This window comes from Podarcis filfolensis (genome assembly GCF_964270895.1).
Source record: "Podarcis filfolensis genome assembly, chromosome: 5".
In the NCBI taxonomy this organism is placed as follows: Eukaryota; Metazoa; Chordata; class Lepidosauria; order Squamata; family Lacertidae; genus Podarcis; species Podarcis filfolensis.
In genome coordinates this window covers 4,202,366-4,329,709 of record NC_139608.1, presented here as the reverse complement: position 1 = coordinate 4,329,709, position 127,344 = coordinate 4,202,366, and the positions used below count along the sequence as shown (strand labels likewise).

Here is a 127,344-nt window from a genome sequence, read left to right as displayed (position 1 = left end):
TGACCCCTGTCAAACTGGCTAAAATATACCATTCGTCTGATAGCAAATGTTGGAAGTGTAAGGAAAATGAAGGAACATTTTTTCACCTCTGGTGGACCTGCCCTAGAGTGAAGGCCTTTTGGGAGAAAATATATAATGAATTAAAAAAGGTGTTTAAATACACCTTTACTAAGAAAGCAGAGGCCTTTCTCCTGGGTATTGTCGGCCAGAGTGTGTTAAAAGAGGACAGAACATTCTTTTTGTACGCAACAACAGCAGCAAGAATATTAATTGCCAAGAATTGGAAAACTCAGGAGCTACCCACTGTGGAAGAATGGCAGATGCAACTGATGGACTATATGCAACTAGCCGAGATGACCGGCAGAATTCGAGACCAGGGAGAAGAAAGGATGGAAGAAGACTGGAGGAAATTTAAGACTTATTTACAAAAATATTGTAATCTGGCTGAGTGCTGAATAGGATGCCAGTGCAGACAATTGTCTACCATTAAAATAGATTTAAAGTCGAATTATATGTCAAACCAAATTAAGATTATTAATTAAGATGAGTTAAATGATAATTTGCTTGAAAATAATTTAATAATGATGTAAGTGTATGCGGGAGGTGTGGGGGAGTCCCATGTAACAATTGAAAGATGTTAAATGGACAACGATAAGTGCTTATTTGATATATGTTTTATTTGAAAACTTTAATAAATATATTATAAAAAAAAAAATATAAGGGCTCTTGTGTCCCCCATAAGGGAATAAGGGCAGATTTTGTTTATTACAGCAGGAAATCACAGAACTGATTCATAGAGTCAAGTACCGGTACATGGTGTTCTCTGTTACTATGTGCATCAGATGCACAACCGGACAGGGTGCCTGCCAACAATTATTACTATTATTATTATTGATTGAATTTATATACCGCCCTATTCCTGTAGGTCTCAGGGACAGACGTCCAAGTGTCCCTATTTTCCAGGGACAGTCCCAGATTTACAGAAGCCGTCTTGATATCTGAACTGATCCCAGAATGTCCTGCTTTTCCTTAGGACAGCCTTATTTTCTTCTGAGAAATGTTGGGGGTTATGCAGTTATGCAACCCTGGAGCCGAGGAGATAAGTAACTCTGCAACCTTTAGAAGACACCTGAAGGCAGCTGATATAAGCAAAGCATTTCCTTCAACCTTGTAGAGAAATATTTGAGGTGACTGAAAGAGTCAAAATGGCTTTAGGACTTTTCCTATGGGTTTCAGACATGTGGTTTATATATTTATGTATGTGTTTGCTTGGTACATTTATGAACATTTATTATATACCTAAGACCTTAAAATTCTTACAACACAGCCCTGTACAGGGAAGATTTTTTAAAAAATGTTTAGTATTTTAGTATGTTTTTATATACATTGGAAGCTGCCCAGAGTGTCTGGGGCAACCCAGCCAGATGGATGGGGAATAAATAATAAAATTATGATGATTATTATGGAATAGGACGTCCCTATTTTCCCCGGAGAAATGTTGGAGGGTATACAATATTCTTAAACAGCAGCCTTTTAGGGCATCTTCTTCTTCATCTGCCCTTCATCCCAAGGTCCCCAGGGAGGGTGACAACAATTTGAAATGCAACATAAAAACAGATTAGAGCAAATTACTATCTACCCAAAAGTGGATAGAGAACAGTTTTTCTCTCTCATAGCACTAGAACTTGGCGGACATTCCACAAAGATGAATGTTGGAAAATCCAGGACGGATAAAAGAAAGGAGTCCTTCACGCTGTTAAATAGTTAAACTATGGCACTCCCTGTTTTCTGGTCTGGTCTTGAGCAGGATAGCTCCTGCAAAGGAAGGTGGTGAAAAGAAGATCAGCCGTCAATCAGGTGGTACGGTCTCCTCAATGGCTTTCTGGAGCGTGAGGCCTGGCTGGGCGAGGAGACGCCATTGTAGATGGATGTCCCGGACCCCGCAGACGATTTGATCCATCAGGGCATCGTCTAAGTCTTGGAACTCGCAGTGCATTGCAGCCTGTCGGAGGGCGGTGGTGTAGTTGTTAATTGACTCCCCCTCTGACTGATTCCGGTGGTAGAACGCATGGCGAGCAGCAATCTTGGACGGCTTTGCATAGTGGTTGCGGAGCTTCTCTTGGATCGTGTCCCACGGTGTTGCCTGGACTGCTTCAGGCGCAACCAATGCTCGGGCCGTCTCAAACACCTCAGGCCCACAGAGGCTGAGCAATAGGCCCCGCTTCCGCTCCTGTGATACTCCTGTCAGCTCGTTGGCTTGGAGGTAGCAGTCGAACCGAGCGAGGTAGGAGTCCCATGATTCAGAGGCTGGCGCAAACGGCGGTAGAGGCACGAGTGAAGCCATGGTTCCGATGCCGGCGTGAAGGGCGATGGATGGAACACCGTGCTCTAGCCAGAACAGTCAGCTCTGAATTGGTTCTGCTCCGTGATTTCGCTCAGTGTTTCAGCTCCGTGATTCAGCTCCGTGATTCAGCTCTGCTCAGAGGGTGGCCACATCTGGCTGTGCTCTGATGTCCATCGATCCCATCCTCGTTGCCAGTGTTAAGTTGTGGGTGAACATATCAGACGACACAGCGATTCTTCAAACAGCTCTTGTTTATTCACAGGCCAGGACAGAACTGAACTGAAGGGTTCAGTCAGCCTGCTTATATAGAGCTCCAGTACAATGTAACTGTAACAATTTTCTAAAACTATCCAATCACTGAACGTCATTTTCGATCCCTTCTTTGCATAACTATCTACAGTATCCCCCTGCTGGCCCAGGGTGAGAACTTCAGTACATAACAGTGGTTACTCGGGGATATACTATAAACATTCACAAATGGATCCATGGCGTGGGCTTCAGGAAGCGGGCTCCTCGTGCTCTCAAGGAGATCCGTAAATTTGCAATGAGGGAGGTGGGGACTCCTGGTGTACGCATTGACACGCGCTTGAACAAGGCTGTCTGGGCAAAAGGAGTAAAGAATGTTCCTTACTGTATCCCTGTGCGTTTAGCCAGAAAACGCAATGAAGACGAGGAGTCGCCTAATAAACTGTATACACTGGTCACATATGTGCCAGTTACCACTTTCAAAAGCCTACAGACTGTTAATGTGGATGAAAATTAATCTTTCATTACAATAAAAATGTTATGATTAACAAAAAACCTAAAAACTATGGAACTCCCTGCCACAGGAGCAAGTGATGGCCAACTTGGATGGCTTTAAAAAGAGGATTAGACAGATTTGTGGAGGAGGAGCGGACTATCCCTGGTTTCTAGTCTGGAGGGCTCTACTCTGGTCCACAGTTGGCGGCAGCGATTCTTCTGAATCTCAGTTGCTGGAAACCACAGGAAGGGAGAGTTGCTCTTGTGTTCGAATCCTGAATTGCTGGTTTACCACAGGGACCTGGTTGGCAACTGTGAGAACAGGATCCCAGACCTGATGCACCACTGGCCTGATCCAGCAGCCTAATATCTAATATCTAAACGTGATATCTAGTCCAGAGCAGCATGTTCACTGATATGCCTTGGAATGGCCGACTTAAACCTAAAATTCGCCGACTTCCATCCAATCCTTACACGATGAAGAGAAGCAGAGCTCGGAATGGCTGGGTCTCTTGCCGCTGCGAGTGGGAGGACGGGAGATCTGCTCAGACTGGAGATGGCTGTCCCTGCTACAGGAAGAAAGGGCATCGTTTTCTGGCCTGGCAGGGAAAACGAAAAGTCAAAGAATGGTGAATGCTTGTACACTGGTACCTCAGGTTACATTCGCTTCAGGTTACATACGCTTCAGGTTACATGCTCCGCTAACTCAGAAATAGTGCTTCAGGTTAAGAACTTTGCTTCAGGATGAGAACAGAAATCGTGCTCTGGCAGTGCGGCGGCAGCGAGAGGCCCCATTAGCTAAAGTGGTGCTTCAGGTTAAGAACAGTTTCAGGTTAAGAATGGACCTCCGGAACGAATTAAGATCTTAACCCAAGGTACCACTGTAATTGAAAACTATTACCGTGCAAGAATTATTGCCTCCTGCATCTCCTGTAACAGAGAGGCATTTTGCATCGCAGGCTCTTATTCTTACATTCTTACTACCGCAAGAAAAGCATAGTTCCTCAAAAATATAAATCTCAAGCGTCAAGGGCCATGGCAAATTCTTACGAAGAAAACTGCACAGTGAAGGAGCCAGACACACATCCTGGGAAGAGAGTTCCCCAGATTAGCCAAGCTCCTGTGGGTGGTGGAACTGCCAAGTCCCCCGCTACCTCTGCTGATCTATGAGAGGGTCTGTGGGGAAGGGCCTGTGACTGGGACAGGTATGCGGAATGTACTGGGTTCGATTCTCAACATGGCCAGTTCATACGCCCAGGAAGCAGGTGCTCAGTGTAAGATCTCTTCAAAGCATTCATATAGCCATGCTCATGCTAATCCTCTTAACTTATTGCATTTCTCTTATTTCCACTGACCCGTAGCATAAGCATGCTTTGCATTCGTAAGGTCTCAGTTTTAATCCTCAGCGTCATCCGTAAAGAATCTGGGGGAGTCCTTTGCATATCGTCCTGGAGAGCAACTTCCACGCAGAACAGACAATACTGGCTTATGCGCAGCGCTGGCCTCACAGCTTTCTGTGCTCACAGCCAGCAAAATGTATTTGCTGCTGGACCTCATGGAAAGGAACTCTGCCCATGCTCAGAGGAACTAAGCTCAAGGTGAATGAAAGATGGCAGCCGTGTTTGGTTATGCTTTCCAGATCCTCACCAATCCCCACCCACAGAAAACCTTGCGGCAAAAATGATTATGGGCAGAAATTTAAAACATGGCATTTAGATCAGGTCTTGGAAGATGTTGTCCCTCCAGATGTTGTTGTTCTGGCTGGATGATGGGAGCTGATAGCAACAACATCTGGACTACCACAGCTTCCCTGCTTGTCTTAGCTGTAAAAAGGTAAAGGTAAAGGTACCCCTGACAGTTAGGTCCAGTCGCAGAGCTCATCTCGCTTCACAGGCTGAGGGAGCCAGCGTTTGTCCACTTCCCCAGACAGTTTTTTCCGGGTCATGTGGCCAGCATGACTAAGCCACTTCTGGCAAAGCAAGAGCAGCGCAGGGAAACGCCATTTACCTTCCCGCCAGAGCAGTACCTATTTATCTACTTGCACTTTGACATGCTTTTGAACTGCTAGTTTGGCAGGAGCAGGGACAGAGCAACGGGAGCTCATTCCGTCGTGGGATTCGAACCATCGACCTTCTGATCGGCAAACCACAGCGCCACCTGTGACCCCGTCTTAGTTGTAAAGGTAAAGGGACCCCAACCATTAGGTCCAGTCGTGGCCGACTCTGGGGTTGCAGCACTCATCTCGCTTTATTGGCCGAGGGAGCCGGCGTACAGCTTCCAGGTCATGTGGCCAGCATGACTAAGCCGCTTCTGGCGAACCAGAGCAGCGCACGGAAACGCCATTTACCTTCCCGCCAGAGCGGTACCTATTTATCTACTTGCACTTTGACGTGCTTTTGAACTGCTAAGTTGGCAGGAGCAGGGACAGAACAACGGGAGCTCACCCCGTCATGGGGATCCGAACCGCCAACCTTCTGATCAGCAAGCCCTAGGCTCTGTGGTTTAACTCACAGCGCCACCCGCGTCTTAGTTGTACACCTAAGCTATTCAGAGTGTGCTGTTAAAAAAAGCAACAACAAATGTGACCAATGCAGCAGACAATTAAACTGTGGAACTCATGTCCACAGGATGGCTTTGAAAGATAAGAGAAATTCAAGGAGGAGGAGAGGGCTATCGAAGTCCACTAGCCAGGACGGCTATTGCTCTGCCTCCACATTCGAAGGCAATAATGCTTCTGAATGGAAATCCCAGGAGGGTAGAGGGTTCTCATGCTCAAATTCTGCTTGAGGGCTTCCTGTTGCGCCATCTGATGGGCAGCTGTGAGAGAGGATGCTCTGAGTCTGATCCAGCAGGGCTGTTCTTCTGGTGTCCAGATGTGGTTCATACAGGGGAGCTGTGATCGACTGCCTCTCTCTGCTGAGTCAAACCAAGGCCAGCTTTTGCATACTGTGTGGTGTGATTAGAATTTTAAGGTCTTAGATATATATTAAATGTTCATAAATGTACCAATGTACCACATGTCTGAAGCAGTACAGGAAAACAGCCATGAAGCCATTTTGGCTCCCAAACTGCCCAAATGTTTTCTATGCAAAGTCAGAGGAAAATGGAAAAGCCTCCCCATTGTCTCTTTCCTCACAAATCCTGTCTTAAGGGCATATTTAAGATATGAATAGGGTGTGAGCCTGTGACCTGCCTCAGGAACTAAGTATTTATCATTACAAAAGACTGGCCAGGCTCCCCAGGCAATCCAATCAAGTGACCATTAAACAGGTAACCTGCCAGACAGGAGATAAACAACACACTCAGATTTCTGCTGTAGACCGCCCTTTCTGTGATGTAGGTATGATGTATCTTGAGCTATGCCCCTTCTGTGATGTATGTATGATGTATGGAGGGGTGGTCTTGAACTCCAGGTCAGGGAATTAAAAATGTCTATATAAGGCCTTGCGCGCCATTGTTCGAGGTCCTCCTCCTTTCCTGCGTGTGAGGGGAGCACCCTGTTGCAACAGATCAATAAAGATCAGGCTTACGAGCTGCTTTGCTTCTTAATATTCTCTGGTTGGCCTCTGTTATTTTCTCCTACCAACAGGGAACCTACGTAAGGACTCTATATGGGCTCTTGGATACCCCATAAGGAGAAAAGGGCAGATTCTGTTTACAACAGCGGAACTGCTCTTTAGAAGGTAGTTGTTCAGTGCCAAGGGCCTGAAATGTGCTTGTCTTGCAGGCAGTGATTTAAGAACTATGCCTCCTTTGCTTGAACTCTTAATCCCGTGCTTCCCTGCCCTTACTTCCTCGCCCTCTCTGGGTTCTGGGTGTGCCTGCATCTGCAAACCCCAACACAGCAGTTCTCTCTGCCCTGCAGCAGCCTTTGCCCGTCTGCTTGAGTCATCTTGCAGAAGCTGCTTGGACATCCCCACACACTGCCTCCATTCAGCGGTGCTTGGCTCCGAACACTGTTGCGCTTTTCACAGCTTCGATGCCCCTGGGATCTCTCTGGCACACTCGGATAACACTAGGCTCTTTTTCCCCCCTGAAGCAAATCACAAGGAGTGCATAGTGTGTGTGTGTGTGTGTGTGTTGCAGCTTCCCTTTGCAGGGGAGGGGCAGACGCTTCCAGAAACAGCTGCTCTTTATCCTTCAAAGCCCTCAGTCCCCCTTTTTCTGTTTGAAATCAGCGCTGGGACAACCAGCCAACCGGTTTGGAGCTTCTACATCTGAGCACCTTCCAACCAAACCCAGAAATATGCTGACACGCATCCTGTCTGTTCCACCGTACCCTTGACAGTACAAGTCCAAAGTAGCCCATTGTTGTCGCCATCCCGCCTTCTCCCAGTTCTTCGTTCTCTGCCAAGCATCCCAGCTCCTCAAACAGGGCTTGGCTATTTTCTCTGCTTGAGGTGACTGGGTGCTGCACAAAGCTCCGCTATTCCCTGAAACAAGAAAATGGTCTTGGTTTTCTAAAAGCGAACGAACTGGCAGCTGCGAGGAGTTTCCAGAAAGTGTTATCACATAAGCAAAGACAACCTCCGCCCCACCCTGTCACAACTGCCGTGAGCCTGTTGCCCCTTGGTAATTACAAATGGGAAAATAAATATTCCTGTCAGAGCTACCCTAGGTCCCAGCTCACAAAGGACCAACGCTGCTTCGTTGTTAAGTATAAAAGTCTTTATTGAAGTTCAGTTTCACTTCCAGAGCCGCAGCGCGCAGCCCCACGTCTCAACTGTCAGACCGCTGATGACCCCTCTGAATCTCCTCCCCCTTGACACCAATTTAAGATTCTAGCCTTGCTCCACCTTCTCCACTGCTCCTTCCTCTTCTGGGTCCGCCTGCCCGCCGGGGTTCCGCCCTTTCTAGCCTCTTCTCCCGCTGATTCCCCTGAGCCTTCTCCCTCCCTCCGGCGGGCTTTAGGAGCTGGTTCCCCATCCGGGTCTCCTGCTGTTCCGCGCGCCTGCACATTTGAACTTGGCGCGCGCGCCCAGCCAGCAGCTTTCCTCCTGACCGTTCCACTGCTGCTGTCACTGCTTCCCCCTTCGGGGGGGCTAGCTGCAACTGACCTCCCTTCCGTTCCCCAACTCTCCGATGGAGGCGTGGTCAGCCCTGACTCCCTCTCTGGAGGAGACACTGCTCCTGACACATGTGACTCCTCCCCCCCACTACGCTCTGGTGGGGAAACTGGTCCCGATCCTCCACTGCTGCTTTGGGGTTCCCCTCTGGCTCCTTGTTTCTGGTGCGTCCCCCCTGGGACCCCCCTTGCCCTGACCATCGGCGCCCCCTTCTGGGAATCTTCTGATTCGCTGGAGAAGCTCATGGAATCTCTCGGGCCACTGTCATACTCCCCTACGCTGCCCTCGGATTCTTCCCCTTCGCTCTCCCAATCCTCTCTCCCTAGTGCTCCTGCTCCTGATTCCCTGACAATTCCCGATGCAACAAATGCCCCAGTGTGACTCCAGAGAGATTCAGGGTTTAGGAAGGAAACAGCTCAGTCTCAAAGCTTTATTAAAAGGAGAAAGACTAAGCTTGCTAGGACAGAGGAAAGCAGTTTAGCTTGGAACGCCTTTGAAACAGCTGCAAATGCTACCAAGCGTAATAAAAAAATTAAGGTCTTATATGTACAATAAATGTTCATAAATTTACCAACCAAGCCTCGCAGAAATTGGCCTTTTCTGGGATGAACGCAAGGGTCACTGTGGAAATCTGGTAGATGGAGAAACTCCACTGGCCAGGACAGTGACCCAACAGCTAATCGTCGTCAACCTACCTATCAAACAATGAAACAACAAGGGGTCTTCTTTTTTTGCTTGAAACGAGTAAATTATGTTTCAGATCCATTGCTTTATGGATTGGAAGTATTTTGCTAGTGGCTATGACATGTGCTTCCTTTCTAATAATCTCTTATTGCCAGATCACAGCCTCGCAGAATGCAAGCATTCTTTGTCTCAAAGGGTGGCTTCAAGACTGGTTCTTATCCCTGAAATGTTTAACTCAAGTCTCTGTATCAGGGACCCCTCACCCACCGCCATAGTGCCACGGAGTGTAAGAACTACGTTTCTTCACCCACAACGTGAACCCAGCTTCAAAGTTTGTATTACTGTTATAAGAATATGATAAATGTTCATAACTGCATATATAAACCACATGTCTGAAACCCCACAGAAAAAGTCCTGAAACCATTTTGTCCCTCCCAAATTGACCTCAAATATTTCTCTGCAAGGTCGAAGGAAAATGGAAAATCCTCCCCATTGTCTTTTCCATCACAAATCCTGTCTTAAGGGTATGTCTGTGATGTTTGAATAGGGTGAACCTGTGACCTGGCTCAGGAACTAAGTATTTGTCACTACAAAATACTGGCCAGGCTCCCCAGGGTATCCAGTCAAGTGACCATTAACAGGTAACCTGCCAGACAGGAAATAAACTACACACTCAGATTTCTGTTGTAGACCGCCTTTTCTGTGATGTATGTATGATGTTTCTGGGAATGGTCTTGGACTCCAGGGCGGGCAATTTAGAATGTCTATATAAGGGCAGGCACACCTTTGTTCGGGGTCCTCCTCCTTTCCTGTGTGTGAGGGGAACACCCGGTTGCAACAGATCAATAAAGATCAAGCTTACTAGCTGCTTTGCTTCTCAATATTCTCTGGTTGGCTTCTGTTATTTTCTCCAACCGATGGAGAACCTACAAAGGACTCTATAAGGGCTCTTGTGTCTCCCATAAGGGAATAAGGGCAGATTTTGTTTATTACACAATGGTGCTTCCAAGCAGGTATCTTTGCGCAATGGGTGCTGCTCATGCTCTTTGCAGCGTCCACACCATGTTAGCATCAAAATGCCAATCTGCATTTCCTCCCAATTTAATCTAAGTCGCCCTTTCTGTGGAAAATCTGGTCTGTTAAATTTTGTTTTGCATTTAATCTGTTGCCAAGGGTGCTGTGATACCTGAACAACCTGTTCTAGTGAGGCCATGCCCACCTGTCCATCAACTGAGGTGATATGATGTCGGGCATTAGACTGGCGAAGCAGCGACACCAAAAACCAAAGGACGACTCAGCCTGCACAGCGGCAGGAAAAGGTGGCAAGTTCAAAAAACGTCACACTGAATCTGGAAAGGAAGCCCTCTCCAGAATCTTTCTTTAAAGCCTTTGTATTGCCATATTGTAGACAGCATCTTAAAAAGTAGAGACATCACCTTGCCAACAAAGGTCCGTATAGTAAAAGCTATGGTTTTCCCAGTAGTGATGTACGGAAGTGAGAGCTGGACCATAAAGAAGGCTGATCGTCGAAGAATTGATGCTTTTGAATTATGGTGCTGGAGGAGACTCTTGAGAGTCCCATGGACTGCAAGAAGATCAAACCTATCCATTCTTAAGGAAATCAGCCCTGAGTGCTCACTGGAAGGACAGATCGTGAAGCTGAGGCTCCAATACTTTGGCCACCTCATGAGAAGAGAAGACTCCCTGGAAAAGACCCTGATGTTGGGAAAGATGGAGGGCACAAGGAGAAGGGGACGACAGAGGACGAGATGGTTGGATAGTGTCTTTGAAGCTACAAACATGAGTCTGACTAAACTGCGGGAGGCAGTGGAAGACAGAAGTGCCTGGCGTGCTCTGGTCCATGGGGTCACGAAGAGTCGGACACGACTAAACGACTAAACAACAACACTGCCATATTGCAGAAGATTATTGTTATTTTAAGGAGATTAGAGGGGTGCCTTTAACGTCCATTATAGTGCCTGAAGCCTGTGGGCCTTTAAGTGGTTAAATCTGTTCATTCCATAAAATGGTAGTTTCTGACATTTTCCTGGTAAGCTTCCCCAAGTATCTCCTGCTGTCACCTGCTAGAGAGGGAGTACAGATTTGTCTTAGGAGTTATGTATTGATTTCCTGCCAAGTATTAGTCTTTTATTCCATACTCTCTAAGTGTCTGGATTTTCTGAGGGCAGTCCTGGAATAACAAAAGCCACCCCAGCTTTTGATTTGATCTTGGAATGTCCTTATTTCCGCTGCCAGTGCCGCCGCCGCTAAGCTCAGGGAGAACGATGAGCTTGTCCCAAGTGACAAGATTAAAATCAGGATCAAGGGGTTTTCTTAAGACAGTGGAAGGCGTGTGTCCTGTGTCCTGTTGGCCATAGAGGTGGTGGCCTTTGCTCTTCTTCTGATGGGAAATGCTCGGGGGGGGGATACAAAAAAATGGGGGGTTGAGGAGGGTCTGAGGAGTGTTAGAGGGTATCCTATTATGGTGGGAACTGACGGGTCACCCAAACACCAGCTATGGCTTATGTAACCTCAACAGTGTTTTTTGCTCTGGTAGGGATGGGCCAGCTGTGATTTCCAGAGTATACAGGTCCAAAGAACACCTGAATTCTTTAAAGTTCAGAATGAGTTATCTGGAAAGTGTTGTACACCAGCTACAGCTGGAGTCACCACGATTGCTGACCGAGTGCCCAGCTGCTATCCCTGCATCGTAGAGAGTTGGACTAGATGACACTTCGGGTCCATGCTAATGCTAATAATAATTTATTATCTATTATTTGTACCCCGCCCATCTGGCTGGGTTTCCCCAGCCATTCTGGGCGGCTTCCAACAAAGATTAAAATAGATCAAAATGTCACACATTAAAAACTTCCCTAAACAGGGCTGCCTTCAGATATCTTCTAAATGTCAGGTCATTGTTTATCTTTGGAAATGCTAGAATTACCGTATTTTTCGCACCATAGGGCGCACCGGACCATAGGGCGCACCCAGTTTTTTGGGGGAGAAATAAAGGGGAAAAATTATTTCCCCCCCAGGCGCGGGGCTGGGGCGGGGGAAGCTCGAGCTTCCCCCGACCCCAGCCCCCAAACAGGCAGCTCTCTGCAAGCCGTGGGAGCGCTCCCACTGCTTGCGGAGAGGTCCGCGAAGCCTGGGCGCGCTGATCTCAGCGCGCGCAGGCTTCGGCATGCTGGCAGCTCTCTGCAAGCAGCGGGACCGCTCCCGCTGTTTGCGGAGAGGTCCGCGAAGCCTGGGCGCGCTGAGTTCAGCGCGCGCAGGCTTCGGCATGCTGGCAACTCTCCGCAAGCAGCGGGAGCGCTCCCGCTGTTTGCGGAGAGGTCCGCGAAGCCTGGGCGCGCTGATCTCAGCGCGCGCAGGCTTCCGCATGCTGGCAACTCTCCGCAAGCAGCGGGACCGCTCCCGCTGTTTGCGGAGAGGTCCGCGAAGCCTGGGCGCGCTGATCTCAGCGCGCTCAGGCTTCCGCATGCTGGCAACTCTCCGCAAGCAGCGGGAGCGCTCCCGCTGTTTGCGGAGAGGTCCGCGAAGCCTGGGCGCGCTGATCTCAGCGCGCGCAGGCTTCGGCATGCTGGCAACTCTCCGCAAGCAGCGGGAGCCCAGCGCTGGGCTCCCGCTGCTTGCAGAGAGGTGTGCGAAGCCTGGAGAGCGTGAGGGGTCGGTGCGCACCGACCCCTCTCACTCTCCAGGCTTCAGCGAAAGCCTGCATTCGCACCATAGGACGCACACACATTTCCCCTTCATTTTTGGAGGGGAAAAAGTGCGTCCTATGGTGCGAAAAATACGGTATATGATTCTATGAGAGAAAGAAAAGGGACGCGGGTGGCGCTGTGGGTTAAACCACAGAGCCTAGGACTTGCCGATCAGAAGGTCGGCGGTTCGAATCCCCGCAATGGGGTGAGCTCCCGTTGCTCGGTCCCTGCTCCTGCCAACCTAGCAATTCGAAAGCACGTCAAAGTACAAGTAGATAAATAGGTACCACTCCGGTGGGAAGGTAAACGGTGTTTCCGTGCGCTGCTCTGGTTCGCCAGAAGCGGCTTAGTCGTGCTGGCCACATGACCCGGAAGCTGTACGCTGGGTCCCTCGGCCAATAAAGCGAGATGAGCGCCGCAACTCCAGAGTCAGTCACGACTCACGACTGGACCTAACGGTCAGGGGTCCCTTTACCTTTTATGAGAGAAAGAGATGGAGAGATGGAGAAGGCATAAAACAGGAGTCAGCAACCTTTTTCAGCCGTGGGCCAGTCCACCGTCCCTCAGGCCTTGTGGGGGGCCGGACTATATTTTTTGGGGGGGAATGAACGAATTCCTATGCCCCACAAATAACCCAGAGATGCATTTAAAATAAAAGCACACATTCTACTCATGTAAAAACACGCTGATTCCCAGACCGTCCGCAGGCCGGATTGAGAAGGCGATTTGGCTGCATCCGGCCCCTGGGCCTTACATTGCCTACCTCTGCCATAAAAGATAACTGCAGTTCTCTGTCACTTTCTTGGAACTTTTTAATAAACCTGTTATTCTTTACCCCATTTGTGTGTTCACTGTGTCCTACCCACCAAGTGCCTCAAGTGTCAGGGAAGAGCAGCGTATTGTTACTCATTCAATTTGATATTGCTGCTGGTTTAACCCCAGGGAGGTTTGATCCAGCCATCTTTGCAAATTTTACTATGTGCCCTGGGTGGGGTGAGGGAGTTCTTCGACAGCAAAATTTTGGCTTGGACCTGGGCAGCCCCATAGACTTTTAATTTCAACTTTAGGGCAGCCTCTTAGATTCACTTTCGCTCACTAAATGAGCAGCATCTCTCGAAGGACAAAAGGCAAATTCACATTCCGTGGCCAGAGAGCGGAAACACCTGATCTCCATTTATTGTCTTCCTAGATGGTCACAGGACAAATAATCTACACTCCCTTCTCACCAGAGGTGGAAATTTATTGCCTACTAATGCATTTCCTCCTTGCTTGGCAAAAAGAGCCTACGCTGGAGCCAACCAGTTCTCCCTGCCCCCTTTACACACACATATTAGAGATTATAAAGCAGAACGATTGCAGCAAGGCATTCAGGGCAAAGGCAGCAGGAATCGGGGCAGAGGGTAGGGTTGGTCCCAAGTGCGTAAGCATTGGGGCATCTTGAAAAATGTTTGCCAAGGGCTTGCCCAGGGTGGTTGGGTGCCAACTCTACCTGCTCCCCGCACCCCACAAGAGTACAAGCTGCAGTCTTGTCAAGCGTCCCCCCAGTTGTCCTTTCTTTACAGAGAGAAGGAAATCAGAGCAACTGGTGAGCAACTCTTTCCCCAGAAAATCACTTTGCGGTGGGAAAAGAGGGTTTGCAGAAGAGGTCAAGCAAACTTTTTCAGCAGGGGGCAGGTCCACCGTCCCTCAGACCTTCTGGGGGGTTGGACTATATTTTTTTTGGGGGGGATGAACGAATTCCTATACCCCACAAATAACCCAGAGATGCATTTTAAATAAAAGGACACATTCTAATCATGTAAAAACACGCCGATTCCTGGACCGTCCATGGGCCGGATCTAGATGACTGGGCTGGATCCTGCCCCCGGCCCTTAGTTTGCCTACCCATGGTTTGCAGCGTGTCCACACCTGAAACCCCAGACCCTAAAGTGAGCTGGTAGCACGTTCTTTAGCCATATTCATTCCAATGCTGGGAGTTTAAAAGAGGAAGGAGCAAAGGGGCAAAGGGAAAGCAGGGCAGCTGGCTAAAAACAACTTGGCACAGCTATGTTCGGCTTGCAAATAAAAGCAAGTATTACAGAGATGCCCAAAGTCTCCAGAGTGTGCTCTCAACCAATGCAAACTGTTTTTGGGCCAAGAGCTTTGTGGCATTAATTAAATGGGGAAGTTTTTAGTGTTTGATGTTGTATTGTGTTTTTTTACTATTTTGGGTTGGAAGCCTCCCAGAGTGGCTGGGGCAGTCAAGTCAGATGGGAGGCATATAAGTAAATTATTATTATTATTATTATTATTATTATTATTATTATTATTATTATCATCATCATCATCATCATCATCATCATCATTATCATTATTATTATTAGTTATACCTGCCTTTTTTAAAAAAATAAGAAGCGGCTATTAAAAGCCTAGAGGGACACGGGTGGCGCTGTGGGTTAAACCACAGAGCCTAGGACTTGCTGATCAGAAGGTTGGCGGTTCGAATCCCCGCAATGACGGGGTGAGCTCCCATTGCTCAGTCCCTGCTCCTGCCAACCTAGCAGTTCGAAAGCACGTCAAAGTGCAAGTAGATAAATAGGTACCGCTCTGGCGGGAAGGTAAACGGCGTTTCCGTGCGCTTCTCTGGTTCTCCAGAAGCGGCTTAGTCCTGCTGGCCACATGACCCGGAAGCTGTACGCCGGCTCCCTCGGCCAATAAAGCGAGATGAGCGCCACAACCCCAGAGTTGGCCACGACTGGACCTAATGGTCAGGGGTCCCTTTACCTCATTAAAAGCCTAAAGCCAGCTGACCTCCTAAGCTCTGCAAATTCTCCGGGAACGAACGGATGTCTTGGGAATAAGAAAACCCTTTCATCATGAACGCTCTGGAAAAAGATGAGCTGGGACAGGCAACAAGTTGCTGCAAAGGGAGGAGGAAGAGGCAGGAAGAGAGGCCAGCAAAGGCATTTGGCAGGGAGAGGGTCCCCCTTTCATCACCACTGAAGTGTGCTGCTTCCTGCTATTGAGAACAGCAACGCTGAAAGCCAGTGAAACACACCAAGGGAAGCTCCACAATGCACAGGTTTGTTCCCCAGGAGCTCCCAGGCTCTGCCAAGGTCAGAGCGCCTGCCAGGCCCCAGATAAAGTCTAGCTTGTGCCGTGCCACATCTGTCGGCACAGGGCAGCGACACCCGGGTGCTCGTGCCATCCGCCGTTATCTTAGCTGTTCCCTGTTCCCAACAGCTCCTGCCTTGGATGGCACAAGGGGCTCCAGAGTTCTTTGGGGGGCAATTCCTTTATTGTTGTTGTTGTTGTTTAGTTGTTTAGTCATGTCCGACTCTTTGTGACCCCCTGGACAAGAGCATGCCAGGCACTCCTGTCTTCCACTGCCTCCCTCATGCTGGTCCCTTCGAGAACACTGTCCAACCATCTCGTCCTCTGTCGTCCCCTTCTCCTTGTGCCCTCCATCTTTCCCAACATCAGGGTCTTTTCCAGGGAGTCTTCTCTTCTCATGAGGTGGCCAAAGTCTTGCAGCCTCAGCTTCAGGATCTGTCCTTCCAGTGAGCACTCAGGGCTGATTTCCTTAAGAATGGAGAGGTTTGATCTTCTTGCAGTCCATGGGACTCTCAAGAGTCTCCTCCAGCACCAGAATTCAAAAGCATCAATTCTTTGGCAATCAGCCTTCTTTATGGTCCAGCTCTCACTTCCATACATCACTACTGGGAAAACCATAGCTTTAACTATACGGACCTTTGTTGGCAAGGCGATGTCTCTGCTTTTTAAGATGCTGTCTAGGTTTGTCATTGCTTTTCTCCCAAGAAGCAGGCGTCTTTTAATTTCGTGACTGCTGTATTAGGTCAACCAAAAAGCTTTCGAATCCTCCAAAGCTGCTCATTAGGGCTAGACCTGGCTGGGGCAAAGCGGCTGGAGGGCAGCAGGTTGGGGGAAGGCCAAGCTAGATGATCAGGGAAGCAGCAGAAGGGGAACTGGGCTGGTGGCAACGAAGACTCCCATTCCAGCAATCCCAATATTTATTTGTTTTACTGTTTTTTCCAGCTCTCAACTGGCGAATCTGGTTTTAGCCTCCACCGTGCCCCAGTCCACGTAGGGTTAATAATAATAATAATAATAATAATTTTATTTGCACCCTGCCCATCTGACTGGGTTGCCCCAGCTGTCCTGGGCGGCTTACAGCATATACAAAAAGATAATCAAACATTAAAAACCTCCTTTAGATGTATTTCCTTCAGACACGTTGAATTCTCACAGCCACCTAGACCTCTTTACAAGCTTTTTGATTTTTTATTTATTTATTTCGACTGCGTCAGACCAACACAGCTACCTACCTGAATCTACAATATTAATATGTTTATCCACGTTGTGTGTAAAATATAAAGGAAAGTGAAATAACAGTCCCATTTGCTGCTCCCCAAAAAGGTACATCAACAAGTGTTTTCCCCATGGCCTCGTGGAAAGGGTAGACCTGGCAAAAGAGCCCCATCTGTTCTCCCATCCTCGGAAGAGAATCACAACTTCTGGCTTCAGAACATCCTGAAATTCCCCAGGGAGATGGATCTGCTGACTGTATGAGGAGAAGGGAAAGGGAGTGAGGGGGCCGGGGACACCGTGGATCAAAGAACCAGGCTTCAGAGGTCGTGTGCCAGGGGCAAAGCGATCCTGGCAGCGTCTGTGGGCTTCCTGGCTTCTCCTTGTGAGGAGGAAACGCAGGTTTACGGCCCACTCATGGGAAAGCATGGGAGTCTCCAGAGGGGTTTTTAAAAACAGGAAGAGGACTACAAAGGGATGGAAGGGCAAGGGTGGAGGAGACTTCTGAAGGCTGCACAAAGCGATGCCTTGCTTTCAAGATGCTCCAGGGACTATTTCTAATATCTCTGGATTAACAACAGCCACCCCATCACATTTCTCCTTCCCTACTCAACTTTCCTCCCTTGCCCCAAATGCAAGCATTAGCTTGCTCACCTACTCTCTCTCTCTCTCCCACCCCCACTCAGTCTTTACACTCCTTTATACCCCTCTCCCGCCTCGCCAGATGGATCAGCCAAACTCCAGGTGTCAGGAACAGGCCAATCATATGTCACTCAGCAGTTAAAAGGTGAGTCAGGCCAGCTCTCTCCACTAGTGGAGGCTACCCAGCAGCCTTCCCTATTCTCAGCCCTCCCAATGTTCTGGCAGTGGCTGACTTGGGTACCATGCTGCCGTGTGCAAGGCCAAAATTTGTCCCCTACCCGTCCTCAACCTGCCTTCCCAAAAACGGGTGCCTGGCTTGGGGGAAGAAGTGCGAGGACTCAAGGACCCTGTCAGACCCTCACGCCACCTTCCCAAAGGCCTTGCTTACAACTCCTGCTTGGCTCAGCGCAGTGCGTGGGCACCCATCACAGTCCAAAATCTGCCCTTGGTTCTGGGCTGCCCTGGCTGGGGCTGGTAGGAATTGTAGTTGGGGAAGGCTGCCCTACAGTTTCATGCAAGGTCATTCGAAACAGTCTCTGGTTTTGATTTAGGGGTAGAGACTAATAATAATTTAAAGTATAGCTCTGTTGCAGATCTTTCTATTAGACCAGGGTCCTGCCATCTGATGCAGCTGCACATGTCTTTCAATGAACTGAACATACTGAAAGATTATGAGGGCTTGGGGAGGGCGAGAGAAGTTTGTGTGCGTGAACTTAATAGCGTTTGGCTTATTTTTTAGTTGCTATTTTGTTAATAGCTTTCCAGATTATAAATGCCTTTTTTATTTGTTTATCGTACAACATGACACATGCTGTAACTGTGATGCTTAACTTATTTTTTTACAGTGAGGGGGAAAAGTATTTGATCCCCTGCTAAATTTGCCCGTTTGCCCTCTGACGAAGAAATGACAAGTCCATAATTTTAATGGTAGGTTTATTGTAGCTGCGAGAGACAGAATAACAACAGGAAAACCCCCAGAAACCCAGAAGACAAAAGTCAGAGATTGATGTGCATTATAATGAGTGAAATAAGTATCTGATCCCTTTGCAAAAGGTGACTTAGTACTTGGTGGCAAAACCCTTGTTGGCAATTACAGAGGTCAGACGTTTCTTGTAGGTGGCCACCGGGTTTGCACACATCTCGGGAGGTATTTTGTCCCACTCCTCTTTGCAGATCCTCTCTAAGTCAGTAAGATTTCGAGGCTGACTTAGCAGGGGATCAAATACTTTCCCCCCCCCCACTGTAGTTGCTGTTTTGCTAATGGTGTTTTATGGATAGTAATGGCTTCACCGATTTGTTAATGATATTATATGATGTGTGCTGTGATGTCCTTTATGTTTTTGTCATTTATTGTTTGTAAGCTGGGATTCGTTTGAATGGAAAGCAATAAACCCAAATAAAATCATGAGAAAGGCTGAAGGTGGATCTGCGTCACAGGCAGACGTACGCAAAGAAAGCTATGAGGGCAGGAGGCTGGGTAAATGCACGACTGACGTAAGACTGCAGGGTCTCTACCAAGGAGGCAAACAGTAGCAAACCGGCTACTTGCTGTAAGCTCAAGTCCCGCAGGACACTGGGGTGGGCTTCCAGTCTGTGTTTTTTGGCAAAAAGCAAGGGAGTCCTTGACTGTGCATTTGTGGTTGGAAGCAGCGGTGTCCAAGGAATAAAACGTTCCTCCAGGCAGAATCCTTCGGCCCAGGTCCAAGGTAAGGTGCATCCCATCAGATAGCGGCTGAATCTCAGTGCATCCACGGCCCTTGTGCTAATAACCTCCCCCTTGGCTCTGCCGGCTGCTGCAGAAGCGAGGATCCCTGTTACAGGAAGCTGGTCGAGTCTGTCCTTAAGCGCTCGCTCAGACAGGTGATTCCTGAGGAAAGGAGCTGTCCTCACTTCCTGGAAGACTGGCTGCCTGCAGGGGAGAGAGAGGGAGGGAGGGAAGCTATCAGCTAAAGCAGAATTCAGGACTGAGCGCCTCAGCATTGGGGGTGAGGCTATGCACACAACGGCCACATCCTCTAGGGGCTTAACAGGGAGTCTGTGGTGCCAGAGGATGTGAACCGTTTACTGTAAGACAGAGTCACAGTCACTTTGTTATTTACTTATTACACATTACTGCTTCCTCATTCATGGCTTAGTCTCTTCACCAGCTAAGGACATCCTGGATGCTCAAAGGGAAGGGCTGCATACTTAAGAACACATCTTTGCCCATCACTATGGCAAACTCTCTGGAAGCAGCAGGGTTGAAAACTGCTTCCCCAGTTTGCCTCTGTGCATGTGATCCGCAACAGCAGCAGCAGACGCCCGTGGATGGGGAAGGGTCCCGCTGCTTCTTTGCCCTTCCTCCAGTTCATAGCCCCCACCCCCACCCTGCCTGGCTCCTTGCTGTCTCAAGACTGGGACCTCCCCCCCTCCCCGAAAACAAATTAGCTCCTTTGCATTGTTTGCTCAGTTTCCTGCCTTCAAAATGGGGCTGTGCACTCCTCAATTTGAGAATTAATCAATGTCCGTGAAGCCATCAGCAAATGAAGGATGACTACAGGAGCTGCTTAATTTCTATTATTATTATTATTTTTAGGAAATATTTATTAAGATTTTACAAAAAACAGATATACAAAAACACATAATAAAAAAACAGGAAAAAAATAAGAGTAGACACACACACAAAAAATACAAAAAATTAAAAACAATTCTTTTTCATAATTTAAAACTCATTTGCTTGTTTCTTTGACTTCCTCACACCTCCCCTTCTTGTATTCCCATTTAAATAATCAAATCAGCAAATCCTTACCCTCTTTCATTTATCTTATCTCTATAACTTAACATTTTATAACTCAGTATTTTCATCCATTATCAATTCATTTTTGCATATTCTTATTAACTTTGTTACTAATACCACTTATTTCCAATCCAACACCATTTTAGTTATTTTTTTCCCACCTATTTATGCCCTTCGTCCATATTCTTAAAGCATTACAGCTGCTTAATTTTTAAACCAGGCAAAAATTTGGAGTAAGGCTGCCTTCAAAGAAGAAGAAGAAGAAGAGGAGGAGGAGGAGGAGGAGTTTGGATTTGATATCCTGCTTTATCACTACCCTAAGGAGTCTCAAAGCGGCTCACAATCTCCTTTCCCTTCCTCCCCCACAACAAACACTCTGTGAGGTGAGTGGGGCTGAGAGACTTCAAAGAAGTGTGACTGGCCCAAGGTCACCCAGCAGCTGCATGTGGAGGAGCGGAGACGCGAACCCGGTTCACCAGATTATGAGTCCACCACTCTTAACCACTACACCACACAAAGCCCCATGAGATCCCTGGGTTACTTCCACCTGATCCAATTTGTATCCTGGAGCGAAATTTCCCTCTTTAGGGCTAGCAAGCCGAAAAGGTTTGAGGAAGCTGTGCTCAGGCCTTTCTCCTTTGACCAGCACAAGACTTGCTTTGTCAGGTAAGAAATCTTACTGCTTAAAATGTATGGAAGGGTTAGAAATGTGTTGTCTTTAAGACAATGGAGATGGTGGCCCAAACTAGGAAGGGCAACCACAAAACCCAAGTCATGCCACTAACAGGCAAAGGAAGGGGGAAGGAAGAAACTCCAGCTGCTATCAGAAAGCATTTCTTCTAAGCCTCGGAGCTTTTTAAAAAAGCGATAATGATGTGGGTTTGCGTATGAAAGCGCCACAAACCCTCAAGTTGACACTGTATGGAGGACTTGGGCTTCCTATTCCACTCATGTGCCCAGAAGTTCAGTTCCACTTTCCCTGGAAAGCGGGGAGCACAGGGGCTTCAGGAACTGCTTTCTTGGCGAGTCTGCACTTTCCGCATTTCAGTCACGTTTCCTTTTCAGCGTGACAATGAGCCAGCGGCAGGAGCGAAGCAGGAAGAGCAGGAGGACTCCTGTGCGTGATCGCAGAGCCCTCTTGATCCAGGCTGGACAGAGCTCCTATCGCAGGAAACAGAATGCAGAGGCAACAGGAGTAAACAGAGGATGGGGGGCAGGGGCGGGGGGCTGCAGGGAGGCAGCAAGGAATGCTTGACAGAGCGTGAGGCCAGAAGGTAAAAGCATCAAACCTGCCTGGAAAGCAGCTCCTCATTCCTAGTACCAGCTGTGCTAACCTTCTCATTTCGTGGACGTGATGAGGTTGAGAACACTAATAAAAATCCTCCCCCTTTCCCGTCCTTCCGTCTGCTGCATGGTGAAGGAAGATGCCAGGTGCTATTCAAGTTGATGACTTGGGCCCCAGGCTATGGGTGCTCAATGGTGCCGCTAAATGGTGCCCGCGACGTAACGTGATGTCACAATGTCAAGTTGCGTAGGCATGCCGCAACAGCACTTCTGAGGCTGTGTGGTGTAAAGCCAGTGTGGTGTAGTGGTTCAGAGCGGTGGACTCATAATCTGGTGAACCGGGTTCGCTTCCCTGCTCCTCCACATGCAGCTGCTGGGTGACCTTGGGCCAGTCACACTTCTCTGAAGTCTCTCAGCCTCACTCACCTCACAGAGTGTTTGTTGTGGGGGAGGAAGGGAAAGGAGAATGTTAGCCGCTTTGAGACTCCTTCGGGTAGTGATAAAGCGGGATATCAAATCCAAACTCTTCTTCTTCTTCTGTGCGGGTCCCTGGAGGTCACGTCCAAGGCCTCGCCAGACGTCCGATACAACTTCCAATTTCGCAGGGCCTCGGACATTTCCTCAGGCCTCCAACGCAGCTTCCGGTACCAAACTGGAAGTTGTGTCCGAACCCCCACAAATTTTTTGTGTGGGTGCCCAGGCACCCAGGGCCCCTAGAGTTGGCACCAGTGCAGCTATCGCCGAAGCCCCTGGAAGGAGCTATCCCAGAGAAGCATGCGCACTTCTCCAACACAATCCTTTTCTTAACCCGTCTGGCTGTGTGCCATCAAGCAACGAGGTATTATTTGTCTGTTATCCACCCTAATACCCCAGAGCAGGTTACAGCAGCAAAGCAAAGCATTAAAAACAATTTACAATAACAACCATAAAAAGAAGGCGAGTCCCAAAAACATACACCTCCCTCAGGGGTAAAAGACAGGGTCAAAGATGTTTCCTCGAACCAGCCCAGACCATGCAAAATAAGGCGATTTTGCTCTTACTCTGCCTGCTCCTTGATGAGGATCCAGAAGAGCCGGGGCGGCTGGTTTGCTGGGGCCCAGACTGGGAGAACTGGGGAGCGATGGTTGGGACTTTGCCCCTTCCAGGCCTGGCATTTGGGAAGTCCGGGGAGCAAGGGAGCCTGGGTTTGCTGGGGAGGCCAGGAAGGAAGTCGCTGCAAGAGGGAGAAATGGAATTAAGAAACAGGGGACAGAGCAGCCTTTGCGACTTGGAGAAAGATGGGATATTAATCTTCTGAATTAATGAAGTCAACTGAGCACCACAAGACAAGGCAGAAGTTTGCAAGGAGTCTGGAATTCTGCAACAAAAGACTCTGAATCCTACAACATTTTGAAAACGTATCGGATTAGAATCAATTGATGTGGCAGACCCTTGTAACGAAATTGTTAAGTACCTGTTAAACAACTGACACGTTGGCAAGGAACAGCATTCATACCATTTATTCAGGCAGTCGTCTCACATAAATTCCTCCTCAAAATTCACATTTCCCATTAAATACTTTAGCTTAACCTTCCTCAGTCTGACCCGACAACAGCTGCCTAAGTAAACAGCCACTGAAGTGAATGCACATTCTCCACCTTCCTCTGGGGCTGTCCAGTGCTAGTTTGTAACCTCCTCAGGGCAGGGACCTGTCCTCTTGCACTACGTAAAGCAGTAGATGCACCATATAACAGCAGGTGTTAATAGCTATGGAGAAGCTGCAGAAAGGAAGCCTGGGTCTTCCATTTGTCTCAGGGCTGAGTCCCAGAACTTCCTTTCATAAGGAAATAGGAAGAGCTGGCGGGCCAATGTCCCATCTAGTCCTTCCTCCTGTTCTCACAGTGGCCAATCAGATTCCTGTGGGAAACCGGAAAGCAGGATCCGGCAAGCAGGATCCAAGCACAAGAGCCTTCTGCCCACCTCCTGTGGTTTCCAGCAACTGGGATTCAGAAACATGGCTGCCTCTAAATGTGGCCATCAGGGCCAGTAGCCATTGATAGCCCTCTCTTACATGAATTTGTCTAATTCTATTTTAAAGTCATCTCAGTTGGTCGCCATCAATGCCTCCTGAAGAAGAGAGTTCCACAATTTAACTAGTTTAACTGCTGGGAAAAGCTCAGAGTCAGGCTGAGTTTACATGAAGCCTCAGGCCATGTGAAAACATGCCTCTGAGCATGGACAAAGTGAACACACCCACACCCACACCCACACCCACACCCACACAATACTGCCTGTCTGCGACTTGGGCTTAGGAAAACCGATTTCTGGGCAAAGAAAGGGCTCATGCCTTTCCTCCCCTCTTCTTGGTTTGTTTGGTTTTTTAAAACTAAGCACAGAACACTCCATTGTTAAGAGGGTTCTCTGGCTGCCTTAACAGCGGCCCCATTAACTACGAACCAACGCTGCAAAACAACTTCAACAGTTTGCAGGGGATTCCAAATTTTGGGATTCATACTTAATGTTAAGTACAGACCCTGTGTTTCGTATCGATTTCTCAGTTTGTGGGGTGCTGAAAAACGCAGGGGTTTCGCTGCAAAAAAACCAAAAAACTGCACAGGTTAATTTTCCTCTTAACAGCCAGGTTGTGACCCAACAGGCAAGGAGCAACTCAGGTGCAGGAAAGGAGTAAAAAGTGATAGATTCCTGAGATGTCTCAGTTATAGAGAAGTAATTAAAATGGGACCTCAAAGGGTCTCTCACAAACAGGCCAACACAGATGCTCCATCAAAGAAAGTCACTGTGAGGGGAAGGGGGGGTTGAAAAAAGCAGGACTCTTCCCTCTTGAAAGGAATGTGGATGAGTTTGCAGAGCTTCCTCCACAGCCACCTGCCAGAGAGGTGGCCATAAGAGTTATCAACCTCCCAGCTTCTCCATTTCCTCAGATTGCTCCCATTGTTTGAGACTTTGCTTTTGCAAACTGTTACCATTGATGGCTCAGGCCCGCTAATAAGGCAGTAAAAACTCCAGTGTTTGAACTGCCTTTCGGCAGCCCTGTTTGCTTGCTTCTTTTTACAGCCCTCTCTGTTATCTTTTCAGAAGATCTTGCCAACCCCCTTTTCCAGTCGAGCAGGAAGCCTCTGGTCAAAAATAATAAATAATAAAAATACAGAGATCATTATCTGGTAGAATCTCAATCCTCATAGTTAGAAACTGAACTCAGAGGGGTCCAGAACAAATGGAGCGGATTCTAAACGTTTCGTTTAGCAAAACAGGCTGTAATGGCTTGTGGGCCATTTCTAAACACATTGTCCCCCCTTCCCTGCTACATTCATGATGCTCACTTCTTGTGCAATGATCTGCTGGTATCTGACAGGTATTATCGATGACATCTGGAATGTATACAGACATAGACACTTGCTAAAGAACTTACAGCTCCTATTTAAATTTCAGTTTGAGATGAGATAGGCCTTTTGCCCAACCCATGGGAGCATCAGCCATGGAGCAGCCTTAGTACATCTAAATTCCCTGGGTCTATATTTTGGGAACTGCCTCTAGCAGCTTGGGTGGGGGTGGGGGGAGTTGCTGGTGGAAATGGCACAAGGGGGAAAGGGTTTCAAGCCAGCCAGCTGGCTGGCTCGTTCTGCCCCCAGCCCCAATTCCATTCAGGGGCCTTCGTGGTTCCTTTTAAGCTCAGAGAACAACTTGTTCAGACATCCTGCGTCACGTCTGGTCTGGCCAAAACGTGCTCCATCAGCGAGCCCTTGTGGCTCTCCCCTCCCTCCTTTCTTCAAACTCACAAAGTAGAGGGAGAATACAGGGCTTTCTTACACCTTTCCTCCAAGGAGCTCATGACACTGTACATTGTTCTCCCTTTCCGCCATTTTACCCTCGCAACAACCCTGCAAGGTCGATTAGGCAGAGAAAGAGGGAGCCATTTGCCCAAGGTAACCCAACGAGCTTCGCAGCCGAGCAGGGATTTGAACCCTGGTCTCTCCCAGGGGCTAGTCTGACACTCTGACCGCTACGTCTTGGTCTGCTTTGACGAGCGCTGCCTGCTCTGGTCGTCCCCGGCCTGCCTGGTGCCCTTCAACGGCAGGTGCCAGGCATTGAATCTTTGACCCTCACACAAGGAATGCATGTGACATACGCTCCGTGGAATTTGCCTTCAGGGAAAATGGGTTTTATTGGGGATACACAAACCGGTGCCTCAAATCACATCCAGATATGAAGCACCTGACAAGGCCGTCGCAGAATCTCCCTCGATCTCCGTATGTGAAGCAAGTCAACATTAACCAACCGCAACATCGTCACCCAACCACAACCGGAGGGCAAATCAGTCGAGCTGGTGGTGGGAATGAGCAGGGCTTCCGCGATATGACGGCGGCTAGGTGCTACTCTGGCAGGAAGAAGAAAGGGGGGCATGTGAGACATCCGCCACAGAGACATAAATCTTTATCTGCTGGCTCTCTGTGTTCTCTCGCTTTCTTGGGAGAAACCAGCCTGAAGGCACGCAAGCGACCGAAAAGACATGCTGCTCCGGTGACTCATAAGCCACAAATAGTTGGGGGAGAGAATAAAAGGCAAGTAGAACAATGTTCTCTCACCTTCCCACCCACGCCAGGAAACGTTTAGTTATCTTTCTAATATTACAACCAGGGAATCATTCAGGTATAGCATGGCATATACAGGGGGGATGGACACACCACTACTTAGATGGGATCCAAATGCAGCGTACCAGAGAATCACACAGCATGCCAGGGACCCAAGAACCTCAGGGCTGTATTCAACTAACTTTTACTCAGAGTAGACCCTCTGGAATTAATGGCCAGGAGTAACTTAGTTCCATTAATCTCTGCGGGTCTACAGTGAGTAAAAGTTTGTTGAATGATCAGCTTCATTTCTACGAAGTGTAAGCAGGTAATCCTCGTGGCTCCACAGAAAAAAACATCTAAAGATGCACCAGAACATAAAAGCATAAGAGAACATCTACCATCTCTGCTCATGAGGCACAGTGGGATCAAGAAGTCCTTATCTATCTATCTATCTATCTATCTATCTATCTATCTATCTATCTATCTTTTATCTGAACTCATCTCCTACAGGTGACTGTGGGACAAAGGCAAGCCACTCGGGTATCTTACTGTCTTGGGAAAGAGTGTTCTTCAAGGATTTCCCTATCCAAGTAACCCTGCACAAATAGTTCATTGTTCTTATGGTTTCTCCAGATCACTTTCTTCCCTGCTCAAGACCCTGTGCAGCTGTTAACTCCGCTGTCGTGCAAGACTGAAAACTATTTGCCCAGCGTGGAGCTTCATTTATGGAGCTACCACGTTTTCAGAGCATCCACACATTTTCTTGCCATTTCCTCCCCTTAGCCACTGTGAGCATTTTTGTGGGTTGCGGCTGCACAAAAGGGCATCAGCGGATGGCAACACAAGGAATTGGGGCTGATGCTAGGCTGTGCCTGAACAGGAACCCAGAAGGAGGCCCTGCTGAAATTGCTTGGGAACTGCCAAAAATGAAGAGTGAAAGGTAAGTAAAATAAATAAATCCCCTCTTCACCAGAACCCAGGGGCCAAAAGCAGCTCTCCAGGCCTCTCTGTCTGGGCACCCACCTCAGTGGCCCTGATCCGTGCCCTCTTTCAAGTGCTTTTGGTCAGCTGGAATGTACCCTTGAACTGCATTGTGTTTTAAAATGCCTGGAGAACAGAGGGGCGTTTGTGCAAAAACCTGAGTTTGGGCTGGAATGCAGCCTACAGAGCAAAAGCGTGAATTGCCCCCATTGCCCCCACCCGCTTGTTGTCTCTGTCCCTACGCACCATTTGCATGCGGCCCCTGGAAAGTTGCCCACAAGGGAATGTGGCCCTTGGCTCCTCAACCCTGATCTAGCCCAATGCCTTGCTTCTTTTTTCAGCCAGCCAGTTGCTTCTACGAATCTTATAAGTAGGCATCACAAGGGTGATGGCCGTCCCGTGGGGTTCTGACTCCAGCAGGTGGGACTCGGGAGTTAGACTGCGACTAAACATGGAGGTTCCATTTCTCTACCATGGCTAACACCTGCTGATGACAGACTTCCTCAAGGAAGGGACCATGGATCTATCTAGTTCAGCATTCTGTTCGCAACAGCAGCCAGACAGGTGACTTCCAAGAGGCTTGCAAACCGGGAATGAAGACACACACACAAACACACACAGCTCTCTTTGTTCCTGATGCAGTTTATCTGTACCATTTCAAGACAACAGCTGTTTAACAGAAGCGGCCTAACTTCAGGGAAGTCAATTCCCACCTCAACCTCCTCTCTGGGCAACGCTTGGGACACCCTGACACTTTTATAGCCCTCCTAAAGTGAACGTCATGCTATACAGAGAGGCAACCAGAACTATATACACGCAGGTTGGATTTATGTGGCACCTTCTGAAACACATTTGCCCCCTTGCAAAAAGGGGGTGGGGAACCTTCTCCCCCCTCCACGACTGCTGAGGGCTGCTTGCTCTTTGGGGACCCTCCCTTAACACCAAGCATAATTACTGGCCCAAAAATAACAATAAAAAAAAATGAACACAAGATTATTGCCTCTGCTCTGCCTCCACAGCTGGAGGCTGTGAGAGAGAATGTGCTCTTGTGCTCGGATCCTGCTTGCAGATTTCCCGCAGGCACGTGGTTGGCCACTGTGAGAACAGGGTGCTGGGCTAGATGGGCCGTTGGCCTGATCCAGCCAGCTCTTCTTACGTTCTTAATCTTCCACTTTGAAAGGGGAAAACACACATTGTGCAATGGAATGATTAACTGCGGCTACAGATTTTTGCTTTTGGGCTGCAAAACACAGGCGTCTGTTTCTTTAGCGCAGAAGTCCAGACTGCCTGCTTCGAGATGCTGGTTCCCGCAGCCAGGACAAGTCAAGGACATCTGCGGTTGCTGCCCCGGAACTGGGAGACGTCTGGAAGACTTATGAGCAAATGAATCTATCTTACACCAAATCATTTGGGCCATTAATGTCATGATTCTTTATGAGACTTGGCTTGCTTTGGTACACTGCAGCTCCTACAAGTTTCAAACCACGTTTTGCAACTAAAGACTCTGTAAACACACAGAAAAGATATGGGTGAAATAACACCTTGGGCAACTTAAAGGTAAAGGGACCCCTGACCATTAGGTCCAGTCATGGACGACTCTGGGGTTGCGGCGCTCATCTCGCTTTATTGGCTGAGGGAGCCGGCGTACAGCGTCTGGGTCATGTGGCCAGCAGGACTAAGCCGCTTCTGGCAAACCAGAGCAGCACACGGAAATGCCGTTTACCTTCCCATTGGAGCGGTACCTATTTATCTACTTGCACTTTGATGTGCTTTCGAACTGCTAGGTTGGCAGGAGCAGGGACCGAGTAACAGGAGCTCACCCCGTCGCGGGGATTCGAACCGCCGACCTTCTGATCGGCAAGCCCTAGGCTCTGTGATTTAACCCAAAGCACCACCCGCGTCCCTTTGGCCAACTTGGACGGTTTTAAAAGACTGTTAGACAAATTCATGCAGCAAAAAGCTGCCAACGGCTACTAGCCACCACTGCTATGTTCTACCTTCCTTGCCAGAGGAGGTATGACTCTGAATACCAATCACTGGGAATCACAAGCAGGGAGAGTCCTGTCGCACTCGGGTCCTGGCTTGTGGGCTTCCCTTAGGCATCTGACTAGCCCCTGTGAGAACAGGATGCTGGACCAGCCGAGAGCCCTGCTTACGTCCATGGCACTGATTCACACCCGTGAAATGTCACGTCTGCCCATTTGCCTCGGAACTTCCCCATTTGCAAGAAACACATTCAAAGAAAAACGCTATGAATTATTATTTGGCCCCGAAGGCTAATTGCAATTGATGGACAAAAGCTACAGTGGAATGTGAACACTGAGAGGAACATTTAGGAATAAACTTCTGATGGTAAGAGTAATTTGGCAGTGGAACGGACAACCTCAGACGGTGATCGACTCCCCTTCATTGGAGTTTTCTAAACAGAGGTTGTCACCTGTTAGGGATTCTTTACCTGTGATTTCCGCATTGTAAGGGGGCTACTCTATTCCGAACTTAAAAATGGAAAGCGTAATGCTGGTGGTCAACAAAAGAGGTTTAAAGACTCTCTCAAGGCAAATCTAAAAAAAAATGTAGTATAAACACCAACAACTGGGAAACACTGGCCTGTGAGCACTCCAACTGGAGAACAGCCTTTACCAAAGGTGTCATGGGCTTTGAAGATGCTCAAATTCAGGATGAAAGGGAGAAATGTGCTAAGAGGAAGGCACACTTGGCAAACCCTCACAATGATCAGCTCCCACCCGGAAACCAATGTCCCCACTGTGGAAGGACGTGTGGATCCAGAATTAGCCTCCACAGTCACTTACGGACTCACTGTTAAAACCGTATTCATGGAAGACAATATTACTTGGCTACAAGTGATCGCCAAAGAAAAATAAAGAAGAAATAGGGGGCTGAGCCTTGGGGTCCCTTCTGACTTTATGATTCTGCAATTCTATGATAAACACGCTACTTAAGAATTTACAGGCCACTCTTTCAATAGACCATACACTTACATACCTGTCTGACAGTCGGTCTACGCTGTCCTGGGCAACACTGAAGGACTGGAGAGTCAGGATCTCAGCAGCTGATGGGGGAGAACCAACCATTCCAAGATGCCCCAGGGACCCCTCAGAGGTTTCAGTTTCAACTGCTGTTTTAGAAAAGAAATGCTTCAGGATTTGGGAGGTGGTGCTTTTTCTGCCAAATGTTTGGGCCCACCTCTCGTGTCCCGTGCCCCGTCTGCTGGTCCACCCATCTTTCAAACCCTCTTGTGGTAATTAACGTTCCCCCAACTTGATGCCCTGCAGTGGGTTTGGACTACAAATCCCATCATGCTGTCTGGTGCTGATGGGAGTTGTAGTCCAAAAATCTAGATGACACCAGATTGGGGGAGTGCTAGCAGCGTAATATCTAGACCAGAGCAGCATGTTCATTGATATGCCTCAGAATGGCCGACTTAAACCTAAAATTCGCGGACTTCCATCCAATCCTTACACGATGAAGAGAAGCAGAGCTCGGAATGGCTGGGTCTCTTGCCGCTGCGAGTGGGCGGACGGGAGATCTGCTCAGACTGGAGATGGCTGTCCCTGCTACAGGAAGAAAGGGCATCGTTTTCTGGCCTGGCAGGGAAAACGAAAATTCAAAGAACGGTGAATGCTTGTAACTGAAAACTATTACCGTGCAAGAATTATTGCCTCCTGCATTTCCTGTAATAGAGAGGCATTTTGCATCGCAAGCTGGCTTGCCAGCACCAAAGCAGCCTTGTGGTGCAGTTTCCCCCTTGTTTACCGAAGTCAGGACATTTTTGCGGAGAACTCTGGGATTATGTACGCAGCTCCTTAGCAAAGCTGGGCAAAAGCCTCCCCTCAACTCATTCCACTGTGTCAGATCAAAATTTACATTTACATTTGATTCTGTCCCTTTTATAGTAAGCTGAATGTCTGCACCTGCCTTATAGGAAGTCTTCCACTGGCCCATTAGCTCATTACGGTCTGCTCCAGGCTTCCCTAATCTGGTGGCTCCCTCCCATAGGTTTTCCGACTGCAGCTCCAAACATCCCTGACCAGTGGCGTAGCGTGGGGGGTGCAGGGGGGGCGGGCCGCACCGGGCGCAACATCTGGGGTTAGGGCAAATCCATGGGTTAGGGGGCGCAAATCCACGGGTTAGGGGGCGCAAATCCACGGGTTAGGGGGCGCAAATTACTTGCCTTGCCCCGGGTGCTGACAACCCACGCTACGCCACTGTCCCTGACCACTGGTCATGCTGGCTGGGCTAAAGGGAATTGTTGTCCAACAATATGCCCAGAGATCTGCACCGGTTGCCGATTTGCTACTGGGCCAGGTTCAAGGTGTTGCTATTAGTATACAAAACCTTCACCAACTTGGGACCAGTTTACCTGCAAGATTGTCTTACCCCACATACGTCTACCTGACCACTTCGATGTAAGGAACTAGCACTGTTTTAGGTGCCACACAATACCCATTCCGCCTTTGTAAGAAATCTTTAGTGTGGCAGCACCTACACTCTGGGACTTCCTGCCTACTGACCCCAGGCAGACACATTCCCTGTACTCTTTTGGGTGCCTGCTAAAAACAGTGTTGTTTCTAGACAAAAGCCTGCCCAGAAATGTAGAATGTGAATGTATGTTTCAGTCTGTTTTTAGTTGATTGTTGACTTTATCTTTTGATTATTTAAAAGTTGTTTTTATGTATTTATTTTATAAGTTAAAAAAATTGATAGAGTGGCTGGGGAAACCCAGCCAGATGGGCAGGGTATAAATAATAAATTATTATTATTATTATTATTATTATTATTATTATTATTATTATTTGAATTTATATACCGCCCTATACCCAGATGTCTCAGGGCGGTTCACAGAATAAAATCAAAATATAAAACCACAAAATACATGACCAAAATAAAAAAGCAACCCACTTGTAAACCACATTGATGGGGTTTTTTTTTGATGTTTTGTTTTTTGTACAAAAATCAACCAGTGTATAAATTTCAGGAAATAAATACGTTTCTGTCCTTGGTATGCCTTTTTTCCCCTTCTCAGTTTGATTCCCTGGCACCATATTTGTATAAATTAACTATTCCAAAATACAGACGTGCCTTCTTCACACTGGCCAGACTGGATGTGATGCCCTCTGCCATACTTGAGGGCAGATACCAAAAGATTCCAACTGAGAAACGACTCTGCCCCTGTGGAGATGGCAGTCTGGAAACAGCGGCTCGTGTTCTCCTGTCCTGTCCCCTTTATAAAGATCTGAGGAATGAGATCATCACCCCACTCTTACTTACCATCCCAGGCCGCCCATCTGCGGCCACATTGTTCTTTCTTTTATCAGATCAAAATGATCAGACAACAGCAAAGGTTGCTAGGTTTATCGAGGGTGCAATGAGATTAAGGGCCACTATCTGAACGATAATCTTGGTCCTCTGATGGTCCTTTTTACCCAATGTTGTCTTTTTAATTGTATATATTGCTTGTTTTATGTTGCTAAGGCCGTTGGCTAATGTAAATAAAGTTTAACTATCTATCTATCTATCTATCTATCTATCTATCTATCTGTCTGTCTGTCTGTCTGTCTGTCTGTCTATCTATCTACGTTTCTGGTTGGCACCAGACTGGGGAAGGCTGAACTCCATTCTGATGGGTAACAGCTCTGTTATTTGGATAGGAATCTTCCAGCACCAATATTTCAGAGGTGTGGGAAACTGACCATGGGTCCTTCTGCACCCAACGCATATGATCTACTCCTGAGCTACAGTCTCTGGGCTGCCAGTTCCAATCCCTGAGGGTGACAGTGAAAGAAGCGCGAGACTTGGGGTTGTTTTTTTTTTTTTGAGATTTCCACCTTTCCCACATTTGGATGCTGCTATTTATATGCACTTGCGCCTAGAACTTTGCTTTTACCACGCTATTAAAATGCGACTGAGAAATCAATGTAAATGGCAGAGATGCAGCATTCTGATGACAGGGCCTGATCCGGCGAATGGCAAAGGCTTTCCTCAAATCCAACTGAGAAAGAAATAATGATTCCCCCTGGTCTGGAGAACGCCAAATTAAATTGCCAGGTCCGAAATGTGCCTTGCAGGAAGCGGCAGGTGAAATCTGAGGCTCCCACGAGTGGCACCTGGGGCTGGTGTCCACATGACGCATCAAAAGGCCTGTGCAAGGGATTATCGCAATCCTTGTGATGTTATCTACGGTTGCAGCAGCTGCGGCAGAGGTGGTACACTATGGCCACTCCATCCGTCTGGCTTGGAGCAGCTGCTGTTTGGCTATTCCTGCTCCAGGACTTCACAAGGTTGGTCCAAGGCATTTTGCAGCCTGTGGCAGAGCAACAAATGCTCCCTGCCCGTCTCTTCCCAGACATAATAATTTAATAATTTCTTTTTTAAAATCAAGGTGCATAGTACCCCTGACAGTAGCAACCCTCGTTTACCTACTTTCTTTTTCTTTGCTCCATTCAAACTGCCGCCGCCCACACCTTCCTGTCATCATTCTTCTCTTGGACTACTGCAATGCGCTCTAGGTGGGGCTACCTTTGAAGGAGACCCGGAAACTGCAACTAATCCAGAATGCGGCAGCTAGACTGGTGACTGGGAGCGGCCGCCAAGACCACATAACACCGGTCCTGAGAGATCTGCATTGGCTCCCAGTACGTTTCCGAGCACAATTCAAAGTGTTGGTGCTGACCTTTAAAGCCCTAAACGGCCTCGGTCCAGTATACCTGAAGGAGCGTCTCCACCCCCATCGCTCAGCCCAGACACTGAGGTCCAGCTCCGAGGGCCTTCTGGCGGTTTCCTCCCTGCGAGAAGTGAGGTTACAGGGAACCCGACAGAGGGCCTTCTCAGTAGTGGCGCCCACCCTGTGGAACACTCTCCCTTCAGATGTGAAGGAAATAAGCAGCTATCCTATCTTTAAAAGACATATGAAGGCAGCCCTGTTCAGGGACGTTTTTAATATTTAACGCTGTACTGTTTTTAACACTTGATTGGGAGCCGCCCAGGGTGGCTGGGGAAACTCAGCCAGATGGGCGGGGTATAAATAATAAATTATTATTATTATTATTATTATTATTATTATTATTATTATTATTATCTCTTTCTTTTCTCTCCCCTTCCATTCCACTCATGCTCGGTCGGCAGAGCATGAGACTCTTTATCTCAGGGTCAAGGGTTTGATCCCCACGTTGGGTAAAAGATTCCTGTGTGGCAGGAGGTTAGACTAGATGACCCTGGTGGTTCCCTTCCAACTGTTCTATTCTACGATTCATGATTCTATGCTTCTCTTTGAAGCAGCATCTTGTGCACACATAACGCTTCACTGGATACAAGGGGACTTAGTAAGCTTAGGGTGTTTTCCATTGCCCATTGCAAAATGAGCCATGAATCAGACTCTGAGTAAACAGGTACAGAGTTGCCACGGTGTAAATCTCTTTCCCTCCAATCCACGTTAACACCAGTACTTCGCTGCCCCTTTAGTAATAATAATAATAATAATAAATAATAATAAATTGTATTTATACCCCGCCCTCCCCAGCCAGAGCCGGGCTCAGGGCGGCTAACAACAATAAAATAAAATCACAGTAAAAACAGAATAGGGGAAAAAGAGAGGGAGAAAAAAAACCCCAATTTAAAATACAGGTTAAAATGCAATTTAAAATGCAGTCTCATTTTAAAATAGCTGATAAATCAAAACCATAAGGGGAGGGAAATGTAAGGGTCAGACCGAGTCCCAACCAAAGGCCAGGCGGAACAGCTCCGTCTTGCAGGCCTTGCAGAAAGATGTCAAGTCCTACAGGGCCCTGGTCTCTTGTGACAGAGCGCTCCACCACGTCGGGGCCAGTGCTAAAAAGGCTCTGGCCCTAGTTGAAACCAATCTAACCTCCTTGAGGCTCGGGACCACCAACGTGTTGTTATTTGTGGACCTTCAGCTGGCTGCCTGGCTCACAGCGTGGATGGAAAGTGGCTCGTGCACGCTTCACAACCTGCTCCTCCCGCTCTGCCACCTCTGCTCTTCCCCATCTGAGCAGTACAGTGGGAGCAACCGGTAGCATTGTGTTGTATCTGCTGTAGCAACTGCTGTGAGGGGCAGCTTCTGATGGGCCTCTGTGCTGGGGATTCCCTCAGCCGACTCTCAGGCAAACTGCCCCCTCCCCTTGCCTTTTGTGGGTGTTTGGCCCAGGCGCCAGGAGCCATGGGAAAGGAGGTGCAGAGCTTGCTGGGCTGACCAGTGGGATGGCTCCGCTTGCCAGGTGCAAGAGCACAGCAAGCTGCACAAATTTATTTCTTTATTTAAATTTATATGCCGCCCTTCATCCAAGGATGACAGGGTGATTTAGGGTATAAAAACACACAACATAGTAACAAACAAAACTATAGTGCCCTGCACACTGTCTTAAAGGCCACAGATTGTTTAATTAACCAAAGGCCCGGTTGAAGAGGAACATTTTCTTTTCTTTTTTAAATAATTTTTATTAACTGGCCAATCACATCAAATTAAATCACATCGCATAAATTCCAAATTACAAAGCCAAATTTTTAAATTTTGTTGGGGGAACCCATACTTCAAGATCCAAAGGGGGATTCAGATCATCTTCTTATTACTGCGTTAATGTCCAAATCAGTCCCAATCAGTCCAAACAAAATTCATAATTCTATCCAGTCTTATCTTGGTGTTTCCACATCATATCTTGTTCATATAATTTCTATTTTTCCTTTACGATCTCTTCTGTTAGTCTCCTTAAGCCGATAAGCAAAATAATAATCCTGTGTGGATTTCCCGTTCCTCCACTAAGTCCAGATGGTTTCCATATATCTCCTTCGTAGATAACATCGCTCTTTCCATCATAAATTTGGCATTTGTCGCTCTCAAGTCCCACCGAGAAGTTGATCCACGATATGTAAACAACTCTATTTCTCTCTTTCTCCTCCCAGACCCAAGAGCTCCAACAATGCCTCCCAAAATGGCGACGGCATTTTTAACTGCGTCATTCCAAAACTCTTAGCTTTCCAGCTTCATCTTGAAACATTGCTTTGGTTCGAAAGTTTATCTCCACACAGCCTTAAATCCACAGCTTAAGTCCTTAGTTTCTGACTCATTAGGGGAGGGGATTCTTGTTAAATCACATAAGAAAAAGGAAGGCAGGTTTTTCCCCCCCTCAGTCATACCGTATCTTGACGTATCTTCTCATATTTTATTCTTGTCTTGTTATCAGAGATCTCTTCTGTCAGCAGTCTTTACTCCCCTTTTTCCTTGAAGCATGTGCAATTTATCTCGTCCAAATTGTTTCTTTTGAAGATGCTTGCAACTAGCAGCGCGAATCAGGGACGGCGCCCAGAAATGCCGGAATCCCACAGGAGGGCTTTGTGCCTAGTGCCCCCACCCCCACAAATTCGGGGGTGGTATAGGGCACAGCAGGCAAGGGCCATCCCCCCCCACAATCCTGGGGGGGTTAAGGAGGCTAATTACCCCCATCATAGCCTCCAAATTACCTCGTGTGGGTCGGAGAGATGTTATTGTCAGCCATCTTCCGATGCGCCACCTAGTGGCCCCCCTGAAGAGGAACATTTTCACCTGGCGCCTAAAGGTGTATAATGAAGTGCCAGGTGAGCCTCCCTTGGAATAGAATACCAGAAATGAGGAGCTACTGCAGACCAGGCTCGCTCTTGTGTTGCCACTCAGTCCTCATGTGGCACATCAAGAAGGGCCTCAGAGGATGACCGCAGGGTCCGGGACAGTTCATATGAGGAGAGGGAGCCCACCTGTCCAATCTGAAGAAGCAGCATCAGGCGAGTGCCAAGTGTCACAACTGGCAACAGGTGACTCTGAGCCACCTGCCATCGGGTATAACTGGCCCAAAGGAATCCAGAGACGGCAGGAGCAACAGGGCACCGGAAGCAGAGTGTCTTTGCTCATCAGCCACCTGAGGTCAGTGTCTCATTTTGTCCAACCAGAGGGCTGGCACTGCTCCCTCAGCAACCATGCTCCGACATGGAGGTTCCATTTGGCTATCTTGGCTGATACCAGTGCACTGGAATGCATTCAAGGAAGAGACCTGCCTGATCAGAGCAAAGGCTGACATTATTTAGGCAACCAGCTTCCAATAAGGTACTTCTAGGAAGTCTTGTTTCACACTGCAGATGGCTTGCAGGAGCAGAAGCACACCAATACTCCTGTTCCTTAGAGCAGGGGTTGGGGGGCCTGATACCCTTCAGATGTTGCTGGACTACATCTCCCATCATCCCTGCCATGCTGAGGCTGATGGGAGCTGGAGCCCAATGACTTAAGCATGGGCACAGGTTGCTACCGTAGGCTATTATTGACAATTTCCCAGTTTGCGTGTGATATGGTGTGCTCCAAGGGAGCCTGTCTCTGGCATAGAATATTACATCATCATCATCATCATTATTATTCATTTCCCAACGCCTGGGTCTGAGAGCGCTTTGCATCTAATCTCTCCCCCACCCTGAGTTTTCACAGCCTTGTGAGTGAAAATTGAGAGGGGAGAGAAAAAGGAGCAAAGAGGGGTAATTTCATGGCACTTATCCAGTGCATTGTTTAAATCTAACCACTTCACTATTTCCACGCTGGCTCTTTCTGTTGCTAAGTTCTGTTAGGTCTTGCAAATGGTGACAGCAGGGGGAAAAGTAGGCAGAAAAGAAAGAGAAGCGGCAGAGAGTTTGTGAAAGCTATTACCTCTCTGCAGTGGTTGTGTGCTGTTCAAAAAGTAAAGGGAGGGAGTGACAGCAGGTGGAAAGCTTTAGATCTCACTATATTTTTAGAAACATAATCCACCATATTGTAATAAGGAGGACTTCTCATTTTATCGCACCTGAAAACACCTAGAAAACGAAGAAAGCCCCACCTGCTAGGAAGGGCAATGAGAAGCCTGCTATTTTGCAAATGCCTCTTCTTCACATTTATGCAGTTTAAAAGCTTCCTGCCATGCACGCTGAGATGAAACACCAACCGTGGCTGGAAATGTCACAAGAAAACCAGCAAGGGCGCTTAAAGAACTAAGCAGATGACAGCCATTCCTGCAAACCAGGCCGCTCTTCCCAACAGTTCTGGCTGGCTCCCATGCTGGCTCCCTAATTTGGGTAATAATGCAAAAAGGGCTGTTGAGCCTGAGAAACAAAACCGGCTTCTTTGAACAACTATGTTCATATTGGTCAGATTTAGCTGCAATTCCTGCATTGCAAGGGATTGAACCAGCTGACCCTTTGGGTCTGTTCCAGCTCTACAATTCTATGCTTCTGAGATGATGACGATGATGATACCATATCACATTTTTGAGCATCCAAAGCTTATCTGCATCATCTTGCCAGCCTTACAACATCTTTCTGAAGACTGGAGCATTCACAGAACAGCAGCCTCTCTGCGCTTTTGCCCTCTGCACTCTTCCTGCTTCCTCCTGACCTTTACGCATTGTCTCCAAGTGTTTCTTTTGGATGGAGGTTCTGCCTCTTTCTCCATACAGATTTGTACAAACATTGACACAGCATGGATGTGAACCTGTGGCCTTTCAGATGCTGCTAGGTGACGACGGCAGGAGAGAGACACTAACATCTGGCAAGAAACACAGGACAGGAGGGGAGAGGCCTTGTGATTTCCCCTGCTCCTTTCCCTGAGTCACTGGCTCTTAAGAGCTGTAGCTGGAGGAAGCGGCTCCAGGGAAGGCGTAGGAGGGCCTGGCTAGCCCAAGGGCTTTATAGAAACATGCACAGCAAAGCTGGAGGTCGACACCAAAGGCAGGGCTTTGCCTATTCCACTCTGTTTCAAAAAATCTGCATCTAGAGGCAATCCAAATATTACAGCAAAAAACTTGCAACTTGTGTCTGCATAACTTCACATGGATTTACTATGTTTTTGCTAGTTATGGGGAGATAGAATCATAGAATCATAGAGTTGGAAGAGACCACAAGGGCCATCGAGTCCAACCCCCTGCCAAGCAGGAAACACCATCAGAGCACTCCTGACATATGGTTGTCAAGCCTCTGCTTAAAGACCTCCAAAGAAGGAGACTCCACCACACTCCTTGGCAGCAAATTCCACTGTTGAACAGCTCTTGCTGTCAGGAAGTTCTTCCTAATGTTTAGGTGGAATCTTCTTTCTTGTAGTTTGGATCCATTGCTCCGTGTCCGCTTCTCTGGAGCAGCAGAAAACAACCTTTCTCCCTCCTCTATGTGACATCCTTTTATATATTTGAACATGGCTATCATATCACCCCTTAACCTCCTCTTCTCGAGGCTAAACATGCCCAGCTCCCTTAGCCGTTCCTCATAAGGCATCGTTTCCAGGCCTTTGACCATTTTGGTTGCCCTCCTCTGGACACGTTCCAGTTTGTCAGTGTCCTTCTTGAACTGTGGTGCCCAGAACTGGACACAGTACTCCAGGTGAGGTCTGACCAGAGCAGAATACAGTGGCACTATTACTTCCCTTGATCTAGATGCTATACTCCTATTGATGCAGCCCAGAATTGCATTGGCTTTTTTAGCTGCCGCGTCACACTGTTGGCTCATGTCAAGTTTGTGGTCAACCAAGACTCCTAGATCCTTTTCACATGTACTGCTCTCAAGCCAGGTGTCACCCATCTTGTATTTGTGCCTCTCCTTTTTTTTGCCCAAGTGCAATACTTTACATTTCTCCCTGTTAAAATTCATCTTGTTTGTTTTGGCCCGGTTCTCTAATCTGTCAAGGTCGTTTTGAAGTGTGATCCTGTCCTCTGGGGTGCAAGATGCAAGGAGCTATCCCACCCACCCCAACAAAGGGCATATGTTATTCTAAGTGAAAACTCCTTTTAAAAAACAAAGCAAGGGCAACGTCCTGTCTAATGCTGTTTTATTTCGTCAGAATCTTTCCATCAATCTGAATCGCATTTTCTTTGAACCAAGGTCAAAGGCAAAAGGCCTCCCAGCCTTTGGCTTGTTTGCCCAGACTTACGTTGGGTAGGCAGCCCTGTGATGGCCCGGTGTCACGGGTCTCTGGAGGGGCTCGTCAATGCTTTGTGGGATGCTGGGGATCGGCTTCTTCTTCACTTTCGGGGTGTTGGTCATGATCTGAAATGAGGAGGAGAGAACAGCTGCACTAAACAGAGACATCAGGAGGGGGACGCATCCTGAGTCCATGCTAGTGGTTGTCCAAAGGCCAGGTGCAGTGGGGAGGATGAAGAGGGTCAAGTCATGTCCCACCACCCCAGCCTCCCCCAACACATGGAGGCAACGTTCTAAGGCTTATTAGGCAAATCAGTGCCTTTTTTGAAAGAAAAAAAGAAGGCAACATTCTAAGGCTTATTAGGCTATTGCTACTAAAATCTGAACTACCGTATGTCTTCAGGTTGGGTAAAAGGGAGGGAGGGATGCTCAGTTTGTCATTTTTCTCTGTTTGATACAGAACTCAAAATACAATTTTTTTGTGAATATAATACCCAACACTTGTCTCTAAAGCCACTACTTACTCCCAAGTATTCCGTGGTCAGGAGCTTCTCGCCCGACAACTCCCCCTGTTGAGGCTGCAACACTTCGTCTTTGTCCAGGTCGGCCTCCATGCTGTTGTGGTCTTCCTGCAAGGACATGAAAGCAGAGAGTCAGGGACCCCCAAGAGCTGGGGCAGTTTTCAGGTCATGGGAATAAACCATGTGACAGGCAAAGCCAATGAGATGCAGTGCATGGCTCCCAACACCGTGCAGTGTCTTCCTTAGGCAAAAGCTGCTCAGCAATTAAGGCAGACACAAAATTACAGCTGAGTCAGCTGAGAGTCGGGCAAGGTGTCACCGCGGTTCTGCTCCTACCTAGAGGGTCATCTCCAGAACACAGAAGCAGGTGGCCACTCTTGAGTCCACAACAGTTAAATTATGGTGTTCCATAGGGTTTCATTCTGTCCCCAGTGCTATCCACCACCCTAAGTCACTGAAGACAACCATTAGGAGATTTGAGGCAAAGAGCCATCAGCTCACTGATGGGAACCAGCTCTATTTCTCTGTATTGTCTGGTTTTGGACTGGTGTCTGATCAGGATCAATAAAGTGAAACTGGATCCGAAGAAGGTGGAGGCTCTGTGGAGAGGTGGTTCCCTTGTCCGGGGCATTGGAGAAGTTGCCTGTTCTGGGCAGGGCTGAGCTCACTCTGAAGGAGCAAGGGCATGGTCTGGGGTGCTCCTAGCCCCTATGCCACACTGGTTCTCTGAAGTTACCGGAAGCAGCATGGAAGCAGCCATGGAAGTAGGGGCAACCATGTCGCCCAGACAACAAGCACACAGGGTTTATGTCAGCTCAACGCAAGCTGGCTGGCAAGGGGAACACCCTGCAAATCAGTGGCTCCCAAACGCTTTTGGTCCACCACCCCTTTGGTTCCATAAACACATCTCCAGTACCCGCTACCCTATAAAAAGCATTATTCAGAATAGCGGTTTGAATGACCCACTAAGGAAGCTTATGACTTAATAAAATTCAGTAACAATTGCACATTCGTTCAAAATCCAATTAGAACTATTTAGTTTCATTTATTCAACAAAATGGGTGAACCTGATCTAGTGATACAAGTTTTTCAATGTCTGATAGTCACTGACACCTACAGAGGTCCCCTGATGGTCGCTTGTCTCTTAGCACCCCTCTAGGTGATCCCCACCCCACCCCACCCCAGGGGGCAATGCGACCACTTTGGGAACCCCCGCTGTAAATCATCAAGGCGGCCGCAGACTTTTGAGTATGGCATGCTTGGATTTTACTGTGCCTTTTACACGAATTGCCCAAATCCGTGCGGAAAGGAAGCAGAAAGCAATAAAACTGTAGTGTCATCTCCAGTGTGACAAAGGCCAGAAGAAATAAACCCAGAACACTGGTATCACTGTTCACTGGGAGTAAACTGTCGCTGAGGCAAGGAGGGGGGCTGAAATCTGCCCTTCGGGCTACAGAGGCCAAATTCTGTATAGGCTTCCAAAATAGGGGCTGTTTGAGAAGGTGAGCTTTGCAGGAAATAGGAACAGGAGATCCATACAAGGGAAACCGGCCGAACAAATCCTCACTGAAGCTAACGCAATTCTGCTGCAGCTCTGACAAAATGTTCTTTCTAAACAGTTAAATGAAATTAGCCACATAAATTGCCACCAGAGTTTGCAGGCTATTTGTACAATGAAGGCATTGAGTAGACATGCAAAGCCCATGATTTTCATTCCCTGATTTACACCAAATACTACACAGCATCCTTGTGAGTCTCCCTCTGTGCAGGGGGTGGGAGGAATTAAACTCACCAACTGCTGCAGCGATTAAAACAATGGGCAGGGTTAACGTGCCCCAGGAGTGGAAGCCCTGCACAAGGACTCCCACTTGAGCAAAGGGGCTCTTCCCACCGTTGCCCCCCAAAATTGGCTCAGCAGAGGAAAGGAGGTAATTCGGTCTGAAAAGCTGAAACACTTGTGTGGACAGAATGTTGGCCATGGCGTAATGCTGAATTCCACCGATTTTTAAAATTAGTAACAATTATTATTTATGTGGCGGCACTTTAGAGAGTTACATAAGCGAAAACCTGGCAGGTCTCTGCCCCAAGATGCTTACAATTTAAAGTTCAATTGCTGCGGAGAGGGCAAAGATAGCAAAGACAGACGGAGGGAGGGAGGGAGGGAGGAGGCAACCATAACCAAGGGTGATCATGTGAAGAAAAAGAAGAAAATTGTAACTTAATTCAGGCTATCTGCTCAAATGGAATTTGGAAGATCACGAAAATGTTGTGAGCTCATGCTTCCTTGCTTCCTTCTTTCCTTCCTTCCTTCCTTCCTTCCTTCCTACCTCTCTCCTGTCTTCTTTCTCCATTTCCTGCTCAGCACCAACCATAGTTTTTCATGAATTCCAAAATGGCACACCATAGGTAGTGCTTGCTCTCCAAAGCAGAATCAGAAACCCTCACTTGGGGTGCAGATGGGCTTGTTGCAGGATCCTGGCTCCTCACCCCAAAGGTGAAGCCTGACCTAGGGCTTGGTGCAGGTTCTCCTGGTCTTCCTCTGACGAGGACTCCCCCAGCTGATCCATGCCACTCTGTCGTGTTTTACTGCATTTTAATAATAGATCTTTTGATAGGATATTGTGATTTTAAACTGTTCCAAGGCACCTGTAAGTAGTGCGCAGGCACTAGAAGAAAGGGGTAGAAAATGTTACGTCAATAAAAAATAACCACGGGAACAGAAAGCTTCCTCCTTGGCACAGTTTGGGAGGATGGCATTTTGTTTCCTGGGTTACGGAAAGAATGTGTTGACATAAACTCACACCTTTCTTGACCCTGACAAAGGGAGTAGGTTTGTGGTTTCAGGATGCTTCTACATCCTTCAACTCTTCCTCTTGCGGGCTAAGACCTTGGTAGACACAGGTTGGTCCCTTACACAATTTCACCACCTCACAACAGCAATTTATTCCTTCCTGCATTCTGAAAGGAGAAGGGGTCCAACCGCTTGCCGTGTGTCAACAAACGACTATTTGCTCAAAAACCAGGAACAATATCCTGCAAGAAGCTGGTAAGTATCCCTGGTGACATTCAGGAAGTCATGGCCTGCAAACCCATTTTGCAATCCAAGGATTAAACCTGCCCAAGCGGAGGAATAGAATTACAAGCGTAAGAACAGAAAAGGCCTGGCTCTCAACTGGGCGGAGAGAACTGGGATTTCAGTCTCTGCCAAAATCGTTAATGCTTAAATCATTACGGTGCAGAGGCAAGGCTTAAAGGCACATTAGGTGAATTGCATGGCTGGAGGCAAGCTAAGAAGTTGATCCAACAAGCCACAGGCCACCCTGCCTCTTCCTTTTGAAGCGTGGGGTGGGCACAACCTTTCGTGCAGCCAATGACAGGGGTCCTGAGACTGGGCAAGCAATTGGGTGCTCTGTGACCTAGGAGGCGGAGATGGTTCCAGTACCCAATTGGCATCCAGCCTGTCACCAGGGACATCACTGATAGGAGGAAGTGCTGGAGGTGGCTCCACGGTGGGAGGGTCTTTGGGAGGGTCCTGGCTATCAGGGGGTGGTGGCAGAAGAGTACAAGCATGCTCTAGTCTGATGGATAATTCAACTACAGAAGACGACAGCGGCAGCCTTGCTGGTTCAATCAGAAGTCTATCCACTCAAGCATTCCCACTTCTCCCCTGCCCCTCCAAAAAAAGGAGTAACTCTCTAGTCTTCATCAACAAAAGCAGATTGCCCACAGGGCAAAGGTCAAACACATGCATCTCTTCACACATGCAAAGGGGAAAGAGTCGGTGTGGGCAGTGTGCTCTATCCGGATTCAAACCACTTATCAGATATGAAGTTACTATCTCTCTGTCAGGAGCCAAGTTGCACCATGGGCCTCTTGTGTAGGCAAGAGGAGATTAAGGTGCAAGAGATTCAGCGGTCTATGTATGCTAGACATGAGATGTGGACCTGAATCAGACCATACCCATAAGTCAAGGCCAAAGAGCCCATGTGCAGAAGAGCTGGTCAGCTGTGGGCAAACATTCCCCCCCCAACCAGAAAAAGTTCTTAGTCCCCATTCTACAAAAAAGGCAACCTGTCCAGTACTGTTAAAAGATGTACCAGGGAACTGAAACTCACAGCCTAGCTGAACGCAAGCAAAGAAAATCAGGATCCTGGGTCACTGTAGCAGTCTGCAAGTCATACTTCACACATTCAGGTTTGGGGTTCCTGTGCCCCCCAACTGTCTCACTATGTTTGCTAATCAGACACGTTCACAGTGTTTCAAAAACCTGGAAAACCTGCTTGACTAGAGATCAGAAAGGTCAAGAAAAAATTGACATGCATCAGTCAATGATGCTTCATTCATACTATCTACAGTCCTGTGAAAAACAACCATTGCTACACAGCCAAAGAGACAGAACCACAGCAATTGGGGTGTGGGGGGGTGTGACTTCTCTTACACAAATAAGTAAACTGTAAAGCTTAGAATTGCTTGTCTTTCCACGCTGGTGAATGAAAGGTGCTCTGTAACTTGGAAGGTGAAACGGGAATGCACTCTTAGGAATATTTTACAATCCTCCCATCAGACACAGTGGGCCCTAAACAGGAGACCTTCTCGGTGGGCTCTGCCCCAAGTCTTTCGGGTATTTCCAGGTATTCCCAAACTACAGCCTCATCTTCCCTTTAAATAGCCCGCAGAGCTTGTCCTTTTTGACTTGCTGAACATGAGACAGAGACATTTGCTTTGGCAAATGATCCTTTCAAGACCACAAATTTCACACTATTTATATCCCAGTATTTTTCCAGGAATTTCTCACCAGTTGTAATCGTGCTGGCACAGATGCACCAGATATTGCTGCAGTGGAGGAATGCAAACAGATGGAGGCTTAATTATCAGAGCATCTTCTTTAAAACGTGCTCCGCAGGTTGGCCTGGTAATTAAGACAGGTCAGCACGTCCACATAACAAGCCCAAGGATTAGGACCGAGCTAAAACTGTTTCACTTTTTTGTGCATGCTTTGGCAGTGTCAAAAAACACCTCCCCTTTCTGATGATTTTTCAACACTCCTTGCCAACATGCTCATATTTTCATTTGAATTGCCCCTCACGTGCCCTCGCCAAATTGCCTTCAGTGACCCGTCCAAGGCTAATAAAATGCTTTGTGATTTCACTTCATGCTGTGACCTCACCAGAACTGATATAAACTATGCCATCCCACTCAATATAGGATTCCTAACTGGATGGAATGAGCCATGTGACTATATTCAGGAAGAAGACTTGAGGAGGGGATGAAGAGGAACAGTGTGACAGGGAAACACCTAGGTCCAAATCCTGACTCTGTGGCTTCAGGGAAGTTTCTCTTCACCCCACCCCCACCCCTCAGCATCTCAGATGCAAAAGTACAGAGTTTTGTCCATCTTGTTCTGGAGAGTGAGATGAGCCCATTTCTGGAGATCCAGGGTGCCTAAGGGATCGCCCAAACAACCCTTGTACCGCAGCTCAAACACTCAGATAATCCGCAGAAGCATCACTGGTCATTCCCTGAGTTGATGAGGCTCCACTATGAACCCCCAAATTGGGATCCCCTCCAAATCTGTGCCAAACTTTTGCAGTGTTTTGCAGCAAAAAAAACCCATTTTGCAGCGCCTCACCAATTCATCAATTGCTACTCAAACCTGGGGTCATAGCTATCAATCCTAGGTTTAAGAAGCAATTGCTCTGTTTGTGGTGAGTGGCAAAAGACAGGGTTTTTACTGCAAAAAAAAAAAAAACCCTGCAAAACTTTGGCATGGGTTTGCAGAGGATCCCAACTTTTGTAGTTCATATTTATTGGGCCCATAAACGGAGCCTCCGGTGTCACTGGCCCAGTCCTGTGGAATACGCTGCCTTCTGTGCCAACTTTTTAACATCTGCTGAGAAGTTTTCTAGTCTGCCAGGCCTTTGCAGGCAATTAATAATACATCCAGCCACAATGGTTAAGTGTTAAGTCTTTTTTTATACTGCTTATATTGTATGGGTTTGTTTTTATTGCTGTAAAACCACTGTGATGTGTGACACAGTGGTATAGAAATATTTTTATAAATAAATAAACCCAGCCACCAAGTTCAGCTGAAGCCTCGGTTTTCTTTTGCCTCTGCAATTGTCAGGTGAAAGTGCAGAGCCACGGTGGATCTCTGCTCCCTGACGGCAGCTCAGAGTTGAAAGCAGGAGACAGAGATTCACTCCTCTGAGCAGCCATCAGGTGTAGAGAAGGAGAAAATAGATGCAACTCTAGCTCCCATCATCTCTAGCTCCCAACTGGAGGATGTAGGTGCCCCAGGACTTGCTTGGTGGAGCAAGTGGACCTGCCTCCACTTCCCACCTCCAGCTTGCAAAACCCCTCCCACTCTTGGCAGCTTCAAGCCAATAGGTGGACAGAGGGGCAGTAAATCCCCCTGCCTAATGTCATGCTGTGTCCCACAGGTAGAGGAAGAGGCTAAGGCAATAACCTACCCTTCTGGGAGTCAGGACCTGGCAACACAGAAATGTTATGGGGCGCAGAGATATTATGACGGTAACGTATTCCAGAAATGTTATGGGGCGCAGAGATATTATGACGGTAACGTATTCCAGAAATGTTATGGGGCGCAGAGATATTATGACGGTAACGTATTCCAGAAATGTTATGGGGCGCAGAGATATTATGACGGTAACGTATTCCAGAAATGTTATGGGGCGCAGAGATATTATGACGGTAAAGTATTCCAGAAATGTTATGGGGCGCAGAGATATTATGACGGTCAAGTATTCCAGAAATGTTATGGGGCGCAGAGATATTATGACGGTAAAGTATTCCAGAAATGTTATGGGGCGCAGAGATATTATGACGGTAACGTATTCCAGAAATGTTATGGGGCGCAGAGATATTATGACGGTAACGTATTCCAGAAATGTTATGGGGCGCAGAGATATTATGACGGTAACGTATTCCAGAAATGTTATGGGGCGCAGAGATATTATGACGGTAACGTATTCCAGAAATGTTATGGGGCGCAGAGATATTATGACGGTAACATATTCCAGAAATGTTATGGGGCGCAGAGATATTATGACGGTCAAGTATTCCAGAAATGTTATGGGGCGCAGAGATATTATGACGGTAAAGTATTCCAGAAATGTTATGGGGCGCAGAGATATTATGACGGTAACGTATTCCAGAAATGTTATGGGGCGCAGAGATATTATGACGGTAAAGTATTCCAGAAATGTTATGGGGCGCAGAGATATTATGACGGTAACATATTCCAGAAATGTTATGGGGCGCAGAGATATTATGACGGTAAAGTATTCCAGAAATGTTATGGGGCGCAGAGATATTATGACGGTAAAGTATTCCAGAAATGTTATGGGGCGCAGAGATATTATGACGGTAAAGTATTCCAGCCTCGCATAAGGCATAGTGAGCTCTTAAGACTTTCAGGCATTCAGCTTATAAAACTTACCTCGTCATTATCTTCCTTCTCCTCATCATCAGACTCAGCGCTATCATCCAATGGATCTTCTAGAAGGAAACAAGATGAAACATAAGAGAAAATGAGCACAGCAGTTTGCTTCAGCAGACGTTTCATTTAGCGGGTCCCTGTCCCCCCACCACTACCCTCATTTTCAACACTGACTGATATTTTTACTCTCTTCGGGCATGTTCCAAAGGGGACATTTCCCTGCACAAGCCATAATGAAAGTAGTGCTGTGTTAAGGCATTTGGCCCAACCATTTTCCATCACTTTATAGAGGGGTGGCCTTAAAATGGGCTCGGAAGTTCTTTGCAATTGGGCTGGGGGGCCGGGCAAAGCTGTAACATTTTGTGTTGGGAGAGGTGAGGTAGCAGACAGATGCAACCTTTCTCTTGCAGAACAGTGCTAGGGGCAACAGCGGAACTGCGGTGAGTCGCAGCTTGGTGACATTCCTCCTGGCAAACCTCCAGGGGAGAGGGTTTAAAACAACAACAACATCCAAGAACGGCCACATAAAACTTGAAATCATGATAAGCATCGCTCCCTTTGGGACACTGGCATTTGCACGGAGGAATGCTGCCAAGCTGCTGCTTCTTGTCCAAAGTTTTTCAGGTAAGAGAAAGACTGACCCTCTGCTCCCTTCTTATAAGAACAAGAGCCTGTTGGATCAGGCCAATGGCCTGTCCAGTCCAGCATAGCTTCTGAAGCCCGACCCCTCTCGCTCTCCAAGCTTCAGCGAAAGCCTGCATTCGCCCCATAGGATGCACACAGATTTCCCCTTCATTTTTGGAGGGGGAAAAGTGCGTCCTATGGGGCGAAAAATACGGTATTTACAGTGCAGAGCGTCGCAAGTCCATGTCTGCTCAGTCGCTAGCAGACTCTGGGAGTGGGCGGTCCTTATACTTTCCCCAGCATAACAGCCGTGTGACCCCCAACCTTCTCCTCCCCTCTCTGCGCCAAAGACTACTGCGCAGAACGGGCACTGGCAAAGGGGAACTCGCCTCCCCTCCGCTTTGCTCAGGCGCGGTGTTGAGGCTCTCCCTAGCATCTTCTGATCCTTGCCCCCCCTCCCCACTGGAGGTGTGGCTTCCCTCTTCACTTTGCAAGACCTTCAGAGGCTCCCTGTAACACAACTGCCCTTCCACCTCTCGCCTCTGAGCTGATGGCAGTTCCCTGACAACTGCCTTCCAAGAAAGTCCATTCCACTGTCAAACAGCCCATGCCATCAGAAAGTTCTTCCTACTATTTAATGTTCCTAATATATGTGTGCTTCTAGATGAGTGTTTATTGGGGGAAAGGTGCTCCACATGCATGTAAACTTTCCAGGGAAGATCAGTTAAGTTAAAAAAACACACACATTTATATTAACACAACAACCTGTTTATTGCAGTAAGATCCTGCCTGGAAGTACTCTAAGACACCTAACTCCTCCATAATTTAAAACACAAAAAATTTTTTCCTTCCAGTAGCACCTTAAAGACCAACTAAGTTAGTTCTTGGTATGAGCTTTCGTGTGCATGCACACTTCTTCAGATACACTGAAACAGAAGTTTCAGTGTATACATGACATTATACATGACAAAGCCATTTTTCACCTTCTCACCCCTTGCTTTTTCCTGTAAGACCTATTGCAGTCGTTAAGAGTCGTCAAGAGGCTCATCACAGCTATCTGCCAACCACCCATTACCACCACCCTTCTGAGTAATACCCCTCCCCACCTTCTCACTATATAGAAGGATCTGGCAACTTCTGTTTCAGTGTATCTGAAGAAGTGTGCATGCACACGAAAGCTCATACCAAGAACTAACTTAGTTGGTCTTTAAGGTGCTACTGGAAGGAAAAAAATTTTTGTGTTTTGACTATGGCAGACCAACACGGCTACCTATCTGTAACTCCTCCATAATTTGTAATCTAAATGTATTTGCAAGCTGAGAAATGACTAGCTGAGTCACAATACAGTTCAGCTCACAACTAGTGGCTATTTAGCTCGTGGCCAAACTATAGTATTCAAGCACATCGCTGCAAAATTTCCACTGATATGTTAAATGAATCGTGCTCTGCAGCTGACCACACAGAACAATCACGTGACTGCCTCATATTGGGCTGAAAGGCGACAGAGATGAAATTGCCATGCTAAAAGCTGCAATCGTAGTTCACTTACCAAGACGTAAGTCTGGCTGAAATAAGTGGGCCTTATTCATGAGTAAACACAATTACTGCGATGCTGTAAGGCTGCAATCATAAGCACAATTACTTGGAAGTAAGCGCCAATGAACTCAGTGGCGTTTACCTGCAAGTGAACAGGTTTAGGAAAATGCTGCCAGGCTGCAATCGTCTGGAAGTCTTTCCAAATGAAATCAGTGGGGTTTACTTCTATGTATACGTGGTTATCATTGCAAGTGTTGTGTGAATTGATCCTAGAAGACGCACCTTCTGTTTCAGCTTTAAAACATCTGCTGAAAAAGTTTCTATTCCAGGGAAGATCAGGTAAGTTTAAGAAACATGTTGCCAACAACCCATTTGTTTTAAGTCTATTTCCATTAGGCCTATGCAAGGAATTAAAAGCACGTATTTTATTTTATTTTATTTCTATACCCGAAGGTCTCAAGACGGTTCACATAAAGGACCACATACATAAAATCAAAATACAAACAAACCCTAAAAAGAGCCAGCATTTCAAAAAGGTTATAGGATGTAGATCAGGTCAGGCAAAGGCCTGGTTAAAAAGGAACCTTTTTGTCTGGCACCTAAAGGTGTATAGTGAGGGTGCCTGGCAAACTTCCCCAGGGAAGTTCCATAATATTTCCATAATAGCTAGCTGATTTCTGATCTTAACATTTTAAATGTTTTTTATTGCATGATTTTGCATAAAATTATAAAGACTTATGATTTTTAAAAAATGAATAGTGGTATATAAACATTGATGCTCTCGGTCTGAAAACCCCTAGCCTGCCTTCACGTCTTCTGGTCCTTTGCCTGAGAGCAACAAAAGCTTTTTAATAAAGATTTTCAGCCCAGATGCGACTGTGTGTCCCTCTGACCTGATTTAAGCTGCTTGATAATAAACTCAATCTGCTGGATCATATCAGCATTTCCTTCCTCGATGTAGCAGCGCAGAATGTCTTCCATTTCCTGGACGGGTTGGAAAACAGAGCAGTGTCAGTGGATCATATGGGTGACCTCAGCAAAGGGTCATTTCACTGGCAGCGCACATGGTTTGTTTAGCTTCAGAAAAGAACGTTGCGGTGGGAGAGCTGCGCCCAACTGCAGACATTCTGTTCTCTCCATCCACCAGAGCAGTTCCTGGCCATGGGAGGGAAAAAGCAGACATATTTCTGACACCTAAGTCAAACACAGAATGATTTAAGACTGCGTGTGCTGACCCCTGCAATTTCTCCAAACGCGGGAAACTCGACTGCATAATGTGTAACAGTGAAAACTCTCAAACAAATGTGGTTCACAGCTTCTCAAAGTCTTCCATATCTCGCAGAGGCCAAACCAGAACAGTACCCAAATAGCACTTTGGGCAGGGCTTTTTTTCAGCCAGAACTCACCAGAACTCAGTTCTGGCACCTCTCAGGTCGGTGCCATTCTAAGAGAACAAGGGAGGTGTTCATGGTGAGTTCTGGCATCTCTTTTTCTAGAAAAATAGCACTGCGTACAGGAACTTATTAAAAGTCACCAAGTAGCAAGCTAACCTTTAGCTGCTCCTAATACAAGTATAGCATTAGGTATTGTATCCCATTTGTCCTCACTGCCTTGTCGTGGCGAAGGGGCTTGAATAACTCAGAGAAGCTATGAAGCTATGTCGTGCAGGGCCACCCAAGACGGACAGGCCATAGTGGAGAATTTTGACCAAACATGATCCACCTGGAGCAGGAACCACAAGCCACTCCAGTATACCTGCCAAGAAAACTCCATGGACAAAGACAACAGGCATATAAAGGTTATGACGCTGGAAGATGAGCCCCTCAGGTCGGAAGGTGTCCAACATGCTACTGAGGAAGAGTGGAGGACAAGTACAAGTAGAGTCAGAGCTGATGAAGCGGCTGGGCCAAAGCAGTATGGTCACTCAGTTGCGGATATGCCTGGAAGCGAAAGGAATATCCAATGCTGTAAAGAAAAATATTGCATAGGAACCTGGAATGTAAGAACCATGAACCTTGGTAAGTTGGATATGGTCAAAAATGAGATGGGAAGAATAAATATTGATATCCTGGGCATCAATGAACTAAAATGGACGGGAATGAGCGAATTCAGTTCGGATGACCATCATATCTACTACTGTGGGCAAGAATCCCATTTTTTAAAAAATGGAGTGGCCCTCATATCATAGTCAACAAAAGAGTGGCGAAAGCTGTACTGGGATGCAATCTCAAAAATGACAGAATGATCTTGATACGAATCCAAGGCAGACCTTTTAACATCACAGTAATCCAAGTTTATGCACCAACTACCGGTGCTGAAGAAACTTAAATTGACCAATTCTATGAAGACTTACAACACCTTCTAGAAATGACACCAAAGAAGGATGTTCTTCTCATTATAGGGGATTGTTATGCTAAAGTAGGGAATCAAGAGATAAAAGGAACAACTGGCAAGTTTGGCCTTGGAATTCAAAACGAAACAGGGCAAAGGCTAATAGAGTTCTGCCAAGAGAACAAGCTGGTCATCAAAAAAACTCTTTTCCAACAACTCAAGAGATGACTCTACACATGGACATCACCAGATGGGCAACATCGAAATCAGATTGATTATATTCTCTGCAGCCAAAGATGGAGAAGCTCTATACAGTCAGCAAAAGCAAGACCTGGAGCTGACTGTGGCTCAGATCATCAGCTTCTTATAGTAAAATTCAAGCTTAAACTGAAGAAAGTAGGAAAAACCTCTGGGCCGGTAAGATACAATCAAAATCAAATCCCTTATGAATACACAGCGGAAGTGAGGAACAAGTTTAAGGATTTAGATTTGGTGGACAGAGTGTCTGAAGAACTATGGATGGAGGCTCGCAACATTATACAGGAGGCAGCAACGAAAACCATCCCAATGAAAAGGAAATGCAAAGTGGCTGTCCAACGAGGCCTTACAAATAGCGGGGGAGAGAAGGCAAGCAAAATGCAAGGGAGATAGTGACTTCCGGGTTAGCGCCAGCAGCGAATGGCGCAGTTCCTCCGATCGGAGGAACGGGCTCCGTGGAAACTGGGTCTTCCCGCCGCGGCGAAGGTGGGGACCCGCTAGAAATCCCAGGTGGAGGAAGCCTGGGAACGTGGGGTTCGGCAGGGCACCAGGAGCGCCTCCCCTACTCGCGGGGAACCCCATTTTGGGGCTCCGGAGTGAAGTGGGGTGAGCGGCGCGGTGCTGCGAACTGATTGCTATTTTCACGGAGGGAAGCCGCATAGCCATTGCCGGAGAGCGCTGACTTTTTCCTGTGGACAATTGGACTCTAAACAAGTACCCATGAGTAGAAACGGAAAATTGGGTCAAGAAACATTTTAATTTGGCATCGAAGCAGGAAGGTTTAAAACAGGAAGTCTGCCTTCCGCTTTTTGTAAATAGACTGAAGCAAAAACCTTGTAAGCTAATAGCCTGGAAAGTCGTTTGTAAAGGTCGAAATCTCCTTCATTTATAATCACTAAAAACCCCTTGGAAGCAGGAGAAAAGGGGGGGGGGTTGACTGTTCAAGCCTGCAGGAGAAAGAGTAAAAGAAAAGTAAGTTTCCACCGTCTCAAACCTGGGAACGGGGTGTCAGAGACAGAAATTGTAGGAGACGTTCATTGACTGTAAATGGAATACTTTGACAGATAGTTAAACAAAGAGAAACAAACTGATTCCAATGTTGCCTTTTGCATCCTAAAGAAACAAAATATTTGAAAAACGAAAGTAACTTTCCTTTGTTGGATATGCTTTAAAAGGATGGACACAAACAGAAACTGTCTCCTCTAGAGGGAGCTTGTTAAATTGTTGCTGCAGTCCACTAGTCCACTAGGGGATTTTACAGCTGCGAGATTAAGATCGTGGGACCAGTCTTCTGACCTTGAATAAAAATGTGTTGGGAGGAAGTCTTGGTGCTGGCCTTTTGTAAAACAAATGCTTTGCTGGAGCATTTGCATGAGAAGATGGATTTGATGAATGAGAAGTTGGACTTGATGACTGTTGTAGTCAGTAAATGTGGACAAACAGGGAATACTGACACAGAAATCATACAGGGACCAACTCAGGAAACTGGTTTGACTGAGCAAGTGCAAGGGCAGATGATAATGGAGGAGGTGGCAGATGCACCTCAAGTAATGCAAACGGAGAGATCCGAGGCCCTGCAGAAGCATAAGCCGCTGCTTCTGAAGATTGAATTTGGAGTGGGCCAGGGGGAGTCTGAAGCTGAGAAGGCTCTTAACTTTGGAGGGACTTTGAAATATGCTGTTAATTATTTTTTGGATTACATTGATGACTGCGGGGAGTGGGACTGTGGGGAATGGGTTGGTCTGATGAGGGGAGATGGAAAGAACTATCGGCTGGAATCCCCCAGAGATCTACTCCTCAAGGAGAAAGGAAAGAACTTAAGAAAGAGACCAACAAAAGACAAGAAGAAGTGCAAGTATAAACAAGAAGAAGGAAATCTGCAGAAGGGGCATGGAAGAGACTTAAGGGCCTCGGACATAAGATCACCAGGTTGATGGACTGGATGGAATGGACAGTAAGGACTGACACAACCCGAGACCAGGAAGAAGGGACGTTGGATGAAAATTAGAAGAAAGTCTACAAAGAAAAATTTTTATTTTGGGAATTAGTGTAAAATTAATAAATATTAGGGAAAATGTTGGAATGAAACTATCTGGCTTTAGTAGAGATGATATAAGGAGTTATGTATAAATAAGTACTAAGTTTTAAGCTTTAAGGTATTTTATGGTAAGATAAGGTTAAATAAATTAAGGTAAATTGAATAACAGAATATGGTGAAAGATGGAAAGGATTTGCTGAGCTAATTAATAGGCTAGACTGTTAAGATAAATTATTCAAACAAAAACTGAGAAAGATGGAAAGAATTTGCTGAAATAATAAATTAAGCTAGAATACAAAAAGGGAGGTGTGAGGAGGTCAAGGAAATAAGCAAATGAAAGAAGTAATATGGGATTTGTATTTTCCTTTTTTGTTGTGGTGTTGTTGTATTGGTTTTTTATGTATTTTTTCGTCTGTCTTTTTTGTTTTTTGTTTTTCTTTTTTCTTCTTCCTCCTGTACTTTTGAAACTCTGAATAAATATCCTTTTTAAAAAAAAGGAAATTTAATGCAGATTTCCGAAAAATAGCAAGAAGAAAGAGAGCCTTCTTAAACGAGCAATGCAGAGAAATAGAGGGAAAAAATAGAATGGGGAAAACCAGAGATCTGTTCAAGAAAATTGCAGATATGAAAGGAACTTTTTGTACAAAGATTACCATAAGGACAAAAGTGGTAAGGACCAAACAGAAGCAGAAGACATCAAGAAGAGGTGGCAAGAATACACAATTATACCAGAAAGATATGGATGGCTCGTACACCCCAGGTAGTGTGGTTGCTGACCTTGAGCCAGACATCCTGGAGAGTGAAGTCAAATGGGCCATAGAAAGCACTGCTAATAACAAAGCCAGTGGAAGTGATGATATTCCAGCTGAACTATTTAAAATTTTAAAAGATGATGCTGTTAAGGTGCTAGCAAGTTTGGAAAACTCAGCAGTGGCCAGAGGATTGGAGAAGATCAGTCTACACCCCAATCCCAAAGAAGGGAAGTGCCAAAGAATGCTCCAACTAGCGCAGAATTGCACTCATTTCACACGCTAGCAAGGTTATGCTTAAAATTCTACAAGGCAGGCTCAAGCAGTATGTGGACCAAGAACTCCCAGAAGTGCAAGCTGGATTTCGAAGGGGCAGAGGAACCAGAGACAAAATTGCAAACATGCGCTGGATTATGGAGAAACCTAGAGAGTTCCAGAAAGACATCTACTTCTGCTTCATTGACTATGCAAAAGCCTTTGACTGTGTCGACCACAGCAAACTATGGCAAGTTCTTAAAGAAATGGGAATGCCTGATCACCTCATCTGTCTCCTGAGAAATCTCTATGTGGGACAGGAAGCTACAGTTAGAACTGGATATGGAACAACTGGTTGGTTCAAAATTGGGAAACGAGTACGACAAGGCTGTATATTGTCTCCCTGTTTATTAAACTTATATGCATCATGCGAAAGGCTGGGCTCCATGATCACTGCAGATGGTGACAGCAGTCACGAAATTAAAAGACGCCTGCTTCTTGGGAGAAAAGCAATGACAAACCTAGACAACATCTTAAAAATCAGAGACATCGCATTGCCAATAAAGGTCTGTATAGTTAAAGCTATGGTTTTCCCAGTAGTGATGTATGGAAGTGAGAGCTGGACCATAAAGAAGGCCGATCGCCGAAAAATTGATGCTTTTGAATTATGGTGCTGGAGGAGACTCTTGAGAGTCCCATGGACTGCAAGAAGATCAAACCTCTCCATTCTGAAGGAAATCAGCCCTGAGTGCTCACTGGAAGGACAGATCCTGAAGCTGAGGCTCCAATACTTCGGCCACCTCATGAGAAGAGGAGACTCCCTGGAAAAGACCCTGATGTTGGGAAAGATGGAGGGCACAAGGAGAAGGGGACGACAGAGGACGAGATGGTGGGACAGTGTTCTCGAAGCTACGAACATGAGTTTGACCAATCTGCGGGAGGCAGTGGAAGACAGGAGTGCCTGGCGTGCTCTGGTCCAGGGGGTCACGAAGAGGTGGACACGACTAAACAACAACAACATCCCAATTGTCCATTAGGGAGGAAAAATCCAAACATGTCTGCTTGCATTTTTTGCCTATTAGAAGTTGCCAAGCCAGTAATAAGATTCTCTTCTAAGTTAAGAACATCAAAGCTTCTCCTGGGGAGATTCTTCCATCTTTCCTTCTCAAGTGATACAGGATGAGTTGATGGTGAGTAGCAATTTAAAAACAAAGCCGTTTGATCCACCAATTTAAAAACCCTGCTGCAGTGTGTTCACAGATAGCTTTTTAGAATAGGCTAGGGGAGATAAGATAAGAATCACAGGCAAGAACACAAACATCCATCAGGCTTACACTTAAAATGGATTTCACATAATGGCACAGACCCAGAGTGAGAGCTAGCGCAAATCAGAACAGATACCAGCTTTTGTTGGGCTGTTTAGTTGTGGTGTATTGTTATCTCCCACCAAAACATTTCTGCAGAAGGCAATTCATCACCTCTTCCCATTCAGCAAGACCAACTTACAAGGATAGCGTACTGCCTCTTTCACAATGCCCTGCGGTTCCATTAAAGCCCTAATTTAACACAGATAACTTCTTGCAAGGGATGGAACTGATTCAGCCTACACCATTCTGTGACCTTGCAAATGTTACTTAGGAAGCAGCTGGCAAAAGTCAGCCTTGGCCCAAGCCCACCCAGCAGCACTGCAGCTGCTGGCAACTCGCTCAGATCCTAAGTGGGCAGAGCACCAGAACATGGAAGATCAACACTGCCGATGGGCCTCAGGCTTTGAGGTCATGGCTTGTGTTCAGAAAAAGGCGAGAGAGAAACAGAATGCCAACTCAGGTGTGCTTGCGGTGTCATTTTGCTATGCATTTACAGTGGTACCTCGGGTTACATACGCTTCAGGTTACAGACTCCGCTAACCCAGAAATATTATAATATTATAATATTATCTCAGGTTAAGAGATAATGAGAAATATTATCTCAGGTTAAGAACTTTACTTCAGGATGAGAACAGATATTGCGCGGCAGCAGCGGGAGGCCCCACTAGCTAAAGTGGTGCTTCAGGTTAAGAACAGTTTCAGGTTAAAAACGAACCTCCGGAACGAATAAAGTGCTTAACCTGAGGTACCACTGTACTGTGATAGGAATTTTATGGTCTTAGATATATAGTAATGTTCATAACCGTACATACATAGATCAGCACAGGAAGACCAACCTGGAACCATTTTGATTCCTAAACTGACCAAAAGTTTTCTCTGCAAGGTCAAAATGGAAAAGCCTCCCCATTGTCTTGTCTCAAGCGTATGTCTGTGTTTGAATAAGGGTGTGAGCCTTATCATTACAAAAGACTGGCCAGGTTCCTCGGGAAATCCAATCAAGTAACCTGCTAGACAGGAGATAATTAACAACAGGAGAAAAACAATATTAAAATTTCTGTGATGTAGGTGGGAGGTATCTGAGGGGTGGTCTTAGGTTACACCCCTTCTGTGATGTATGTAGATGTTTCTGGGGGGTGGTCTTGATCTACAGGATGGGAATTTCAAAGTCTTTATAAGGCCTTGCATGCCATTTTTGTGGGTCCTCCTCCTTTCCTGCATGTGAGGGGAGCACCCTGTTGCAACAGATCAATAAAGATCAAGCTTACTAGCTGCTTTGCTTCTCCATATTCTCTGGTTGGCCTCTGTTATTTTCTCCTACCGATAGGGAACCTATGTAAGGACTCTATATGGGCTCTTGGATACCCCATAAGGGAAAAGGGTATATTTTTATTTACAACAGTACTGAAAGAACTACCATCCCTGGGAAGGCCCATATACCTGGAGGGTGGGACCATTCCCCCCCTGAAGATGTGCTTTATTTTGGTTCCAGTTACAGATAGGTAGCCGTGTTGGTCTGCCATAGTCAAAACAAAATTTTTTCCCCTTCCAGTAGCACCTTAAAGACCAAGTAATTTAGTTCTTGGTATGAGCTTTCGTGTGCATGCACACTTCTTCAGATACACTGAAACAGAAGTTGCCAGATCCTTCTATATAGTGAGAAGGTGGGGAGGGGTATTACTCAGAAGGGTGGTGGGAATGGGTGATTGGCAGATAGCTGTGATGAGCCTGTTGACGACTCTTAACGACTGCAATAGGTCTTACAGGAAAAAGCAAGGGGTGAGAAGGTGAAAAATGGCTTTGTCATGTATAATGAGATAAGAATCCAATGTCTTTGTTCAGACCAGGTCTCTCCATGGTTTTAAGTTTGGTAATGAGTTGCAATTCAATTTATTTGGGTTGCAATCTGATGTGCACATACTTAGAAGAAAAACCCAGTGACAATCAAGTCAAAGGTACTCCCTGCTGGGTAAACATAGTTCAAACAAAGCTGTGAATTATCAATAGATGGTCCACTTGCAGTTCTGAGCAATGAAGGAAACAAATTCCCACAGGCATCTTGATGTCCAGCATGAGAAAAGATTGTTGGACTGGATGGGCCTTCGATCTTACCCATCAGAGATATTCTGAATGTTAAAGGGACAAGGTGGAGAGCTCTGGGATTTGGAGTAAGTGAAAGGACAGATTCGTAGTAAGCATAGCTAACTCACTGGGAACGGGTACCCATTAAGGGAGACCTTAATACAGAATGTGTGGATTAACCAAGTAGTTGCTCTGGAAATTACCATGGAGGTAAATTGAATTTCCCTTAAAAAGTAGCATGGGATCACATCATGGGGAAACAGCATCCATGCCACTGGGGGTATAGTATCATTCTGTCAGCACACCCACGAAGGAGGGGGCTGAGATCTCCTTCAGAAACCAAGTATCCCATTGAGGGATGAGGCCTTTTCAAGAAAGGAAAAAATACAACTTAAAAGTGAAGTATTGCAATCGAAAGTGAGGCAATTATTAGGAAATCCTAGCTTTCTCTCATTCACTGCTGCTGACTTAGCCCCTCGCTTTGTTTAGAGCAAATAAACAGCAGCCTGGGCTCTCTCACCATTGCTCGAGCTTCCTCTCGTATGGATGGAATAGCGAGGATGCTGTAAAGTGCCCCATTCACGTACGGATGAATCTGCAAATGAAAAGCAATGTATAAGCCCATTTCCCACCATCTGAGACACTGTCTAATCCTCATCCTCTCCCTCTTCTGTCCCACCTCCCCTCAAGAACCACATCTTCAGCAATGCCTTTCCAAGCTGCCCTGGACCTTCACTTGTTCCTCCTTAACTCACCATGTAGTATTATGGCTAAAAGTGCAATGTACAAGCCAGGAAGTCCCCAGGTCATACCGTATTTTTCGCTCTATAAGACGCACTTTTACCCTCCTAAAAAGTAAGGGGAAATGTGTGCGTGTCTTATGGAGCGAATGCAGGCTGCGTTGCTTTCGCTGAAGCCAGAACTGCAAGAGGGATTGCTGTGCAGCAATCCCTCTTGCTGTTCTGGCTTCAGGGATAGCCGCGCAAAGCCTCTTCAACAACATTTGATTCAGAATGTTTTTTTTTTCTTGTTTTCCTCCTCTAAAAACTAGGTACGTCTTATGGTCGGGTACGTCTTATAGAGCGAAAAATACGGTATTTCACTTCCACCATTAACTCAATTGGAGACCTTAGGCAAGCCAACCTCTCTGAGTCTCTATCCCCAGGATGCAATTTGGAGGGATTAAGCCTGACCTACCTTGCAAAGATGTATAAGATCAGAATACAAAGAATAAGATAAGAATTTGAAACCCTTTGAATACGAAACACTATCCATTGTAGTCCTGAGATGTTCCACACAAGTGTTCTCAAAGCCGTTTAAATAAAAAGTGAACACACCATATAAACACAGCAATAAAAAATAATCACGTTTCTTGCTGCAATTGAACTGATTTATCTACAAAGTCCTAAATGGCTTGTGACCAGGATGCTTAAAAGACTATCACTACCACCTGACCCTTGTCATTCACTAAGGAGGTGGTTCTCAAACTTTCTTCTATGGGCCACACTTTCAGAAAAAAATTTGCTTGTGCTACACCCAGTTTTTTTATTGATAAAGAAATATATTGGGAAACAAAAAGAAACACCCACTAGCAGTGCTTCATTTATAACACAGAACACAACTATTTTATAATATGATCACAGGACATCCAGAAAGTTTAAAACAATGCAGCTACATAAGAACAGGAATCATTCTCAAAGTATAATTATAAACGAGCATCTTACATACAGTATGCACCTTAAGTATGTACACAAACGCAATGGAAGGTGTGAGCTTGATTTTGCTGGGAAATCTCATTTATATATCAGGTCTAATTTGAGACAAACAAATTCTCATCTCCTCATCAACACAGAGAGCCCTTTTTTGTGATCTTTCACATTTGTCAAAGTTGAAAGTACTTGTTCACTACAGTATGTCCTGGAAAACTGCAAAAGAATAGCTAATGTTCTTGAAGAGAGGTGTGGATACTATACAACACATCATTGAAATGATCAATTTTTTCTTTGATTGCCCTTGAATCTTCCTGCCATCTTCTCCTGCCAAACCAGTGTGGTGCGGCACACCCTTTGAGAACCACTGCACTAAAGTTATGTGGGGAGGCCCTTCTGCATGTCTTGCCGCCATCTAAAGCAGTGGTGGCCAAACTTGGCCTTCAAGCAGTTGTTGGACTACAACTCCCATCATCCCTAGCTAACAGGACCAGTGGTCAGGGATGATGGGAACTGTAGTCCCAAAACAGCTGGAGGGCCAAGTTTGGCCACCACTGGTCTAAAGTGTGGTCGACAGGAAGGGAGGAGACAGTTTTCCACCACTGAACCCAGGCTGTGGAATTCTTTGCTCCACAAGAGTTCTCCAGTCGTACAGTTCCAGGTACAAAGGCAACCTTCTCCAAACCGGAGACCGCCAGCTGTTTTGGACTGCAGTTCCCATCAGCCGCTGCCACCAAGGCGCTGCTGCTATTAATGCAATACTTTCAGTTTGCAAATTGCCCTCCAAAGCCACGGAAGCCGGTGGCTCTGTGTCCTGACATCTCCAGAAGCTGAGATCTGGAATCGTGAGAGCAACATGTGCGTTTCTGCAAGAGGACTGCATGACACAGAGCGTTGTGACTCAGGGTCAGAGAGATACTTTGAAGATAATTCCAGGAACTGGCAGTCTGGAATCCAAATGGGCTTGGTAAGAATGATACAGCTGTCTGACATTTCTTACTTTTTCTGTTACCCTTTGAGAATTCTAAAAAGAGGGTGGAGGGAAGAAGAGCGCCTTTGCAGAATCCAGATAATTTCCCAAGATGAAGAACTTCAATTCGCCACCAAGGTATTTTCAGAAACAGTCACACACCCAGGTTTTTATTTGCAATAAATAGAAGATGTTCTGTTTTGAGTTCTAAAAGTGTTTTATCTTTGCCTCCTTCCTTCTTTATACCTGCAAGTATTAGCTATAAAATTACCTCGTGGTTCTCGTGGCCAAGGAGATCTGAGAGAACTTTGAGTACCTCGTTTGCAATGTTCACACACATTTTCTTCCCTGTGGAGGTTCAAAACACAGAAACAAAATTCCATCGAGTCAAAAGCATTCCATAGAAGGAGAAGATGGCATTTTGAGTTTCCCCAGACCCATTAATATGACCGGGGTTACCCTTCTAGATCTTAACTGCCTTGAGTCCTTGTCAGGGAAAAATGGGAGGTATAAATAAATATAGAAGAAGAAGAAGAAGAAGAAGAAGAAGGAGGAGGAGGAGGAGGAGGAGGAGGAGGAGGAGGAGGAGGAGGAGGAGAAGAAGAATTAACGACACAACCTTCGGAATTTTTGAGATTTAGACCAAGAAGAGCCTGCTGGATCAGGCCAAGTTACAGGGAACCAGGCAGAGGGCCTTCTCGGTGGTGGCACTGGCCCTGTGGAACGCCCTCCCACCAGATGTCAAAGAGAACAACATCTATCAGACTTTTAGAAGACATCTGAAGGCAGCCCTCTTTAGGGAAGCTAAATACATTACTGTATTTTAATATTTTGTTGGAAGCCGCCCAGAGTGGCTGGGGAAGCCCAGCCAGATGGGTGGGGTATAAATAATACATTATTATTATTATTATTATTATTATTATTATTATTATTATTACCCATCTAGCCTAGCATCCTGCTCTCACAGTGGTCTACTAGATACCTGCAGGAAGACCTGGAAGACATCATTTTGGCTACCACAGAAGTAAATGCTACTGAGTTGGATGTGCTGATGGTCTGCCTCAGTAGAAGGCACCAGGGAGGGTGGGAGGTGCTTGTGGGGTTTTCTGCCTCAGGTGCCAAAGAGGTTGGATGTTATTAGGAACCGGGAGAAGGACTGCAATTTGCTTCAGGCAGCAAAATCCATTGTGCTGGCACTAGGTCAGCATTGCCTAGGGTTGAGTCTTTCCCACTCTCTGCTTACCTGATCCAATTTGGATAATATACATGCCATTTTATCCGCACTGTGTTTCCAAACCAATTCACAACAGACATCTGAGCAAACTAACCCAAGTCCTATTAGGCTACCTTTGACATGGGTGTGATTGAAAGGCCTTTGCCCCACAGATTCCTGCCTCTGGGCCCCCTCACCACTGAGATGTGCCCCACTACACCCCAGAAAGCTCACCATGGGGAAATGCAGTCCCCAGGCTAAAAAAAAGGTCTCCCATCCCCGCTGCACATAATATTTCCTTACACGAACTGAAAGATACCTGAGCTCCGAAGGCAGAGGTTCATGAGCAAGGCTACGGAGTAGGCTAAAGTATAATCTGACATGCTGTCTGTATCTTTTAGTGCATCCACCAACCACAGGATAAGCCCATCTTTGATCATAGTCGACTGCAGAGCCCGCCTGGGAATTCAAAGACAGTGACAAACATTTGTTTGTTGATTATTATTAATAATCAATTAATAATCTCTGTGAGAACAGGATGCTGAGGTAGATGGGCCTCTGACCCGATCATGCGGGGCTCCTCTTAACTTTCAAAAATCTGCCACTTGAAATCCATCACCTCCACTTAGCTTGCATCCAATGAGAAAATTTGCAAGATACAATCTCCTGGAATAACTAATTTGTGGCACACTGTGATTCCATCGCACAGTGAAGCATTTCACAAGACTGCTCAGCAAGCTAACTGCAGGAAAAGCCAGCTCATGATGTCTTAAACTGCGTACAAAGTGGTCCCATGATATTGCCCTGAATCATTTATCAGGGTGAGAAGAAGGAACCCAGAAGGAAAGTTGGGGCTTTTTTTCTGTTTTTAAGCTACGAAGCCATAAATAGTCCCGATAGCAAGGCAGTTAATGTTCCACTCCCTTCTTTATGCCTCTGTCGCTCTCACCGCTTTCTTCAAATGCTAAAATAAACCATGACCCATAAAAAGAGCTAATGAAGGGATGTATTTATGGTTATTGCAGCAGCTGATACTGCTGGGGCCTATTTTCTCCTTTCTCCAGACAGGCCCTTGGCTTATTTGACTCTTTCCTCACCCAGCTTACTCTGCTTGGCGTAAGGTGCCACCAGTGGACACTCTTGCCAGTTACTCAAAACTCAATGTAATCTGAACGCACGTGACCTAACATATTCCCCCCAACAAATGAAGGAGGCAGCTGAGAAACATTCAAACACAATGATTCCAAAGTTGGATACAAATATTTGCGCCCCGTCTATATTTCAAAAAGATTGGAAGCTTCAGCTGCCACAGACATAGCAGCCAGGGAGGAAGGTAGTCGGATCGTTATTGTCATGAAGTAGTGATCCTGTGAGCAAGTAATGCTGGGGGGGGGGTTCAGGCAGGTGGTAACAATTAGTCCCCAAAGTGGGAACATGCGAAGGGGCTGGCAGGTTGCCAGCATTCCCCAGCCCCTACAAATCTTTGCGTTAACCTGCCGGGGAAGGGAGAAAAACCACTGTGTTTTAGACTTGCTGTTTGATGTTCTGTAGCTGGCGCCAGAGAAGATGCCAATAAAGCCTGGTAACCCGTTTGGTGCCTGCGTGTGACTGATTAGTAGCTTGGAGGGAGGACTCGGAGAAGCGGCCCCCTCCCTTGACAATTGTCACCCTAGTGCTGTTCCAGCTACGCTGGCTCAGAACTGGCTTTCAAATCCGATTCACAGTGCCCCAAACAGTCCGGGACCAGGATACAGTGGCGCAGGGAGTCCCAGTGGCACCAGGGATGGGCGCCCGCAAGCGCCACTCCATAGGGTGGGACATTCTGGGGGCGGGGTGTGCCACCGAAGCTGCATCCCTCCCAGGCGTCCTCCACCTAGAGGGCAGATGCCAGCCCCACACTGCCTTTTTGGGACAGCTGAGGGGGAGGCAGTAGGAGTGGGACTGGAAGGTGCTGCACCTTTGGGTCTGATGTGTCGCCCCCAAGGTAAGTGCGGCCTGGTGTGCCCCACTCCTTCCTCTGCTACTGCCAGGATACCTAAAGGACCGCCTCCTTCTATGTGAAGCTGCTCTTGGAGTCAATAAATGAATGAAGGCCCTGTTGGTTCTCCTCCGTCCCCCACTGTCTCAACTACAAACAGCAGGGCCTTCTCCGTGGCCACTCCTAGGCTGCGGAAGGCCCCTTGCAAAAAGGCCTGCATGTCTAGCTCATTTCCCAGAAGGTGAAGAAGTAACAAGGGGATCCTCTATCTTGAACCTGGGCCTCACCAACAAGGAGGAACTGATCTAAAGGGCCATCACATGGAAGATGGAGCAAGCTTTTTTTCTGCCACTCCAGAGGCTGGGACCCAAACTGTTGGATTCAAGTTACAAGAAAGGAGATTGTGACTAAACATCAGAAATAACTTTCTGACAGTAACATACGTTCAACAGTGGAAGGGACTGCATTGCAGTGCAAAAGACAACAAATCTAGCCCCTCCCTGGATTATAAGATTTGCATCATATAATCACTTTATATTTAAGAATAACAGATAATTGTTCAGTCAAGTATGTTTATTTCTTTGTTAGATATCATGTCACTGATTCTAAGTCAGGCTTCCTCAAACTTGGCCCTCCAGATGTTTTGAGACTACAATTCCCATCATCCCTGACCACTAGTCCTGCTAGCTAGGGATCATGGGAGTTGTAGGCTAAAAACATCTGGAGGGCCGAGTTTGAGGAAGCCTGCTTAAAAAAGGCTTTAAAAAGGTTACTTTCACAAGTCTACTGCTTTAATCAATCCTCTATTGTTTGGCATAATATATTTTTCCCAAAGTGTGTCATGAGGATGCATGGTTCACTTACGTATTTCTCCCCAATATGGTTTGTTTTAATGTTCTGTCTGTATGAATATCAAAAAGTATGGGCAATGATCACTAAAATGAGATAAAGGGATGTGTAAGTTGAGTATGATTATGCGGGAAAAGGCAAATCACTTTGCCAACCAAGCTCCCTCTGAGCTCCCTTCCTCCTCCAGCTCTAAGCGATGCTCCTGTCATCAGCTCTGGAGTGCTCTGATGACAGTTATATGAAAATCAGGCCTTCTTTCGTCCCTGAATGCAACCTAACAAGCCTGCATTTCCTTTCCTGCCGCCAGCAGGGCCCCTCTGCTTTCATCACCTGAGGCTGAGTTTCTGCAAAGCCCCCAGGACGTTCTCTCGAGTAAGGGAATACTTGTCTTCGGCTTTCAACCTTTCTTCCAGCATTCGGAGCAACCGGGGATTCTGGGAAAGGTAGATTCGGCCTGGATAAAACAGGGCAAAGAATGAGACAGAGGAGAGCATCTCGGGGAAGGAACAGGACCCTGAGATACAGTTTCTAAACGATTCTTGCAAGTTTCATCCCAAATTGTTTATATTACCCTTGCTGGGTTTCCCCCCCTAGATCTTGTTTCTCTTTCTTGTCCGTTGCTGAGGGCGGATGAACCTTTCTACAACCAGAACTTGAGGATAACCTTGGCTGCATGAGAGGGAAAAGTGGAACAGCCTAGCTAGGACCAAGTCTTCACGAACTTCCCCCTCCTCCACTTGGCCATCCCACTTGGTTGCATTGGAGAGGTGAGGCTACAAGGCCTCTTCCACTAGAACCGTGGCTAGAACCGTGTCATCTGTCTCCTTCTGTCTAATAACCGTCCCCACTAGGAGCCATTCCCACCAGGTGGCATCCGAGGGAGAGCTGGGAGAGTGAGCCCCCACATGACCCACCTGGCTAGGCCAGCTGCCATGTGATCCTTCCCTCCCAGGACTGTTTCATTCATTGGTCACAGAGCTTAGATTTAATTACTTGCCTCTAACCTCACTGCCCCCTTTCCCTTTCGTAAGATCTATATTAAATGGTAAACCATCATTTTAAAACTGTGAGCCGCCTCGGCTGAATTGACAGAAAGCCCATATATAAAGGCAATAAAGAATTTAGAACGGCAAATCAGCTGTACCTGGGCAAACGTAAGAGTCTCTCTTTAAAAATTTATTCTCTTTCTATTGGCCTTACAGCCGCCTCAGCACCCAACGTCACCTCCCTGCCCTCTGTTTTATGGGAAACCCTACATCTGATGAAAACAAGTTTTAAAAGCCTGCTTCCAGCACTTCCGGATGCCCTTTGACCCAATAAAAGTACTGCCTCACGTGCTTTCCAGTTCTTCTTCTGCAACCAATACACCTCTAGAGTACCCACCAAGGAGCTGGACTTTAAACAAGCCCTCAATAGGGACAAAAGATGATGAACTTCCACACAATGAACTTCCAGGCACAAGAACAATGAACGTTGTTTTGACTCTTTTCCCACAAGCACCCTGCCCCATAATCTTAAGCTTCTCCTCCAATCTCAAACCAAGATCTGCATGCGTGTGTGCACATGCACTGCAGAATCCTGGATTGCTCTCGGCTGTGCCATTGAGTAGCCATGCTGCTCATACAGTGGTACCTCGTGTTACGTACTTAATCAGTTCCGGAGGTCCGTTCGTAACCGGAAACAGCTCATAACACGAGGTGCGCTTTCACTAATGGTGCCTCCCGTTGCTGCCGCGCCGCCAGAATGCGACTTCCCCTCGCATCCCGGGGCAAAGTTCGCAACAAGGGGCATCTATTTACGGGTTAGCAGAGCATGTAACCCGAAGCATTCGTAAGGAGGATGGTACGTAACACGAGGTACCACTGTATATGGTTTCATCCAAGAGGCTGGCTGACAGATGCCCCGTGGTATGTTCAACTTCCGAGCCCCTCCAAGCCAAAGGCAGAAAGCCCAGCCAGCAGCCAAACGAATCCTCAAGCGGTGGTTCCCACAGCGCAGCAACCCGGCAAAGGGGATGCAGCAAGGAAAACCACCGTCACCTCTCCGCTGGGAAGCGCTGAGCAAAGGCGAGTCCCCAGGCAATGCGGCCGATTTGATCGGCACAAGGCATGCAAGCTCCACCCTCCAGTCGTTCTTGGACTCCTTATTGGGTGAGCAATACAGCCAAGCAACACAGTTGTAGCCTCCCTCCTCCCTGGCCGGCAGGGAGGGAGGGAGGGAGAGGAGCTGCTTCCTTTGAAACCTGGGGAATTTAAGGGACATCATCAATAAGGGACAGCAGCGGGACATGGTGCTGGGATAAGGGAATTTCCCGCCAAATAAGGGACAGTTGACAGCTATGAGCCAATCCCCTTCCCTGCCTGTTTAGCTCCCAAGACCTGCTATCTGGGCAATAATCACTAACAGGGACCACCTCTGCATTGCACCTTGGTGGGAGTGTGCATGCTCTGCATGCAGAGGGTGCTATGCCATTCCAGGTCTGTGAAAGTCCTCATCTTTGATCCGGGAACACTGCTGCTTGTCTGTGTAGACTGGGATGGCTAACCTGTGGCCCCTCCACATGTTGATGGACTACAACTCCCATCGCCTCTGACCATTGCCTATTGGCTGGCTGGGGTAAGAGTCAAGCAACAGCTAGAGGCCTGCAAAATAGCCACCTCTGGTGTAGACAATACTGAGCTTGGTGGGCTGACGCTCAGATTCAATATATGGTGGGTTTCTATGATAGCTTCAGACTGACTGGTGTGTTCCACTTCCTTGCCAGCACTGGGTCTTAAGCACTGGGTCCCTTGGCCTGAAGCAAAATGAGTGTCACGCCCCACAGTCGCCTTTGACTGGACTTAACCGTCTGGGGGTCATTTACCTTACCTTAAGCACTGACACAACCCATTAGCACACTTACATATAAATACTACGAGCCAACAGAGTTGAAAAGCAGCTACCTTGGTAGCCGTTCTCTTCTTACCTTCAGCTAGTGAAGCAAATGCATTGATAAGCCTGGCTGTATATTGACGGACAACCTCGCTCTTTGATTGTATCAGCATTAACACGCTTCTCTGCAGGAGACAAAAAGACAATTCAGTGCTTGAGTCTTGAAATTACATCTATCTATCTATATCTCAACACGAAAGGCAGACCAAACAACCATCATAACACTATATGAAACCCACTTCACACGGCAACTGGGTCAAAACATCTGCTCCCAGGTCTCAAGCAGAAAGACGTCCTTTTCTAGAATTTCCTGACCCCTTTTACTGGAATGGTCAGCAATTGAACCTAGGACCTTCTGCATGCATAGAAGGTGACCCATCACCAAGCTATGGTCCCTTTTGATTCTGGAAGCTAATACTGCCAAAACTTTTGGGTTCTTAAAAAAATTAATAACCTATAAATTCTGTTATCACTCCATATATAAACTGTACAGTATTTTTTAAATGTATGTAGCACAAACTTAATGAAACCTTTTGCATCTAAAACAAAAAACAACACCACCCCTATATTTGGTAATCACTTTGGGTTGTACTGGAACTGTCCTATTTTAAATTCCTGGTTCAGTCTGCTACAAACACCTAAAACTGCTCGTAGTTTATTCACTTCTGTTTGGACTCAGATGAAACCAGCGGCACAAAATCCCTACAAGAGCTGGACCCAGACATGCAGAGACCCAGACATCTGTCACTGAAACATGTCTCATAGCTCAACCCATTCACTAATAATAATAATAATAATAATTTATACCCCACCCATCTGACTGGGTTTCCCCAGCCACTCTGGGCAGCTCCCAACAGAATATTAAAAACACGATAAAACACCAACCATTAAAAACTTCCCTAAACAGCAAAGCCTGTATCGCAAGTAGCTGAGTTGTACAATACACAAACTAAAGAGAGGCATCTCTGTTGATTATTAGGCAAATGGGTGCCACGCCCTGGTCTGGTGCTGGCTTGCGGGGAGCTAGATACCTAGGACAGGGGGCTGACTAAACTCAGGAGGGTTAAGGTAGCAGCCAGATATCAGGGCACCCTAGAAACGAAGAAGCTGGGGTGAGGCCCAGTGAGGCAATCTAAAAGAGGGTGGTTCCCGTATCTGTGAGGCAAATCCAAGGAAACAAGAGAGCAGTCCAAAGGTGTGGGGGGTTTTCCAAGGGCAGGGCGTGAGCAGGGATCAGGAAGAAAGGGCAGGAAGCAGGAACAAGAAACTGGGCTGCACTGAGCTAAGGCCTGTGTTGTTATTCCAACAACAAGCAGTTTTCAAGTGGGAACTTGTGTAGCCTGATCTTCCAGACAGAGTAAGAATATTTAGCCCAGCCACCAAGTTTCTCTGCTTCTAAGCAGACCCTCTTCTTCCCAAGAAAGCCGGTTCTGATGTGCCTTGTGCCTTCGATGGGTGGCTTCCTGTGCCAGCACCTTCCGACCCTGGCATTCCCAGAAAGCTAGCTGTGGGCTCTCCCACTGATTGCCAATGCTCACCTGGACATTGCTGTAGCAGTCCAGAAGGTCGTTGTTGATATAAGCCTGGAGAACGGTGTCTCTCTGCTCACCAGGATGGGATGTTGTCAGGCGCTATAAAAGAAGCACGGAGGAACAAGCATCAGGCGCACAGCTATCATCTATAATTAGAGAAATTATTTCGGCACAAGAAGGCAGCACCTCCTCATCATCCTTCTCTGCTAAACAATCATCCTCCAGGGTCGGCTCAAGACATTTTGTTAGCTGAGGCCGAAGTCAAGATGGCGCCCACTCCCAAATCCTACAGAAGCCAACCAGGCTTGCAGTTCAGTCCTACATTGATGCTGGCAGCACCCTCATTCCTTGCATCTTATGGAAGAAAGCTAGCTTGTGGGTTGCAGGCCAGGCCATGCAAGGTACACACAGCTCTATCCTCCAACATCTCACCACCACTCTCGGCCCCTACCCACAACTACTGCCACCTGAGGCAGCTGCCTCACTCTTTTTCATCTCCGCCAGGCTAAGCAGTTGGCTTCTTACCTCTCTTGCCCTGACCTAGCCACCATGATCCACACGACGGTCACCTCCAGACTGGATTATTGTAACTCGCTCTACGTTGGGCTGCCCTTGAGACTGACCCAGAAACTCCAGCGGGTGCAGAATTCCGCGGTGAGACTCCTTACGGGGTCCTCGCTGTGGGATCACATTCACCCGGTGCTATACCAGCTGCACTGGCTCCCGGTGGAGTACAGGATCAGGTTTAAGGTGCTGGTTTTAACCTTTAAAGCCCTATACAGCCTAGGACCCTCATACCTATGGGACCGCCTCTCCTGGCATGCCCCACGGAGGCCCTTACGGTCTTCAAACAAAAACATCTTGGAGGTCCCGGGCCACAGGGAGGTTAGGCTGGCCTCAACTAGAGCCAGGGCTTTTTCGGCTGTGGCTCCGATCTGGTGGAACGCTCTGTCACAAGAAAATAGGGCCCTGTGGGATTTGACATCTTTCCACAGGGCCTGCAAGACAGAGCTGTTCCGCCTGCCCTTTGGCCAAGGCATAGTCTGACCCCCTCCTTTGGCAATTCTTCACAGAACTCTAGCCCAATGGTTGCCATTAATCTAATTTGAACTGATTTTATAATGAAATGATTTTAGAACGTTGTATCATTTTACTGTTGTTAGCCGCTCTGAGCCCAGCTTCGGCTGGGGAGGGCAGGATATAAATAAAATTGATGATGATGATGATGATTAATATTATTTTAAATAGCAGGAGTTATGCAGCTTGCCAAAGGTGTGCACCTTCTGCATTTACACCAGAAATACATAAACTGGTACTGGGCTGAGAATTCAGCATCCAAAGAAACTCAGATTTTTCTTCTTCTTTTGGTTAAAAAATAAAATAAAGCCCTCCTCACTCAGAATTACACTAAAATGAGAGACTTGTGAGAGGGTCTAGGCAGCAACAACGTAGGAACATTTTGAGAGAAGGTCCACCTTCCCTCCAAGGTCATCAACTTGATTGCTCTCTTCCTTGCCAATTGGGTCGAACAACCACAAGGGAAGGATGGATGCTCTAGGAAGCAGCACCAGCCCTGCATCAACTGGAGGCTGGTTCGTTAGGGCTCACTGCCCCACTGATGGCAGTCTGCCCTTACCCAGTTCACACCCAGCGGTGGAGAAAGAAGAAGAAGAAGACAAAGAAGAAGAGGAGTCTGGATTTGATATCCTGCTTTATCACTACCCAAAGGAGTCTCAAAGTGGCTCACAATCTCCTTTCCCTTCCTCCCCACAACAAACACTCTGTGAGGTGAGTGGGGCTGAGAGACTTCTGAGAAGCGTGACTAGCCCAAGGTCACCCAGCAGCTGCATGTGGAGGAGTGGGGAAGCGAACCCGGTTCACCAGATTACGAGTCCACTGCTCTTAACCACTACACCACACTGGCTCTCGGGCACTTGGGGCAGTGTGCCTGGGGCGGCGCAGGTCGCCCATAGGGGCAGGGTGCACCGTGGGGCCTCCAGAGCCTGCCTGCCTCCTCCCACTCAGCCGCCCTACAGCTGGGGGCGGGGGGAGGCAGCGGGCAGACCGTTTGGGCAGCGTAGAGCCTGCACACGCCCAAGCCACTGCGTCTCTCCCAGGAGACACGTGTGGCTTGGGCGTGCTGCAGGTCCTGTGGTGAGTGCCGCCCAGCATTTTGTCGCCCCCCCCCCAGTGGCGATACCCAGGGCGGCCTGCACCCACCGCACCCCCCTTCCTCTGCCCCTGTTCACACCTGCCTGCCTTCTTATTTGTAACCAGTTCAGGGGGTGGCCCTGCCTGTCAGCTTCCTCCCCTTCCTTAGTCTCCGTGCTGCCCTTGTGAAACTGAGCAGGGAGCAGGATGGGGCAAAACTCAAATTAGTTGGCTCCGCCTGCCCATGTCTTTGGCTCCCCCTCCTCCCGGTCTCTCCGCCTTCTGCCCTCCCACTTCCACTGTACCAGCCAGCAATCTCTGCTGCTCAAACTTAATTTCAGTGGGTGCTACGTCACATGAAGCCTCTCCGTTTTCCCCCTTAACCAACCTCCCTTTTCAGCTCCTCAAATGGTTTTCTGCGACATGGAATTCAAATTTCCCCTCTGCATATTCAAAGACTGGAAAGGGGCCAGAGTGAATTCTCAACCCTGAAAGTCAAACGGGGTGAGGCAGTGCAGCCCAGAGAGGGCAAAGACAACAGCAAGCAGAATTTGGGACAGTCAAATTTGGCAAGAGAGACCAATTAATATCCAGGACTTGGAATGCTGCAACACCCTTTGGTGAGGATGGGGTGAGGTCATATTCCTTGCAAGAGATGCACCTCTCTGCTCTCTAGCTCACCCACCCAGCGCAATGCCTGCAGCAAGAAGGTTTTCAGGCGGTCGCTCCCTTCAACCAGGTCTTTCTTTAGCTTCTCGTAATCCAAAGATGGCAAGAGCGGCACCTCCTGCATTTTCCTGCATGGCAAAATGAGAAAAGATGCACTCATGAAAAGCATAGTGACTTCTTTCAAAGTTGCACGTTGATCCCAGCCAAGTGAGACATTTGGAGATGGAAAACCTGTGCAAGGAATGCACCACTTCAGACCAAAGATCTGAATATACCTTCGTATTAAAAAAATGAATTCTTACACATAAAAAGGTAAGGGGAAAGGTAGCCAGCGTGGTGTAGTGGTTCAGAGCAGTGGACTCGTAATCTGGGGAACCAGGTTCATGTCTCTGCTCCTCCACATTCAGCTGCTGGGTGACCTTGGGCCAGTCACACTTCTCTGAAGTCTCTCAGCCCCACTCACCTCACAGAGTGTTTGTTGTGGGGGAGGAAGGGAAAGGAGAAAGTTGGCCACCTTGAGACTCCTTTGGGTAGTGATAAAGCGGGATATCAAATCCAAACTCCTCTTCTTCTTCTTCTTCTTCTTCTTCGGCAGGGCTAAAAACCCATCTCCATGACCTGCTAGCTTTCCGTGTGCGGGGATTTAATTTTTTTTCAAGGAGTAACATTCTATCATGTGAATGCCCACCTGCCTTTTGAAGTGGTACAGTCCACAGAGGCTTACCACTTTTGTCTGACTTAGTGCACAGTATGTCCCCAGACCTATCTTTTCATTAGGGTTAGCTCCATCCCAAGATGCAGACTCTGCTCCTTTACAGATAAGCACAGTCCCGTGATCCTCTGCCCTGCGACCCACGGTGTTTGAAAGGTTTTGATTGTTTCTTTTTTAAAAAAAAATTATTACTTTTAAACCTTACAAAAAGGAGAAAAGAAAAGAAAAAAAGAAAGAGCAAAAGAAAGAAAAAACAATACAGTACAATATATAAACAATACACAACACAACATTAACACATTAAACAAAACAAGAGCAAAAACAATTCAAAAAACACACATCATACCATCTCAATACCCTCTCTTTCATTCCCTTGTTTCATCTCACCTCCCTTTTTGTATTCCATTTCTATTAATTATTTCAGCAAATCCTTTCCATCTTTCTCTATTTTCTGTTATATGGTTATCTTAACATATTTTAACCTTATCTTCCATTAATACTATAATACTTATTTATGCTTAATTCCTTATAACATTTCTACTAAAGCCGTATAATTCCATTCCAACATTTTTCTAACTCATTAATTTTACATTATTTCCATATATACACTTTAAACTTTTTCCAATATTCTTCCACCGTCTCTTCTCCCTGGTCTCGGATTCTGCCAGTCTTTTCCGTCAATTCCATATAGTCCATCAACCTGGTGATCTTCTGTCCGAGGCTCTTAACTCTTTTCCAAGTCCCTTCTGCAAGTCTTCTTCATATTTATACATGCACTTTACTTTGTCTTCTCCTGATCTTGTTCTTATTTTCCTTCCTTTGATGCTGAAGAGTAGATCTCGGGGAAATTCCCACCTAGCAATGTTTTTATTCCTTCTCGACAAGTCAGCCAAATCTCCATAGTTAAAACTAAGGTTCAAAAGATATTTCAGGATGTGTTTCAAAGTTCCTCCAAATCTGGCGGTCCCCACAACTCCAGTCTTTGATTGTTTCAAGCACCTTGGCAATAATGCTGCAAGGCCGTGTGGTCATATCCCCTATGACCACCACTGACACTAGTTTGCAATTAGTTTTTCAGGTTACCCTGAACTGGTTTCCACTCAAGTGGGATTAGAAGGGCAGGCAGTTGTGGAGTACACTCACTTCCAGGGCCGTCTTACCCATAGGTGCCAGGGGTACAGGGCACCCAGGCGCCGGGTTCTCAGGGGCGCCAGGCCGAGAGTCTGGGGCCCGAGAGTTGAGTCCGGGGAAGAGCCCGTTCGTTGGTCGGAGCGCTGCGACGGGCTCTGCACCGCAAGTTCGGGGACGACTGAGCCAGCGAGATGCTGAGGCGGCCGGCCGGCTCCACCCTCCTGCGCGCCTGGGACTGGGCAACTGGGGGGGGGCAGCACTTGGCGGATCCTTGCACCCTGGCACCACATATGCTTAAGAGAGCCCTGCTCACTTCCAAGAGGGTCAGATGAATGAAAGGAGTCTCCATTTCAGCTTTGACTTCTCAGTGCATTTCAGATTACTGCCCAAATTATGCTTTTTTAAAAAAGAATAACAAATTTAAAAGAAAATTACTTACACAGGAACTAATGATGCTCTTAACATTGTTGAGGCCTGTAGTAAAAAACAGAGAGACAGGGAGAAAGGGAGATTAAAAAAAAATTAATCAAGATTTTCTTGGTTTACCAAAGTACGTGCATTGTCTCTTTTTCAGGTTGTGTTTTCTACAGATCAGTTACATTTGTTGTGAGACATTAGTGCTGTGTGCAATATAAGGTTGGGGAAGAAAAGAGAGGGGTGGGGTGGTAAAACTTACATTCTTTTATTTAGCGTATCTGTGGGGTTTTGTGTCTGTATCACTTTGGTAGGTTCGAGAGAGAGAGACGGAGAGAGATAGAAACTAAGGCAAAACCAAACGTTGGGTTTTTCTCATGGCTACCAATACTCTTCCAAAATACAGTTTGGAAACCTTTATTAAAAATGTAGCTTGCATCCAAGGCAGTTGTGATAAATTGAAAAACACCATAAAAGATCTAGGATGATAAAGGCACTGCAAAAAAACACTGCTAATCAGTGAAATAAGCAAAAAATAAAAATCACCATTGATCATTATCATGAAATGGAGCGGGAGGAGGGCACCATCATCATAATCCAAAAGTTTTGAGGGAGGGGGTATTTTAAAGACCTAAAGACAAGAAGCCTAGCTGAGGTTTCTAAAAGTCTGGAGAGGGAATTCCATCAGGCTACGACCACCACTGCCCACAAATCTGGCCTCAGATAGATTTCACTCAAGATTACTTACTGCAGATTAATTATACGGTCTGCTAAGAGATCCTGAGTATGCAATCTTGTTTTATGAATTTAAGGACAAAGGGATGCTATATATATTAAAAAAAGCAGACCAGGGTGTTACTAACCCAGAGATGGAAGGAAGAGACAGCCCCGACCAGAGAAGAATGGCAAACCAAGTTGATGGACTATCCAAAATGGCAAAATTAACTGGGAAGCTCAGGAATCAAGAAGACAAGAAATTTTAAAAAGAATGGGAAATGTTTATAATGTATATACAAAATCATTGTAAACAGGTCAAAACATTAGCAGGATTTTAAATACACTTGTAATGTAACAGAATGTATAGATAATTTAGGAAGATGAAAAATTGGAGAAGTATTGATATGCAGTTGAAAACAGAATCAACAGGACGCATGGAAGGGATGGGGGGAAGTCAGGAGATTCAGAGTCATCTTGATATTTGGATTTTGTACTGTTTTTTGAGGTACCGTACTTTTCCGTGTATAAGACTAGGGTTTTTTCTTTAAAAATCATGCTAAAAAATGGAGGTCGTCTTATACATGGGTAGTGCCTAGGGTGGGCATTTGATTGGTTGCTGTTAGAGGCTATTGTGCGTGTTATTGGTTGCTGCGTCAATGGGTGGTGTTGATTGGTTGATGCTGCGGCAAATTTGAGTCCCCCAAAATAGGAAGCATCTTATACATGGGGGCATCTTATGCACGGAAAAGTATGGTATGTTTATTCTCAAATAAAAGGATTATGAAAAAGTGAAAAATAATAATAATAAGCAGACCACACAAGACTCAGGCCACACATGCACGCTCATTGCTCTATCATATGGAGGACTCAAACAGCCAAGGACTCTGAAGGCCACTTCAAGTGGGAACTGTTAAGCCCTGGGAACTCAAGTGTAATACAACCCCAGCAGCTTGTTCTGGGGAACAGCTTGAACAGAATAAGCTTCTAGATCATCCTCAAGGTCCTGCATGGTTATTAAGGGAACAAACTCTACTCACAGGCTTAACAAACATCTATCAAACAGGACAATTTGGAGGAACAAGAGGTTGGAAACAGAGTTAAGAAAAGTCCAGGAGAAAAGATAAGCTTTTCCAGATGGGGTTTAAATACTTGCAAGGAGGAGAGAGGGGTGTAAGTGTTGGAAGCAGGGAGGGGAAGAGTTTCGGATAAATTGAGCATCCAAACAGAACGGATGGAGATTCAAGATGGAAGGAGCTCAAGGCTTAGGCCAAAGAAAAGCACCAGGACAATGACGACAGGAGAGCAAGTAAAGAGAAAGGAGGAGGAAAAAGAAGTGACCAAGGCAAAAGCTTATGATTTCAATTGGCACAAACAAACCAGAAATTCTCCCAGAGTACCTTGCCCACAAATCCGTAACTGACAACAGAAGCATTACGGGTTTTCAAGATGACTTGGGACTGTAAAGTTAGGTGCCTGAGAAAGGGAGGACCTTTCTTCAATGCATAACATGCAGCGATCCCAAACTACAAATAAATAATATTAATAATAACAATAACAATAACAATAACAATAATAATAATAATAATTTGTACTCTGGGTGGCTTCCAACAAAGATTTAAAATACATTAAAATGTCACACATTAAAAGCTTCCCTAAACAGGGCTGCCTTCAGATGTCTTCTAAATGTCAGGTAGTTGTTTATCTCTTTGACATCTGATGGGAGGGTGTTCCACAGGGCGGGCACCACTACCGAAAAGGCCCTTTGCCTGGTTCCCTGTAACCTCACTTCTCGCAGGGAGGGAACCGACAGAAGGCCCTTGGTGCTGGACCTCAGTGTCTGGGCAGAACGATGAGAGTGGAGACGCTCCTTCAGGTCTACTGGGCCGGGGCCGTTTAGGGCTTTAAAGGTCAGCACCAACACTTTGAATTGTGCTTGGAAATGTACTGGGAGCCAACGTAGGTCTTTCAGGATCGGTGTTATATGGTCTCGGTGGCTGCTCCCAGTCACCAGTCTAGCTGCTGCATTCTGGATTAGTTGTAGTTTCCGGGTCACCATGCCCAATATCATTCTTTATTCAATCAATCAATCACTTATTGTGTTTGACTAAAAGCCATTACAGATCATTTTTATTAGAATAAAATTAAAAGTGGTATGGGCACTGGTGACCAGATAATCGCCACATACACATCCCAATGCATGATCAAATAGTGGCCAATGGTAGGTTTTTAAAAAAATGTTGAACAATTTGCTGAAATCGAACAATCCATAACAGAGTGAATATCCCAAAAGATGCCTCTTCCTAGTAGACCTGGCTCTGGAGTTGATTTAAACCTCTGAAGTCAATGCAAAGTCAGAAAGTCACAGCGAACTATATGCTTTGTGCAATCATTTTATCTCTTCTATTCATGCAATTGTGAAATGTGATGATTGTGCATAGGTTGATCAAACAGCGTAATGGTTGCAAGGTCTGTAAAGTTTCAAGGTGCTGTTATAGGGCACGATTACTGCCCTGTTATGCAGTTACACCCAACATGCTGCCCGTGTACAATTATGGACTTTCACATCATGGGTGTTGCTGACCTCAATATAGTTTCTTCTTTGAGACTATATTGTTTTATTGGAAAAAGAAAGTTCCCAATAAAGGCATTTTTCTCACTTGCAAATGGTGCCACATATAACACATTTCCCAGGTACAGTTGTACCGTGGAAGCCGAACAGAATCTGTTCCAGAAGTCCATTCAACTTCCAAAACATTTGGAAACCAAGGCGCGGCTTCCGTTTGGCTGCAGGAAGCTCCAGAAGCCGCACTGGATGTTCGGGTTCCAACGAACGTTTGCAAACCGGAACACTCACTTCCGGGTTTGCAGCGTTCGGGAGCCAAAATGTTCAACTGGCAAGACGTTCGTCAACCAAGTTACAGCTGTAGTTTATTCTTACAGCTTCCTTGGGGTACGTATGACCTCCAAACCAAACTGATACAGTACTTTTTTCTACTGACAAGAGGCTTCATTAAATCGAACACCGTTTAGCCCATCAAAAGCAGTAATGTCTTGCCACGTTTTAATAACATGCATCTGTTTCAATGTAGGGACTGGACTGAGATTACCTGGAAGCGGTCAAAAGTGGAGGAAAAATATTCTGCGCATCTTCCCATTCTGCGCATCTTCCCATTACCCATTTCAACTATGTCAATGGGCACCATTTATTCCCAGAATATTCATCACCATCTTTTTTTGGTTAGAATTAAGACCCCTCACTTTGCAAAATCATTTTCAGGCCCACTAATACCTTTAAAGACTGGCCTTCTTTCATAACTGCGGCTTCTTTCATGGCAGACTCTATAATCAGCGCCTATTGTTAGGCGTTGGAGCTGGGGAGTTTTAGAAGACAAAGGGCACGAAATGCCGGGGAAGATTGTATTACTCCATTTGACATACCTTCCGAGTGCTTGGGAATTTTGCAAAGCTGCCCTATGTAACACAAGGAGCATCTCTGCCACAAACGAATAAGTGTATACCTGCATAGGATGTCATTTCATATTATGCTTAAATCAATGAGTGATGATACATAATAGCCAATTAAAAGCCTTAAAACTAAACATTTCTCTTACAGTACAGGGGCTTCCTTTCACAGCAAGAGTGGCATCCAGACGCATTGTGTTCTACCTAAATCCACTTGCCTTGCACTCATTTTTATTCATTTTCCTAGGTACTTTTGATTTGTGGTGGCAGTCTTTTTGTTTCGATGAGACATCGCCGCCGCCGCCCCCATCAAAAGCTATCTAACTCAATGAAATCATGCTGATTTGTTCCATCCTAGGCAGTTTCCTATCCTGAAAAATATATGCTTGAAGCCTTTAAAAAACCCAAAAAGAGAGATGTGAAGGATAAAGTGCAAATGTGGCAGCCTGTGGACATTGCTGAGAACCATTCTGGTCCAGTCAGTGGATTTTTATTTTTTAAGACTGGATTAAGCATCTGGAAGATATGATTAGTTATATCGGGTAGGATCTGCAACGATATGTGGCAGTGTGGAGTTTTCTAGCCACTTTCTTTCATTCCCTTCCCCAGATTTGCGCATCTGTGTATACGTGTATGTATAAAAGACACAGTCTGTCAGCATCCTGTGGTCATAGGGCATACTCAGTCCTCATTGGATGGTTTGGAGGGGAGCTCTCCTCATTTCCCCCACTAAATAATTTTTTTAAATACAGCAACCTTGGGGGTTCCCATAAACATGCGGATGTGGCCCACTTTGGATAGCCATCAGCAGTCAGCACCGCTATTGGAGGGAATAATGGAATCATGTTATTTGTGCTCAAAAGCAACCTACGTACACAGAGTAGCTCCCATCCTTGGGAATGGCAAAAAGCATGTTTCACACGAACACAGTCCCAGCTTCAATCTCTGGTTTCACTAGTTAAAAGGATTAACCCAGGCACCCCCAAACTCGGCCCTCCAGCTGTTTTGGGACTACAACTCCCATCATCCCTAGCTAACAGGACAAGTGGTCAGGGATGATGGGAACTGTAGTCCCAAAACAGCTGGAGGGCTGAGTTTAGAGGGTGCCTGGATTAACCGGAAATCCTGAACCTCACTGCCACTCAGCATAGAGAACACAGAGCAAATGGTTCTTCCCATGTTTCTGGATGCACATGCAGGAGGCACAGGTCTCTGCCAGAGATTATGTCTGTGCACACTGGGGTGCAGTTTGGCGCTACGCAAGCCTGTCAGTGAATGGGAAGAAGAAGAAGAATAAAAGAGTTTGGATTTGATATCCCACTTTATCACTACCCTAAAGAGTCTCAAAGCGGCTAACATTCTCCTTTCCCTTCCTCCCCCACAACCAACACTCTGTGAGGTGAGTGAGGCTGAGATATTTCAGAGAAGTGTGACTGGCCCAAGGTCACCCAGCAGCTGCATGTGGAGGAGCGGGGACGCGAACCCGGTTCACCAAATTACGAGTCCACCGCTCTTAACCACTACACCATGCTGGCCCTCCCTGGGAAGGGAAAGATGAAGGGATATTGCATGGGGATCCACTTCCTCTATACACAAGGGAGGAGATCAGCTGGGCTTGGGTTTCCTTGGGGCAGCAATGCAAATGGAGACCATCAGGAAACTGAATTCTGCACCATGAATACCACATTCTGTGATTTCCCTTCCCCCTTTTCTTTGCACAAACTCATCTAGGCCTCACAGCATAGGGAAAAGCTTGTGCCTAACGTCTCCGCTAGAAACAGTCTTAAAAGACCATTTCAGCAGGAGACTGGAATCATTCTAAACAGGGCTGCAGTTGTTGTTTTTGCCTATTCCCTAACTCCGCGTATGTCTGAAGCCTAGAAAGCCAATATCCTCTCCCTGCAAAGAATGCACTGGCTGTGGGCAATCTGGAATGGTCATAAAGGTCTGTTGGCTAGGAGGCCTGCCTGCAAATGGCCATCTGGGCTGCAGAAGGTGCAGCCAGAACCTGCCTCTCAACAAGATGTGCTTTAAGACAATCTGCTTCTTCCAAAAAATGCCATCTGACTCATCATGCACAGGCAAAGATGGACTCCTGAGCTCATAGCCATTATTGTAATCATTTCCAGAGAGGTAGCCTTGTTAGTCAGCGAAGCAAAAACAAACAGTCTTGTGGCACCTGAAAGACTAACACATTTATTATGGCATGAGGTTTCATGGGCCACAGTTCAGTGACTCAGATGCATAAAGCACTGTCCAGAGTTGCAGGTAAATATAGAAATGCTTTGGTGGTTGCAGATGTCCGTGCCATCTACAAGTGTTAATAATGTAACCACTGCCTGTACTTATCTGCATTTCTTTTCCATTCAATCCCTCCATTTACAACTGCCACAAATATGTACAGTGGTACCTCGGGTTACAGACGCTTCAGGTTACAGACTCCGCTAACCCAGAAATAGTACCTCGGGTTAAGAACTTTGCTTCAGGATGAGAACAGAAATCACGCGGCAGCAGTGCGGTGGCAGCGGGAGGCCCCATTAGCTTAAGTGGAGCTTCAGATTAAGAACAGTTTCAGGTTAAGAACGGACCTCCAGAACTAATTAAGTTCTTAACCCGAGGTACCACTGTATCTCCCAACCCAAGTTAACACCATGCAATGCTGAAATGGACTGTAGTCAGCAGAAGGGTGATGTAACTCTATTCTAAAGGCTTGTTTTCCCTCAATCAGTCTTAGGCCAGTTCAGCCAGAGGTAGCCCCACTGCTGAACAGAGTGTGGATCTGGCACACTTTGCACCAGTTTTGCTTAATTCAGCATAACTTACACTTTCCATTCTTCCGATTGTTCCCTAAGAGGTCTTTAATTGAGTTGTTGGCATCGATCTGTCTCAAGAGACAATGGAGTGCACGTTGGGGGTGAAGTCAAACCAGTGGAGAATCACAGCACCTGCTGTGGCTGCAGTGACCGGTAACTTGTAACTGCTGCCTCCCAGGTTGCTTTTGCTGTGTTAGCAGCACCAAAGTGACCTCCCTGGGGCGGAAGGCTGGGCAGCGGGTATGGAGGTCCTGGGCTGCCCAGATGACAAGACCCTCCTCTCGGCCTTTGGCACCAGCTTGGCTATAGAAGTTGCCAGAAGGAGGTGTACAAGGTGCCATTCAACCACCTTAGGGACTCCACTCTGGATTTGTGTAGGGTTTACTCCTTAGTCTGCCTATTATAAGGCACAGGCTTAATTTGACTTGTAGTTGTACTGCACTTTCCCATGCAAGCATTCCAACAGATTTTCATGCAAGCATTCCAATACCTTTTGCCATTCAAAAATGTCACTGATGCACAAGCAGAGCAAAGAGCGTGGACTAAAGAGCCCGCGAAGGGGAGAGAGGACAGGAAAAGGATGCATAAGGCAATGTGGAAAAGATAATAAAAGAAAATGCAGGAACTTACATATTCATCATCACAGGGGCTCATACAGCAATATCCCTTTAGGGGTAAACAGGCACACATTAAAATAAAAGAGACGAAGAAAAAGAAGAGGAAAAGTTAACAGAAATCACACAGAGATGATCAGCAGCTTAAAGAAAAATACAACACACAAAAATAACAATAAAATTAAAGTTTGTTAAGGAGTAAGAGAAAACAGATTTTGGAAAGGGACAGGCACCTGAGCTTCGACCATCTTAAAACCTGTGCTATTTCCACCAATATTCTTGTGTGCATCCACAAAAGACCAGGGAAGGTCTGGAAAAGAGGGTGTAACAGACGACTTAAATTCATAGCTGTCAACGTTTCCCTTTTTTAAAGAGAAATTCCCTTATTCCAAATAGGATTCCCCGCAAGAAAAGAGAAAAGCTGACAGCTATGCTTAAATGCCAAATTGAAATTGGTAGTGGGAAAGACAGAGAGAAAGAGATATCCGTGAGTTACCAACTATTCAAGGCCGGCCCATCCATTAGCCTTGGTAGGCAGTAGCCTCGGGCGGCAGGCTGAGGACAGCTGGGAGGGAAAAGAGTTGCCCTTCATCATGCCAAGCTTTCCCAGACAACCTCCAGTCACCTCAGGCAGTAGAGGAGGATGGGGAGGCGGGGGGCGCCATTTTCTGTTCTGCCTCAGGCGGCAAAATGTCTTGGGCCAACTCTGCCACTACTTATCTTGATTTGAAGCAAGATGCTGCAACCAAGGGAGCTATTGAAACAGACCTTACGCTTGCAAACAGCCTGACCTCACTCAAACTGCCAAGTGAAAAGCTGGGAAAGGATCTGCCTCTCGCCAGCCAGTGAGCAAATATCTTGTGGCCCCTCCAGTTAACAAGGAAAGTTCCTGGTTCCTGGAGGCTTCCTTGGGCAGGCAGGCAGTTCAATGCCACTCTTAGTTTAAAACAAGTTAGACTGCACTTCTATACCCACTAACTGAGATGCAAGTCTCATTGAACTCAATGCAACTGTCTCTCAGTTTCATTCCCCCCTCCTTGAAATAATATCTTCATAACTTCATGTTGTTTCATAAATGCCAAGGGAGAATATCAACATGCTCTAGAAATCCACAAATAATAATCCTACTGTTTATGTTTTAGGTAGGCTCGGGCCTATGAATGCATTTATAAAAGATTTGATTATTGCTATTTAAAAAACAAACATGTCTTAAGATGACGTGGTTTGATTAGAATTAAAAGGTCTTTGCAAGTGCACCACAATAAAGGATTAAACGCCCAAAATGTGGGATGCCCCATGGGCTTAGTCAGTCATGAAAGCAAAAAAGCAGAAACCAAAACAGTATCTGAGAGGCTGCAGCAAGAGGGTATTTCTGTTAAAGCAATTGTCACTGATTTTATGGCACTCCTTCGTCCAAGGAGAAGATCATGGGGAAGTCCAAGAAGGATCCTGGAAACGGCCGCATCCAGGCCTGCTTAGTTCCAGAGACGGCACCACAGCAAATCTGTGCACAATCTGCGCTAAAATATATATTAGAGTTCTGCGCCAGGCAATGCAAATTCTTCACCAAAACCACTGAATTCTACAACCAGTAAAAATCATGCAAAGTGAACATGAATTCCCTTATTTCTAAAAAATGAATCTTCCTGCTTAGCCCATTCTGGCTGTGATCATGACAGGGAGGGACAAGGAACTGCGCAGAGCACCCTGCCCACTGAACTTCTTGGACAACCACCTCCAGCTTCTGGGCAGCCCTTAACCACCAAGGCAAATGCAGCTGTGTATTATGATACGCTGGGATCTTGACAGGGGAGTACTTCTCAAGGAGATGACAAGAATGGGAGATCTACTAGCCAGGGTGGCTATGCTCTGCCTCCACGGTCCAAGGCAGTAATGCGTCTGAACGCCAGCCGCTGGAAACAGAGGAGGGCAGAGTCTTGCTCTTGTGCTTAAATCCTGCTTGCAAGTTTCCCACAAGAGGCATCTGTTCAGCCACTGTGAGAACAGGATGCTGGACTAGGTGGGCCATTGGCCTGATCCAGCAACCTCTTCTTATGTTCTTATGAGAACCTGGTGGGCTGCTTTTTGCTTGCCAGGACATACGTGACAAGCTCCAGCAGAATGAAGCAGTAGAATCCTGAGATCATTGAGTAGATTTGCCAGTCCCTAGTCTTCCCCTTTGTGAAAAACCTCCATGCACATAAAAAACTAGCAGAACAGGGAGAAATTTGTAGCTCAACTCACTCCCTGCTGTGTTAAGTTTTCTACCTGGAGGCAGTTTTAAAAAATGGAACCTCACATCAGAAGCCTCAAGTTTCCCCATTCATTCTGTTATGCATTTTCTCTCATTCTGCTGCATATGTAGACAAGGCTATATTGCTTTCTGAAAAGATGCAATATGTACTGTGAGCATGGCAAGCTGCTGTGTTTTGTCTAATGAAGAGTTCTGTGTAACTTGAAAATTTACACTCTCCTGTATCAATACATAAAAACGCAGAACTTTGCATTTGGGGTAGGGAGGGGGAGAGACTGGAAGTTTCTAAAATACTAGGCGGTGATTTCCATCTGCTTATTAAAATGTCTTATAAAAATGTCTCTGTGAAAAGTAAAAATAAGGGAGTTTCCTCATTAAATTGCAAAGCAAAAACAAACTTACTGTTTGCCAAGTGGATGGCTACCACACAATTGGAATTCTAACCATTTGCAGTAAACAGAACGTACAAAAAAATAAACAACGCAAGAATGCGCCCAGCTCCTTTGAACAAAAGATTAAGAGGTTTATACAATAATATGAGATCAACACGAGTTTCACCTGTCGGCACCTTTAAATGCAAAAGCAACATATGACAGTATGAGTGTCACACCTTTTAAGCTCCCAAGGCCCAACAATCTCATTCACTTCACTGCCTCTGGAACTTAGGAATGTTAAAGACTCATCCAGTGCAAGCGTCTTTACATCACTGGCTGCCTTTGCTTTCATTGGGTGCCGCACCCTCTATAGCAGCGGGGGGGGGGGCGCTAAGATGCAGGGCTGAATGTGGCTTCTCTCTTTGACCCTCAGGATCAGGACTCCCCCTGCCCAGCGCTGGATTTAGGGCAGTGCAAGCGGTTCCCAGCCGCCCCACGGCACCAAGCCGAGGGGGTGTAAAATAATATTATTATTGATAATAAAACCTATATTTATGCGGCAGGGGGCCCGCCCTGTGGAACGCCCTCCTGTCAGATGCCGAAGAGATAAAGAACTACACAGCTTTCTGAAGACATCTGAAAGGAGCCCTGTATAAGGAAGTTTCTAATGTTTGGTGTTTTTGCTGTAACTACGGGACCGCCTCTCCCGGTCTGCCCCACGGAGAGCCTCAAGGTCCATAAACAGCAACACTCTAGAGGTCCTGAGCCCTAAGGAAGTCAGATTAGCCTCAACCAGAGCCAGGGCCTTTTCAGCACTGGCTCCGGCCTGGTGGAACGCTCTGTCTCATGAGACCAGGGCCCTGCAGGATCCGATTTCTTTCCGCAGGGCCTGTAAGACAGAGTTGTTCCACCTGGCCTTCGGCTTGGAATCAACTTGATCCCCTCCCCCTCTTTCCTTTTTCCTTCTGTGATGGAACTCCTATTTGGGGACTTCCCTGGCTTTTTCTGGCCCACGTAGGACCAGTCTGGATAGTTGGCCTTGGTGAAGATTTGACGTTTTCATCCCCAAAAAGTTTCTGATTTGAGCTTCTATTGAAATACATTTTAATGTTGTATTTTAATCTTGTTTTTAAGTTGTATCTTAATCAACTGTTTTATATCTGGTGTTAGCCGCCCTGAGCCCGGTCTTGGCTGGGGAGGGCGGGGTATAAATAAAATTTATTATTAGTTATTATTATGATTTTATTATGCTGGAAGCTGCCCAGAGTGTTTGGGACAACCCAGTCAGGAGGGCAGCGTATTATGATGATGATGATGATGATGATGATGATGATGATGATGATGGCGGCGGCAGCAGCAGCTGTGAGCTGCCGAAGGTGCAACCCCCCAACCAACCCGTTGCTTGTCTCGCCACTTTGGGCAGCGGCTGATCTCCTATCTCCTCGTCCTCTTAGGATTTGCCCTGAAGCAGCTCACTTCAGACTGCTTTGCCCTCTGGCCCCAGCTCCCGCTGACATGTGGCACCCAAAAGGAGGATGAAGCATCCCAGCAGAAGCATCTGAGCGGCAGCTGGAGAAAGCATTGGACAGAAGACAGAAGATGTGAGATGCAGTTGGGTGCAATCAGTGTGTAAGTGGTACTGGAAACCCCTGGAAAATATGAGGCTATCCAGGGACAAAGTCTATATAGAGTGGGGGGGAGGGGGAGGGAGGGGGAGAGAGAGAAAGAGAGAGAGAGAGACTGACTTGTGGCTCTCCAAATTAGGTGGGCTCCAACTCCTTTTATTCCTCATCATTGGTAGTCCTGGCTGGAGCCGATGGGAGCTGTGAATCTCTGAAAAGCCAAAGGTTTCCTTCCCCTGATATTCAGAGGATAGGAGAGGGCTACCCACAGAGCTCAATGGAGACAGGGAAAGCAAAGGAACAGAGTGTAGCCCTCTTCTTCTTTGGCGATCCCTCGTAGTCGAGTAAGATTGTCTTCCAAAAACACAGATTTAACAATGAGTCCGTAAGTGACTGTGGAGGCCAATTCTGGATCCACATGTCCTCCCACAGTGGGGAGATTGGTTTCCAGGCAGGAGTTGTCCCCCTACAGAGACCTTGAAAGAGCAATTATTCAGGCAGGTTGGAAGAGAATCAGCTGATGGTGGAATCACGGGGCATAAAGGGAATCAAGTAGGGGAGAGAGAGATCAACTGTATTGGAGGCAGCAGAAAGGTCCCAGACAAGGAGGACTAAGGACAGGCCCATAGGTTTAGCAGTGAGAAGGTCACTAGTGGCTTCCGTGAGAGCAGTTTCTGTGGAGTGCAAGGGGCGGAAGCCAGATTGTAAAGGGTCAAAACAGAGTTGGAGGAGATAAAAATGAAACAGCAGGAGTAAGCAGCATGCTCCATGAGCTTTGAGGGAAAAGGACAGAAAGAAAATTGGATGGCAGTTGGGAGAGGAAGGCAGGGTCAAGGGATTAGAACCAAGATTCTCAAGAAGTTTAAATCTGATCCCGTTATGACAGTCTCCAGGTTTTCTCCACTTGCTGAGAATCACAAACTGCACACAGAACCCAGTCCATATTTCCACCAGATAGGGCCGGCTGAATTTGGAAGACCTGGTTCAAAGAGTCACAAACTCACTCAACAGATGGCCTTGCTAAAGCACTCCCTTGCAACTTCAGTTTCCTGTCTGTAAAAATGAGAACAAATAGTGCCCTACCTCCCATTCATGTTTTATAAGCAAGCAAATTAAAAGTTTTACAGTGGCTCTCAAACTTCTTGCGCCTGGACAACTTGAAAATCGCCAAGGGTCTTGGCAGACCACTTAATGATTTTTCTGCCTATTGTTTAGCCACTGCAAAGCGCTGTGCTAAATATTAAATATTTTTCTTCAAAAAAATTAGGAATTCTTTTTTAATACAATAATATACCATTAAAAATCAATATGAATATTTTTAGGAACAGGGTGCTATCCTTTTTGTTTATTAATGGAGAACTCCCACTCGGAGTCACTCTCTTGCTCATGCATTAGCTTGGCTCCTTCCCTCTGACTTTTCCACTCCTTTCCTATTTCCCCCCACTCAGGAACTTCCCCAGATGTCACAAACTGGTTGAATACAGAAGTATGGTGGAGGAACCAGCTGGGAAACCACCAAAGAAAAGGCTCAGAGTCCGGGGTGTGGTGGTAGGACAACAATGAGTGGTCAGAGGGAGAAGTCTGGGAAGAGGAGGTGTCGGAAGGTGAAGAGGTAACAGGGTTCAGTGAGCAGGGGGAGTCTGTGATAGAGAGAAGTCCAGAATCAGAGGCAGAAGCTGAAGTAGGAGAGGCCAAGAGGCAGAGATGAGTCAGAGTCATGGGTGTCTCTGCCTGCTGCTGCGACAAGCTCCCCTCCTGTCTGGTCTCCCAGAACCAGAAGAGGCATAAAAAGGGCAGAGCAGCGTCATGTTGTCATGTTGACTGCATGCAGGTGCAATCTCTGACTGCTTGGGAAAAGCTCTGGTGAGGAGGCAGGGACTTTTAGTCTCAGCCACCAATTTTCATGGAGGAAGACGACCAGGAATGAGCTGCTCTGTGCATAAGGCCTGGCACTCAACCAAGTCTGTGAAGGTCATGTTTTTGCTCATAAAGAGTTAACTCCCTCTTTGAACTATGTGATTACTGGTCTATGTGATTGTGGAATTCTCCTATGACACCAGCCATGGCTTTGTTCCTCTGGGGGAGGCAGAGCACCCTCCCATCACAACTGGCCTGTCCTACCCACCAAGCTTTGAAGATCAACAGAGGGGCCACTGTGCCCACCATTCTCTACACACCTGAGCCCCCCCCCCCACCTCCATGTAGCTACACCACTTTGCAGAGCTGCCACTGCAGACCGCTTCAGTGAAGCTCATGGGCCACTGACAGTCTTTGGGAACTGTTGCTTTAGAGAGTGCTCCGCACATGTAAAAGTGCTGCCTGTGCACCACATTCTGCTTTTGGAGAACTGGCAGAAACGACCTTCCTCTAGGCCATCAGCACATGACAAAACTGTCACAGACCTATGCACCGCTGGGGAAGTGTACTGGTTAGGTGGTACATCATTGTACGGCCACAGAGTCATGGTTTTACCTTTTAACAAAGACAAGCGCCAAAGGTTATACTCACAGTTCCAGGCCTTGTGAAGTCTATGCTATGCGCTACGCTCTGCCTCATCTGGTTGCTAAATAAACGAACACAAACGCTCTGCAGATCTTCTGGGGTGATCTACCAAAAAAAGGCAACACATCAAGTCAGTGGGAAATTACATTTTCTTTTGACCTCGGCTACTTATTTGCACAAGGAGGTGCCAAAAGGGACAGAATGCCACCCTGCTCTTATAGGTGTGAGGGCCAAAAAACGGGGGAGGAGAGGCTAGGGATGCTTGAGTCATGTCAGTAAAAGTACGGCAGAACAGCCATACTGTGCTGTGCAAGATCCCTGCAAAGCCCCTTTTGTGCAAGCCCCACCTTGACTGCCCCCACACCAGACACCATCTATGTCATGCGTGGGGCAGGAGGGTGTAACTCAGACAAAATAGTCTGGCAGGCCAAATCATAGTCTGTATGGGCCAAGGTTTCTCGCCCCTGCATTAAGCTGTCTGGTCACAACTGCCTCCAATTTCATTTGGCTGATTGCTCACATGGGTGGGCTGGAAAAAGTCAATAGCTATACAGTCATACCTTGTTTTGCAACCAGGATCCGTTCCGGATTCCCGGCCGCTAGCCAAAAAGGACACAGGACAAAGCGACGCATCTGCACATGGAGCAGTTTGCGCTTCTGCACATGTGGCAAACCCGGAAGTAACCTTTCCGGTACTTCCGGGTTTGCCATGGACATTCGCCAGAATGGACGCTAGACGAGGCGGACGTTGACAGAGGTATTACTGTAAAGACCATGTAAAGCTTGAATGAGTTTTAACGTAAGACTCGAACCCTAAGTTGTACTTGGGTTCCACTGGAATCAATGGGGCAAGGTTTGCAGTGTGACCTAACCAAGTCTGGATCTAACCCATAATCACTCTGGACTCTAATAATGTACATTTTTGTTTGTTTGTTTAGGAAGGTTCACATCAATGGATGAGTTTTTTCTTTATGCTCATTGAACAGTGATAATACCTGGGACCAGAAAAGATTTTTCTCCCTCACTTGACTGTCTTAGGATTTTGGAAGTGAGGAGGCAGTTCTTGTCCTCGCAAGTGGGGGTTTATATACTTGCTTGAGTCACTGGGAGCCAACTGCGCTAGTGCAGCATATTCCTGTTGGCTCCTGCTCTCTTGTCGGGATTCTGTGTGATGCAGATTCTATTTATTATTAGATTTATATATATCACCCTGTATCAAAAGATAAAATGCTGTGGCTTTCCTCACCTTGGGATACGGGGGGAGCGGGGGAGAAGGGCTGGGCTTCATTTAGCCTTTTCTGCCACTGTGATTGTATCATTGTATGAAATAAGTGTATGAAATCCAAGATCATAAAATGCAAAGTCGGATGATCTCACAGTTCATTTCCAAAACTCCTTTGAATGCAACACTCAACTAAACAGCGCCACCACCTGGTAGAACTAGAACAAAACAGATTTGCAAAGAATGGGTGTCCAATTTTCTTAGAGCCCCTTGGGACAAGGCTTTTTAGCTTAGAAAAAGAGAAATTGAGAGGAAGCATGATAGACATGTCTAAAATTAGTTAGGGTGTGGAGAAAGTGTATAGGGAGAAGATTTTCTCCCTTTCTCTAGAGCTTGTGGTTATCCACTGAAACTGAATGGTGGGAGATTCACGACAGACAAAAAGGAAGCACTGCATCTTACAGTGCATCGTTAAACTACAAAACCTTTCTTTGTAGGGAAGTTTTTCCTGCCCTGTGAACATTCTGGCTGCCCTTTTCTGAACATTTTTGAGCAAACCCATACGCAGTATTCCAAGTACAGTAACAGCACAGATTTGTCATCATGATACCGGGAGTTTGATTTTCAATCCAGTTCCTAATGGTTCCTAAAATGGAATTTGCCTTTTTCACAGCTGCCACTCACTGGAATGACATCTTCATCTTGCTATTCACTGCAACTTCCATGGTCTCTTTCTTGGTCATTCACTGCCAGTTAAGGCCTCAATTGCATAAATTCCAATTTATGTAGGCATGATACTTCACAGGCAAGAGCCTCCTTCATCAGACCAATCTGAATAAGAAGTATTTGGCAATATGCAAATGCGGTTTATCCCAACTGCCAAATGTGGATGCTCTCAAGTTCCCCCTTACCATTTTGCCACTGACTGTGGCCTCAAGGGAATCCACCAGCTCAGCTGTCACTCCAATGAGGTTGTGGTAGTCGGCTTGGATTTTGTTGAACCGCTTGAGGTAGGTCATGGTTTTGCGTTCAGACTCCACCAGCTGCTGATGTAGCTGCTGCAGCATTTCTGTGGAAGAAAGGGAAATTATGAGCCTTTCCCCCTTACCATCTGCACTGACATACTGAGGACTGGCACAGTCCTGTTTCCTTCATAGCACTCCGGCTAATGCAAAACACACACACACACAATGCCTTGCACATGCTGTTGCTCATGAATTCTAAGTAACAAAAAAGTGCAGTTTTGAAATCTGTGATTAAAATAAGTGCTGTTTTGAATGGTTCAGTGTGCCATCTCTGAATTTTAAATTGCATTTTAACCTGTATTTTAAATTGGTTTTTTTCCCCTATTATGTTTTTACTGTATTTTTACTGGTGTTAGCCGCCCTGAGCCTGACTCTGGCCGCGAAGGGCGGGGTATAAATAAAATTTTTATTATTATTATTATTATTATCATCATCATCATCATCTCGATCCAAAATGATGCCTATTTGTAGCCAAGCACAGCCAGAGACTTGCTCCTCGATCTCATCAACCATCATGCAAAATTTGGTCACAGTATCTGAAGAAGAGTCCAAATGCATAGTGAACAAACTATATATAACATCTACACGGACACAGGGAATATGCTGTTGGCGCCTACTTTGGCTAACAATCCAACGTGGTGACAAAAGAGCAGGAGGGAGCACTTACTCAGTTTTGCAGCACCAAGTATAATTGTCAGACAATATCCTCACCGTCATAAGACATAGACCAGGAGAGGGAGAATGTCCTCTGTCACCTCTAGATTACATCACTACCCTAACACTGAAACAAAACATGGGAGAGCGGGCAGAGAATATTTGCCTCTAAAACTAGACAATTTAACGGTCTTGCTAGAACATTCTGTCTCAGCAACTATTGCTCAGGATAGTTAAGGTGGCACTTGTAAACAGAGCCGAGTATTTACTGGGGAACATTCAAATGAAAAAGAAAATCACAGAAATCAACTTTACAACAAAGCATTAAAACAGAACCGGTGTTTTCATTTCCCAGATGGAATCACTTCAGGAGGAAATACTTGAAAACTCCTCTGCTAGGATATAGCACTGCTTTTAGAAGGTGCATTTGAAGCCACGTATATTCTCAAGAAGCACCATCCCAGTACCAAAAAGTGATGTGTGTTTGCCTCTTCCAACAAACACCCAGCAGTTCTAACCTTTATGGGGGAGGGGGGCAACGGGGGAGAGGAGCATTGCAACCTGCTTTAGGGTCCATACAGACATGCGCAACTTGATTGATGGAAGCACTCGCTGTTCCTTACCAAATGGACAATCCTCTCTACGGGTTCTGCTAGTTGAGAGCAGAAGTCAGCATTGTACAGCACAGCCCAGATGTCTGGCAGCTGCACCATCACAAATCCACTCACATCCCTACCCTCTGGAATGCTTGTTCTTTTCTTCTATTTTTACTAAATTTGTTAAGTTATTTTATCTTGCCCAAAGAAACTCAAAGCGACATACAACCAACCCAAAAAACAGAGATACATGAAAACCAAGTAGGGGAACGGAAACACATTAAAAGCATCCCACCCACTTCTAAAAGGCCCCAGATAGTTAAGCATCAAAGGGCCTGGTTACAAAGAAAAGTTTTTGACTGGTGCCTTAAGAGATTTAATGATGGCACCTGGCAAGCCTACCTGGGGAGGGCATTCCACAAACAGGGAGCCAACACTGAAAAGGCCCGTTCTCATGTCGCCACCCTCCAGACCTCTTGCGGAGGTAGCACACAAACAAGGGTCCCAGAGGATGACTGCAGGGTCTGTATTGGTTTATATGGGGAGAGGTGGTCCCTGAGAAAGGTCTTGAGCTGCATTTCACTTATTTGTTGTTGTTTAGTCGTTTAGTCGTGTCCGACTCTTCGTGACCCCCTGGACCAGAGCACGCCAGGCACTCCTGTCTTCCACTGCCTCCCGCAGTTTATTCAAACTCATGCTGATAGCTTCGAGAACACTATCTAACCATCTCGTCCTCTGGCGCCCTCTTCTCCTTGTGCCCTCCATCTTTCCCAGCATCAGGGTCTTTTCCAGGGAGTCTTCTCTTCTCGTGAGGTGGCCAAAGTATTGGAGCCTCAGCTTCAGGATCTGTCCTTCCAGTGAGCACTCAGGGCTGATTTCCTTCAGAATGGAGAGGTTTGATCTTCTTGCAGTCCATGGGACTCTCAAGAGTCTCCTCCAGCACCATAATTCAAAAGCATGACTTATATATGGCACCAATTGAGCTTTGAATTTCAAGAATATACAAGAAGCGCCTTAAACATTTCTCCCCAAAGTCGGACCACTACATCACACTTGCATTTCTTCCCAGAAAATGTACAGAGCCCCTTCCTTAGAGGTAGCTCACTGGCCAGTCACAAAACCACTGTGACCAGTCTGAATCTCAACCTCCGCCTTCCCCACCATTACTGAACCTGAAACTTTCTCAGCCGTTCAAGCTGCTGCAAAAGGAGGCAAGCAAAAATGAAATCATTACAGTACTAGGCTGGTTTTCAATCTTGCTTCTGTTGACAATGATAAGAGACAGCACTGGAGAGCAACTAAAGCTCCAAATCTATTGAAGAAACTCTAAAGTCAGGTCAAAAACAGCCTTCCACTCCTAGCTCTGCTCTTTTAGTTTCATCAGCTTCAGCAGACCAGAAAAATTAAGAGGATTTCCAAGGACATTTCAGTCAAATTTTCCCCCCAGTTGAAAAGCATTTCATTTTGATTTTGTTCCGACAACAAAATGAACCATGCAACCGCAGCCATCAATTGCCTACCAGGTATTTTGTCCTACACAACTGAGAAACTTGATTTTTTCCAGGCTCCCCTAGTCTTGGCAAAGCTCAGAAGAACCTACTGCTTTCTAAACCAGATTTCTTTTGTGTCTCCGGCTTTTATAACTATTGACAAAAACTAAAATGTGATTTTAACAGTAGATTGGATGGAAAGGGACATTTTCCGTGGAAAGAGTCACACTATACAGTAGTTATCAGAGAATTAAAAATTACATATACACATCAGTAATTAAATGTGCTTCTGAACATATTTAAAGGCATAGTTGGGGCAGCTCCAGACATTAATACAGTGGTACCTCAGGTTACATACGCTTCAGGTTACATATGCTTCAGGTTACAGACTCTGCTAACCCAGAAATAGTGCTTCAGGTTAAGAACTTTGCTTCAGGATGAGAACAGAAATCGTGCTCCGGCGGCACAGCAGCAGTGGGAGGCCCCATTAGCTAAAGTGGTGCTTCAGGTTAAGAACAGTTTCAGGTTGAGAACGGAACTCCGGAACGAATAAAGTACTTAACCCGAGGTACCACTGTACATATTAATGGAAAGATTTCCCTGCTGCGTTAGATTAGGAGTCCACCATTTAGTCCAGTGTTGTGTTTGACTGCTTATATATAGTATTTTTATTTTGCTCATCAGCCAAATTTTGTTCTGAGGCTTATTAATGTAAAAGGTGCAACGCAAAAGAAAAATTGATTGGGAGGGAGGAGGAAAAAGCAAACTCACCCACCAATTCCCAGTTGCATTGTTTTTGTAAGTGCTCTTTTTGGTGGCTCAATAGGAGGGAATGGATTATTTGCTTGGCGGTGGGGTCCTGCAGGCAGGCAGGCAGGCAGGGCTCTGCTGTATGGAGCAGATCTGGGCAAGGTGCAGGATGTGCAAATGGGGGAGGGGGTCCATTGCACAAGTGTACATTCTTGTGCTGATGGAACACTTTAACTGGATACCGCCCAAACATTTTAGCCTCATGTGTAAAAATGCTCAGAGCCTAAATATAATCACCATTTTAATGCCATATGACAGGCATTCTGATTCCAAAAGAGAATATACATGTCATCTCCAGAAAGCCTGCTTATTTACCTTGGCTGCACTGTGCGTTCTCCTTCTGCCGTGGGAGAGAATGAGAGCTAAGGAAAAGAAGCGCTCAGTGAACAGTGAGAGAAAATGGACTGGTGCCTCGTTGATCTCGTAGCACTTTTTAAGGACAAAAAATCCCGTAAATCCTACAGATGGAGAACCAAGACTCAGCAAGACTATGGTTAGTTCAAAGCCCTGCGAGAACGCTGGTCCACGCCAGCTCCTTCACACATTTTCTGCATCTGGTGTTAAGTGAAAGGTGTTGCACTATAGCTCAACTCAGTTTCAAATTATCTGTCTCCCCAGACTCTCTTGTCATTCTTATTCTTTTGTAAGCGTCTGATGTCTGCTTCTGGAAAACTTGCAGGGAATAAGAGGTGGATGTTGTCGACCCAAGCAAGTTTAATGGACCTTTGCATGAAGTCAGCCTTTGCCAACCTGCTGTTCTCCAGATGTTTTAGTCTGGTCAGCAATGGTCATGCTGGCCAGGGTTGACAAGATCTGTAGTCCAAAACATCTGGAGGGCACCAGGTTGCTGAAGGCAACTCACCAGAGTTCCAGGAAGAGGAAGGCCTTCTTACCACCTGGCCCTGGGTCCTTGTAACAGATGCCAGGGACTGAAAGTGGAATCCACTACTGCATGCAAAGCGTAAGCTACGATATCTCCACCTGACAGTATTGGCTAATGGGCCCCCATGAATGAAATGAAATTAAGACAAATCAGAGAACGAAGCATGAAGGGTACAAGCTTTCGCAACTGAGGTAAGACACAGCTGGAAGACATGCTAGAAATTTGCTTTTAAGTGTGAGAAATAACAACTCAGACAAATGCAAGGAGCCTTACACTGTGCCAGGCCACTGACTGGTTCACTTAGCATGGCAGACTCTGCTCTGACTGGCAGCTGTTCTCCCTGCTCTCAGTCAGCCCTGCCACTAGAGACCTTTTTCCGATGGGGATTCAAATTGGGACCTTCCGAGTTCAGCTATACAAGATCTAGGTTTCAAAAAGAAGTGATCGAAGGGAAAGTGAAACTATTGAAGGCCGCATGCAGCATACTGCTAGAATGGGAGATGAAAGATGAAGAGGTAAAATCAGTCATGATCAAATGGGGACAAGATATAGGTCATAACATTATGATGGAAGATTGGGAAAGGTTATGGAAAATTGATTTAAAATATGAAAATGATATATAGATGGTATATGACACCAGTGCAGTTAGGAAAAATGAAAACCAGTTCAAATTTATGTTGGAAGTGTAAGAAAAAGGAGAGGACATTTTACCATATGTGGTGGGATTGTAATGAAATTAAGAAATTTTGGGAAATGATATACAATGAATTGAAGAAAATGTTCCATCTAACATTTGTTTAAAAACCTGAAGCATTTTTGTTAGGAATTGTAGGGAAAGACCTGCCAAAGAAGCTGAAAAACATCTTCATGTATGTGACGATAGCGGCGAGAGTCTTAATAGCACAAGGATGGAAGACTGAGGAAATCCCGACTAAAGAATTATGGCAAGAGAAACTGATGGACTATGCAGAACTAGCAAAATTGACACATAAAGTACGGGACAAGGATAACTGTGACTTTGAAGAGGAATGGGAACCTTTTACAAAGCACCTAAAGATGCAACAAAGTGAATTGGACTCCTTGGCAGGCTTTGAATAAACACTCACAAATTTTTTTATTGATAATAATTAGTTAGATAAATTACGGACTTATACAATTCTGTAACATGCAGAGAATAGTATTTATAGAGAAACCAGAGATTGGAACTGAGGGAAGTCAGGGGGGCGGGGAGGGCGGGTTGTTTATGGGAGGGAGGGGGAGGGGAAAAATGAGGGGGGAAATTAAGGATGATATGTTTTAATATGTTTTGTTGAAGTACCTAATAAAAAAATTAAAACAAATAACGAATTGGGACCTTCCATACGGTTCATTGCTGAGTGACAACCTCTCCCTAAGGATGCAGCAAATTTTGCATAATAAAATGAGGAATGCATTGGGATCCTTGGTTCTTCCTAGGTATGTAAACAAGCCTGAAGGCTTGGGAACTGTCTCATAAAATTCCACCAGACAATGGCTGGGATCTGAGCAGCCAACAGAAGGTTCATGCAGGGACACTTGTCTCAGGCAAAAGCCACTCAATTCTAAATCATGGCAACCCACTATAAACAAACATATAAGTACGTGCCAAACATTTAGAAGTATATACCTTAACTGCATGTTTCTCTTTGGAGGGTGAAAGAGAGGGAAGACATACACCAGTGCAGTCCCAGAGGCTTTTAATTCAGCTCTGCCAGTTTAAGCAGTCATTGAGGTTGGAACTACGTAAGCTACCTCAGCATCGTATCTTTGAAAGGCCACCTGCCAGTCCTCTTGTGCAGATCAGGGACAAATAGGCACAATTTGTAGCAGAGAGGTTTTCGGTGGGCAGAGGATGGTCAACTTTTTCTTTACAAAAAGGAGGCCTTCTCAGTGGTGTCCCCATCGTTATGGAATCCCTTCCAAGCGAACTATGCTAGACTCTAAACCAGGGATGGAGAACCTCCAGTCTGTGAGCCAGATTTGGACTGTGTGGCCATTTCAGTCAAGCCACGCTCACCTGTCCTACACCAGACATCATATTTCAGCTTGGCCAAAAGGGGTTTTGCAGGCACTGCTGACTGCGAGTACCTGCAAAGCACCTTACACAATGCCTCCCAAGCACTTGGCAGCCAGCTGATTGTCAGGTATGTCAGGTGCTATGTGCAGGGCGTTTTGCAAATGCTGTGGTCAGTGCTTCCCAGGAGCCTGACAACCAGCTGGTGCTTATGTGTCTGGGAAGCACTGTGCAAAGCTTTTACAAATCTCAGCTGTCTTTCATCATTATGGCATCAGATGATTGACCAGTAAGTGGTCCTGCACACCTGCCAATACTGGTCCACAGGAGGAGATAAAATATCTGACCCACTGGGCCAAAAAGGTTCCCCACCCCTTCTGTAAGTTACCCTCAGGTGTTTCATAAAGCATTCAAGGTATGGATGAGGCCCAGATTCTGAAAAGCTTATGCAATGATTAATCAATACAAATATATCTAATTAATCTTCTAAAAATAAACCAGATTGCTGCCTACTTGAAAGTAGTATAATGCTGATCCCAGCAGAACTTTCCCCAAAGTAAATATACACAGGGCTGCAGAGTATCATTAACTGGCTGACAGCTCCACTAATTTCACTGCTCCCCTGAAAGGGATTAAATTGCAGTGAATTATCTTTAGAGCATTTTGCAAAGGATACATAGAGAGTCAGAAGTCTTGGGGTATTGCTGGCTTTTAGAGATGCAGACAGGAATTCTTCCAGCCTCATTTTTAGATCAGACTCCCAAGAATCCTAGAAAAGCAACACACAAATCAGAACTGTTTATCAAATATGTACAGCAATTTTCTACAACACATACCAGCATTTTGCAAGCCAAAAAGTGAGGAATATGTCACTTAAAACATGGCTCCTGGTGAAATGCAAAGAATAGCAGACAATTTGGAGTAGTTTTATGTAGAAGAAGCCATGGTAGTTTTATTAAGAGGATTGCAAACGTGGATGGGCCACTTAAGCTACAGTAGGGCAATTTTGTAGGAGCAGAAACCACCATGAAGTTCTCTTTTGCAAACTTTGTTGAAATGATAACAGCTGCACAGAAGCCCTTGCAAAGGAAAACCTTGTGGACAATTGTGTATACCAAAATCTAAGCAGATTGTGTCCTAATGAGTCAGAGTCTTTAAAGGTCTTAGTAACAGCTAACTTGGATAGGTCTCTGTGAGGCTGCCCTTGAAAAATACTTGGAAACTGGTTCAAAACAGATCCATCTGAGTTTGAATTGGGAAAAAGCACATTGAACATATTCCTCCAATATTAAACCATCTTATCTGGTTACCAATTTGTTTGCAAGTCCAAAAAGTGCTAATTTTAACCTGTCAGACCCTAAACAGTCTCAAATCAGGATATGGACTCCTATGTACCTAGCCAGCTATTCAGATCAGCATTTTTAAGTTCTTGTCCATGTTCCTAAGCCTAGAAAACACGGGACAGAGAAGTTTCCCCCTTGCCCCGCTCCTTTCCCAGGGAAAACCCACTCTTTAGTGCTAAACTGGAGCAAACGTCCATCTGAAGAAAACCCAAATTGCTGTTTGTTCCGACTGAGCGCTGAAGAGCTGTTTTCCCTGGGGGAAATCAGTGGGACAAGAGGAAGTGTGAGTCCTGAGACACAACAGTTGAGCATGTGGGAAGAGGCCTGTCTGGCCACAATGCCAGATGCTGAATGCCCTCCAGAGAGAGGTCCTTCACATCCAGTAACAGCTGGCCTTCTGACATATTGACAAGAAGAGGTGGCCATTTTTGCAGCAGACTCAGCAAGCGGATTTTAAAGGCAATGGACAGCTTGCACCCTGGCTGTTTTTCTCTCTTGTTTGGCAACTCTTTTAACATATTTTGATCTGTCAGGCACCTGGGGTTCTCCAACAATTTTGGGCATTCCACAATTTCAAAGCGTTACTGAGCTAAAAATCAATACTGCATTCCCCACTCCTGACAGAGAAGCCATCATTCATCATTCCTTGTGATTTGGAATATAAGATTAGACAAAAGGCCTCCCTAGTCCAGCATAATGTTTCTTATAGCTTCCTCGCAGGGACTGGTGGCAGCTTCTACGCTGTGGAACTCACTGCCTGCTTACATTTGGTAGACACCTTCACTGGAATCCTTTCATTGCCTGCTAAATACCTTTCTGTTTAGCAAGCATACCCAACATGTAAAGGTGACATGTATTTTAATCTATAATGTTCACTTAGAATATATATATTTGAATACTGATTTTACTAATTTTGCTTTTTTATAACCTCATTTTTAACAATTTTAAAGATTTTTCATGACCATTTTTTAATCATTTATATTTTCACCTATCTATACTGAAGTGCAGCAACCAACCTTCAACAGTCCCATCCACCCATAGCAGCAGATTTTATTGATAATTTGTATATTTTGTATTCTTTGAAAACCCTTAAAGCATTTTGGGCTTTTCTGCAGTTAAGCAGTATAGAATTTCTGTTAAACAAATATCCAAATCCTATTGCTGCTGATCCTGAGGGTAGGATTCAGCCACCATGACTAGAAGCCACTCCGTACATACCTGGAAAAGTTCTTTGAAAGATGGGTGGATCATAGGGTTGGGAACAAACGGTAGGGCATAGAATGGAAGGAATTCTGTAGTTTGGCTCAGTGCTGCCCCTTTGGTCTCCAAATAGGTTTTAAAACGTGCAACCCTTTCATCCAAAGCTGCTTTGTTCTAAAAAAACGAAGAAACACAAGTCAGCAACCTGGAAAACAGCAGGACGGAACTTGCGGTGGGAATCTTGGTTTTATATATCAATTGGTGCAGAGGCCCCCAAACTTATTTTATCCTCAAACACCACACCAGATGCTTGGGTTCTATGCGAGTCACCCTGTCCAATAAGCGATGTCTTGAGGAGGGTGCATGGAACCAGGATGGCAGAAATGGAGGAAGCAGATTGCACTACTAAAGCACAATGGCTGCATAGCCACCAATCAGGAAGTCCCCCATGCCAATCTCTCTCATCTACCACAAATTCACTAGGTGGACTTAAGTAAGTCTCCCTCTCTTAGCCTCAGTCCCCTCAACTACAAATGCAGTGTTAATCAAAAATTCTGGGTTGTTTAATGCTTAAGTACTTTTCAACAAATCTAAAGGACTATGTAAATCCTAAGTATTATTAAACGCAACTACTGTGTTTTCTTCTGCAACTTGCATTTCGCCTGTTATCAAGTTTCTACTCTCTGACGTTTTTCTGGTTTCAGAAACGACACAGCAGTCTTCCAGAGAAACCAACAATGGGATTTTTTTAGTATTATTTCAGATCTACTGGGAGCAGTAGAGATGCAGTGAGTATTTTGTTCTCCAGCTTTTTGACAAAGTATCTTTAAATACCTGCAATTTTGAGTAGCCAATAGCACTATAACACCTGTCCAGCAGTTTAAATTGAGCAGGGACCCAAACAAAGAGAAAGCAAAAGATCACACAGCAAGACTCTCTATTTCTAGAAGACATCAATTCTCACCTATTAAATACTGCAGGCAGCCTGCAGGTGATCTTATTGAGCCATCCAAACTGACTCTTCAGAGCCACTGGGATATTTTGGTGCTTTATTGCCAAAACAGACTGCCCTATTTTTTTTTACTGTGTGCTGCACAAGTACTATTAAGCTTATATTGCTTCCTTTCAAACTAATCCTAAATAATTGGTAAAAACTTTATGTATCCATTGGTCACTGCTGAGCAAATAGTGACTCCTGTGGAGACACAGTTACCTAACCATCTCGCCATCTGGGAGGGCATGAAGGAGCAAGAATTTGGGAATGCAACTCACCCAAAAGTACTTTATACTTGCATAACGGCAGACAGGACTCAGTGAAATACTTTGCATGCTTACTGTGTTCAGTGCGGCTTATTCCCTAGTGTGTTTGAGAGTGCATTGTAAGGCTTGTTACTCACATGGTAAACCCATGGTTTTGAGGATCAGGAATGGGCACCATGGAGACGAAGGTCTATGAACTCGCTTCTCTCCTTATCCACAAACCAGGATGCCCCACCGGGATCAAACCATAGTCTGGGAAATCGGTTGCATCTAGACATTAATGGTTAACTATGATTTGTTAGTAGCCAGAAGCAGAAGCTTCTGATCTCCTCCTCTCCCACACACAAGAAGGGGAGGAGTAAACCCATAAGCCTGTGGCTAGGAGTTGTTCATTCCTGAATGCAGTCTAAATCTGGACTGAACCATTATGAAGTGCAGGTGAGACCTTCCAACAGAATGATCCTAAAAAAAAATAAAAAAATAAAAAATCCCTCAACAAAGAAAGCCAAGCTGTCAGGGTTAGCTAGAACCCTTCTCCTTGACATCTAATTTTCTCTACAGAGGGGTTTTTAATTTTATTATTTGTATAGAGGAGCACATAGTCAGAAGACCTAGCTTGGACACTCTAACCATCTTAGTGAGAACTAGGTGAAAGCCACAAGCCTAGCTGAAACTGGAAAAGGGGTGAAACCAATGGGTTATTTATCTCAGCTGTTGGTTATTTATCTCAGCTGTTGACTGAATCACAGCCTTCTCCACTCACTTAAGAAAAGATAAGAGTAAAAATCTATAAGGACAAATTTATTAAAAAAATAAACATACAGGTTTTCCTACACTGTGCTTTAACAGATAGATGGCAAAATGGATGTGAAGATAGAACTCTAGCTTCTGAGCGACAGCTTCATTGTCTCGGATTGAGGAGGGAATATTTTCTTCCCACAGTTCAAAGAAAACATCCTGGTCTCCATCAGTGAAGGACGTTAGTAGATCCTTCCAAAGAGAAGAAAAGAAAGAAGTATTTAATATCTCACTTCCTACGCAATGTTAAAGATGAAATCACTTATACTGAAACTGTTCAATTCCAGAAAATCCCCTTCCGAGATTCTTCATGGACCAATCTGCTCAACAGCGTAAAGGCTGATCAAGAGCACCTAAGTCAGGGCACCATTTCTGTGCCAAATCCAAATAGTACAGGTAGCACAATGTGGTACAGGCACTTAAGAAACCTGTCAACCACCTAACAAAAATGTTCCTCACCCCTACAGTACATGCTCACAATTACTATTACCATTATTATTATTATTATTAAATTAATTAAATTTGTTTACCACCTGAAGATCCCAGGGCACTTCACTACTTGGCAGAACTTAGGAGTGGGCTTTAAGTGATGAGCGAGGACATCCCAAATGGGAATCCCTTCCAGCAAGGACAGGGGAAAGCAGATTTGAACTAGGGGATCACACTCAATGTGGTGAGGTGTGGACTACCACAGGCAAACCTGAGCAGAAAAAAAACTTGGATTTTAACTGTCATAGGGCTCCCATATAGATGAAGCACTAATTTCACAAAAAAGAGAAATGTTACCTGAATTATCAGAGCCTTGGAGTCCTTCACTGAACTACCCCCAGTTTTAGGTAATGGTTTCCCTTTTATTTTGCATTCCTTTGTAAATGTTTTCACTGTATCTTCAAATTCTGCAAACTCCAAATACTGCAAACAAGAAGTTATAAGAAAACCTGCAATAATTCCTATTAAAAGACAAGCAACAACAGATTAAGGCAGCAGAACAGAAACCTGTTTGGATGCCTGACCTTTGATAACTAGAAAGCTGGAGAAAGCCCTAGCAATACACATGCCTGGGCACTGGAAAAACATGACCTCCATTTCAACCTATACATGTTCAGACTTCTGTATGTGCACAAAAATTATATGGATAAGTTAAGTTCAGAGCATGATGTCTATACAAACCAGTCTAATGATTCACTTCCAGTGACTGCATTGAGGTTTGTATATTGACCACTGAGGAAGACCCCTAGCGGGTTGAAATGCGTCTGGTTCTCAGTATTATTGCTGGTCATAAGAGCTTTGGTTTTCAGGATTACTGTGGTTCTTTGAATTTGATGACTGCATTTCAGACTTCATTTATATGTTATAGGCCTCATATATGTCCCTATTTTGGGAATGATTAAAATTCCATATTTGTATATATTGCAGTAGTGGTCTGCATTCCCACCCCCCCATAGCCAATTTTCTGCCTTAAATCTACTTTTTGAGGTTCAGTTCTGTATTTTCTGTTACTTGTATCTTGATTATGTTTTCAAGAGACGTTGTTGGACGATTTCACATCAACAAAAAATGTGCTGATTTAATGTGAATTTTACTATCTAATGAGACCATTGATTCATAAAATGAAAGCAATAACCAATGTACTGTACTACAAAATAAATAAGACAATATTGTAGATGATTTAAATTAAAATCACTTTTTTTCTTAAAAAAAAACCCCAAAAATTGTGCTGTTTACTTTTTAAGGTTTGATGTTTTAATATGCTTTTGACTGGCAACCCAGCCAGGTGAGCAGGGTACAAATGATAAAATTATCCTCATCATCTCAGCAATTCTGGACCACCCTGCACAAGTTCAGCAAATGTTAAACAAGCAGTCCCTTCAAAGAGAAAAACACACCTCCTTCACCATTCCAAGTAGCTCCGCTTCGTAAGCAAGGACGTCTCCCATCATAAATGTCGGACGACTCTTGTAGTAGCACAACCTGCAATTACAATGTGAAGGGCTATACAAAGCAGCACATAAGAAATAAAGCGTTGCTTTCAATCAAAATTAGCTTTTCCAAATCATAAAAAATCATCTCGCTTCAGAATCCAGCATCCTGCTGGCAGCTCCTGACAATTCTTTATTTTTACTTTTGTAAATCTATTTATTTGGGTTTTTCAAATTAAAATTTTACAATAACGTATCGACATGTTAGAAACAAGATTCCACAGAATCTCCTGGACTTCCCTCCTCCCCTTTGTGGCTCCTATTGTTAGTCCTTTTCTCCTGCATCTTTTATAATAATCCAAATCTTTTGCATCTCCAGTATGTCCATAATTCACCATTAAACTTCAAGTGTTATTCCAATCCCACTAACGATTTTAGCTTTTTACAATGGTTTTTAAGATAGATTATAAATTTCCCCATTCCTTAGGAAAATCCTCCTGACAATTCATATTGTCAGGCTGACCCTCCTCCAACCATGCGGGCCAATGGGTGAGCATGTTCTCCCTGACTAAAGTCTAGTCCCATAACCTTGGCCAGGGGATTGATTGCGGCTTGAGCTGGCCATTACATTCTGACCCATTCTGACCCTCCCAGCTACTGTTTGGAGTATCAGAATGTGCTTCGGGTTCACGAGCTCTTCCCTCCACCTGTCAACACGCTGCTCCGTGGCCGGGTTTCCTAGAACCAGCTGCAGAGTTGGAAGGGACCCCGAGGGTCATCTAGTCCAACCCCCTGCAATGCAGAGATCTGTAGCCCAAGGGTGGAGCTCGAAAACCCACCACCCTTGCCTGTTGCAGAGGGTGCCAGCTGCTCCCAGGCTGCAGCTTCCAGAGGAGGTCCTGTACGACTTTCCAAGCTTGGCTGCTGCAGCACCATTTCTGCACAGGCAGAAACCCAACAGGTGAAGCTCTGCTCCGCAGAGAAAGGCTATACCTCACCTGTTGAATTTCTTGCCCGTCGTGGAGCAGTCTTGAGGCGAGAGGAAGGGGCGAGAGGAAAACCAACACCCCTCTGAGCATGTGCAGAGTGCCTTTCCCTCCCCCCGCCCCCACGTTACAGCCACCAGGGTCTGCAGCCCGCAAGACGCAGCTTTCTTTCGGGAAACCCTCTCCTGCTCCTGCTCCCAATTCCCTCGGGCTTCGGGGGAAGGGGAACCCACCGACCCGCCTTACCTGCTCCGCTTCCCGAGGCTTCGGAGAGGAGCAGGCCGCGCTCCCTCTCCCCGTCGCCTAGCAACGGCAGTCCCGCTCCGGCCCCGCCCTTCGGGCTTCCAGCGGGTCGAAAGCCACGCGGCTCCTCGGAACCAATGGCAAGGGAGCGCTGCGTCACGTGGGTTTGTCAGCCAAACAGAGGCCGGGAAGAAGGTGGGGGAAGAAGCGTCCTAGCAACGGGCTGGCTCAGGGAAAGGAGGGAAGAGAAGGCTGCGAAGGCAGAAGCCCCAGAGGGATGCTGGGAAATTGCCTCTTCCCAAGGATGCTGGAGAAGAGGGGCATGGTGGGAAATTCCCTCCCAAAAGGTTCTGGGAAAGATGGGGCAGTGAAGGGGCGGCCATTTTCTCACTTAGGCACACATACTTTTAACTTTAGAATGTTTAAAAAGTGGCTGTTGGCTTTCCTTGATTTTAATGTTTTATCTTTTTGTAAACCACTATATAAATATTATTAGTATTTTGTTGTTGTTTAGTTGTTTAGTCGTGTCCGCCTCTTGGTGACCCCCTGGACCAGACCACGCCAGGCACTCCTGTCTTCCACTGCCTCCCGCAGCTTGGCCAAACTCATGTTAGTAGCTTCGAGAACACTCTCCCACCATCTCGTCCTCTGTCGTCCCCTTCACCTTGCGCCCTCTATCTTTCCCAACATCAGGGTCTTTTCCAGGGAGTCTTCGCTTCTCATGAGGTGGCCAAAGTCTTGGAGCCTCAGCTTCAGGATCTGTCCTTCCAGTGAGCACTCAGGGCTGATTTCCTTCAGAATGGAGAGGTTTGATCTTCTTGCAGTCCATGGGACTCTCAAGAGTCTCCTCCAGCACCAGAATTCAAAAGCATCCATTCTTTGGCGATCAGCCTTCTTTATGGTCCAGCTCTCACTTCCATACATCACTACTGGAAAAACCATAGCTTCAACTAGACGGACCTTTGTTGGCAAGGTGATGTCTCTGCTTTTTAAGATGCTGTCTAGGCTTGTCATTGCTTTTCTCTCAAGAAGCAGGCGTCTTTTAATTTTGTGACTGCTGTCACCATCTGCAGTGATCATGGAACCCAAGAAAGTAAAATCTCTTACTGCCTCCATTTCTTCCCCGTCTATTTGCCAGGGGGAATGGTAATAATTATTAGTATTATTAGTATTATTTTCTTTTCATTTCTAATACAATTCCATATCTAGGAAATGAATGAAAAAATACAAAGACCACAAATAAAACTCTGAAATAGAAAAGAAATAACAATTTTAAGATATTGAAAAATAAACTGAAAACCAGAAAGTTTTCCTCCTCTGTTTTCCCATCCTCTCCTTCCATGGTTCCTTTTGCCTCCTCTTTTTTTCACGTTTCTTGGTTCACGCCATCTTTTGCAACTGCTTATAATACACATTAGTTTTTTCTTACCCTGTTGAAAATCTTACCATCCTGCTAGGTTGTTTGTTTAGAATGCATTTTTTAGAATGCATTTAATATTCATTAAAAAATATCCAGTCCTTATATTTTCCACCATTTGATTTCTTCTTCTAGTGGTCATCCCTGCTAACTCTGTGTATTCTAACAGTTTAAAAAAATTGTATACATTTTTTAAAATGTATACATTTTATGAAATAATTAATAAAATGAGTAAATACTTGAGAGCAAATGCCTTGCTGAACTCGGTGGCACTTGCTTCTCAATGGGCACTCACAGGGCACCCGCTGGATCAGTGTATGCAAAGCACTGAACTAGAACTGGGATTTGCTCCCCACACCATTGGAAAGGCACACAGCCTCCTCCCCTAGGTTCTCCTGGGGATTAAATGGGGGGAGCGGAAGCATGTACGTCACCTTGAGCTCCTTGGAGGAAAAGGTGGGATATAAATGCAGTTAATAAACAGTAATAAATAATAATAATAATATATAAACAGTTGCACTAGATGGAGCCAGCCCAGGTTTCATTAACACAATGGGGATTCCCCGCTCTTCTGCCCCATGTGTCATAATGTTCCTCCCCACCAAGAAGCCCTGAGGGGGTCTATAAAAACCCCAGAAGAGCATGCAAGGGAAGAGAAATGCTTGCTCTGATGGAACTATCATAGTGTGACATTGTTGGGGGCTGGACTAGGGATCCTTTCTGATATAAGTAAAAAAACTGCTCCTTTTCCCTTATGGGGAACCCAAGAGCCCATATAGAGTCCTTTTGTAGGTTCTCTATCGGTAGGGGAAAATAACAGAGGCCAACCAGAGAATATTGAGAAGCAAAGCAGCTAGTAAGCCTGATCTTTATTGATCTGTTGCAACAGGGTGCTCCCCCACACGCAGGAGAGGAGAAGGACCCAGAGCCATGCGTGCAAGCCCTTATACAGTGATACCTCTGGCTGCGAACGAGATCCGTTCCGGAGGCCCATTCACAACCTGAAAAGAACGCAACCTACATCTGCGCTCATGTGGGTCACGATTCACCACTTCTGCGCATGCACGTGACGTCATTTTGCGCATCTGCGCATGCATGAGCGGCGAAACCCGGAAGTAACCCTTTCCGGTACTTCCGGGTTGCCGCGGGACGCAACCTGAAAACGCACAACCTGAAGCAAACGTAACATGAGGTATGACTGTATAGATATTTTAAATTGGCCACCCTGGAGTCCAAGACCACCCCCAGAATCATCATAAATACATCACAGAAAAGGTGGTCTACAACAGAAATCTGAGTGTGTTGTTTCTCTCCTGTCTGGCAAGTTACCGGTACCTGATTGTATTATCTGGGTTTTGGCCACTCGTTTGTTATTATAACTACTTAATTCCCGTGGGGTTTCAGACATGTGGTTTATATATACAGTTATGAACATTATATATATATATATATATATATATATATATATATATATAAACCTTAAAATTCTTATAACAATTTCCAACCCTACAATTCCATGATTCTATGATTCCTCCCTTTGTTCCATTATTTTATAGATTTTAGTTAGTTGCATCTTTTTTTTTGTAATAAACTTGATTGTTATGCAGTATTGTTAGGTGTGATGCCATTGTTAATTTATGCCCATTGTGAACTGCGTTTGAATGCGGTATCTGCAGGAAAAGAGCATTTCAACAAACCTGGCTTGACAGCCTTGAAATATGAGTGTGTCTCACCAGTTCCAATGATGAAGCTGTTTAAAGCCATGCCTGGCTGGGACCAATTTAAACTATTTTATTGGGTGATTAAAGGAAAGTAGTGAAATAAAAAATATATTAAATGTTCATAAATGTACCAACCAAGCGCATACATAGATGTGTGGACCACATATCTGGAGCAGTACAGGAGGACCGCTCTGAAACCATTTTCACTCCCAAACTGGAGGTGGGGGAGCCTCCCCATTGTCTTTTTGTTCACAAAGCCTGTCTTAAGCGTATATCTGTGTATGAATAGGGTGAGCCTGTGACCTGGCTCAGGAACTAAGTACTTGTCATTACAAAAGACTGGCCAGGCTCCCCAGGGTATCCAATCAAGTAAGCATTAACAGGTAACCTGCCAGACAGGAGGTAAACAACGACAGGAGATAAACAACGCACTCAGATTTCTGTTGTAGACCACCTTTTCTGTGATGTAGGTATGATGTATCGGGGGGGTGGTCTTGAGCCACACCCCTTCTGTGATGTATGTATGATGTTTCTGGGGGTGGTTTTGGACTCCAAGGCGGGCAATATAAAATGTCTATATAAGGGCGGGCACACCTTTGTTTGGGGTCCTCTTCCTTTCCTGCATGTGAGCGGAACACCCTGTTGCAACTGATCAATAAAGATCAGGCTTACTAGCTGCTTTGCTTCTCAATATTCTCTGGTTGGCCTCTGTTCTTTTCTCCGACCGATGGAGAACCTACAAAGGACTCTATAAGGGCTCTTGTGTCCCCCATAAGGGAACAAGGGCAGATTTATGTTTATTACAGTAGCCAGGGAGATCTCTGGGCCTCCAGTTCCTGGGAATCACAAGAGGGGAGAGTGTTTTGGGGATTTCCACAGGCGTTTGGCCACTGTGAAAACAGCATGCTGGACTAGACTGGCTTTTGGCCTAGTTCAGCAGGCTCTTCTTACGTTCTTATCATTGCACTGTGCTCTCTTCTCATACGTCCTCATTTTAGGGCAATCAGCAACATCCTGCATACGTATATACAGGATTTTTAAAAATACTGATTTCGCATAGCGTCACAGCTCCCCTTGGCTATGCCACAAAAGACTGAATGGTGCTTTGGGGCTTTGTGACCTCTGCCACAGCGTGACTGTTCCAACAGGGCGTTAGCCTTTGTCCCCTTCTGTTTATTCAAAAACAGGGTTGTTTTTTCTTGAAGACACAGAAATCTGCCTAAACTTTTGGTTTCTTGGAGAGTCACAAAGCCAAAGGCTTTGTTTTATGTAGCCGGCATTGGCAGAGACTTTAAAGAGAAGCAGTGGTACGAAGACGTTTTCTCACAGAAGCGTGTGATAAATTGTAAAGACTTCTGGGGAAATTATTTTTAGAAAAAGAAGCCGCTGCCCTGGATGGCAGTGATCCATTTGTGTCCTCAAGCTGCAGCGCAGAGGAGAATTACAGCACAAGGTTATCTTTAAAGTAAGATGAAGAAGCAGACTTGGACAAAGGTTCGCATCTGGTACAGCTTTTCTTTCATACGGCAGCCAAATGACTTAAAAGCAGGAAAATGAAGGGGAAATTATCTTCCCCATTGTTAGTCCCCAACAATAAACATTCTGGTGGTAGGATAACCAGCCTCATATAACCAAAATGCTTAAGTCCAACTAATGCATGAAGGGGTTAATGCCATAGAGTAAGCTGTCCTGCCAGGCTTGGCTAGGTCACTCTTCCTCACCTTGGGAGGAAGGAAAGAAAGTCTATTGTTTCCCTCCGTCTGTCCATGTGCAAATAGGTCTGAGCTGATTGCTCCAAGCTTAAACTGCATGGCTTTTCTACAAAGCCATTCTTGTGTTCCTATACCAAATAATTTAGGACCTTTCACCACTTTGGAACTAACCTAAGTTTTGCTGCCTGTGTTTTCTGAATGCTGTATGGTAAAGCACATGAACCTGACCTTCGAAGAGTTTGTAAGTAAACCTTTTTTAACTTTCATAAATTTAGCGTCATTTCTATGCTAGCGCAAGTGGGAAACTTTTGAATGAACTTAGAAGATTATATTTTAAAGGTCTAATAGCTATACAGTCATACCTCGGGTTACAGACGCTTCAGGTTGCGTTTTTTCAGGGCCGCCGAAACCCGGACGTACCGGAATGGGTTACTTCTGGGTTTCGGCAGTCGTGCATGCGCAGAAGAAGAAGAGTTTGGATTTGATACCCGCCTTTCACTCCCTTTAAGGAGTCTCAAAGCGGCTAACATTCTCCTTTCCCTTCTTCCCCCACAACAAACACTCTGTGAGGTGAGTGGGGCTGAGAGACTTCAGAGAAGTGTGACTGGCCCAAGGTCACCCAGCAGCTGCAAGTGGAGGAGCGGAGACTCGAACCCGGTTCCCCAGATTACGAGACTACCACTCTTAACCACTACACCACACTGGCTCTCAAGTGCTAAGTCGCATTTTGTGCATGTGCAGAAGTGCCGAATCGCAACCCACGCGTGCGCAGATGCGCCACTGCAGGTTGCAAACGTGCATCCCGCACGGATCGCGTTCGCAACCTGAGCATCCACTGTATTTCCATGCTTTACTTTGCTGCATATTTTCCCAAAATTTTCAGTCTACTGGGGTTTCCTCACCACAGAGTACTTATCCCAAACCTCCTTAGGAAACATGGGCTGGGCCCACAAATTAAAGTCCACAAACACAGCTGCATGTAATTGGTGGCACATGGCACCAATGGCAGTGGTGCGCTCCTCTGCTACCTCTTTGGCAACCTCCCCCCCCCCCCAGTGCTGCTGGTCTTCTCCCACAATTGTGGACCTTTATTTCCCCTCTTGTTCCTGATGGAGATCTTCTCCCTTCTTCCCGGGTGGGGAGGGGCAGCTCCATTTTGTGGTTCGCCTCAGGTGTCAAAATGTCTTGGGCTGGCCTTGCCTAGAGACTTTCCACTGCGACGGAAAAGTGGCCCAGTCAGCAAGTCACCTGGCCCGAGCCTTGGGGATGAATTGGAAAATGCATATATCCTAAAAGGGAAAGTGAAGCTGCTGAATACAGTATTTTACTGGAATGGGAAACAAAAGATGAGGAGGTGAAATCGATCATGATCAAATGGGCACAAGATATAGGGCATAATTATACAATTTGAAGATTGGGGAAAACTGTGGAGAAAGGATTTAAAATTTACACTGTTCCCTTTTGGAAGAAAACTATATGAAAATGATGTATAGATGGTATATAACTCCAGTACAAATTGCAAGAATGTATAAAACTGGGTCAAATGTATGTTGGAAGTGTAAAGAAAAAGAAGGGGCATTTTACCATATGTGGTGGGAATGTGGAGAAATTAAAAAATTCTGGGAAATGATATATAATGAGTCGGAGAAAATGTTTAAATTAACATTTGTAAAAAAAACAGAGACATTTTTGTTAGGGATTGTAGGAAAAGACCTGCCAAGGAAAAGAAAGAATTTATTTATGTATGCGACAACGGCGGCAAGAGTCTTAATAGCACAAGGATGAAGAATGAGGAAACCCCGACAAAAGAACAAAGACAAGAGAAATTGATGGATTATGCAGAAGTGGCGGAATTGACGTACAAACTGCGAGACAAGGACAACTGTGACTTTAAAGAAGAATGGGAACTTTTTACCAACTACTTAAAAAAACGACAACTTGAACTGGACTCCTTGGCAGGTGTTGAATAAACATACACAAATTTATTGACTGTTAATATAATAGACTGACAATTTAAGGATCTTTACAATTTTATAATATGCAGGGAACAACATGTGCTGAAAAATCAGAGAGAGGAACTGAGGGGGAAAATTGTGGGGGGGGGGAGTGATGAAGATGATATGTTATGGTAATTTGTTATATTGAAATTATTAATAAAAATATTATTATTATTTAAAGGAAAATGCATATATCCATGCAGGTTCCTTATTGCAGGAGGCTCCCGAAATGGCTTTGGAGTTGCGATATAAATTATCAGCGGCATTTGGCAGCCCGGCCCAAGGGCAGCCACACGCCAGAGAAACCGCGGCCGACTGTGAAGCAAATTGTCAAGCTGTGAAATGCAAAGCTAGCTGAAGTGAGGAGGCCGAGGGAGATGTTTTTAGAATCGACCACATGAGGGAAAGATGTTTGCATGGCGGGTATCCTGTCCAATTCCACCACCACCCCAGACTCTGTGCTTTGTCTCTCTCAGGAAAGGGATTCAGCTCAGTGGTGGAGCATCTGTTTTACACAAGAAGGTCCCGGGTTCAAGTCCCGGTGGCATCCCCAGTTAGGGCTGGGAGAGAGCTCCCGATAAAGACATCCCTGCGTTCCTAGGACCTTTTTTCTTGTCTAGGAAGTGTAATAAACGAAAATCTGCCCTTATTCCCTTATGGAGGACACAAGAGCCCTTATAGAGTCCTTTGTAGGTTCTCCATTGGTGGGAGAAAATAGCAGAGGCCAACCAGAGAATATTGAGAAACAAAGCAGATAGTAAGCCTGATCTTTATTGATCTGTTGCAACAGGGTGCTCCCCTCACACGCAGGAGAGGAGGAGGAACCCAGAACCAAGGTGTGCCTGCCCTTATATAGAAATTTTAAATTCCCTGCCCTGGAGCTCCGGACCGCCCCTCCATACATCATACATACATCACAGAAGGGGTGCAACCCAAGACCACCCCCCAGAAACATCATACCTACATCACAGAATAGGCGGTCTACAGCAGAAATCTGAGTGCGTTGTTTAACTTCTGCCTGGCAAGTTACCTGTTAATGCTCACTTGATTGGATACTCTGGGGAGCCTGGCCAGTCTTTTGTAATGACAAATACTTAGTTCCTGAGCCAGGTCACAGGCTCACCCTATTCATACACAGACATACCCTTAAGACAGGATTTGTGAAGGAAAAGACAATGGGGGGGCTTTTCCATTTTCCTTTGACTTTGCAGAGAAAACATTTGGTCAGTTTGGGAGCCAAAATGGCTTCATGGCTGTTTTCCTGTGCTGCTTCAGATATGCGGTTTATATATTTATGTACGTGTTTGCTTGGTACATTTATGAACATTTCTTATATATATAAGACCTTAATTTTTTTTATTTCAGAAGTGTAGCATGAGGAGAAGAATGAAGTGCCCCTGAACATGAACAGAGTGCCCTTTCCTTCACTGCACCACAACTATGGTCGGACTAGGAACTGGGAGACCACGGTTCGAATCCCCACTTGTACAAGAAGCTCAAGGGGTGACTTTGAGTGCCGGTCACTTTCTTTCAGCCTAACGTACCTCACAGGGATTTAATAAGGAGACTGAGAGCCATGTCCAACACTTTGAGCTCCTTGGAGAAAATGATGGGATATAAATGCAATAAAACGAGTAAATAGATCAGCTCCCAAACCTCTAGAATGAGGAAGAAGGGGTTCCAAAAAAGCACGACTTTTTCCGTGCCAGTTTAGGATCAGCCCAGGAACTATTAATACCAGAGTTTAAGCTTCCACAAAAAAAGAAACTAGGCTAAGGCAAAGGTGAACCTCAGATGGGCACCCCAATTTGTGGGCTGTGAGACCAAAGGTGGTTTTCTGTGTCTCAGGCCACAGGTTCCAGCTGTCCTGCCAGCGAGGAGAATAAAAAAAGCATTTAACTCAGGCCCCGCCATCTCATAAACATCTCAGCACTGCAGTTTTTAATAATCCCAGTGGCTCCACCAGACACTCGTGAGACAAGAAGTAGCCCTATATGTCAAACGACTGGTTTTGGGTACCTTTTTTAAAAGAAAAAAAAACTACAAATCTACAAGCTCTCTATTTGTATTTATCTTTCCTCCCCAATTTATTATAGCTCAAAAAATAAAAACCACTCTGAAAGCCAATACGAAACAAATGCCTCTTTTTAGCTAGAGGCTCAAAGGTTTTTAGACACAATGAGCCACACAGCTGCTGGTATCGTCACGAGATTTTGCCATAACGACCTGTGTTTTCTCTTTGTGGAGTTTATTTAACTTGCAGGATGATGAGGAGCTACCCATAGACAGGATGGGCTCTGTCTACTCGTTTTTGCTGCTGGCAAAGCTTATCTCTGGCTTTGTGGTTCTAGGAGGTTGGTGCAAACTCATCCAAAGATGCAGCAGTCAGGTAAAGAGAGACAGGGTTAGTCAGCGGCAGGAGTTGCTGTTATCTGTGTTCAATGCAAAAAACGCCAGGATTAAATCAATGTCGAGTAAGAGACAGACTTCAGGCAAGCGCCATGTTGGGATGCAGCTCGGCTTGTATTGGAGGCTGGCGGGTCTATAAAGGAAAGAGAAGACCCTCCAAGCTCACTAGAGTCCCAGGTGTAATACACAAAAATCTGCCCTTATTCCCTTATGGGGGACACAAGAGCCCTTATAGAGTCCTTTGTAGGTTCTCCATCGGTCGGAGAAAATAACAGAGGCCAGCCAGAGAATATTGAGAAGCAAAGCAGCAAGTAAGCCTGATCTTTATTGATTCTGTTGCAACAGGGTGCTCCCCCCACACGCAGGAAAGGAGGAGGACCCAGAACAAAGGTGTGTCTTCCCTTATATAGACATTTTAAATTGCCTGCCTTGGAGTCCAAGACCACCCCCAGAAACTTCATACATACATCACAGAAGGGGTGTAGCTCAAAGCCACCCCCCAGATACATCATACCTACATCACAGAAAGGGCGGTCTACAGCAGAAATCTGAGTGCGTTGTTTATCTCCTGTCTGGCAGGTTACCTGTTAATGCTCACTTGATTGGATAACCTGGAGAGCCTGGCCAGTCTTAGTTCCTGAGCCAGGTCACAGGCTCACCCTATTCATACACAGACATACCCTTAAGACAGGATTTATGACCGAAAAGTCAATGGGGAAGCTTTTCCATTTTCCTTCGACCTTGCAGAGAAATATTTGAGGTCAATTTGGGAGGGACAAAATGGTTTCAGGACTTTTTCTGTGGGGTTTCAGACATGTGGTTTATATGTGCAGTTAGGAACATTATATATCTATATCATCTATCTATCTATCTATCTATCTATCTGACCTTAAATTTTTTATTTCACAGGGGTCAGCAAACCTTTTCAGCAGGGGGCCGGTCCACCATCCTTCAGACCATGTGGGGGGCCGGACTATATTTTGGGGGGGGAAATATGAACAAATTCCTATGCCCCACAAATAACCCAGAGATGCATTTTAAATAAAAACACACATTCTACTCATCTAAAAACAGGCTGATTCCCGGACCGTCCGCAGGCTGGATTGAGAAGGCAACTGGGCCAGATCCGGCCCCCGAGCCTTAGGTTGCCTACTCCTGCTCCAAGCTCACTAGGCTGTCCTTTAACCTGCGCTGGCCTTTGAATACTCTCGGGGTTATTTTCCTATTTTCCTTCTTCATGGAGGATTAAGGGTATTGACGGCTGAAGCCACACTAGCTGAGTCCTGCCTTCACCACTGTCACAGGCAATCATAGAATTGTGGAGTGGGAAGGGGCCCCGAGTCATCTAGTCCTTTTTTAAAAAAAAAATATTCATTTTTCATTTTCGTTCATTACATACATCTCAAATTCTTAACGTTTACTATATATTCCTCCCTCCCTCCTCTCCACAACTTCCCCCAACTTGCGTTTCTGGTTTGTTTCTATTTTCACCCGCTTTGCTATCTCTCAACAGAAAAAGTTATTAATAACATAACATCAAACCGTAAAAACATAAAAATTAAATACACCATTGTCAGGGACTCAGGAGCAGGAGCACTGGGGAGAGAGGAATTGGAGAGCGAAGGGGAAGAATCCGAGGGCAGCGTAGGGGAGTATGACAGTGGCCCGAGAGATTCCATGAGCTTCTCCAGCGAATCAGAAGATTCCCAGAAGGGGGCTCCGATGGTCAGGGCAAGGAGGGTCCCAGGGGGGACGCACCAGAAACAAGGAGCCAGAGGGGAACCCCAAAGCAGCAGTGGGGGATCGGGACCAGTTTCCCCACCAGAGCGTAGTGGGGGGGAAGAGTCACATGTGTCAGGGCCAGCGTCCCCTCCAGCGGGAAGAGGAGGTGAGTCAGGGCTGACCACGCCTCCATCGGAGAGTGGGGGAATGGAGGGGAGGTCAGTTGCAGCTAGCCCCCCCGAAGGGGGAAGCAGTGACAGCAGCAGTGAAACGGTTAGGAGGAAAACGGCTGGCTGGGCGCGCGCGCCAAGTTCAAATGTACAGGCGCGCTGAACAGCAGGACACCCGGATGGGGAACCAGCTCCTAAAGCCCGCCGGAGGGAGGGGGAAGGCTCAGGGGATTCAGCGTCAGAGGAGTCTAGAAAGGGCGAGACCCCGGCGGGCAGGCGGACCCAGAGGAGGAAGGAGCAGCGGAAAAGGTGGAGCAAGGCTAGGGTCTTAAATTGGTGTACAGGGGGAGGAGATTCAGAAGGGTCATCAGCGGTCTGACAGTTGAGACGTGGGGCTGCGCGCTGCGGCTCTGGAAGTGAAACTGAACTTCAATAAAGACTTTTGTATTTAATTAGAAAGCAGCGTTGGTCCTTTGTGAGCTGGGACCTTGGGCAGCCTTGACAACCATCATATTTCACTATCTTCTAAGCATTTTCTAATGCTGATAATGTGGATGTTTATTTAAATCCTGCCATCAAGTCTATTGCCTTTCTTTGTTTCTGCAAATATAATATGAATGGTTCCCAATCTTTTTCAAAGTCTCTGTTGTCTTTTTCTCTTAGTCTTTCTCTTAGACCGAGTCATCTAGTCCAACCCCCTGGCTATCATATCACCTCTCAGTCTCAGGCTAAAGATACCCAGCTCCTTCAACCGTTCCTCATCAGGCTTGCTTCCCAGACCCTTGATCATCTTGGTCGCTCTCTTCTGCCCACCTTCCAGCTTGTCAACATCCTCCTTAAATTGTGGTGCCCAGAATTGGACACAGAACTCCAGGTGGGGTCTGAACAGAGCAGAATAGAGTGGCACTATTCCTTCCCTTGATCTGGACACTAGACTTCTGTTGATAAACGACCTCGGTCCTGTATACCTGAAGGAGCGTCTCCACCCCCATTGTTGAGCCCGGACACTGAGGTCCAGCTCCGAGGGCCTTCTGGCGGTTCCCTCCCTGCGAGAAGCGAGGTTACAGTGAACCAGGCAGAGGGCCTTCTCAGTGCTGGCACCCGCCCTGTGGAACGCCCTCCCAGCAGATGTCAAGGCAGTAAACAACTATTTTACTTTTAAAAGACAACTGAAGGCGGCCCTGTTTAGGGAAGTTTTTAATGACTGACACTGTATTGTTTTTAATATTCAGTTGGAAGCCGCCCAGAGTGGCTGGGGAAACCCAGCCAGATGGGTGGGGTATAAGTAATTTATTATTATTATTATCATTATTATTACTACTACTATTATTATTATTATGCAATAAACCTCTGAATACCAGATGCTGGGAATCATAGGAGGTGAAAGTACTGTTGTTCTCAAATCCTGCTTGTGACCTTTCCATAGGCACCAGGTCGCATACTATGGCAATAAGATGCTAGACTAGATACAACAACAACAACAACAACAACAACAACAATTATTATTATTATTATTATTATTATTATTATTATTATTATTATTTATATATACACCGCCCATCTGGCTGAGTTTCCCCAGCCACTCTGGGCGGCTCCCAATCAAGTGTTAAAAACAGTACAGCGTTAAATATTAAAAACTTCCCTGAACAGGGCTGCCTTCAGATGTCTTTTAAAGATAGGATAGCTGCTTATTTCCTTCACATCTGAAGGGAGGGCATTCCACAGGGCGGGCGCCACTACTGAGAAGGCCCTCTGTCGGGTTCCCTGTAACCTTACTTCTCGCAGTGAGGGAACCGCCAGAAGGCCCTCGGCGCTGGACCTCAGTGTCTGGGCAGAACGATGGGGGTGGAGACGTTCCTTCAGGTATACTGGACCGAGGCCGTTTAGGGCTTGAAAGGTCAGCACCAACACTTTGAATTGTGCTCAGAAACGGACTGGGAGCCAATGCAGATGGGCTTCTGGTCTGATCCAGCAGCCAGGCCCTTCTTGCGCTCTCCTCTCTGCCGTACGCAGGCACCCACCCCACCCACAAGGGCATTTTTCTCAGCCCAGAATCCCCACCAAGCTGTGATCTCCCCAAGCCTCACTTTGCACAGGCACAAACTGGCTCTGCGTCAACATATTAATACCTTTTCCAGTAACTAAGGCTGCAGAGCCAGGCCGTCAGTCATCGATGTCCCAGGGATAAAAGGGCAGCGTGTCTCGTCCAAAGGAATCATGCGTGTTTCTACAGCATTTCGTTTTCACCAGCTTGGCTGAAGGGGAAGGAATAGGGTGGCGTAGCAGAAGAGGATGCTTCACTGCAAGGTCTCCTGGCAGGCGCAAAAAATCTGCGTTCCACATGCAAAGCGGAGGACGTGGCTTCCTTCTGTCCGTTCCCCACCGCTCCCAGTTAAATGGCACAATTGCGGGAGACTGTAAGGCTTGTTAAACAAGCTGTGGGAGCTTGACTTGCAATAGGCATGTCAATTAAATCTGCAAGGATCTGGCAACGTCCCACTGAAGATCGCCAATGGACCAAAAAGACGCTGGCCCAACTAATTCTTCTTTTGAAGTCTCCGGACCAGTTTGATGGAGGTTGTGTGTTTAAAAGCCAGAAGAAATGTGTCCTCGTTGCCAGGGCTTTTCCCCCCTCTGGGACTTGCTAGAACCTCTTAGGTGGGCACCATTGCAATTCTAAGAAGACAAGGGAGGTGTTCATGTTGAGTCCCTGCACCTCTTTTTCTAGAAAAATTGTTGTTGTTTAGTCGTTTAGTCGTGTCCGACTCTTCGTGACCCCCTGGACCAGAGCATGCCAGGCCCTCCTGTCTTCCACTGCCTCCCGCAGTTTGGTCAAACTCATGCTGGTAGCTTCGAGAACACTGTCCCACCATCTCGTCCTCTGTCGTCCCCTTCTCCTTGTGCCCTCCATCTTTCCCAACATCAGGGTCTTTTCCAGGGAGTCTTCTCTTCTCATGAGGTGGCCAAAGTCTTGGAGCCTCAGCTTCAGGATCTGTCCTTCCAATGAGCACTCAGGGCTGATTTCCTTCAGAATGGAGAGGTTTGATCTTCTTGCCAGGTTTTATTCTGAGTCCAGGTCAGCGGCAACATCCTCCATATTAAGAGCAGGCGAATTCTCTAAGTGTGGATTCTGTCATAGACAAAAACATAACCACCATCCAGTTCTAGCAGTCAAGGGGATGGTATCAGTAGGCTCAGGGGCCTTGGGGTTCATTGATGGAAGAAATTAAATAAACTCCGGGGTTTGCTAATGTTTAAAAAAACACTGAGGGGTGTGGAGAACGAAGCAGGAAAGAAACTTCCCATAATTGAAGCCCAGTCAGGATGCTGACTGGGAACTAGGGAGTGGAGTATGGTACAGTGGTACCTCGGGTCAGGAACTTAATTCGTTCCGGAGGTCCGTACTTAACCTGAAACTGTTCTTAACCTGATGCATCACTTTAGCTAATGGGGCCTCCTGCTGCCGCTGTGCTTCCGGAGCACGATTTCTGTTCTCATCCTGAAGCAAAGTTCTTAACCCGAGGTACTATTTCTGGGTTAGTGGAGTCTGTAACCTGAAACGTATGTAAGCTGAAGCGTATGTAACCCGAGGTACCACTGTATTGTATTTGATAGGGGAGTGACAGCAACGTTCTTTTTTAATGCTTTTGTGATTGTTGTGAGGCGCTTTGAGCTCCGCACGTGTCGCTGGAAAAGCAGAATACAAATATTAAATCAAAATCAGAGTGGCATGACTGGCTGACTAGAAATCCGTGCAAACACTACTACATGTGCCATACCTTCAAGTTTTCCATCTGATCCAATATCTACATACAAGGAACGTTAGAATCCTCAAAACAGCGACACGTGGAACACCATAAGATAAGCATACCATACTGTGGTTATTGCCAATATGCCAATTTAGGAACTGAATGGACTATCTCCTGACAATCCATTGGACTTTAATTTCTCAGGATACATTCTGTTTGCATGATGTGTTGATCTACGGAATTGCACATTGTGATATATGGTGAATTGTGTTTGATATAGAAGTTACACAGCCTGTTATGTTGTGTGTGTTGTGACTAGAAATCCAAGCAGGAGCTATGCTGCAACCTTGCATTTCAAGTTGCAATAGCTTTCACCTTGTGCGCATGCTTCATCCGGGTAGCCAACGCATGCACACTCAGGTGCCCGGTTGAGCTTCTCCATGCACGATGGCACAGTGCGCCTGGGCAGCTCTCCACAGTTGTTGCGAGTGGGAGACAGGGTGTGTGGCGCCCCTCTCGGGTACCAAAATTCAAGGGACGAACACAAACCACCATCCTCAAGCTGCAGCTGGTCTCTCTCTCCACCCCTCTCTCTCTGCACAGCCCAGCAAATACCTGCCCTGGTAAAACCACAGAAATGTTACAGGACGGAATTCTTCCCTGCATGCCTCATCGCCGCCCAGCAGGATTCGCATCAACAAACGACTAAAGTAAACGCCGATCTCACTGTGCTCCTATTGTCTGCCCAAGCGCTCCTGGCCTCTTCGGTTTCCTTCAAGCGGCACATTATAGACCCCAGAGCTGTTCATTTTCGCCCGCTCGGTGCCAACACAAAGAGGAAATATGTAAACAGGCGTTAGCCTCGTGTGTGTACACACACACACAGCAGCTGCAAGCGGGTGGGTAGGGAACCAGGATGTGGAGTTCAGCTGGCTGCTCTTGAAAAATCACTTGCCTCCCTTTCTTAAGGTGGATTGACATGCTCCCTTGGCAAACACGTGTTTCCAGACCGGCATTTGACAGGTAAAATCCTAGGAATATATAACTTAGGCCCTGGTTATCTGAATACTGCATCCTCCTATATGAACCTGCCTGGGTCTGAGATCTGCAGGAGAGACCCTTCTCTCAGTTCTGCCACCCTCACAAGCACCCTTGGTGGAGACGTAGGAGAGGGCCTTCTCAGTGGCTGGTCCTCCAAGACTTTGGGACCCCCTTGCTTGAGAAGCCAGACTGGCTCCCTCCTTGTCCTTCTGCCAGCAGGTGAAGTTCTTATTCCGACTGGCCTTTTGAGATGATAGATAGATAGATAGATGATAGATAGATGATAGATAGATAGATAGATAGATAGATAGATAGATAGATATAAAAGAACAGGGCTTTTAACAGTGCTGTGCAATTTTTATTATCTGTATTTTAATAGAATTGTTTTTATACTGCTCTAATCCTATTGTTTAATTACTTTTTAAGTATTCTTTGTTAATCTGTTTTTAGCTTTTCTGCATTTATCTGCATTGTTTCAATTTGTTCTAGTTACAGGTAGGTAGCCGTGTTGGTCTGCCGTAGTTGAAACAAAATAAAAAAATTCCTTCCAGTAGCACCTTGGAGACCAACTAAGTTTGTTATTGGTATGAGTTATTGGTATCTGAAGAAGTGTGCATGCACACGAAAGCTCATACCAGTAACAAACTTAGTTGGTCTCTAAGGTGCTACTGGAAGGAATTTTTTTATTTTGTTTCAATTTGTGTAAGCCTTGAGTCCGGGTCTGGGAAAAAGCTGGCATAATAATAATAATAATAATAATAATAATAATAATAATAATAATAATACAAATGTGATGGGGGTTGCAAAAGAGGAAGGGCATTTTTGCATCATAGTAAGTTAGGCTGCCTTTGGTTCCAACATTTCCTCATAGGATCCACAATCAGGAAGCACCAAGCATAAAATGTCTCCTGTGGATTCTCTCCCGCCCAATACATTATCCATCAATTAGCGAGACACAAAATTGCCTTTGATTTAGTTCCAGGCTCGAGAGCATCCTAGAGGAGGCCTTTCCTGGTCTGCTGCTGCTTTCACTGCAGACTGAGCCCATTTCAATGCAAGCAAAATGCACACAGCCCTCGCATCCGCTTAATGGAGAGGCGTTCTGGGATCAGCCCAGAGCTTTCTTGGAGTAAAAACACTAGAAGAGGCTAGCTGTCTGATCGAACTAAAGGGGGCCTGTCTAGGGGGGCCTGCAAAGCAGCAGACTTGCCCCCCGCCCCCAATGTGTTTCCCAGGACTGTCATTCAGAGGCATGTGGCGTCTGATAGCGGAGCTTGGTTCACAGATTGCCAGTAGTCCCTGATAGCTGTGATCTGTCTACCCCCCTTTCGATGGAGAAGCCCATAGTTTAATTATGTACTCTTGTGTAGAAAGGTTTCCTTTATTGATTCCTTTATTCCCAACTTTTCCTTCAAGGAGCCCGAGGTGGCGCTGTGATAAGAATTTTAAAGTCTTAGATATATAATAAATATTCATAAGTGTACCAACCAAGCACATACATAGATTGGCACAGGAAGACCGGCCTGAAACCAATTTTGATTCCCAAACTGACCAAATGTTTTCTCTGCAAGGTCAAAGGAAAATGGAAAAGCCTCCCCATTGTCTTTTCCTTCACAAATCCTGTCTTAAGGGTATGTCTGTGTATGAATAGGGTGAGCCTGTGACCTGGCTCAGGAACTAAGTATTTATCATTACAAAAGACTAGCCAGGCTCCCCAGGGTATCCAATCAAGTAAGCATTAACAGGTAATCTGCCAGACAGGAGATAAATAACACACTCAGATTTCTGCTGTAGACCACCCTTTCTGTGATGTATGTATGATGTTTCTGGGGGGGTGGTCTTGGACTCCAGGGTGGGCAATTTAAAATGTCTATATAAGGGCGGACACACCTTTGTTCTGGGTTCCTCCTCCCTCCTGCATGTGGTGAGTGAGGACCCTGTTGCAACAGATCAATAAAGATCAGGCTTACTAGCTGCTTTGCTTCTCAATATTCTCTGGCTGGCCTCTGTTATTTTCTCCTACCAATAGGGAACCCACTTAAGGACTCTATATGGGCTCTTGTGTCCCCCATAAGGGAAAAAGGGCAGATTTTGTTTACAACAGCGCACATGGTTCTCCCTCCTCTCCTCATTTAATCCCCATAACAACCCTGTTAGATAGGCCGGGCTGAGAGGGAATGACTGGCTGGCTCCCAAGGTCACCCAGTGAGAACTTCATGGCAGAGTGGGGATTTGAACTCAGACCTCGCCCAAGTTAGTCCCAACATGCTAAACACCAGCTCCCACCAGCTCTTGGGTCCTGAATCTCTCACCCTTTAGCTTCGTTGAGACACACAGCCCTGGCTGCTAGTATTTTGAGAAAAAGAGAGAAACCCGATAAAGGCAATGCAGTACGCCCTGTTCATTTCTGTCGCCCCGTTCTTCACCTCACCCAGCTCTGCATCCTTTCTGAGGTGGGGCAACCAATTTGACCAACCATAAAGGCATCACCAATTGGGACGCAGGTGGCGCTGTGGGTTAAACCACAGAGCCTAGGACTTGCCCATCAGAAGGTCAGTGGTTCGAATCCCCACTCCCGTTGTTCGGTCCCTGCTCCTACCCACCTAGCAGTTCGAAAGCACATCAAAGTGCAAGTAGATAAATAGGTACCGCTCCAGTGGGAAGGTAAACGGCATTTCCGTGCGCTGCTCTGGTTCTCCAGAAGCGGCTTAGTCATGCTGGCCACATGACCCGGAAGCTGTACGCCGGCTCCCTCGGCCAGTAAAGCGAGATGAGCGCCGCAACCCCAGAGTCAGTCACGACTGGACCTAATGGTCAGGGGTCCCTTTACCTTTACCTTAAAGGCATCACCACAGAGACTGTTCCCTTTCTCAACCCCTTCCGTCATGATCCCTGGCAGAGAATCCACCTTTTTCACAGCTGCTGGGCACTGGGTCAGCGTTTCCATTAACTGATCCACCACGACCCTAAAATCTCTTTTTCAGTCACCACCAATTCAGATCCCACCAGCATTTGTGTGAAGATCATTTTACATTCTCTCTTTTTTCCTCATCCTCCCATTATATTTTGCTCACGGTGAACAACATTTACCATTCATCCAGTTTGGAAAGATCTTTGGAGGGGGGGGTAGGTGGGGAGTTCAGAATCGCTTTTTTGTTTTTACCACAGAATTATAGCGTTGGGACTGGGATCTCAAGGATCAACTAGTACAGACCCCTGCAAGGCTTAAAACATCTGTCTTTAGATAACCCTTTCCTGACACACAAATGTTAACGAGCTTTCATCTCTTTTACTGCCAACTGCCATTATTTTAAAATGTTTTTAATCGTTTTGCAGCAATTCTATTGATTTACTGCCATAAAACAGTACCTAAATTGTACCAAATTTAATTGATAAATATTTGGGTGTCCTCCGGCCATGTCTTTGCATACCTGGCCACGTAGCATGGAGTCTTCGGGGGCCTTTGCATTTATTTACCCTGGTCTTTGGGTTCCAGCTTTCAAGCGGGGGGGTGGGGTGGGGTGGGCAAGCAAGCATCTTCACCCCAGGAAAACAACCTTGGCGCTCTGCCCAGGCTTCCGAGAATCAGTGAGAAAGGAGGGAAGATCAGAGCTCCTTCCTGCCGTGGGATCCGCCACCGCCCTCGTTCCCACCCGCTCCTGCAGAAGACAAACATCAGGCGCACTAATTAGCCGCTGGCACACCAGCCAGAGGGGAGGTTTCTCTGCAAGCAGCCCCAGGAGACGACTCACATTTCCTCCACAATTAGCCCTAACCAGGAGGGCTGGCTTCATGTCACGACCAGCGCTATACACAGCAACCAGCCACCCAAGTTTGAGCAGGCTTTGCCAAGCAGGTGCCCTCCAGATGTTCTGGACCACAGCACCAATCAGCCCCCAGAAGGGACCAGTTTAGTGAAGGATGCCATACAGTCTCTTACATTCCGCATCTCTCTCACCACCTCCCCATCCATCCATCCGCTCCTGTGTTCGAATCCTGCTTGAGACATCTGGTCGGCCACTTGTGAGCACAGGATGCTAGGCTTGATGGACCACTGGCCGGATCCAGGAGGCTCTTCTGATGTTATTAACTATACATACTATAAAGGCTGCTACCTGCTGCCTTGTGGGACATCTTTTGGGGGAAGGAAAAGCTAAGGAGTAAACCTTACACAAATCCGGAGTCAGACTCAGTGACCATGCATTCACACCAAAAGAACTTCACTTCCTTTTGCGATTATTGGGTCAATATGCATGCACACTGAAAGAACACGAAATGAAGAGAAAGAAGCCCAGTGAAAGGTTATTCATCTTCTTTCTATGCATATAGAACCAAAAACAACCTGTTTTGCTTTGTTTGGGCTTCTTTCACTTCGCTTTTCGTTTTTTGGGTGAATATGCATTCACACGGAAAGAACTTCACTTCCTTTTGCTAATTTTAGGGTGAATATACATGCACACCCAGAAAACACGAAATGAAGAGAAAGAAGCCCAAGCAAAGGTTATTCGTCTTCTTTCTACGCATACTGACCCACAAACAACGGGCTGTGCTTTTTCTTACTTCACTTTGTTTTGCGAAGTGTCCCTAAGGTGGTTGGATGGAGCCTTGTACGCCTCCTTCCGGCAGGCAAGGTGGTGCCAAACATTTCGTTCTGCTTTCCTTCGGACCACATCAGTGAGACTCATACTGGGGGGGGGGGGAGTCTTGTCACCTGGGCAGCCCTGGACCTCCATACACACTGCCCAGGTGAGTTGGATTGAAGAAACCTTGACCAAGCCTTTGAGGGAATTGGACAGGCTTGGCCTGGAGCAGAGAAGGTTGTGAGAGGCGATGTGATAGCCAGCTTCAGATTTCTGAAGGGCTGTCACATGGGAGAAGGAGCAATCTCGTTTTGTGCTACTCCAGAGACTAGGACCCACGAATCTTCATTAAGCGCAGAATTAATGGCCAAGGAAATTGGCCAGGCTATAAAAGGTTTTGAGGATTAGCCTTCTGGTTAGGGGTTCAAGTGGCCAGAGATCTGGAATCTGTAAGCGCAGAAGAAAGACCAGTTTTGCAACCTTCGCCTTTTCTCAGTGCT

The 127,344-nt window shown here is 46.1% G+C and overlaps 1 protein-coding gene across 5 annotated transcripts; it reads right to left on the bottom strand.

Moving 5' to 3' along the window:
• Positions 1 to 18,402: 18,402 nt before the first annotated feature.
• On the bottom strand, positions 18,403 to 106,603 carry ARMC9 (armadillo repeat containing 9). Of its 5 annotated transcripts, none has more exons than XM_083612776.1 (25): positions 106,330 to 106,603; positions 105,065 to 105,149; positions 103,965 to 104,090; positions 103,203 to 103,370; positions 101,139 to 101,294; positions 99,254 to 99,346; positions 95,978 to 96,002; positions 91,999 to 92,156; positions 89,872 to 89,970; positions 75,533 to 75,567; positions 73,267 to 73,378; positions 70,437 to 70,529; positions 68,933 to 69,023; positions 66,298 to 66,421; positions 63,460 to 63,599; positions 62,199 to 62,275; positions 59,769 to 59,843; positions 51,065 to 51,155; positions 48,012 to 48,070; positions 40,556 to 40,660; positions 40,042 to 40,157; positions 30,579 to 30,703; positions 30,102 to 30,234; positions 22,587 to 22,759; positions 18,403 to 19,395 (listed from the first exon to the last, which is right to left on the bottom strand). In XM_083612776.1, exons 2-25 carry the CDS (start codon positions 105,116 to 105,118, stop codon positions 19,373 to 19,375), a joined length of 2,451 nt encoding a protein of 816 aa, XP_083468902.1. In that variant the 5' UTR covers positions 105,119 to 105,149; positions 106,330 to 106,603; the 3' UTR covers positions 18,403 to 19,372. The 5 variants fall into 5 exon arrangements, with proteins under 5 accessions (XP_083468902.1, XP_083468906.1, XP_083468905.1 ...); XM_083612780.1 differs by having other exon boundaries at positions 30,579 to 30,673; XM_083612779.1 differs by having other exon boundaries at positions 103,215 to 103,370; positions 106,330 to 106,452.
• Positions 106,604 to 127,344: the final 20,741 nt, after the last annotated feature.

Bases quoted from the DNA above. Each gene is read 5' to 3' on its own strand.
- ARMC9 (XM_083612776.1), bottom strand. From the start codon at position 105,118: ATGATGGGAGACGTCCTTGCTTACGAAGCGGAGCTACTTGGAATGGTG. The intron at 62,276-63,459 runs GTATCTTTCAGT...GAACCTCCACAG, and splicing joins CCTCTGCCTTCGGAGCTCAG to GGAAGAAAATGTGTGTGAAC. The intron at 40,158-40,555 runs GTAAGTAGTGGC...TCCTCATTTCAG, and splicing joins TGACCACGGAATACTTGGGA to ATCATGACCAACACCCCGAA.